The 129,087-nt window shown below is 31.7% G+C and overlaps 4 protein-coding genes across 4 annotated transcripts; 2 read left to right on the forward strand and 2 right to left on the reverse strand.

Annotated features, from left to right (window-relative positions):
• The first annotated feature begins 10,059 nt into the window (after positions 1–10,059).
• Positions 10,060–11,425, forward strand: LOC136969782 (N(4)-(Beta-N-acetylglucosaminyl)-L-asparaginase). The gene has a single exon (XM_067264040.1). The coding sequence runs from the start codon at positions 10,106–10,108 to the stop codon at positions 11,126–11,128; it is 1,023 nt and encodes a 340-aa protein (XP_067120141.1). The 5' UTR covers positions 10,060–10,105; the 3' UTR covers positions 11,129–11,425.
• Positions 11,426–15,275: 3,850 nt separating this feature from the next.
• Positions 15,276–18,727, reverse strand: LOC136969790 (START domain-containing protein 10-like). Its single transcript, XM_067264051.1, has 6 exons — positions 18,408–18,727; positions 17,084–17,231; positions 16,737–16,840; positions 16,529–16,646; positions 16,334–16,386; positions 15,276–16,247 (listed from the first exon to the last, which is right to left on the reverse strand). Exons 1-6 carry the CDS (start codon positions 18,636–18,638, stop codon positions 16,026–16,028), a joined length of 876 nt encoding a protein of 291 aa, XP_067120152.1. The 5' UTR covers positions 18,639–18,727; the 3' UTR covers positions 15,276–16,025.
• Positions 18,728–20,617: 1,890 nt separating this feature from the next.
• Positions 20,618–52,296, forward strand: mus301 (mutagen-sensitive 301). The gene is given in 17 exon segments (XM_067264077.1): positions 20,618–21,460; positions 29,266–29,444; positions 29,516–29,716; positions 42,313–42,388; positions 42,454–42,551; positions 44,286–44,384; positions 46,858–47,003; positions 47,074–47,313; positions 47,386–47,527; positions 47,596–47,775; positions 47,778–47,979; positions 50,657–50,811; positions 51,008–51,103; positions 51,173–51,346; positions 51,419–51,532; positions 51,598–51,732; positions 51,823–52,296. Coding segments are annotated over 17 exon segments (3,057 nt in total). The 5' UTR covers positions 20,618–20,715; the 3' UTR covers positions 51,898–52,296.
• On the reverse strand, positions 51,958–117,450 carry Cnx99A (Calnexin 99A). The gene is made up of 19 exons (XM_067264063.1): positions 117,310–117,450; positions 95,800–95,892; positions 84,024–84,142; positions 83,204–83,262; positions 79,753–79,817; positions 78,527–78,603; positions 78,306–78,456; positions 72,567–72,696; positions 71,256–71,334; positions 71,096–71,170; positions 70,975–71,010; positions 68,309–68,422; positions 68,192–68,232; positions 65,698–65,810; positions 65,554–65,628; positions 63,879–64,019; positions 59,064–59,192; positions 58,591–58,944; positions 51,958–52,985 (listed from the first exon to the last, which is right to left on the reverse strand). The coding sequence occupies exons 1-19, from the start codon at positions 117,313–117,315 to the stop codon at positions 52,917–52,919; spliced, it is 1,926 nt and encodes a 641-aa protein (XP_067120164.1). The 5' UTR covers positions 117,316–117,450; the 3' UTR covers positions 51,958–52,916.
• Between the last annotated feature and the right edge of the window lie 11,637 nt (positions 117,451–129,087).

Below are 129,087 nucleotides of genomic sequence, written 5' to 3' on the forward strand. Positions count from 1 at the left end.
TAAATCTGTTCGACTGGAACGACCAGTCGGTCGGCCGACTGCTGTTGCCACGGCAACACGACTCGGAGTCGGACCAGTCGGTCATAGTGTGAAATAGATTGTTCGTCGTTCGTTTTCTAACTAATTGGTTTTAGAACCGAGTGTTCACGGAAATTTCCAAAATTTCCAACTTTTCGGTCACTCTCGTTGAACTGGAAAAATTTATGTCTTTATTACATCTAATATTACGAAGAGATCAGACCCCACTGTACTCTGCAAGAGATTGGTTCGGTTAAGCTTCTATTTAAGTAAAATTTCGGCTCTCATCAGGGTTTTATTTATGTTTCTAATTCCCTAATCGCTTAATTATTTAACTACTTCTGACATACAGATTAACAATAGGACACAAAAGCCATTAATTATTCATAATTTTCGCTTCAGTCTGCAGTTAGCTCCAGATATAATGTGTAGCAGGTGTTAGTGTTATATTAGACAGCTTACATGTCTAGACAACAATAGAATAACACATGTGAATTGCAAATAACAAACAGTTTTACGGGGTGTTTCACCAACATTGCTTAATCGTGGTATTTGTAAATCCGGCGATTAGACTAATACCGAGATTATTGACGCGAGAATTTCACCAACAAATTTTAGCGAAGGATTAGTAAATCCCGAGATATTAAGAACAGGATTAGTGAAGCCGATAATCTCGACACCAGCGTTACTAGAAAATTTTCTTACACGTTACTCGATTGGATATTTCGGAAAGACGTAATACGCGCTTAGATAAAAACATGGCAGAAAACAAGAAACGAAGTCGACAACCCGATTTTTCTCATCGAGAAACAGAATACTTAATGGAGTTAATCGAGAAGTACAAACATATAATCGAATCGAAGGAAACGAATGCCGTATTCTTAAAGAAAAAAACTGAAACGTGGCAAAATCTAACCGAAGAATTTAATAAGTTTCCTGAGGTTAGTAAACGGGATACGAAAAACTTGAAAATTTTGTGGAAAAATTTAAAACAGAAAGCCAGAAAAGATGTGGCGTCTAAATAAACGAGCACGGATGAGTACTGGAGGAGGGGTATGTGCCGATATCGAGTGTCCTATGCCACCAATTACCCAACAAATTTTCTCCTTAATCCCGGAGCAATTTACGCCTCTCTCAAATCCTGTTGACAGTGATGCCGATTTTAATGTCCCTGTCGAAGGTAAATTTGCTTATATCTAATTATACTCAATCAAAACTAAACAGTAGTAAAGCAGTTAATAATAATAAATGAAAACTTATTAAATACAGTTATAAACATTGGTATTTATTTTCAGACAATGTGACTGAATTTCCTGCATTACTGCAACAACAATCGGGAGAATCGAATAGTGAACCTTTGAATGCATCAAATGTAAGTGTTAAATAGTTAATTAATACCCCTTTCCCTTTATCTTTAGGATTGTATTTTAGTGATCCTTTGTATATAGAGTACTGTAAAATTAGCATAAAAGTAATAAAACTTTTATCAACAATTATAATTTGATGTTAATATAAATTATGTAAAGTATTTTAATCATAATAATGTTTTGATACTATAAACTAATTAGCCAAGCAGAAATTCATTTTTAGAGCTATATTACTTTTTAAAAATAGTATTCATTTATATATCTCACATATTTTCAGGTACTCATACAGGATTTATGTGTAGTGAATCCATCAGAATTTTCTGACGACCCAACAAGTGAACCACCCAATAACAATCGCCGCAAGTAACTTTAAAAATGTTGATAAATATGCACTAGAATACCACAAAGCTAGAATGCATTTTTTAAAAGAAGACATAAAGCCAAAATGAATTTTATGAAGGAAGAAGATGTAAGAAGAAAGAGAGAGCATGACTGTAGAATTGAACTCCTGCAAGAAGAAAAAAGGGAACAATAATTAAAAATACAATTACCGCAAGAAAAATTAAAAAGCGCTAAAAATAGTCTTATTAATAAATTTAATTTTTATAATTTTTATTATTTTGTTGAAAATTATTATAATTTTTATTCAATAATTTATTTTAATTACACATTCAAATTTAATGAAAGTGATACAGAATTCTTTCAGAGGTCCAAACTAACTATTGAATGGGATTTTTTGACTTTGCATGATAACATTAACAATTAATAGACTAATTTAATGATTAAAAATTTAAATTAACACTTCAAAGGAAAAGAAACAAAAGGACTAGTATATAGTATATGGACTGTTTATTTTGAAAGTGATGTAAGTCCATTTTCTGCAGTCTAAGCACTTAGGCTGTCCGTAAAGTTTTCTAAAAGATGATTTTTCGTAAATATTTTATATTTTAAAGTTTTTATAATTAAGTTAACTAACCGTTCAACTCCTAGAAATTAAAAAAATAATGTGTTTCAGTGGCGTGCCGTCATTGGAAGCGATGGAAGCGCCGATTCCACCTTCCAATGACCTTCCCTTGTATTTTATAAAATATAAATTTCCATATTTTAACGTACTTTGCATTAATTAAAATTAATATTTTATTATAACTGCATTATGTATTTTTTACAAATTTCTATACTACATGTGAAAAAAACGATAAGATTGCTATTGTATATTCGAATAATTCGGTGGCGGAAGGAATGTCGAAACCGGGTCAGTTTCCAATCAGCCAGATTATATAGGCATTGGCACACGCGGTTTACAGAGCACCAACCTCACCCGGTTTAGCCGGTAGAAGCGACACACGCATAAAGCATCCAATTTTATATCCCGGACCGGTTGTGGGCTGTTAGCCGCCTGCTAGATATTCGGCCGCCCTCGCCCGATTATGCGAATCACGAGCAGACTAGATCAACGGCGGGCAACCTCCGGCCCGCGGGCCAGCTACGGCTCGCGAAAAGTTTCTATCCGGCCCGCGAGATCTTTAATAGATTATTAACCAATTCTTTGTAATTTTCGAAAACGATAAGAGAAATAAATGTAGTAATTAACTTTTTATTTATTTATTTCATATTTGCAGACTAAAAAAATTACGAGTCACAAGAAGGCGTCAATTGACTACTACGGCCCGCGGAAAATAACGTAAAATTTATTCTGGCCCACGTTATAAAAAAGGTTGCCCACCCTAGACTAGATTTATAACTTAACCCAACGGATAGGAATTTACTGGCATGTTTTTATGACAGTTCTGTATAGTTGACAGGACTTTTAAAAAATCCATTAAAATATTTGATATATTTATTTTGCGTTTATTCCGCTCTCCCATCTTATATTACTTACGGATTTCGACGTTAAACCGGTGATATTACGATTTAGTATGTCCCATCTGTAAGGGGATGCAGAAAAAACGTGTACAATTCTTGTATAATGTTAAAAAATTAACTGTTACTTTGGCAGCATCATTTACAACCAAATTTAATGAATGAGACGTACAAGATACAAAAAAATGCTCTAGAATTTATTTTCCTTAAATTTACGATTTATATATCCGTTGTCGTAAAAATTTCTTTTTCCACTGTTTTTCCAAGACTACAGATATTCCAGTACAAAGTAAGCGGTTTCGACTTATTTCTACTTAAGAAGTAATTAAATAATTAGGAGATTAAGGTATTGGGGAACTAAATGAAAGAGCCAGAATTTTACTTAACCGAACCAATCTCTAGCCGAGTACAGTGGGGACTGATTTTTTCATAATATTAGATAATAAAGACAGAAATTTTTCCAGTTCAGTGAGAGTGACTAAAAAGTTGTAAATTTTGAAATTTTCGTGGACACTGGTCCTAAAACGAATTAGTTAGAAAACAAATGACGGACAATCTGTTAAGTTTAACATATTTAGATTTTTACAGCTATGGTGAGAAACGGTTAAAGTCTACAACAACCCCGTCGCGTCCAAGTGCTTAATTCAATGGATTGAAACCTGTCCAATCTAATAACATCTTAGCTATTATTAAAAACGAATTATCGAATTCTATTATTTATAATTAGAAATATAGAAACTTTCATTCACAAAAATAAGCTCATTTCAAATTGAATAGATATTGATCGATTGCATTTAGGGATTGCAATCCAGCAGTGTTTTGAATCCAGCTGGATTTTTGCTGGATTGAAATCATTCCAGCTGGATCCAGCACGGATGTATTTTTGGTGCAATAAAGTGTTGTCTGTCTATCTATCTATCCTGCAATTTATGTTTTTTTAATGAAATAAAACATTTAAAAAAAATACTTTAAAAGCTTTTATTATTTGGACTGGTCACTATAAATCAGTAAAACTTCTTACACATTTAGGTAGTAAACTTAACTTTGGTTCGGTTTAACATTTGAGATAGAGATAATTAACTTTAAATGTTTAGTTAGATTATAATTATAATGTAATCTTTAAGTTAAATAATAGCAAAGGTAATTCTACTGATTAATTTATATTAATATATTATAATAATCTAAGGACGGATAGTCAGTGGCTAAGGGGCTATCAGTCTTACCAGTTTTCATATATAGGCTCTACATATTAGTCTGTAGTTATTTATAAGTATATAAAACTATATACTGGAAGTAGAATAAGTTAAATAAACTACACCTTTATCAATCCAGCAAAATTTAATAAAATAATAACGTTTTCAATCGTTTTTAACGATCTTCCTCGGTTACAAAAAAAAATAGAACATTAAATATAGAACATAAAATGTGTTCGGAATAAATATGAAAATTAACGGAAAACGCCCAAACGGACAAAATATAGATAAATAAACAAAATAAATAGAGGAAAAAATATATACAGGGTGTTTTTTTAAACTGACGGTACTCAGAAACATCTGTAGAGCAATCTAGCAGCCGGACTGTCGCCAAATTTGGAAGAGTGACTAAGGATGACATGGAAAAGAGATTCCGCGAAGAAAAAGTAGTACCTAAATTCGCCGGTAGAGGAGGATTTGGCGCTGTTGTAGCGAAAAAGCTACCAGCACTTCACTGAAGAAAGGGTCATCAGTCAGCGACTGATGACCCTTTCTTCAGTGAAGTGACCCTTTTTCCACTTGCATGACCGCCTCGCTCCCTGTTACTTTCTCCTGTGGGGTTACTTAAAGTCCAAGGTCTATCTTGGTAGCGTCCCAAACTTGATGACTTTGAAGGACAACATTTCTCGAACTGGGATGAACATTCCTGCGGACATGTTACGTTCGGCCATAGAGAACACGGTGTTCAGGATGCAATGAGTTGTCCAGCAGGACGGTGATCACATTGAAGAAGGGAGAAGGTTATTTGCTGATTAATTAAACTTTCGTTATTACACTGAAACCGCTGTCTGATTATTCATTCGTGTGTTTGTTAATTGCAGCTGGATTTTATGCAGATTCTTAGCTGTTTTGCTACAACAGCGCCAAATCCACCCCTACCGGAAAATTTGGGTACTACTATTTTCTTCGCGGAATCTCTTTCCCATATCGTCCTTAGTCACTCTCCCAAATTTGGCGACAGTCCGGCTGTTAGATTGCTCTACAGATGTCTCTGAGTACCGTCAGTTAAAAAAAAAACACCCTGTATATAAGATCCAACGAAACCAGCATTGTCCGTTAATAACATTAATTAATGTAAAAGGATCTCCACACGGTAGACAATGAGTCCGCATCTCTATGGTTTATACAACCAGTTGTCATGTGCACCTTGCAGATTTCCAATCTCTCAAGATGTTTGACCGTTTGCCTATTCGTCGTCGTTTTTATAATTGCCGCTTGATCCATTGGACGTTAACATCCTTCTGTCTTGCGTATGATGCCAGCGCAGTGTTGTGAAGGTTCTTACTGATTGTATATTTGTGCTCTTGAGCCTTTGTTTTAAACTGCGCATCGTTGCACCCACATAAACAAGCTTGGAATTGAAACGTTGGTTGTGTAAAGGCACCGAATATATACCCGTTGTTGAATTCCGATCCTCTTTCTTTTTATCGTTTCTTAAAAGTTTGAAAACAGTGGGATTACGTCGGTATACAATACGAAAATTATTAGACCTGGCAGTACATCTATGTATCTTGTTTAAAAAAAATGGGATGTAATTAAGCACTATTCTTTTTATATTTATTCCAAACACATTTTATGTTCTATAGTTAATGCTGTATTTTTTTGTAACCGAGGAAGATCGTTAAAAGCGATTGAATACGTTATTATTTTATTAAATTTTGCTGGATTGATTAAGGTATAGTTTATTTATAAGTAATTTAATTATTAGTGTTAGTAAAGTAGTGAGTAAGTAATTAGTAGCAGTCTAGTAGTTAGCAAAGCGGCAACGCGACGACGTAGACTTTTTCGCAATTATTTAGAAAGTTAATTGAGTATTTGCAGATCCGCAGCGCTGCTGGATCCAGCAGGCCGAAGAATGCGCTCGATCCAGCTGGATTGCTGGATGAGGGATCCAGCAATTGCAATCTCTAGTTGCATTGCGATCATGAAATTCTGCACATTCTAAAGATGAGTAAACTATTTCGCTTATTTGCGTTCTGATATATGCGAATACACGTGGAATGAGAAGGGAAAATCGTTGCTGTTTCTAGAAAACAGCATTAGAGTAATTTAGAATTGTTATAAAGTAATAAGCTCCATTACTTCTGGTTAGATGCAATATGACAGAGAATTGTGTTTACTGCATGCTTTATCTCATAATCTCTATCTCTATAATTTTTGGCGATATTTATTACAAACGCTGCGATTGTCGCCAGTTGAACGCCAGACAATCAAAAATAATAGAATTTTACAGAAAATGCATTCTAATATTGATGGTTACTGAAACAATTGTATTTCTCCTTCAGAATCTTGCAACTAAAGAGAATGTTGTTTTCTGTAGTCCCATTGAAAGATATAATGGTAGAGAAATGCACCCTTTTCTGAAAATGGCCTTTTATTTCATTAACATTGGTTCCATTGTTTGCATACATATCGGTAAGAGAAAAATAAGCTTTGACATGAAAATATCGAGTTACGCTGGTGAGAAGGAAAAATTGTTTCGGTATCAATTGGTAATATTAGGATTTTTCGGTGTTTCTTTTCTCGGAATTTTCATTTCTATCGCTTTGATGACCCCGCTTGTTTTCTTTCCGGTAGTAGAGAAGGATTCGAGTTCTTTTCGAGCACTTTTTTGCTCTCTTTCGTTTACTGTACTTGGTTCTTACCATATGGCATTTTAAGCTTCGATGATACCCGCGTCGTTATTAGTAGGCCTTTTGATACTCGAGAGATTCCAAGAATTAGCCAAACAATTACAATTAACCAAAAATAGATGTGCAAAGTATGATGTCGACCAAATCATCTCTAAGCATGCAGAGATTTATGATCTTATAAATCAGATGAATAATAAATGGCAGGACCTATTTTTCGTTACATTTGGCATAGTAATTTATATCTTAGCCTTTTTTTGTCTACAATGCTATTTTCGGCGGACTGGATATAATTCTTCGGCTATTGTTAAGTCTCGGCACCATTTTCTCCGTTTTTCTGGGATTGTTGTTCTCTTTTGCTGTTTCCCTTATTTCGGAATTCGTAAATTCTGATGGGTAGAATAAGAATTTTTATCAATTTTCTATTTTCAATGACATTTTTTAATTTTATGTGTTTAGGCTTATGATTCTTTTCAAGAAATAAGAATCTTCGCTTCCGCTCGTTTGGCGGTAGAAGACAAAATAAAAGTAAGTTTATTGTATTTTCAATAATTATAAATAAAACTGTAATTGTATAATCGTATTTCTTTTAGTTATTAAAATTTATACTTATTTAGTTGTTGGATTTCATGAAAAAATTTCGAGAAAACGAACTGGGATTTAGTTGTGGTGGTTTTTTCGTTACATCGAAGGGATGTCCGGTAAAGGTATATTGAAGTTTATCAAATATAAGAAACATATGTAGAGTATAAATTCGAGTTTATTAGCGATTAACTTACAGCTATGAAGATTTTAAAACGTCAAAAAATAGGGAAAATTAATTGTTCTTTTTATCGTTAATAGGTGTACAGTTCGCTATACTCCGCCTTCAATATTCTGTTGCAAGTTGGGAACATTTTGAAAGGCGGAGATAACAAGTGTATTTCTTTCGCTGCACACATTTTAAATTTATCTCAAAATTCTACTTTGTTGCAAAAATAATCGCTAATACTTACCATTTACAGAATACTGTAAATATTTTACTTGATTTCAACTCTGATAGTAAAAAATTAAATCGGTTTGAACGTTTTCATTTTTTAAGCGTTAAAAAATAAAATTAAACAGTATATTACGAGTATATATATATAAACTGTTAGGGGTGTGTCTTCAGGACACTCCGTGCGGAGGTACCGTTAAAAAAAAAATGGAGTGTGGCTGTGTCGGGACACGGCCATGTGTTTTACGTGAATACGTGTACGTTAACGGGAAATATTTTCTTTGAGCGTATTATATGTATTAGTGTGTTATAATTTTATTAATGATAGGTCTGTGATACGAAAAGTACGATACAAATGGCATACAGGATACATCGAGATTTCTGGTGAACGTTAAATCAATACAGGTATTGCCTAGCGTTGTTGGAGGAGTTTCGATATAAGACAAATTATACTCGCTGAGCATGAAGTCGAGTAACGAGCGGTCTTGCGAGACGTTAACATTAAAGTCTCCGACGATTATGATTGGTGTAGTCAGATCTGGTTCGTATTCGGGTATAATCTTAATGATGTTTTTAGAATACTTTAGCAACGATCGTAACGTACAGTGCTTAATTTCTGCTAACGCTGTGCCCGGATGGATGTACACACAGCCGAGTATTTTACGTTCCCGGCACCGCTTTCACCCTATCATATGGTGTTTTATGGGTATCATTGGATTGCGCTTGAGAAACCCTTTTTAACCGTATACGATTTCTATATTTTGATTTGGCTTTTCGACGAGTATAGGCCGACATTGTATTAAGTTTTCTTAATTTTTATCTTTAACACCATATATATTCACCATAACTATTCCACACTAATGTTTTGTGTACGCAATCGATAAATATTGACGAGAGCTGTAAATTGAAACTCAAACGAGCGTTGTAGCTTCTCCGAGTCAAAATGTATACTAAACAGAAAGTATGTGACGCGGCAAAACGACCTCAAAATGGCGGCGCTTCTCCCTCCGCCGCGCACGATGCGTCACAGTCCCCACTCAACGTAATGAATTTTTTGATCCTTTAACTATCGAGTGATGTAATTAAATTTTAGATGTAGACGATAGATATGTAGCTGCAATGCCAAACTGTATCCCCCGATTTTGTTATCATCAGTTTTTTGAATTGCCTCCCACTACGGAAGCAAATTTAAAGACCTATTCACGTCAAAAATTTGAAAGAATATCATCAAAATACTTTATGCGTTCAAAAAAATTGGAAAATTTCAATCTGATAATGGCTACCTTAACAGAATCTGTATATGGGAAATATTGGGGTAATTTTAACTTTATGTAAGTGCGTGACAACAATGGTAATTAAGCCAGGCTGGTTTTTAAAACTTTGCCGTGTGGGCACTAAGAGGGCCTCTTTTAGCAAGCCCATTATAAGTTTGACTAGATCCACAATTGGGGCGGCTGGGTAGTGATATATCAGGAAGGACAACCCCCGAAAAATTCCTGGGGATTTTTCGACCCGTCCGGATTCGATCCCGGGTCCCCCAGAGCGGTAAGGCTTACCAGCTAAGCCTTAGCCGCTCGGAAAGAAACTATTAATTTAAATAAATTTATACACCCCACAATGCCTTAAATTAATTTATTGTGATGCAAACTAAAACATTTGAGATTTTAAATAATTTTATTCGGTTAAGATTATTTTAAACATCAATTATTACAAATATGATTTTGGAAGAGGGCGCTACCTCTCTAGCGCCAAAGCGAAAATGTAAATAATACTTTTAAACAATTGTATTTTAAAAAGTAAACATAATTTTTAATATTTAATTTAATGGTAATAATAATGTTATTACTTAGACGTTAAATAGCTGTAAATTTTTATCTGATTTAAAAATTATAAATTTGAATTAAAAACAAAAAAAAAAAAAATTATGTTATTGATAAAAGCCAGCAGATGGCGACGAGATATCAAAACAGTCGACAAGATGAATACGATAAGCGATGTCACATGATGGAGATTTTAGGATGGATTCTTTTATGTTTTATCATGTCTGTAGAAGCGAAAAATATCCCCGTGGTTATAAATACTTGGGAATTTACTGTAGCAACTAAAGCTGCGTGGAATGCCGTATATAACGAAGGTAGAAGCGCTTTAGATGCGGTGGAAATTGGATGCACCGCTTGTGAAGTCGCACAATGCGATGGAACTGTCGGATATGGAGGAAGTCCCGACGAAAGTGGAGAAACCACGCTCGATGCTATGATCATGGACGGCCCTTCGCACGATATCGGAGCCGTCGGAGCTCTGAGGAGGGTTAAAAGCGCAATATCTGTGGCTCGTAGGGTGCTAGAGAATACTCAACATTCCATACTCGTGGGTGATCAAGCTACCGAATTTGCTAAACAAATGGGCTTCAAAGAGGAAGATCTATCGACTAATAAATCTAGAGACATGTGGAAGAAATGGAAACTGTCAAATTGTCAGCCGAATTATTGGAAAAATGTCGTTCCCGATCCCAAAAAATCCTGCGGGCCCTACAGACCGGCTCCAATGGACGGACGGTCGAATGAAATTCCCCAGCACGAGTCGAATTTTGATTACGGAAATCACGACACCATAGGTATGCTCGTGATCGATTCTCAAAACAGAATGGCCGGAGGGACCTCCACCAATGGTGAAAAGTTCAAAATTCCCGGAAGGGTAGGGGATTCGCCTCTGGTGGGTGCCGGACTCTACGTCGATCAGGAAGTCGGCGGAGCGGCTGCCACGGGAGACGGCGACGTTATGATGAGGTTCTTGCCGAGTTACCGGGCAGTGGAGAACATGGCGGGAGGAATGAATCCCTACGACGCGGCTGCGGACGCCATAAAGAGGATAGGTAAAAAATATCCGACTTTTAGCGGAGCAGTAATTACGGTTAATATAAACGGCGAAGTCGGCGCCGCCTGTCACGGGATGAAAGTGTTTCCTTTTTCGGTGTGCAATCCGGTTTTGCAAAACGTTACCGTAAAAACCGTTTCTTGCATATAAAATGCTGGAAATAGCCTTTACCCGAGGCATTGCACTATTTGCTTATTATTCAAATTTAAAATGTGATATTTTTGCAAAACTAAATGTTGCAGCACCAAAGTAATTTTAAACACTTTTAATCCAATGTAAAATTTTAATGTTTTGAAAAATCAAATTTGCAATTAAATTACCACTGCATTAATTACCTCGACAATCTTTTTATAAATGAAAAATTTTAAATTAAAGATGTATAAATTATGCCGTTTATCAAATCAAAGCATATTTTAAAAATTAAACAATAAATATTTTTATTCTACAGCAATGGTTAATTTTATCGGTAAAACTACATCTGCTTTTGCAGTTTTCTATATTTGTCATCTGAAAAGTTTTTTCTCTTTTGTAATTTTTCATATAATAAAATGACTTTGCCATACTAAATTACCTATTTATATAAAAAGCTGCTTCATGCTGCATACAAATTATGCACATGCTGCATTACTAAGCTCTATCTATACCTTTTTCATTTCCACTAATTAAAACTGCTGTACTATTTGATATCGCATATGCCACTCGATGTAAGTACACATTATATCGAGTGATAAAAATGCAAGTAGAAGGATTTGTGTCGCAGACTAGGAATATTCTATCGAGACGGTATTACAAAACCTATTAAAATTGCTTAACGATAGAATGAAAATGGGTGGAATGTCAAGTATTATAGATTATGAATAGATATCGTAAGTGATGCAAACTGTGTACTGTTAGATAACTAAAACCCAGATAGGATGGACACTCCTAGTTACTTGTCCTATGCATTAAATATATTGATTTATGTAAAATACTTAGCTTTTTATTTAAGGTATCGAGTATGACTGTGTACTCTTTTATTATCCCATCAAATTGTGTTATCGATTAATGTTATACGTATATTAATTTTTTAAGCAGATTAAGTTATTCGACCACGAGATATTTCTAGATTATTCAAAATTTAAATTCATTTAATCATTTAGAAAAGTTGCGCAAGTGTTTAATTGAAATGAGGATCTTTAACGATTGTAGAGATCAATTTCTTTGTTAGGATTATGCTAAAATCTTTCTTTGTAGCGCAGTTAAGAGAATTGATTACTCATAATAATGTTGCCGATACATTTTAACTATTACGACATATATTACATAACATATATATTTTTAAAAATTATTGTGTAAATAAGTATTGATAGAGAGGCAAATATATATTTTAAATCAGATTAAATTCAAAATTATATCATTTATATACAAATAAACATTGTGCAAAAATATAATCTTATTTGATTTCTGATAAATTGAAAAGAGCAAGAAGAAAATATTTAGCCAAGTCTTATTAATTATTCATCACTGTCTGCTATTCTAAAGAAAATCTAATTTTGACTTCTTAAGTAAGACTTTTTATATGATTTTAAAGAATTCTTTGGTTTAAATATTTATGACACATTCTTCAAAACTTGTGTTTTTCAAAATAGTAAAATGTAATGAAAATTGATAGAGGAAAAGAAAATATTTTGCTCTGCTATTTAATTTTCGAGTTTTTATAAATTATATTTTTATAAAGTAAACGATAAATTTATTTTTTCTTTAAATTTGAATGTTACTCTGATCATTTTAAGTGATTTTTTAAAATTGTTTTAACATTTTATTAATTTAATTTATATATCTATATCCATCCAATTGTTTTTATTGCTTAAATATACTAAAGTACTTTAAACAACAACTTCTAATTGCTTAATTTATTTATTTATGCTTCCGACGGACTTTATACTTGCTAGAGTTTAAAAATTCCTTATTTAAATTTAAATATGTGTATATTTGTTTTAGAATATATAGCCAAATGACCTTTATGATTCAGATAGCATTTTAAAAGAATATTAAATATTTAATTGCTTCTACACAAATGATCAATATAAAATATGGGGAACTAACTAGGTTAAATTTGCATTTTAAGTTTCTCTTATGTGTTGATAAGATCTGAGAGACTTTGATGTGTACATTGAGTTTAAATGCTAAATTTATGTGTATGTGTTTTAATAGCATAAATAATTATGGAAATTGAACAAAACTTCAGTATCTAGTACATGACGGTTAAAAATCAAGTTTTATAGCCTCAGTATAAAAAAAAACCTATTCCAAAAAGCCATTTGTATGAGTCATAAAGCAACATAATTACAAGGAGAGTGAAGTGTTTTGTAAACTAAAACATATTTTTATTATATTTTAGTTTAAAATATTCAAATTTACATGAATTATTTTAACAAATGTTCCAGCAAATTGTATAGAGAACTGAATATAAAACGACTCCCCAAGAGTACCTCTGTATGGTATCGACTTCTATTGATAGTCGAACGTCACAATATGCATTTACGTCATAATTACGCAAGAGTGACGAGCGAAATTCACACATCAATAAAACAAAAGGAAGAGCGTGCTAAACAATACAAACGTCTTACAATAACGGCGTGTCACAATTGAATCTAATACGAACCACCGTTCGATTACGCCGACGTGTTTCTTCACGAATGACGTGGCCTAGATTATTTAAAAAAAAAAAAAAAAAATGGCGGATTTTCCCAAGCAAAATGTCATCCGAGAGAATAGAAAAAGGGGGTGGTAATTTTATTTTTGACAGTTATCTGGTAGAAATGTCGTAGTTGAAAAGGTGCAACAAATTATATCTTTGGCATCATTTCAGTGACGTTATAAGCGATAAAAACGTCGCGCATGTTTTAATACCGTTAAATTTAGAAATTAAATTTTAAAAATAAATTTCGAGTTTATATGAAAAAAGTCGGGGAAGATCCTCGAGTAACAGATGTTTGAATAGGACTCGAATTAATTTAATTTTGTAATAAGTAAAACTCATTTTCTATATTACTAAATAAGAAGCTGCTTCTCGCTATTTTTAGTAACTTGGTCTTGATCAAACGTTTCCGGAAATAATTTTCTCTGCACGTCCGATCGATAAATTTTCATCAAAATGAACATTTTCTCATCCCGACTTCGACGTCTCGATCGTCTTTCCTTGTAGAAAAAGTAGGTGTTGAGTTTTTAAAGGAAGTAAAATTTCACTTTTTCGAATAAAGCACGTGCTCTTCCAAGAAATTCTACTTTTACTTTCTCAATTTTTAAATATTAATGCATTCAGTTACTTTATAAAAATTGGATAAATTAAAATAGCTCTATCATTAGAAGTTTGGAATTGTTTTTGAAATTTATTTGAAAAAAATAACAGTTTTTAATTTTAGGCAATTTAAGTAGTTCCACATTTTTATTTTAAAATAGCAGAAAAATCAAAATACAATTTTGGTTTAAAAAAAAAAAAATGGAGTTAAATGATAGAATATAGATTTTATGACTTTAAATGTGGTGGAGAATAATTTTCCTGTGTACTGTTAAGTAATAGTAAAAACATTATTGAAATTTAAAAATAAGTAAATAAATAAAAATGCTTTAACCTATTTAACAAAATGAAATCATTATTCTAGTTGTAAACATTTAAAAATTCTATCCTACTTTGTTGACCTATTTAGAAGACCATCTGTTATGGATCGACCGGATCAATAACTGTGAGAACGTGACATCTCCTTTTTTTTAAATCGGAGAGAGTCGGCCGCCGGTGTTTAGTTAGCGAAATTGGCTTCGAGGTTCTCGGAATTAAACTCTCCGGAAAATTTCGTACTAACGACCGGCGGTATTAAGTTTGTTTAATTAAATCGGAAAAGATTTAATGGAATTATAAGTTTTTATTAAAACATCTTGCAAGATCTATAAGTGTGTAAGTGGAACGAGATTATCGATTAATTTAAATATTTTAAAGTGCAACCGTTCGTCCGTGTCGTTAAATTGACCGTCGGCTTGTTTAAACTCTGTTTGCGAACTATTTAACTAGTTTTTGGATCACGTAATCGATTAAACTTATCCGGAGTGTGAAAGAAGTTAAATATTTATATTTCTTTCACTCTCTAGGTGTGCCCAGAAGCAATGTTTGTTTCATTTCGAGCGAATGGAGACGTTGAGCAGTTTAAGTCAACACGATAACGGTAAATAAATACGGTTATATAAAAGTAAAAGGAAATTTTATCGGTCAAAGTGATGTCGAAAGGTCAAACGTTTAGACGAATGATAAAGAGAAAGACTGTTTTTATTGAGCATCTGTAAAAGTTTTATTGGAAGCACAAAAATTTGATATAGTCAGTAAACACCTGTAAATAATTCTTTTAATCAATTGAAAATATCTATAGGAAATCATGATAAAATACTATTTGGTGTTTTTTTTTTCTTCTATAATAAACATTCAAATATTGTTCAAAGTTTGCTATAGTTTCTGTATAATTGAATACATATACATATTTATTATATATATAAGCTAAATATCTCAAACAATTTGAAAACATCACGATTGTAATGACTAGACTTTGTTATGTATCTAATATATTTCGAGTAGCTAGAACTTATGCATATATCAAAAAATAGAACTGAAAGTTTCAATTTTTGATATAGTGTTTTTTGATTGTAGTCGGCATTGGTCTCTCGAAAGACTTCCCTCCATCTTTTTGACAATCATAAATAACAATTCTTAAAAGTTCTGAATGTTATTAAAAATAATTATATTTTAAAATTGCATTTGATAATCTTCAAATAGTGCCTTTTCTCTCTCTCTCTCTCTCTCTCATCCTACTTTCTCTTTATATATATTAACAATTGTGTAATACAGATGCTTTGTATTAATACAAAAGTACTTGGGAAAAAAGCACCATTTCAGAGGATAACCTTAACCCCTCTGGTTAATTTATAATCTTAATAAAACATAACAATAGAATATTTTAACTGTTACTTTTCGGGATTTAAAACTTGTACGTCTGAACCGATTGGAACGCGTCTGCCTCTACTAGTCGTCGTCGTCGGACAAATCTTCCTTATCGCACGACTCTTCCAGGTTGCTTTCGTCTATGGATTCTGTGGATCTTTGTAATTCGTTTCTCATGCAGCAAGCCATGTCGATGCGGGGTAGCATCATCTGTTCTGGATTGATCCAAGGCTTGAAGTTCGGATTATTCTTTATTTTCCAGGAGTCGTATCCCACGCAGGCTTTATGCAACCTCTTTACCATCTGTTTAAACACAAAATAGTCATCTTCAATTAATAATACAAACTTTGCATGTTGTTATTAATTAAAACATTGTCAAAAAATTTTACCTTTGGTGCAAATATCTGTGTTAACTTGTTAACCATCCACACTGGTAATGAACCTGAATTAATTATTACATAATGTAATAGATGAACATCAATAAATAATAATTAACTAAAGACTAATGTAATTATACAAATATGTGTTTAGTGATTTATCTATGTTTAATCACTTTTACATAATTAAATGAAAAATAATTTCACCTTTAGGATCACACTGTGTTACATAATTCAATTCGCAACCATTATCTTTAACAGGTCTGATGACAAATCCCGTCAGGAGAGAGATGCCGCGAACGAATCCCTTCTTCGGAGGAGCCGACTAAAATAATTAAACACAGAAAACCGTCTCAGCTGCCTACAAATATTTCATTAGCATTTCTATTATTAACTCAAATTAGCCTTTACTTACGTCGTGGAACACAGAATGATTTATCAGCATGTGTTCATTTTTTGTCACCAGCCATGACCGTAACAAGACAAAATCCCTGTTTTTGAGTGGAGAAGGACATTTAACTGTAATATAAAATTTACTTTAAATGGTGCAGTAATAAGATTTCAATAAAACATTTAAAATAATAATAATAATAATCTGAGTAACTTTAATGAATACATTTAAATATTGAAGAGCTACAATTAATACAAGAAATTAAATTACGATATTAAATTATCAAGTAGCACACACATTAACAGATATCTTCAAAACATATTTAAATATACTTTTTCAAAAACTGGACCATGAATAATAAAAACCATTACCTGCATAATAGCCGAGATCATTATTAGGATTGAGACAACCTATATCATAACTTTCCACCACATGAGTGTCCCACATTTTTCTATAATCCGGGTCTAACAGCACGTCAAACAGCAGTGCAGGCGACACATCCACATAAACCGTCCTCAGCTGCAAAGAATAAATTAATTTAACAACACTTTTATAATCGTTTTTTGGTTCGACAGCATTTAGAAATTTTAAAATAATTGTCAATTTATACACATGGTAACTAAATCGGATACAGAGTTAATTTAAAATCTAGACAAATCCACAATGCACTCCCATACACTTTTACGGTAATTTTTAACTCGGTCACGGAACGGTCGAGAAATTTTTCCTCCCAATCGTCAAATTATCGAGAAATGCAGCATCTACATATTTATTTTTCTCCTTTGAACATCATAAGATATGATAAGTTTAGAAGCACAAAACATCTTCCATTCAAGTAAGAGAAAACAAAAATATTATATTGTTAAAATTTAAGGTGCAATTTCATTTTGCCAGCAGTTCTAGATACAAATCCGACAAAATAAATAGGAAAAACATTGGAATTTTTTAAAATTAATCATCAGAATTGTTTCTCCATGATATAATCATTGTCTAATATATAAAAAAGATTCTTAAATTATCCAAGACTATCAGAAATGATAACACAAAGTTTTCCATGGACCATTAAGCTGTTTACATGCAGCCAAATGATAAGAAATTTCATTTCCTTTATCCATGTCACAAGTTTTGTGTTTATGTACCAAAGTAATCAGTGCCAGATTTAACAATCAGGGAGCCCTGGGCACAAATACGGTGGGGCCCCTTTTAAGAGTAAGCAAATTTGATGATTTAGAAAATTTACACAAAATACTGCACTTTCAAATAGATTTCAACTAGGAAGTTGTAAATTTCATTTAAAAATAAGGTTATTGTAAACATACATATATTTTATTGTGTACAACTAATTATTTTAATTTAACTGAAAAATACCTATGTGAAATTTTACCGAAATTTTCCCATGTTTCATAGGTTTTTTTCCCGGGTTTGGTTTTCTCTGCCTGTGGCCTTCATGATTAGGCCACACTAGACTGTCGCGGTAAAAGAAAAAAAAACTGTTTAAACATAATTTTTTTTTAGTTTTGTGGGGGCCCTGGGCACAGGCCCTAAATGCCCTTATGTAAATCCGGCCCTGAAAGTAATACTAAAATTGAAAGTTACATGCATGAATTATTGTATATTTAAAATAATTTACCAGTAAAATGTGTTTTTATTCCTATAGTTAAGCATTGGATATACCTGTTTTATGATGGAAATTACCTTTATTATCTTGATATTAGTTTGCTGGGTCGATTTAGTCCAGACTTGTGTCATTTTCTTCTTATAATCCAACTTCCAACCGTCTTCCAAGTCAATTAACTTCTTCAACTGCTCGAAATCTTTATCCTCCGCAACTCTAACCTCTCCTATCTCCATCGTCAACTTCTGCTGGTTCTTTTTCGATGGTTTCGGCGATATAACATCCTTACGTCCCTTCGAATCTCTCGACATGATCGACTTTCGTCCGAAATTCACTAATATCGACCGAACTCCATCGCTGTCACCTGTCAACTACACTTCGCAACCCGGAGCCGTTTCGTCCTTGACGTTACTCCAATTGAACCTAACCTGCAATTTTCGGTATACCGCTACTCTGAACGGTAAATATTTTTAATTATTTTAATTTTGTTCTATTTAAATTTTTGTTTATAATAATAATAATAATAATTTTGAAAAGTCTTTAAAATAAATAACAACCGGATGGCAGAGCGGTTAAAGTGGTAGCTTACTGCTTTGAGGGACCCGGCATCGAATCTGGACGGGCCGAGAAATCCCCAAGAATTTTTCGGGAGGTGGTCCGTTCGGATATGTCGGGCCCGTCCCTCATCACCCGATCGGCCTGCTTTGTGGGCCTGGCCGAACCCATAATGGGCCTGCTAAAAAAGAGGCCCTCATAGTGCCCACTGGGCGGAAAAAATTAAAAAACAAAATTTAAATAATTACGAAAATTTTCATATGATTAAAGGCTTACCAGTGGTTCTGTGTATAAAACCACTGAACGCTGGTTATCGGTCGTGGGTTCACGCCTCGTGAAGAGCCGGCCACGTGGAGTTTTTCGGGTTTTCTTCACATTTGTAAAAGTCAGTTTCCCCATAAAAGACCTTTCGTGAGGAATTCTCCCCTCATCAGATTGTTTATATTTTATGTCGCATTGCCGTAAACGAATAAAATCAAACCAAACATCTAAATAGGGACAAATTTCTTATAGAAAGTCATCCGGGAGGCACCTTCTTAGTAGATCGCCCTCGTGTTGCGTTGTCATATTTCATTAAACCAAACATATGATTAAGAGAAAGTGGAATGTTTTATTTTCTATATTATAAATTAGATTTTAGCACTGTTTTGCACAGGTTGCACATGCTTCTCGGTGAGGTAGATGACCAGTACCGCGAGAAATCTGATTTAGATCGTAATTTGTCGTAGCTTCTTTGAGACAGGGCATCATTTCTAATCTTGATTCGTGCTAGCCTACCACTGCAACTCAGGTCTAGTCGGAATGGGAAAAAAACAATACAAGCATATATTGTAAGGAATGTCATGCATCAAGTAATAACAGTAACGAAATTACACCATTCTGTAGAAAATCTGGTTTAATAATCAATTGTAATTAATTCAAGAGATTCAAAATAAACAATGCTCTCGTGTTGTTTCCATTAAAACTATTGTTAATTTAAAGATATACGATTTATTTAAATTAGAAGTTATTCCTTCCCGCACACGCAATCCAAAAGGCATAATAATTAAAAGAATAGAATCCGTTCCGAGTGCGTCGCGAACTCGAATTTCTTCTGAGGAAGAACGACTCGATTCAACATAACCATTCGTGCGGGCGTCCGGATGGCCGAGCGGTCAAAATTGGAAGCCTGCCGCCCTGGGGGACCCGGAATCGAATCCGGACGGGTAGAAAAAGTCCCCAGGAATTTTTCGGGGGTGGTCCGTTCGGTTATGTTAGTCCCCGGGGATTTTCGACCCGTTCGGGAATTTTTCGGGGGGTGGTCCGTTCGGATATGTCGGGCCCCGTCCCTCACCACCCGGTCGCCCATTGTGGGCCTGGCCGAACCCATAATGGGCCTTCTAAAAGAGGCCCTCTTAGTGCCCACAAAGCGGAAAGAGTTAAAAAAAACCCCATTGTGGACCTGGCCGAACCCATAATGGGCTTGCGATAAGAGGCCCTCTTAGTGCCCATAAAGCGGAAAGAGTTACAAAAAAAAAAAATAAAAGAAAACCATCCGTGCGGGCTATTACAGATTATTAAATTTTCTCTTTTAAAATAATTAAATTATGTTTTTATTAAAGTTTATAAATATATAATTCATTTATAATTAATATTTTTAAAAAAGTTCTTACAAGCCACAAATATTAATAAAACTTTGGGCGATTTTTCTTTCAGTTTTGGCTATTTTTTCTCATTTCTCGTTGACAACACTGAAGTAGAGAATATAGTGGCAAACAATTTGAAAACCCAGTAACATGTGTAAAGTATTAGTTTTATATTTATAAACCTTTATAATATATAAAGATAACTAAAATGTTAAAGAGGAAGTTGTTAATTAATGAAAATTCGTGCAGAGATGATAATATTTTAAAAGAAAATGACAATTTTTGTAAAACTTCAAATTCTAAGTCTTTGAAAAGTCGAGAACATTCAAAATTATTAGAAAAGGTTGAAAATGAATGCAAAGATAGGAGCTTACAATTCTCTGATGATTCATTGATGGAGGAAGACTACCAGAAGCTGGATGAGATGGAAAGAAATGTTAAGTTGAACGAAATTGGGATGAAGATTAATGCTTCTGCAAGTGACTGTCAAAGTGAATTAGAAGCAATGATCACTAATGAAGAAGCTGAACTTATTTCAGAGGAAGAATTTAATTTAATTGGTGAAGAAGAGAATCGTAAACAAGAACTGAACGTAACCGAGATTGCACGTGCAGAAAATTCTCATGTCCCACTCGAACCGAAAGCTGGGGATTTCCGGACTTGTCGGGTGAAGGATTTTTGTGACCGGGAAACTGCAGTCGCCGGCTGTGAAAATATTAAAGAGAAACAAAGCTTAAATAATGTGTCTCATCTCATTAAAGAAAGGCTAAAACAAAATGCCAAGAATGTTTCCTTAAAAGTTTCCGAAGTTTTCCTTCTTAAAGAGGCTGCTTTGGCGTCTGCTTTGGAGGAGGCGGAAAAGAGAAAGGAGGTGCTCTTGGAGACTTTTTATGGGTTGCCGTACTGTGTGAAAGATCTACTGAAAAAGCATCACAGTATTGAAAAGTTATATGGTAAGAAAGATTGGTTACTATTTGAAATATTGGTTAGATTTACCTTAGGTAGCCAAAATGGCACTTGTCTCTAATTCCAGCAAACAGAAGAAGGGAAACAGTGGGGATGCATGTTCTAACCTAACCTAACCTATTCTAATAATTTGGTTGGTAATAATTATGGTAATTTATTAGAATAGGTTAGGTTAGGTTAGAACGTGCATCCCCACTGTTTCCCTTCTTCTGTTTTCTGGAATTAGAGACGAGCTGCCATTTTGGCTACCTAAGGTAAATCTAACCGAAATATTTTGTTAATGTTGTAGGTTTTGTGAAATAGATGTTTTGTCTAATAAATGGAGAAATTATAATTTGATAATAATTATGTAATTACAAATACAAATATCCAAACTCGATAGCTGTATATTAAAGTCAAATTATGCAGGGTTATATTATTATTACTATTATTAATTAAAAGCAAAGTAATTTGGCACTAGAGGAAGGAGGTAGATGCTGAGTCTTCTCCAGCTTACACCATACGTAACTAAACATGGTTATACCTAAATTAATAAGTTATGGAAGGGAGGATTGGACAAAGGTCTGTGTTGCGTAAATTGCATTGCGACTGCATGGTAAATGGGAGTTGTGGGTTCGAGTCCCACTTTGGACCAATTCGTTTCTTCCAGAACTTTCTATTTTAATTAAAAGATTAATTTATTTATAATTATTAAATTTAGCAAGAGATGGCACCTAACACTTGTCTGTAGTGCCAAATTAATTAACATTTAATTAGTAATGGTAGTAGTATAACCTGATATAATTCAGCAATTGTTTGGCTTTAATTACATAATTAATGAAAACCTTGTATCTCTAAAATGGATCAAAACCACATTTTTGTGTTAATAAGGTTGAAAAGTTAATTTCTACATTCTGCCTCATAAGTAGTGTGTACCTTTTACACGCTCTCTCTGACATTGTCAAAAACTTGCAACCTCATACTCAAAACCATGTTTTATAGGTCTGTAAAATTTTAGGAAATGCAGATAAAAGATTTTGATTGCCAACTAACAATATTGTTTCAAGATAATACAAGACACTGGTAATGAACTGTTATGATGTATAATTTGTTCAATCTTGTATAGCGTCTTTGTTTCTGATCTCTATTATAATAACTATAATAGTTTTATATAACAAAACCTCTGTAAACAAGAATTGCATAGTATTAAATTATTTTTCACTGTCTACAGGATCTATAGAGGGTTTACTTTTACTATCCAAATAGGACCTGCACTCTGCTGTCCTTGGTTGAGAAAATCACGAGGATTACGATGCCGCTGAAAAAGTGGAATGAGCATATTGTAAATAAATTATATTTTATTTATTATTATTTTTTTAAATAAAATTTTACAAACAATGTGTTGGGACAGGACAAAAAAGAACATTGATCTACAGTGTTATTGAGAAGAAGGTTAAGCAAATGTGTAGAAATTTATAAAAATATACATTTTTCAATATATGCAGATACAAGAAAAATATCTATGATTTTAGCATTTTGGAAAAGGGACTCATTACAGATGATTTATTTAAATGTTTTTTTTTTAAATATGTGTCAATTACAAATAAAATTAACAAAGTGTGCACTAGCCGAACATTAATTATCTAAAAAGCTTGTATATTAACAGATGAAACAAATTGCTACATAGCTTACCATTGGATCTATACAGAACTTATAAAAAATTTAATATTATGGGATACTGTACAATCTATTACTGACACATTTGTCTTAAGTTTTCTTAGGAGGGAGATTGAAACCTCCATCTTAAGAAAGGATGTTCACTCAAAGTTGCATAACTACTATTTTTTGCTTACTCATCATTTCAAATGATGTAACAATGCGGAATGATGTATTAGGACAAACAATTTGTTCATGGGAAGCCAAAAGTAAAAGGAATCAGATTTTCAACTCTGTTTTCAGTTTTATTTCAACATTCTTGTATGGAAATCTGAAGAGAGTAAATCAAAATATAAGTGATAGTAAATGAAACAAAATGACTAGTTCAAAATTCATTACATAATGTAAATTTTGTTATTTCACTGCAACAATGAGTCAAGCTCAGTTTTAAATATTTTATTTAGAGAATGTGATAATTCTCATGATTTTCTCAACTAATGACAATATACAGGTCTTACTTAGGTAGGAAAGAATACTCATCGTGGACACCATAGACACAGTGATTATTTTTTTCATTTTGGCATGTTTCTGTTTTAAACAGGTTTGTTTTTTTTTTTTTTAAATCTTTAAACTATACCTGATAAATGTTGCATAGTTACATCCATTGTTTTTAGTAAAATCACTTTTACATAAGTAAAAAAAATTTTATATTACAAAATTTCAAATGCATAGAAGTGCCACAACAGTGTCTTTATTTCAAAACATCCTTTACACACTTCGGGAACATACAGTACTTACCACGGAGTTGACCTTATTTTAATTAATGTTTTAATTGTAAAAAAAATTTGAAGTGTATCAGTGTGTGTGTGTCTGTATTCAGGAATTTCCTCACAATATGACACGTATTCAATATAGTGGCCTTCTGTAGTGTGATGTATGTGTTTCTATTCAATTGTAATGTGCCCAGGCTTTTGTGTAGTGTGTGTGGTATGACACCTGTAGAGGAGAGAATGACAGGTATACAATAAGCACCCTATCCATCTTCCACAGATACCTTATTTCCTGGGCAAGTTCTGTGTACTTGCTGACTTTTTCAGTGCATGTGTTTTGTACATTGTGAGTGTTTGGAACGTTTATAATGTATGTGATTTTATTGTGTTTGTCAATGAGTGTGATGTCTGGTCTGTTGTGGTAAATTGTTTTATCTGTGATTATGACTCTGTCATAGTACATTTTGTGTGCGTTGTTTTCCAGTTCTGTCTGTGGAATGTATTTGTAGTATGGTTCGTGGATGTCTACTAATTTGTGTTTCTTTGCAAGCTCTTGATGTATTATATTTGCTACTTGATTATGTCTCTGTAAATAATCTGTCTGTGCCAAGAGCTTGCAACCGGAAGTGATGTGTTGTATAGTTTCTGGCATGATATGACAGTTTTTGCATGTGTCATTTGTGAGTGTTGTATCTTTGAGTAGGGGTTTTCTGTAGTTTTTATGACCTGATCCTGTATGGAAATCATGAATCCTTATTATTTAAGTCCTTGCATGTAGCATCTAGTACTCATTGCTTGCAGGGAAAAATGATGTGTGACATACGTCACAGACACTCTTGAGAACAGAAGCTGCTAAATATATTAGCCTTTGCAACACAATATTAATTTTATTGTCATATTATTTTGAGATATTGATATATGCAATAAATACTATAGATATGTATAGCTAGCAATTCACCGATCATGTGAAATGACATAATTCATGCCTTACAAAAAACAGGAGGGGTGGTCATTAACACATCCCATAGCATGAAGGTGTTTGAATTTCCACCAGAAAATGTTGCTTCTAGCCTTATAAAAACTGTAGAAGGTCCTTTTGAAATTTGATGAATGCTGGTATGGTTTTATTAGTCAAACAAATAGTTTTATTTGCAAAAAATGATTTGAATAGCAGCAAATGGGAGTCATATAGACTGCTTTTCTTACAATATTTTATCAAATATCATCCTGTAAGTGGTGACTTTTGCTATTTTAAAATTTTTCTACTTATCCTGATTTTTCCTCTAAAAATCCTACTTTTCCAAGGCTTAAAAAGTGCACATAGTAGGAATGCTGCAATTAGTAGCACTATGTTACCTTATTCCCTTTGTTATCAATGAGTTACTTTGTTGCTTGTTCTTAAGACCGCAATTCTTGGAAACTCATTTGACTTTTGAAAGTATTTGATTCTGCCCCTAGTTAATTTCAACAAGGATTAATTTTAACAAAGAAGAGCCATGTTTATTTCATCCAGAAAGTATAGGTTACACTTTAACATCAGTTTAACATCATCCCTTTAGTTTTACAATGAACAGGTTTAAAAAATGATGTAAAGTTGATGTAAAAGTGTATACTTTCTTGACAAAACAAACAAGCTTTGGTGTCTGTATGTTTTCACATCACATGACATGGTTTCTTTGAAAAGGTTTGAAATCTTTCTCAAATACAATTTATCATGTTCAGCAATAATAATTATACATGGAGAGGATTCTACTTATTTGTCCTCCACAACAAGTGGGATCTTAATTTTCCATTTTATTCAGGTTTCATTTTAGACCAGTTTTACTATATAAACAAGATAAAACAGGTGACAGTTTGCACTTAAATTGAACAAAGTTTAGTAAACCCATTATCCATACTTGCAACCGATTCATATGAGATTAACTGCTAATTAAAATAAATTTATTGATAAAACCCAAAGTGCTTCTCACATAATCTGATTTTGCATACTAGAAGATTAAATTTTTAAAATATGGATTCAAGTTATTACTATTTTAGATTCTCTAATTACAGTCTCTTCTATTAACTGGATTACTATTTTACTGTTTAAAACATATTGAGCAAAATTCTTCTATTAAAGGTAGTTTATTCTGAGTAAATTGAACATATATAATTGGATAATATAACTAAAAAAATGTCAAATTAGTTACAGGTTAAATTCTTACTATCATAGAGATAATGTTTAATGAAACTGTGTAGTGTAATGACAAATTGTTCACATCATTAAAAATTTAGTAATTACTATAAATGAACCAAAAACATATTGTGTAATCTGTTAATTTTGATAGTTGTTTATTTCATTAGACTTTGTCATAACATATAATGGTAATTGATTATTATTTCTAAATAAGTTATATACTTTATGGTAAATGCTGATTCTACATTACACTTAACGGATTTTAGAGATTAATATTTTCAAAATATTAAGATTTGACCTTTCTTTTTTTTGAATTTTGATGTGCATTGTAGAAAAATGAATAACTACATAAAATTTTTGAATATACAGTTATCCGACTTAATTGGGGTCTGGGGTTGGTCGGATAACCGAAAAGTATGAAAAAATACATTATTAGTATAGTGTATTGGGCCTGGTTTAAATACTAGCCTCCCTTTCATGGTCGAGCCGGCCAAAACATGCAAAGATTTAACAAAAATAATATTAAAGTAGCCAAGACATAACCAAATATTGTAGCGCCACATCACTAGCGGACATTTGAATTTGCCGACTAGAACGCGATCGGTTAATCGGGGATCGGATAAACGATGCTCTACTGTAATTAAAAAAATAAACTGTGATGTTACATAAGTTAAATAAAGTTAAAAGTTTCAAAGTTGGATTTTTCACCATGGCCTTTAATTAAAAATTATAGTCATAGTCCCTTAGCTGAATCTAATGCTCTGAAAATGATTTGAATATTTGAAATTCAGATATTAGGTGTTTTACACTACTACTTATTGGAAAAGTTCTAACTTGTTTCCTGTCCAACCAAATCCCAATCAATTTTATCAAATGACACTACAACACCACAAACTTTTTAAAAGAATTTTGTAAAATATAGATATTTTAACATTTTTATGTATTTTGGTTTGTTTGTAATACTGTTTTTAACAAGTTATAATATTCATTGAAAACTTTATTGTATGAAAAAGATGTTTAAATGTTAAACAAAGTAGTTTAACATTTAAACATGGGTTTTGTAGCCAAGGAATCGTATCAAGGAATCATATGCATTGTTAAAGCTCGTTATCGACAGTTGATGATTTGGTCATTACTTGCCAAACATAACACTTGGGAGGTATCTAAAATGTTTTGGGTATTGGATGTCATTGAAAAGCTGATAGTCACTCAAGCCGTAGAAACAATCTTCAGTTTCAAAATGCTTTACAAGGGCTGGATTCGAGAGTTTTTTGATTTATGAGGAGGAAGACAATCTTTTGGCCCAGCAACAACTTCAAGACAGTCTAGAAGAGACGGAAGCAAACAGAAAGGAGAGAATCCAATTCAGTTATTTTCTAGCTCTACTTGTATTAAAAAAATTTAAAGAGGTTTCTTTTTCACAAAGACTCGGAACATTCATCCAGTGCATTACAAAAAGTAATTGAAGAAATCGAAAGAGACATTAAAGCAAAAGTTGCTGAAAAGAAAAATAGATACACACAATTATTTCACTTCCTCTTCATGTCTTAAAGTGCATAATTTAATTGGAACAAGAGGATCTCTACTCATTTAAATGCTGCTGGATTACAATATTGTTTATTTTCCTTAAAATACAGTAAGACCCCGCTTAACGTGGGGGATGCATTCCTAGATGACAGAGCGCTAAACGAAACAGCATTAAACGGGGTCATCTTAACACGTAAATAAGGGGGATACGTGAAACAGAACAGAGAATAAGAAAATTTATCAGTTTGTTTTTTGTTTTATTTTGTAACATTTATTGTTAAATACTTTTTTATTACATTAATTATAGACTTATTTGTTGCTAATATCGAAATTTATTCATAAAACATTCATGAAAATAAAAAAAGTTCAAGTAAAGAAGTTATGTTTGTGACGAGGAAGTTTCTTCCTCGTTTGATATCTTTTGTTTCTTTGTGAAGAAGTCATCTAACGTCATTTGCCTTTTCCTGTTTCGTTCAGCAAGCAGTTGTCGATAGCGAGACATCACATCCATGACATTTCGTCTTGCCTTTGAACTTTTATCAAAATTGAAATCATTTTGTATAAACTGATCCATTATTTCCGTTATACTGGCTAAACTGTTTTTTAGAAAATCCGTTGAAAGTTCCTTTTTGTTCCGCATCTTCAGAAATGCTAATTTTCGTCATCTTCGTGCACCTGTTGTTCTACTAATTCTTTAAGATCGTCGTCGGAAAAACTTTCTCCAGTTGTAACTCGCAATAATTCTTCAACATCCTGCACATTTATATTATCCAACCCTATTTCATTAGCTAGCTTGACAATTTCGTCGACATTAACAATGGATTCTTTCGTGTCAACATCCTCGCTTAGCTCCGGCCTTCTCTATTCTTCCATACTCCTTTCAAAACATTTCTTGGTCACCTCATTCCAGGAAAGATTGATGTTGTCTACAGCATTCATGATATTATAGTTTTTCCAAAAATCTCTAATGGATTGTTTATCTGCTCCATCTGTTTTATCAATCAGTTGTCGGAATGTCCGCCGCAGATAATAAGCTTTAAAATTTGATATTACGCCTTGATCCCAACACTGCGTGCGATCTCAGGTAATTCCAATACTACCGCATAATACCGAAACAGCGTTAAGCGGGGTCTTACTGTAGTCCTACACTATATACCGTATTTTACGGACTATAAGACGCACTTTTTTCTTTTGAAAAATTGCCTCCAAAATTCAGGTGCGTCTTATACTCCGTAGCAGTCTTATAGGTATTTAAAAAAAAATTGCTTAAAAATTAAGGTGCGTCTTATAGTCTGTAGCGTCTTATAGTCCATAAAATACGGTAAATTAAAATTACTGTAGACAATGAAAGACAAATTAAAAATGATTAATTTTTTTATACCATAATTTTGCATTTTATTCTCGGCTATGTTACAGACAAATTTTTAAATTTACAAAACTTAAGAAAATTTCCTTGTGCGTGTGAAAGGACAAATGAGAAGACACATTTTTCTGTATTGTCTTTTTTAAGAATTTTCTTAAATTTTGTAAATTAAAAAATTTTTCTGTCCTGCCAATTTTTAGCAAATTAAGTTTTTTATTCTTTACATAAATTATTATTTTGAATTTATATTTTACATTGTATTATTTATTGTATGCATTGTATTGATTGTATATTTTAAAAGTTATATTCTTTTCTTTCTAGATTGGCAACATGAATGTCTTACTTTACCAGCAATTAAAGAAGAGAAGAATCTCATTTATATGTTGCCAACCAGTGGAGGTAAAACACTTGTTGCTGAAATCTTGATATTTAAAAGATTATTATGCAATAAACAAAGTGCACTGTTTGTTCTACCATACATTTCAATTGTTCAAGAAAAAGTGAGTGTTTTAAATTTTATATCCTTAAAATAGATCTATAATTATTGAAATTGATTCAAATATTTTTTCAGATCAAATCGCTTTCTCCTTTTGCGGTGGAATTAGATTTTCTAATAGAAGAATATGCCGGAAGCAGGGGGAGATTTCCACCTGTAAAAAGACGTAAACGGCAGACTTTATTCATTGCAACCATTGAAAAAGCTCATTCGTTAATAAATTGCTTTCTTGAATCAAATAGAACTGAAGAGTTGGGTCTTGTAGTTGTAGATGAAGTAAGTTTTTTTAAGTATTTATGATACTATTGTAAACATAAATAAATCATAAACATCAATAATATATTAAAAACATAAATTGTAACAAATATGAATCTAAAAATCAGTAAATTATAAAAATAAGTTTGCATGTATGTTGAAGTAACAACACTCAACAGATCTTTCTTTAGAATATTGTTGGAAACCAGTTAGTTCCAGTGAAAAGTTAACTACAAGTGGAGTGAAATTCTAGATTTCCACAGTAACTTAAAGAAAAGATCTGTTGTGAATTGTTACTTTGTCATTAAGGAGCTATTTTATTATGAACATAAACTTGTTTTTTTATACAGTGGAACCTCAGTTAACAAACTTAATTTGTTCCATTAATATCGCGCTTCCATTTCGTTAAACGAAGCAATTTTTCCCATAGAAATTAATGTAAATACAAGTTATCCGTTCTAGCCTCCAAAATTTTTGTGATTTTATTTGTAAAATACAGTAGATTTTCTTTGATGAAAACATAGGAAAACAGTATATATCGGGGGTGGCCAACTTTTGTGTACGTGAGATCTACTTTTTATCTTAAAAATATATCGCAATCGTCTTGTTGTCATAGGCACAGTCTAAATGGGGAGGGGGAGGTGTGAAATACATACTATGTTTATACACTGTGTTTCAGTACAAGGTGCACTCTTTTGCTAATCTATCAATAGTTCGCGGGAGTGCACCTCGTAATAAAACACCCTGTATATCTACCTACGTAAAAACAACATAATTATTTAACGGGCCAAAAATCTCACGTCCAGGGGAATTAAAACATCAATTATTAACAATATTTATTAATTCAAAATAGCTACAGATAAAGACAGATTTAGAATTTATTTTATTATCTTCAACATTAATGGGAGGACAGAGTTTGCACGTCTCTAATCAAGTAGTCATAATTAGATGTATATCCTGACAAAGATGGTAATAATGAGTCTTCAGTATGGTAATCAGTCAGGACAGAACGTTGTTTAGTCTTCGTTAACTTTAAGTATGAAAATGCCGATTCACACAAGTATGTAGATCCGAAACAAGAATAAATATATTCGCTACATTTGGTGATACTGGGCTGTCTTTCTCGGTTGATGCATTTCCAAAAATCTTCAAATTTTCTGGCTTGTAAGATTAAATCAGTTTGTAAAATTATAATTTCATTTTCTAATGCCTTTTGCTCATAGGAAATATGTCTGAAATTTTTTGGCTAATACGTTTCACACAAATCTTTCTTAAAAGGAAAAGATATAAATTCCACAATTTCCTTTTTCAAGAAAAGAAGCTACTGTATGATAGTACCAAATATTCAAGCTAAATCGCTTTGTTTTTCTGAGTCAAGTCATAACTGTATGCATACTGTTGCGTTCGATTACAAGTGTAACACATTAAGTGAAGACATAGCAAGCGATCAACTTGTTGGCCACCCCTGGTATATATCATTACAGCAACAAAAGCGTAACCTTTATTTAATAAAATAGCACTGTACATACCTTCGTTTGTTGTAGTTGGTGGCAGAGGAGTGGAGAAGCTTAATGCTTAGAACAGGAATTCCCCTCCAAAAAAATAATGGGTAGCGGTTCATTGGGAGATTCTTCAAGTCAAGATCTCTTTTGGTAAGGAACAGAAATTGATCTAAAGTAGATTGTCTTACTCTTTTAATGAAAATTTTTCTTAAATGCGATAGTGCATTGTCATTTTCTATTGCTACTATCACTTTTCTCTTTCTTAGATGCCATATTGATTAAATATATAAATCACAAAACTGAAAAAAGAAGTTTAGCACAAACACTCAGAAAAGCAATGCTTAACTCACGCATGCCTAACAGCAACTAAAATTTGACACAAAAATCCATTAAGTTTGTTATCCGAGACAAAATTTTTGTAAAATAAAACTTTGTTAACCGATTTGGTCGTTAACCAGCGTTCGTAGTTTAATTCTTATAAAAAATAGTTTTGCCACTTTTCAATTTTGAAAATGATTTTGAGTGTGCACAATAAATGGCTTGTGCAAACATCTGTAGTCTTTTGTGTTTTATTTAACAGCATTTCATGTTTTCTATTAAATTGGATCATTTGAATATCCGTATCACTGCTAACGTAAACCTAACTGCACATTAATCCAATTCTGCATTGCACATTTGTATTATAGTGATACACTCCTGCTCCTTGCCTGCTGGGCAACAAAATATTTATCTGTCATATTTGATAACTGTTCCAGAATTCCTCTTCCTATTTCAGAATACACTAAAAAAGCAAGAGTATGTATTTTTCCATATGTTACAACTTTCAACGTACTAATGAAAATAGGGCAACATTGTCAATTTGTTGACAGTGCTGCCCTATTTTCATTAGGGACTGAGATTACAACAGGCCTCTTTGATAGACAAGCTGGAGTAGGTGTAAATTTGCACCATTGTTTACATCTGCAAAAAGTCTATGGTGATTGCCCTTTTAATTTTTGCAATAATTGACTAGTAAGAGACTTTCATCATCATCCTGTTTTGAACTATTCTATTGTATATAACTGTTTTTAAAAAAATGGTTACTGGGAACATAAAAAATGGTATATTTTAGAGATGAGCTGAAAATTGCACACTGTCTAAATTGAAGGAAAATTTAAATTATTACTTTTAATATTGTAGAAAATCATAAAAATATTTTACAAAAATCCTGAAACATGCAAAGAATTCCTAAAAATGCACACTGATCAATCTTTTATTGTAGACCAAATTATTAAAATATGCAAAAAAAAGGAAAATGTCCTCTACCAGCAGTGATAATTGAAAAATCTCTTCAAATTCTTAAAAAATACCAAAACATGGTTAGTACTTTGTGTTGAAAGTTTTTAATTATCACTGCTAGCAGAGGACATGTCTTCCTTTGTGTATTTAACTTAAGTTGTAGCTTACGACAAAAGGCTGATTTAAGTCTGTGTTTTTAGTAGTTCTCTGCACATTTGAGTACAAAATTTTTTTTTGCCATTATCTACAATGTTAAACAGAGTTATTTCTTGATATTTTTTAATAAAAACTTATTTTTTACGTTTACATCTAACTTATTAACGATGTGAATAGCTAGTTGCCAAACTAGCTATTTTATCAATAACTAGCAGGTAATTCCGGGCAAAAAATAAATACAAACATTAAGATTATTAAAGTATTCGTACTTCTAACCCTTATATTATTGTAGTTATTTAAATCAAATACTAAGGTTATCTTACTTAACAGCTTATCACACAAAGTGACCAATTTAATTTTAAAAATTCTTTGAATTGTGTATAGTAGACAAACAATTTTTAAACTGTGTTAGATTGGTACTCAGTATGATAAACCCTTACCTAAGATAACCTTTATAGTTATATAAATCAAATACTATAATATAAGAAACATTAAAATGAAAACCATATAAAGAGTTTGGTTATTTTAGTCTACCATTGTCGTGTTTATTGCAATACTTTGATGGTACAAAATGGCACAATTTCATTGGTCAAGTAGACACCAATTGAAAATATCATATCTTAAAAAACTTTAAGATATCAAATTTGATTCATTCACAGCCAAATATCAAATGGTGATCTGCCAACCAATCAAATTTCACGAAAAATGGACCAAATATTTAAATTCTGTACCCTTCAAAACCAATTAAATCATATTTCATGCTCACTGGTAACCACGTATTATGTAATTTTCCTATTTGAATGCCATCATACCAGTGGTCCGATAGGAAGAAAGGGACTGTTGCAGATGGAGATTGAAGTTAATTCAACTAAAAGTAGTAGTAGTCCTTCTCCCAGAAGACAGGATGGTCAACGACTACTACTAAATACTGGTCTACTATTAATATTTGAAAAGTGATCCTTGTTGGATAGGTTGTAATGGCCCCACATTTGATCAAGGTTCCTTATAAAACCTTAATGTTCGAAAGACTTGATATAAGACTTGTTTAAATAAAAAATCTTGTAAAAATGCGAGAATAATTGCTATTTACGTGATTCTGTAAAAATACTGGTAAAACCAAGTCGATAAAAGTAAAGCTCAGCAAAAACATCTAAGTAAAGGAAACTTTTGAAACATGTTGCATAAGCACACTGGAAGCAGATTTGACAGTAAGACTCAACATGTGAATAATGTGCACATTACACAGACTACAACTACAGGAAAATTTGAATGAAATTTTGAAAAAGACTTCAAGCTTTACTTTGTGTCTTAAAATTGTTGCACATATGGTACATTAATTTGGCTGAATGTTAGAACATTAGTGAAAGAAGTTTGGGGCAATGGATTTATGAGTTACTTAGGGGAGATGAAATCAATGGAGAGGTGGGATGTCACGGTTTCCTGGTAGTTAAGCATGTCCTCGTAAATATCGCATTTATAGAAAAATTATTAGAATTGGTTTGGTTCATTTGGTTACAGCAATGCTATATATGAGCGATCTGCCCAGGAGGATGCATCCTGGAAAGACTTTTATTTAAAGATGGCCCCAATTTAAATGTTACTAATGCAAAGAAAACTCTACTTGGCCAGTCTGTTGGCCAGGCGCAAACCCATGACTGACTACCAGTGTTCGATGATTTTATCCACTCGGTTACTGCAATTTGATAAAATTGTAGACCTATAAATACTCACTGTCCTTACTTATTCTCGAGAATGGAGTTAGATAGATGAAAGTTGAGACCAGATATGGAAATTGTAAGAGAAATAGGACCAGATTAACTATATATGAACTTCCAATTTGTACTGCAAGGCATGAATTGAAATAACATTTTCAATTCAAAAATTTTTCCCTGAACAAAGTTAGATACATCATCGGCAAAACTCTATTGCTTACAGGAAAAGTGTGATGTAGAGAAGCAAAATACTACTATACTTCATGCTGGCAAGTGCTATGTGCTGTCTGTTGCAGTAATGGCGCAGTGGCTCGTCTATTTCTTGCTATATTATTGTTGCAGTAATAATATATATGTATTTTTAAATTATATCCTTTTCTGTGAGAATTATGTTTAGTTAATTTTTTTTCAAATACATGGTGTTACATGTACAGCCAGCAATCAAATGTAGACAGAAATTAATCGATATATAGAAATCCAATTGATATTTTGGGGTGAGATTTATGAAATTATCTAAGTTGGAAATATTTGAACATAATTGCTGAGAGTTTTGTAGCAATTGGTCGAATGGCATATGGCATAGGCTTGCATAGTGATGTAAACATACTATATATATATATATATATATAGTATATATAGATGACTAATTTTGTGCAGTGCATTATTTTTGCTTGTCATTTTTAGGGCAGTAGCTGTCGTCAAAAGATTAAAAATAGGATTTTTAGTAGTTAGAACTGTTGTTGGGCATGACCACTGTTCATAGGTTGTAATTGTGGGCATTTTTGTTCAAAAAGTAACATATCTGAAAAAATAGCTATTGTTCAGAGGAGGATGTTAGTTATTAGAAGTTTATCTGTCTATACATACATACATATATACACTACACATACACAAACAAAAATTACCTATTGTGTGTGATTGTGTGTGTGTGTGTACACACACACAAAATTAGTATTTTACTGATCCATAGGGCAATGCAGGCTGGAGCACAAGCTCCTGGTAGGAATACCCATGCCAGTAAGGTCTATGGGGAGAAATGAAGCAAAGAGTGACCACACCCACATTCTGTGGAGATATTTATTATGGTAATAACCAGATCAAAGTGTGATACCAGCTCGGACGTCGCCCGGGTTAACAAGGTCCGCGTTCGTGGGTTAGGCAGAGGCTCACGTTCGAAAAATAGGCCACAGTCTCCCTTGGTTACCGGTGGCAAAAGCAGCACCGGCCCAAGCATGGCTACTGCAATGCCCTCAACAGATGTGAGGAACCAACCCAGCCTTGGTGTTTCTGTGGCAATGCATCCACAGACCACAAAGGCTGGAAAACCACGCCAACGGATGAAATGGACAGTACAAATGAACATCTTTATCATCTGTACTTACTACACCATCACAAAACTCGAAACAAACATGACAGCGTACAGACAACAACTACACCATAGATTCACACAACAGTATCCTCATCTCACTGTCACCGAACAAAGGGTTGTTGATCAAAAAAGAACAATTATACACAACAACCTTATTCCACAAACAACACTTGAACTTATCAAACAACAGGTTGCTGATCAAATACATCAACAGACAGAAACATCTAACATTAATGAAGATCATGTAACCTGTCAGGATAATCCAGCAACAAGCATTGATAATAACACACACACAACAATTACCACTAATGATACTACAGACACTTCCTCATCCATCACTGATAACATAGACATGGATTTAGTTAATACGCTCTCACTTATATTTCAGGAAACACTCACTAAATATACAGGCACAGATCCCACACAACAACCACGAATACCAAAAATCAACACGTCAAAGGAAGTAGGAAAAACACTAAATTATGTAAACACTCACTTACTACCACACTACATTCATTCATTCTACACTCTCAGACATTCATACATTAGTTTATGCTGGGGCAGTCACAGTAGTGACACACCATGGACTGAAAGTACAATCACAGACAAATACACAGAAAACACAATTCTATCACAAGCCTGCCTGGCAGAGAAGAATAGAAACAAAAATAAATGACATTAGACAGCAATTAGGCAGGCTGACACAATACACTAAAAACAACATAACACCCAAATTAAGGAAACAGCTCAAAAACATTTTCAAGAAAATAAAAACACACACAAAACATGAACATCATAACACACACATTACAGAATACATTGATACACTAAAACAAAAACTTGCTGCCAAAGCACGTAGACTCAAACGATACAAAACATGTACACTACGAATACAACAAAATAAACTATTTACAAACAATGAAAAACTCTTTTACAGACAAATTAATAACAAAACAAACACTGATACACAGCACAGTGGCACACCAACAGAAGAAGAACTCACAACTTATTGGTCTTCTCTTTGGTCCAGTGCTGTCACACACAATGCTGATGCACGCTGGATCGAGGAGGAGAGCAGAAACTTGCACAACATACCAACTATGCTCTGTGCTGAAATAAACGTATATGATTTCCAATACACTGTTAACAGAACACACAACTGGAAGACACCTGGTGTAGACAACATTCACAATTTCTGGTACAAAAAGTTTACATCACTGCACCAGGAACTAGCTAAACACCTAACACACATCATCATCAATCCACAAGACATGCCAAATTTTCTTACTCAGGGCATTACCTACATCAAACCTAAAAACAACAATACCACAGACCCCACACAATACAGACCAATTACATGTCTTCCAACACTCTACAAATTATTGACATCCTGTATCATAAACAAAATATACAAACATATTGAAGAACACGACATTCTTACTGAACAACAAAAAGGTTGCCGTAGAAATCACAGGGCATGCAAAGAACAGTTACTCATAGATTCAGTCATTCTACGGCAAGACACAAACAACACAGAAACATACACATGGCATATATAGACTACAGAAAAGCATTAGACAGTGTTCCACACAGTTGGCTGCTACATATTCTACACATGTACAAAATACATCCATCACTCATTGCATTCTTCCAAAACACTATGCAGCACTGGAGAACAACACTACATCTCAGGGTTAGTAACACTTCTATACAAACAAACCAAATATTCATTAGGCGAGGAATTTTTCAAGGTGATCCCTTGAGTTCTCTCTGGTTCTGCTTAGCCTTGAACCCATTATCCCACATGTTAAACAACACGCAATATGGCTACAATATCAGGCATGAAAAAACCATGCAGTATACACTGTCACATCTCATGTACATGGATGACATAAAACTTTATGCATCCACACAAAAACAACTTCATCAACTCCTACAAATCACACATTCATACACCAAGGACATACAAATGGAATTTGGCCTAGATAAATGCAAAACACTTCACATAGAAAAAGGAATCCTGAAGAAAGAAGATTTTGCACTTGGAAATGGAGACGTTATTGAATCCATGGAAGAGGGCGAGTTCTACAAGTATTTAGGATTCCAACAGGCCAAACTAACAGAACATACACAAATAAAGCAAAGATTAATTAAAGAATACCAAAGTAGGTTAAATGCTATTCTCAGAACACAATTAAATGCAAAACATACAGTTAAATCAATAAGCACATATGTCATCCCAGTACTCACATATTCTTTTGGAGTTATACATTGGACTCACACAGATCTCGAGCAACTCCAAAGGAAAACAAGAACAACACTTACTAAGCATAAACAACATCATCCTAAATCTGCCACAGAAAGATTAACCCTTCCACGTAAAGATGGCGGACGTGGCCTGATTGACATAGTTAACCTTCACTACAAACAAATACAGTCACTGCGAGAGTTTTTCTACAAAAAACAAGAAACATCACAGTTACATAAAGCAGTAACTCTAGCAGACTCAAATAACACACCATTAAACTTACACTCACATCATATGGACACAATGCAACATATAAAAAGCATAGACACCATTAAGCAAGCATGGGCTCGAAAGTCACTCCATGGCAGGCATCCTTATGATCTGGCTCAAGATTTTGTTGACAAAACTGCGTCAAACAGCTGGTTAGCTCGGGGATGCCTCTTTGGGGAGACGGAAGGATTTGTGATCGCCATACAGGATCAGATCATAAAAACTAAAAACTACAGAAAACACATACTCAAAGATACAACACTCACAAATGACACATGCAAAAAATGCCATATCATGCCAGAAACTATACAACACATCACCTCTGGTTGCAAGCTCTTGGCACAGACAGATTATTTACATAGACACAATCAAGTAGCAAATATAATACACCAAGAGCTTGCAAAGAAACACAAATTAGTAGACATCCACGAACCATATTACAAATACATTCCACAGACAGTATTGGAAAGCAACACGCACAAAATGTACTACGACAGAGCCATAATCACAGATAAAACAATTTACCACATCAGACCAGACATCACACTCATTGACAAACACAATAAAATCACATACATTATAGACATCCATTCCAAACACTCACAATATACAAAACGCATGCACTGAAAAAATTAGCAAGTACACAGAACTCGCCCAGGAAATAAGGCATTTGTGGAGGATGGATAGGGTGCTTATTGTACCTGTCATTCTCTCCTCTACAGGTGTGATACCACACACACTACAGAAGGCCACTATATTGAATACATGTCATATTGTGAGAAAATTCCTGAATACAGACACACACACTGATACACTTCTTTAATTTCTGTTTTGGTTACTATGCCTTGACTTTGGTCCGGCATAGTACACAGCCACCGGTGTTAACCGAGTATATCTCACTTAACCCAACATAATAATAATAATGTGTTTTTGATGAATTCTGCACATAACAAAAAATTACTTATTTTATGTGAAACTAGTAATTAGTGAAACTAATTAAAATATAAATTTAAAGCAATTCAAGTATATTATTTTCAGATAATAAAAATAAAATAATTTTGAATTTGTAACTATGTTAAAAAAATTGTTACGAATCATATACCAATGTCAAGAAGTAAATATTACGAGGTTACTGTTTCAAGTTCAGAAAAAAGTTTTTCTTCTTTTTCTGTTACGTTGTTTGATATGGAGATTTTTCAGTCAGTGTAGCTATTTTCTCCAATCCTGTGTCCCTTTGAGGCTATGGGAAGCGAGCAGTTTGGTGAGTGAAAGTTTTGAGTGCAGCCACATGTTTCCGGAGAGACAAGGTGGCGTGTGGCCAGTAGAGAGGAATGGGATTTGATGCCAAGGGCTGAGCCTAGGGCTTGGCAGGCTAGGCTGTATTTTGGGCAATGAAAACAGAAGTGCTTCACTGTTTCATTCTTGCAGCAATGTGGGCATGCCGGTGAGGTTCAGAGGCCATGAGAAAAAAATGTAGAAAAAAGTTTAGTGGAGCCGATTCAGTCGTCAGGTGGCCCAGTAGCATTTGTGTATCTGGAATTGGTGTGCTCATAGGTCCAGGGGGTGAACAGCAGGAGGTGTCCACACCGTTTGTGCCAAAGGCTAGTTGTCCGAATCTCAGTATCAGTGATTTGACACACTATCTGTGGAGAGAGATTACTAGGTTTGAGCGGCCACCAAAATGAGCCAACTTTGCTCTTGAAATGGGCTGCCCTATCTGCTGCCTTGTTCAATGGTATGCCAGAATGCCCTGGTGTTCAGATGATGACTAGAGGAAAAGGGTAAGTTGCCAGATTGGTGATAATCAGAGATGAGGAAAAGGAAATGCGAGTCACCACCTATAGCACTGACCAACTGTTAGTAAAAATTGCCATCTGCCAATTGAGTTTGGCACCCAATTGGATTTCCCGCTGTAGGTCCAATGCCTCTGCTCCAAAGATACTGCAGCGTGGGTCAATGTCAAAGACTTCTGAAAGGTTGTTGAATGGGAGGATCACACCTATGGTGGTGCAGAGTGGCAATTTTGAAGCGTCCATGCTGATTAGCACCCAGTTTTGGAGTTCCCAGTGATAGAGAAATAAACCATTTCGCTGAGAAGGATGGATTCGCCGACTTTTCTGGGTGAAACGACAAACTTCAATGATTGGAAAGTGTGCGGGCTTCAAGTGGTCGTGTATTTCCGATACAGTAATAGAGATGTCTATGCTGCAAATGAGATACACTGTTCGGGGCTAATTGTCCAGAGATTGGAATCGTGTCAACAGTTGTAATCTGAAGAGCTCACTCAGCAGTCAAAAAAGTTGTGAGTTTTGAGGATTAGAAACCATATTCTGAAGTATCGTATGTCAAGAAGCATGGGAGCGAAGAAGTGTCGTTTAAGGTTGGCGTATAGGACTGCTGGCTGGAGGCAAGGAAGGGGATTGCTTCTCCAAAAAGATCATGAAAGGTTGTTGAAAAGAAAGCCCCCTGTCTACTAAACTGGAGTTTGTCACATTCCAAAAGGGGATAGTTGACCCAGAGGTTATCCGGATGAAATGGAGCTGCCGAAACTAGTGGTTGTGGGCTACGCCCCCAAGGAGGTGGATCATCGCCCGAGCCCAAGGTGAGTACCGGTTGGGGAAAGAAATGCACTGATTAGGAAAAACCCATGAAGGGAAGACCAAAAGAGGGATACCAGAGAGCACAAAACTCCTGAAAAACTAATCTCTGCAAGGCCTGTAGAGTCAATGAGGTTCCAAAGGCTGTGCATACCACTTTCAGACTCGCCAAACTGAAGTTGCTTGGGGATCTCTCCACTTTCTTCTTAAAACTATCAAATCACGAACACGAGTCACATGTAGCTCCGCAAGAGCTCCGCAGATATCTCAAACTTCCAATTATTTCTTACCATTCGTTATACTGTTAACACACAGCAAATACAACAGTCCAAGGAATCAGCTAATGTGAGAAGTATGAGTTGATTAGATTCTTACAAATCTCAGAAAAAAAGTTTGTTTTTAATTCTTCCAAATAAAGCATTTTAAAACATTTCTAAAATTAAAGTATTAAGCGAAGTTTTCTTAAAATTTGATCTTACTCATAGTAAATAAAAACATTACTATTAAAATACGATGCCTTGTTTTAGAACAGTGGTTCCCAACCTTCTTGACTTATGTACCCCTTAGCAGCCCATTTTCCTAAGTTTTATTTCGCGTGTTCATCAAACAGTGGTGTCTTGGTCAATTATACACTGCTGTACAATTACATGTAAAAAAGATTTTTTTAATTGAAAATTGTAAGGATGGACACAGATAAATGTAATAAAAATATAATTGTATTTTTATTTAAACTGAGCATCCAGTGCAGTGACATCACCAATGGCCTCAATGCAGAATCCAAATATTCATATAGTATATCTGCCATTATTAATTTATTTCGCATACTCCTAAACCACCAAATCTTCTAAGGCAGCTATTCCCAGTTGGGAATAGCTGCCTTAGAAGATTTATGATTATATTTTCTAAAATTCAAAAGTCTTTAATGATTTGTAATCTAAATACAATATTAAGTTTATTGTACAATCATAAAGAGAAAAGTGCAAAAGAAAAATTATTAGTCGTAAACCATTTCAAATTCTTTAAACAAAAACAAAAACACCAAATAACAGCAGCAATAATGCTGTAACATTGATAGGTTGTAATTCTACAAAGCCCACATCAAAAAGTCAATTAATTAATTTTCTTTTCTATTTTATAATTTTCATCTATAATTACCTATAAGTACTTTGAAAATTATTCTGTATTATTTTTTAATTCTAGTAAGTTGTAATTCTTAATTCTAGTAATAAGTTGTAATTTTTAAATGCATATCATTCAACATTTATATTAAAATAAAAAGATCTCTTTTCCATAAAATTTACTGTGCAATGCCTCGGAAATTACTTTAAAAAAATACCTGGTAAAAAATTGGCAGGAAACACACAACCAGATCTATGCAAATCATTTTTATGTTTACCTTTTAAATATGCAAAGTTAAATTTTTTGTTTTACGAATCTTTAACAATATATTTTTACTAAGAATATGTAATATAAAATTTTTTCCAGCTTCATATGATTGGTGAAGAAGGGAGAAGAGGAGCAATTTTGGAAAGTGCTCTAACTAAAGTTATCTATTCCTTCAGTAAGTATACTTCATTAAGTTTACTGGATAATTTTTTCCCCCATTATAATCAAAATCTCATTTAGAACGAACCCAGATTATTGGAATGAGTGCGACCATCGGTAACGTTGAAGAACTTCAAACTTTCTTGAAGGCCGAAAAATTCTGCTGTAATTTTCGACCGGTAGGTATCCGATACTCTTTAATATGCTTTCACAAGAATTAAATTTATGTATCATATTCTGTTGTGTTTATTTCATAAATTATTTATCATTATGAAATATAAACTTTTAAAATATGGTGGCAGTCAGAAATAAGTGGTCGGAATGCAAAATGGAGAAAAATGCCGTGTTTGCATGCACAAACTAAACTTTGTTAAAAATTGTGAAATTACACAAGTCTTGCATCTTTTCTGTGATCATTGTTAAGTTTACACTTATTGCTTTATTTAAATGAATGGCTTTTTTATATACCCCAATGTCAAAAGTAAATAGTCAGTCTGAACAATACTGAATTTATTCCACCTACATCTAATAAACAAGAGAGTAATACTATGTTGCCCCATCTTTGGCTTCTCCGAAAGCTTATAAAAGCCATGGCATCAAATCCACCGGTTTTTCGAGAACTTCAATGTTGATTTTGCTCCGTTCGTCGAATAAGGTCGTCCAGTAGACTTGCATGCTTTTTCTCTTAGATTTTAGGATTCTTTGATCCAGCTCCTCCCAAAGATGTTTGATGGGATTGAAATCTGGGTGGCCAGGTTAGCACCTCAAATCCCTCAGAAGCCAAAAAGTAGTCTTAACAAATTTGGACGAATACTTCGAGTTGTTGTTGTTGTGTTGAAACGTAAAATTATTGTTAATGACCACATCTTCTGCTGAAGAATGATGATTGTTTTCTAATATTGCCCTATATGTTTCTGCAACCATGCCACAGCTGATTTTTGCTAGAAGACCAAATCCATGATGAAAGAAACACTCTCATACCATCATGTATTGGGAATGCTTTACAGTCCTAACACAGTTGGCAGGTTTGTAGGCGGCGTTCTTCATTCGCTACACAATTTGGCACTGTCTGAGCCCGCAAGCTGAAATTTCAGCTTGTCGCACCGAATCACTTTACTCCAAAACTCGGGAGGTATTTTTAAATACTCCTTCGTAAAGGCTAGCCACTTTGCAATGTTCTCCTTCAAAATGAACAGCCCTCGATGTGTGATGCATCCTTTAAGATCAACCTCATTGAGTTGACGACAGACAGTTAATAATTATGTCTTAACGCCAGAGTTCTCCCGGATAGCCTGGATGGAAGCTTGCAGGTTAGTGGAGGCTTTATGCTGAATCATGCGGAATTCTTGTGTGACGACGTGCATCGTGGCCAGCCAGAACGACGAAGAATTTGGGCGATGCCAAATCTCTCCATCTTTAACATCTTTGAAGTATAAATTTCTTTCTCTTGCAATTGCCTGGATGCTTTCCCCAGCACAATGATCACAAACACAGGAAGTTCTCTAGATTTCAGCATCTTGTGGCTTGATTATTCCATCCAAACTTGTCCAACACAGCATAATGTTACTGAAACTCTGCATATGCACTCTCTAGCAATGCTAAAATGACCTTGACTGATCGGGCCAATTTGTTCTCCGATTTGTATAACGATTTATTGATGCGACTACTTACTTTTGAACATGGTGTTTGGCTCACTTAGGAATTATTTTCTAAATTTTGAGATTATTATTTGTCAAAAACTAACATAATTGATATTATAGTATTGTTCTAGATATTTGTATAGTTTCACATGCTACTGTTGGTAAATTTGCATTGCAAGTAATGCAAAAAAACTTCATTTAGTGTTTGCACTTGGCATTATTTTGCCTGACCTCTTACTTTTGATTGCCACTAATAATTGTTTTTTAAAATAGGTACAATTAAAAGAGTATGTGAAAATAGGAGACGAATTATGGGAACATGATCCAAAAAGCGAGACGTCTTTGCAGTTTTCTAGAAAACTTCAGTTTGCAGTAAGTAATGAAAACATTCTATTTATAATAAAGAAATGAATAAGTAAATAGTTTTTAGAAGTAAAGTCTGGTTATGATCTCATCAGCTGCTTTCAATTTTGAACTGATAAACATGTTTACCTATGGTTCGTGGGTGACCATAACCTTACATATGCACAACACTCCTATCTTGAATTTATTAACTCAAATACTTGGAGTGCTTAAACAACCCTTCCATAAGTTTTCTTTGCACCCACATAAAAGATCGTAGCATAGGATATTGGCAACATTTGAGAAACAGCTTGTCGACCCTCTTATGCCAACTTTTATATTATCGGATTATGCATTAGCATCTCATTTCCAATATTGCAAGTTTGATAGATATCTGGAGGAAGTCTCATTTCTGAATTGCATTTGGCAAACAATATAATGGTGGCATTTATGATGATTTATGCAAACACATTAATTACGTTTATATTTGATCTTCACAAAGAGAATGTACATCGTGGTGAGAATAAACACAGTAATTAATTTCTTGCCGAGGACTATATAAAATTTATAATTTCATCGTCATTAACGATTCACTTACGGTAACACAAAAGAATGTAAACTTGTATTTTTCTCTGCCCAATTTTGCATTTTCTTATAATTCTGGAATGATTCCAAGCCAGTTGCAATCAAGATCCATATCATTTCCAAAATCAATAAAGAAAGATTTTACCTCCATTTATCAAAAGAAACTTTACATCTGGAAACAGAAGACACCTGTGAATTAACCAGAAATATCACAATATTTCTGGTAATTATCTTGAAAGTAAAGCTACGCATAAAGATAGAAGATAAATGTTTCGAAGAGCAGTTACTATTTGAAATTTATGAAATTTGTTTCGATTCCATAAAAGGTAGATAATGATAATTTTAAAATGTCACAGTGTCGAAGGAGCCGATCATGGTATTAATTTATGATTAATTAGGAAGCTGCAAGGATTTTAAAAAAAGCATCCTTTGCTTTTTACATATTTTGTTATCTACTTAATATTTCTATTGACAAATATTGCGAATACAAAACTACTTTAAAATTCTGTTACTGTGTGAGAATCCGAACGTAGGAATGGAATTATTTTCCAAATCAAAATTTCGATGTAATATTTTGTTGTTAAGAGTGACATTTTTTGCACTTTTCGACAATAAAAAGTGGATGAGAACAAGGGAATGGATGGCAAAAAAGGAAGTTCTACTTTCCGAGCAAGATGTTATCTTCACCGACGACAAGACTTCTGGTTGGCACTACTCGTCTAGACATCCTGTCAGATGGTCGAAATAATGACCCCCCCCCCAATGGAGAAAAATTTAGAATAGGTTGCAACCTTGATTCGAAGCAGTCATTCTCAGTTTCCCACATAATTTGGTTTGTAATAATTTAAAAAAGTATGTATTCTTTGCAATTTTTTAAAAGAAAAGTTTTTATTTTTGTAAATAATTTCTATAATGTTACTATAATTACAGTTACCATAATGCTGTTTGAGTTTAAAAATGTATCTTTGGGAATTTTTAGCGATTGTTTAAAATTTTAATGTTATATGATATATGCCCACTTTAAAGGTAATATATTTTTAAAAGAGGAAAAACTTCTGCGTATTATAAAAGTATTTATATATTAAATTTTTATGTTTATTGAATAAGTATTAGTGAATAATGTAAAAAAGACACAGAAGTGTCATATGAGTGTGACAGACGGATTTGAAAAAAAAATTGTGGAAAACTTCTTTTATGTCAGAAGATATAATCTACATGCGTTATATTGTTATATTACTGATTGTTTTTAAAAATTTGTTGGTATAGCACTGAAGGGGGGCTTAAAGATAAAATAAGCCCGAAATGCATATATAACCTGTATCTTCAATAAAGGAGGTTCCTGACCTAAAGGCTATAAGATAGTCTACCAGAATTCTTGTAATTTTTTTCAGATTAGAGACATATATTTGTTGAACGAATAAACAGCTATCATAACAGATATTTGTTTAATTAAATTTTTAGTTTGTCGATTGTTAACCTGTCTAGTCTAGTCTAATCTAGTCTAATCTAGTCGATGGTTGTTATAAGTGCGCAGGATACCTGTCACTTATCCACGACCTCCCCACTCATTTTAAGATCCTCCTATTAAGCCATCCACTGACCCAGTGAACAGATCTTGCTAGAGGGCAACCCTTGCCCGTATTCTCACATTGTAACGTATGATAATTAATATCTAACATAGAGAAAATGCCTTATTTTGTCATTAAAACAATAAAACAAGGAATGCAGATTGAATAAATAAAAAGAAAATACCGTATTTTACGGACTATAAGACGCACCTGAATTTTGGCGGCAATTTTTCGAAGAAAAAAGTGCGTCTTATAGTCCGTAAAATACGGTATTTGTTTTGTATAACTTTAATTAAACAATCATTGTTATTTCTTTTAAAATTTTATAAATACACAAATTTCTTTTCTAGTACAGCACGGAAATGAAGTGGCAAGATCCCGATAGATTAGCCGGCTTGGTACTGGAAGTGATTCCCGAAAATTCCTGTTTGCTGTTCTGCCCGACCAAGAAACATTGTGAAAATGTTGCCAAACTCTTGAGCAAATTCTTACCAAAGTAAACACGACAAATTTCCAACCACGTAAGTCAATTTTGCAGCAAAATTAATGTTTAAATTTCTCTCCAGAGACATTCGAGAATACAAATCGGAAGAGAAGAAATTGCTGGCGAATGCTCTCCGTAACGAAAACTCCGGTTCCGTATGCCCCGTGCTGTCTTCTTCCGTATGGTACGGCGTGGCCTATCACCACGGTGGACTCACCACCGAAGAACGCAAGTTAATCGAAGAGGCCTTCTCCGACGGCACCCTCTGCTGCCTGGTCTGCACGACCACTTTGGCCGCCGGCGTCAATCTTCCCGCCAAGCGGTAAGCGTCACTTTGCATTTAAAGGATCTTTGTCTTAAAGGTTATTGTAATTATTTGATATCTTTATTTTAGGGTTATTTTGAGAGCACCCTATGCCGGAAAAAATTTTCTCACGCATGCCAGATACAAGCAAATGATAGGCCGAGCGGGTCGGGCCGGGATGGATACTCTGGGAGAAAGCATCCTCATAACGAGACCGGAAGAGGGACAAAAGGTAATTCGTTACGTCGGCAACATTAAATATTCAAAGAAAATTGAACTTCCGTTCCATCTAACTTACAGGTACGAGAACTTCTTAATTCTTCGGTGGAGAATTGTCGGAGCAGTCTGCTGTACGACGGAGGCAAAGGACTGAAAGTTCTCATTTTAAGTTTAATTGGATTACAGGCTAGTGTCTCAAATTTTCCTTATGTTATCATAATCGGATCACACGTATTTATCGTCAGAACATCACACATTTTCAGATAGGAACATCAAGCGACCGTCTGAAAGATTTCGTGAAATCGACATTACTGTCAATTCAGACCCAACACGACGAACTGACATCTAACAGTATCGTTCACGAATCATTGATTTCGTTGGAGGAAAATGGTTTTATTAAATTTAAACAGAAGGAAGGAGAGGAAATTCTCGAAATTACAAATTTGGGAAGAGCAACCTTTAAAGGTAAAATAATCATTCCAACGTATATTTTATTTTATTTGTCGAGACAGATAAATAATCATAGAAAATCTTAAATTATTGCTAAACAATTTTTAAAATGTCTTTTACATATCCGCCGCATTAGATTAGAGAGACAGACAATTGCACTCTTAACAATTTTACCGATTAGATAATATAATAGATCTCAACCCACGCACACATTTACAAATCTCATTCCACGAGGTGTCCGTCGCCGTCGAAATTATCTTCCGTTTCTCGAGATCTATTCGGTTTCGGAAAATTATAAAATTGCCGGTAAGACACCTATAACTTTTTTTACAAAAATTAAGTAAACGAACTATAATTTCCACATTGTATCGCCACCGGCCACAGGAATTTGGCTTTACAAAAAAATATATCATTTGAAAAAATTTTATTTTGTTTTGTAAATAGAGACTAGAAATTAAGTTTGTTAATTCACTATTTGATGGTTGATTGATTGAGGTATGGCGGAATACGTTCGGGACTGTACGTAGACTGATTTAATAAGGTTTCGTCAAGTTTACAATTACCATCTTGGCAAGTTTATCAAATTATCAGAAATAAAAGAATTCTGTTTTACAAAAAGTTTTGGCATAATCCATACACTACATTTTGTACTAATTTGTTCCATCTTTCAATTCTTCTTCCGGCCATCATTTTTTATTTATTATCTTGAACCAGACTTATAATGCCAGCTTAATTTATGTCCAAATGTGGAGAGATTGTTAAGCCGTGTTAAAGGTTAATAATTAGAAATTAAATTCGAATGAATAAATTTAGAAAAATCAATCCAAAATGGGACTCGAACCTCACTGTGCATCGACCGTCTGAGTAACGAGTCTAAACCAAAGCTTTTTTTTTTTTTTTTTTTTTGGTTATCGCTCGTGAGTGTCTCGTGCCCGGACACTTTGACGACAATTTTATTTTCCCCAGTTTCCTCTTCTTGTTGCCGTGCAACCCTAATTAAGCTGATATTTGTGACATAAAACATTCGTGTGGAACTACCGGTAAGAAGACGAGTAAACCACAATAGTTATGTTCCAAAAAAGTGTCGTGCTATATGAAACAAAGGACTAGTAAAAAAACATAAGTTTCGGAAGTTACTATTATTTTTTAACAGCAAACGTATACTAACCCTAAGAGAAATAAATTATCGGTTGGAAATATGTTTATTAAAGCAATCGATAATTAAAGTACTGTATTAATTATGCATTAATATTAATTTTATTTAAAGGGGGTGTTTTCTTTTTACATAATATTTATTCTCTTTGTCTTGATCCGAAGTATCGGCAACATTTTCGTATTTTTCGTTTTTAAGGTCCATTTACACACGACGGCGACGTGCCGGCACGGTGCAGTGAATATTTGCCCGTGGGAAATCATTGACGTAGTCTTAAACCACCACTGCCGCGACTGTACCGCGAAAGTATATTTGACGATAGTTTCACCGACAGTAAATTTTGTTTTCCAAAGGATGACGAACATTTGATTGAAATCGTGCATCGACACCCTCGTTCTATTTGATTTATCTCATTCAGAATATATGGACATTTTCTCTGTTTTGTTTAATAAAATACAAAATGCATGTTGGGACATTTGAAAATATTCAAAAAATATAGATTCGTCATCTCGATTTTTTATAGAGTATGAAATTCCCATTCTGTTGATCTTTTTTTGTCCGTGCTCGACGTACCCACTTGCGGCACTTTCTTAATTGCATTTCTTTTTCTTCTTCGTCCAAACATATAGCTATAATAAGTGATTAACACGTCGGCGTTGAGGCGTTACACAGTGATTTGTAAAAATTCATGCGTAGCTATCGTAGCCAATTTGTCCTCGGAAAGGTCCGTGACCACTCGCCGACAGCACGGTCACATCAGTGTTGTGTGTGAATGGACCCTTATCGTAAAAACGTTTTCTAGCGGGTCGCGTTTTGTTTGGTTGAATACCGAGAGACTCTTTCCAGAATTTGTGTTAGAATACCAAGATACTGCCATATTTCACTTGTAATATCTACGGTTATTAACTACAAAGATTAATCTATAAAAAAAAAACACGATGATAGTCTTAAGGACTAAAGTAACAAGCTAGAATACATTACACAGAGTGACTGTAGCAACACCATGTTGAAAGAAAATCGAATACACATTTTCCTTTTAGCAAGGGGCGTGTCACTTGTGTTGTGTAAAAGTGTGCAAAGGAAAGGAAGTGTTTTAATCTTTAAAGAAAGAAATGTCTTGTTATTTACCTTTAAGTGAAATGGTAAACGTTTCTAAACAAGACAAAACATTCTGCAACAATAAGTTAAATACATTCCTAAGCATTTTTAATTTTACCTTCCCAACTGTTACATACGCATAACAAGGGAAATGATCGGAATCGTATCAAATTTTACCCTCCGAGGTTTCTGCAATCACCACGTTTCGAGAACTCCCAAACATAAAAGTCCAAAACAAAAATATTCCATATATTTGTGATTTGTGTGTTGGTGTCTGTAAGAAATGAAATTTGGCAGTTGAAGGAGTGTCATATCTTGAAAGAGGTTGGCTTAGCGATGTTATTCATTATTAACATGTAAAAAAAAAAAAATTATAAGTTATAGCGTTCATTCTCCGTAACTGAAATGCGAAATTAAAACAAAATAAATATTTTTTTGTAGGCGGAGTTGATCTGGAGCTGGCCAATAGAATCTACGACGATTTAAGAAATGCCCAGAAATGCCTCTCTCTTCGTTCTCGTTTACATCTCTTGTATCTGGTGACTCCCGTAGATCATTTGCAGATTTCTGTTGTTCCAGACATTTATTTTGCCGCAGTAAGTGCTATTATTATTATTTTTTTCTGGTGGTACCGAAAGAACACGGCACGGAAAGTTTGGGTGTGGTGTTTAAGCCGGTACCTACATTAAGGATGGTGGGTTTTCCTTCCCCCGTTTAAGAACCACAGACGGGGGACTCTTGACTCCACCCACAATTTTACTGAGTAACTAACAGTGTTTAATTCTGTTTCAGTACATGGAACTAAGCGGAGATGATCTCCACACTGCCAAATTAATAGGAGTGACGGAATCTCAAGTGGTCGGATTGGTCAGCGGCCGTCCCGTCAACGTAATTCTATTGACTTATTGGGACTGCTTTTGACGGCCGATCACTTAACGAGGTTTTTTTTTTTTTCAGAGTCACAAAGAGAAAGTGGTGAATCGCTTTTATTTGACTTTGATGCTGTATGATCTTTGGAGACAAAAATCCCCATGGGAAGTCTCGCTAAAGTTTGGGATCCACCGCGGCACCGTGCAGAATTTGCTGGCCAATTCGGTATCCTTTGCCGCCAGTCTTCTTCATTTTTCTCAAGTAAGGTTCCAACAACCACACTTTAGTTTTCGGTCCTAACAAACGATTGACCTTTTCTACCGAAAACCACAGGAACTAGAAGAATTTTGGCCCTACCGACAGATTTTTCCAGAGTTTGTCTGCCAGCTGTCTTATTGCGTCACGGCCGAACTGGTCCCCCTAATGGAACTTCCAGGAGTCAAGAGGGTAAGAGGACAGTGACGTTAAATAACCACTTCCTTGGAGTACAGTTTTGGCCTTTTTTTATTCAGGGTCGAGCTCGTCAGTTATATCGGGCGGGTTTTCGAACCCTGGCTGACGTGGCCCGGGTGGATCCCTCGGAAATAGTACAAAAGGTGGACTACATGCCCAGGCGAACGGCTTTACAGATTGTTTCTGCTGCCAAGGTGAGTATGGTCTTTAGTGAACAAGCTTCTTGAAACTCGGTTATCATGATGTGAAATCTACAATGGCTCTGGTGTGTTGTTAATTTTTAGATGATGGTGTACAACAGAGCAGAGGAATTGGCAGAAGCAGCCGAAGAAATGATGGCCAATATCAAGATGAATTAAGTCGTTTGACCTTTTTCCAAATGGCAAATAACAAAAACTCGACAGAATCCGACTAACATATACATTTTGGAACTTTTAATTACTTAAAGTAATATTACAATAGAAAAAAAATTTCATAACATCGAAAAATACACAAAGTAAACTCGTTACAGATTCTTTCGGCGGTGCATTTATGTCGGAAAAGTAACATACGGGAGGGGATCTACTGCGGCAACTACTCAGACAAAATAACTAGAATACACGCAAGGAAATTCGGCATTGCATCTGCGTGGTACGGGCCCCACACAACTTCCGGGTGTTTGTAGCTTATAAATAAGAATGGCGGGTGCTGCCAAAAATACCTGTTGTAATGCACGGAGCCCTGGACACTTTTGATTCAAAATTTTGCAAAGTCTCTTTTTTAAAAAAGACCACGGTCTTTACGAAAGCTGGAGAGGACGAAACTAACGTTCGTGCGCCAGCTTTCGGGGAGTCCAAATTGCATGCCACGACGAAAAGCAGACATTTACTCTGTTGCCTCCAGACAATCAAACAAAATTAAAGTAGCAAAGGTTCTAGAAGAGCTTTTTATAATACAAGAAACAATTTAGAATTAAAACTAATATCTCGACCTAATATAACTATCATTTTAATGACTATATAACAATACTTATGTATTCCCATTCCTATAAATAATGCAACAATGCGCGCAACTTAAACTTCGGAACTCACTCTGCAAAGAAAAGGGCATAAACCGTGCGCCGAAAAAGAATTTGACTCGAAGAACGGTAGTAATCGTTTTTACAAATATAAATGTCGAAAGCCTGGTTAAATAGAAACGAGATGTACCGCTAATGTAACCGTGCAATAGTCAGTGGCCCGAACGAAAGGGAACGCGTTTGGCCAAATTGCCGTCCGACACTATCCACTGACTAGGCACTTCAGTAGTAATGCTTTTGGCAAAAATGATCCCAAATATATATATTTCGGTGTTTGATAAAGTAATTTGGATAAGTCCATTCGTCGCTAAAATCTCCCCCTCACTCTCTCCTGGCCTTGCGTTTCGGCGAGGATTTTCCTTCCTCCTTTCCATTCTGAGATTGCGATTCCTGCAAAAGAAAGAACTAGTTAGTACTAATTACCATTATTTTTTGTTTTGACCAAAGCCAGTCAAACATCTTATTACAACCATTAAAAGAATAAGAAAATAAATAGGTAACTACACAAGAGTAAAATGTGGAAATTGCTTGGACAGTTCTTGATACACATTTAATGAGTAGAACATGATGTTCTAAATGCATTTGGACTTCTCGTTAACAAATTGATGCACCAAATAGAAGTGCATCACTAACTGGGAGATACATCTTTGAAGACATCACCTGGCTAAATAAAGCATTTTAGCCATTCTGTATGCACGTGGAGCTTGCAGTGATCTACAATCTGGAAGCTGCCCTTTTTCACTGACACAATGTCAAGGAAATACTTCAGTATGTTCATTTTGGTATCAAAAGCACAAGTGAAAAATCAATGGACTTGAAGCTACCCCATACTTTGCAGATTGTCATCTCAAACTGCACTACTTGTTACGTTTCTAGAGAAAATAAAATGGTGAACGAACAGTTGTTTTCAACCAAACCAGGATGCCGGTTTACTCGGTATATGGCACAAAAAAATTGCCAAACTCTTTCACACAAAAGACCAGCCTTGTATGCTACATTAACAACAGAAGGCATGAATTGCTGCCATCAGTAAAGGACAAGGCTGATCTGTGTTCCAAAGTTCCTGAAATGTGATAATTCTAGGTACGTACATTACATAGGTTTCACTTTCTTGGAAGAATTGAAGACTGTTCTCTGTTGATGCGGTGGATCAAATAGCAAGTAGCTTCCACAAGATTGCTTCCATAATAAATAAATAAAATGTGTACAGGCCAAGTCAAGCATATTGTAGAAAATAAAATTTTGGGGTCTTACTGTCATCGTACTGTCTGTTTTATTAGTATTAAGTAGATATAAGTCTTCCTACTAACAGCCACTTCCTAATTCTAGACTCTTCGGGGGGACTACGGCCTTGCAGCTTAAAAACTGCACACCAACATCAAACATAGAGGGTACTGTAGCCATATGTATGCTGTTCAGAGGGATCCTATCTCTTCTCCTACCTTGCAGGCCAGTATGTTGTCACTGACAACAAATGCAAGACAAAAAAAGTAAAACATTGTTACCGACACACACCGGTTTAATTTTTCATTTGTGTATGCTTGGAATATGCACGGGAAGCATCAAAAAGAAAGTTACTTGTACGAGACGCCACAGTAAACGAGGAGCAGATAAATTGCATTTATTAATTATAATTGAAAAGATAGTTTTGACAGGTAAATTAACCAAGTTGTAGAAATGTCGATAGCCATGGCTTTTCTCAGATTTTATGTTTGTTTGTTGAGTTATGGCAACGCAACACAACACAACACAACACTTGCACTTGGGTGATCTGCCTGGGGGATGCCTTCCAGGAGGTTTTTTAAGGGAAACTGGCCCCTATTTAGGCGTTACGGATGTCGATAAAACCCGGAAAACTCCACACGGCCAGCCCGTCCGAGCAAGGTACAAAGACCGGTTGACCACAGGTGGGCACTCGGATTTTAAACGAGATTAACTTATTGTTTATTTTGAATAAAATAAGCACTGAAAATCACATTTTCATACTGTTGTGGGTCATTTTGATCCAGGTATGAATAATTCCTGGTTTTCCTGGTGTTTAAATATAAGCATTTCAATTTCCCACGGAATAGTTTAGACAAATTTTTTGTTGTTGGTATGATCCGCATCAGGTTTGTGTTTAAAAAGTTTAGAAATGCACGTGTGAAAGTGCGATATTAAAATGAGAAATGCAAATGCTGGTGTTCTGTAAATTGTCGTTTTAAAAATAGGTAAAGCTACCAAATTAACCCTTGATGATAAAGCGAAGATTGTATTTGTCAATCCTATGTCCTTTAAAGCCACATTCTCTATCCTTCCTATCAGACTATCTCCAAGAAAACCTTGAAGAACTCTGCTTCTACTGTACAATTTTAGATGTAGTATTTTGCATTTTTTAAGAAAATTGAACATATTTTTAGACCCATCTAAAGATTCTCTAATTAGTCTTGGAAGAGGGGGACCTAATTCTTGCACCTGGTGAAAACAGCTATAATCTTAATCTTTGCTATCGTCACTTTTTGCCCAAACAACACTGGGTTCATCTGCTAGTGTATTAATATTCAAAACAGAGAAAAACTACACTTTATCAGATCTCTATATACAAATTTTATGAAGGAAAAGTTCATCTTGACCGCTTAAAATTGTCACGATACACTTTTCCATCACAAAATTTATTAATAAGCAAGCAGGGGTGGCAAAGCACCCTAGTAACAATTTTATAATTAAGATAATTATTTTAGAATAAAATTAAACAACAGAACTTGTTTTAGATGGTTTATGAATACCTTATGATGCTACTCACTCTACTGCATTTTAAAAGACTCTTTTCTTGGAAAATACACATCTCCATTTTTTGTTTAGTATTATTTAGTAGCAATGCATATTTTTATTTCACAATTGTTGTGAAATAAAAATCTGCTGTTTGTTTCATTAACATGTTTCTGGAGATAGTCGGGTGAGAGAACATGTTTGTCTGTGGCTTTAACCCTTGATGAAAAACAGACCATCTTGCATCTTTTAATTTGGTGCCTTTTCCCATTTCTAAAATGACAACTTAGAGAATACTTGTGCACCCACTTCTTGCTTTAATATCAAACTTTTGCTTGCGTGTTTTTAAACCTTTTAAACACAAACTCGACACAGATACCGACAGCACCAAAGTAAATTATTTCAAGGGAAATGCTTATGACAAATTACAAAGTTTCATTGAAATTTTAATGAAGCATTTATACAGGGTGTGGCATAAAGAGTGGATAATCCGTTACCTGCGGCTAGGAGATGTCATGACTGTTCAGAAAATTAAACATTGTGTTTAGTAAAAGTGTCATAGTTTTCGAATTATTGGACATTTTCTATTTTTTTGGAAAATGGACTCCCTCGTTCGAATTTTTCCCAGTCTGTTTTTTGAATACTAGTCTTATCAAACGTAAACTGCCATTTTAGTGTCATAGACTTGGTTTTTTTAGAACAAAAAATAATTCAAAATTTTTGTTGTTTCTTTTTTTCGGTGTAAAAAAAAGTACTGTAATCTGCATGACAAACTAACTAATAATTGCCTATTGTACCGAGATGACACACTGGTGCTAGTTTTGACTTGAGTGACGCCAGTGTGTCATCATACTACCTCTGTGAACATCATTTTTTACTCTGCTTTGGACTAGTTATTATTTACGATTTTGTGCTTTAACCCTGGACTTGAATTTGCTTAGTGATTTGGACTTGTTTATCTGGTGACACAAAAAATAATTGGCTGTGACTTTGGATTTGATTTTGCCTAGTGATTTGGATTTGATAATCTTAGTACTATGTGCGTAGATTGCAATGTCTCACCACATACCATACATGCCATTTGAGTATGCTCAAATGCATTTTGTTTACGGAGTGTGTGGCGATAATGCTAGTCAAGCAGCAGCTTTCTATCGGGAAAGGTTTCCTAATGCACGACATCTGAACTATTGTGTGTTCATTAGAGTGCATAATGCGTACGTGGAAGGTCAAATTCTTGGAATTGGCATCGGTGTTACAAGTTCTGGGAGACAAAGAAACAGTTTTGGACAAGACTGAAGCTGATCCAACTACTTCAGTGAGAGTTATATTGCGACGTGCTGCAATATCCACCAGAACAGTACACAGAATTTTAAAAAAAGAAAATCTGCACCCATAACGCTATCAACGAGTACAGTCTCTATTACCAAGAGACCATTCTTCGAGAGTAGCATTTTGCCAAAGAATGCTGAGGGAAATGAATAACAATCCCAAATTTTTCAATAAGATTCTGTGGAGAGACGAATCGTGTTGTAAACAGGATGGATATTTTAATATGCATAACTTTCACAGCTGGCAACTCACAAATCCACATTTGATCAGACAAGATGGATCCCAGTACAAATTTAAAATAAATCTGTGGACTGGGATCTTAAACGGTCAAATTATCGGCCCATTTGAGCTACCAGGCACACTGATGGCTGAGACATACCTGGATTTTTTTAAGAAATGATCTCCCTACTTTGCTGGAAGATATTCCATTGGAGCCAGAAGAGGAATGTGGCTGCAGCATGATGGTTGCTTGCACATTACACATGCAATGTACAGGAATACGGGAATACCTGAATGAGAGGTACCCCAATAGATGGATTGGATGTTTGGGAAGAATTCTTTGGCCTCCATGTAGCCCGGTCGACTTCTACTGGGGGTGCCTTAAGGACAAAGTGTACAAAGAGCCCATGATGTCGATCGAGCAGCTTCGGGAACAAATCGAAAGGCTGCATGGGAAATTAGTGAAGCAGGTTTTGCGGGAAAAATTAAGCGATCATTTATTAGAAGATGTAGAGCATGTGTCAGAGCCCATGGTGGTCACTTTGAACACTTATTGTAAATTTACAATAATAAATGTAGTAACCCAATTGATCATTTTGTTTTATTCTGTCATTTTAATTAGATTCATTGGATTTCCAATTAGATTATTTAGGAGCCCAATTCATTCATGAGATTTTAAAAATTTTCCTTGATCTTTCTCAGTATGAATATTCATTGAATTGAAAGCTACAAATGCCATTTATGCTATTTTAAATCTCAGTACAAATAGGCAAATTATTAGTTAGTTTGTCACGCAGGTTATAGTACTTTTTCTTTACACTGAAAAAAAAGAAACAAAAATTTTGAATTATATTTTGTTCTAATAAAAACCAAGTCTACGACACTAAAATTGCAGTTTCCGTTTGATAGAACATGTATCCAAGACTAATATTCAAAAAACAGACTGGGAAAAATCCTTGATTTGTGACCATGACATTGAAAAATGTGAACGAGGAAGTCCATTTTCCAAAAAAAATAGAAAATGTCCAATAACTTTTCCAAAAAAAATAGAAAATGTCCAATAACTCAAAAATTATGACACTTAACTGAATAGTCACAATGTCCCCTATCCGCAGGTAACAGATTATCCACTCTTTACGCCACACCCTGTGTAAGCTTTCTGTGAAAATGTTATGACACTACTACTGACAGTGTGATTGTTAATCAAGGTGTTTCCACAATTCCTTTCTGAAAGTTCAGAAGCAAGTTATTCCCCAAAATATTATTTGCATGTTTTTTTTTATAGTAAAGTACCATACAAATTAAGTAGAAATATTATAGGAAAGAACTTTGTTCCAATATGAGCCAATACACAATTAATGTAAACTTGCTCTGATTTGAAGCTTTTATTCTTAGTTTAGAAAATGACAAGTCTATTAATTGACGAACCATGTAACCAGTCGACATAATCCTTTTAGGTTCATTGAGAAGTTTAAATGATTTAAAGATATGTATCTAAACAGTTTTCTGCAAGTCATTTTGCTCTTTTTACCCAACATTTCATAAAAATCAAGCTTAACAGTTCAACTACATAATGCTAAAAATTAAACAGAATTGGTTAGGGAAACTATTTTTGGATTACATATTCCTACTTTGTTTTTTCAAATTAAAAATGCATAGCCTTGTCTTTAAACTACTAAAAAAAAATATCAAATCTTACCTCTTTTTCTTCTTTTTCCTCCTCTTTCTTATCATCCTCCTCCTCTTCCTCTTCCTCCTCCTCCTCCTCCTCTTCTTCACTTTCAAGTTCGACAAGTTTCTCTTCCTCTACTTCATTCTTGACATCATTAATGTTTTCTTCTTTCTGTAGTTCTTCTTTTTCTTCTACATCAGATTCCTTGCTCTTTTCTTCCTGTTCGTTACTTTCTGGAATAATTTCCGTCTCTTTTACTTCTTCAATTCTAACGGGAGTTGGTTCTCTGACTTCCTTCTTGACTTCTCTGGCCGGAATGTCGTCCGGCGTGGGTTCGTCGGTTTTCTTTCGCTTAGCCCGGATCGCTTCTTCCTTCTTTTCCTGTTTTATGCAATTCATAAAATTATAATTGTGTCACAAATAAATTTGACAAATTTACTACTATACAATAAAAATGTTTAAAAAAAAAGAAAGAAAAAAAAAAACAGTTTTGGGATTACCTGACTAGTGGATGACGTACAGCAGAAACTAATGAAGAGAACTATTGGCAAGCCTATAACTATCACATAGACTGCCCACAACCAGGGATGTTTGTTGGTATATTTGACTAATCTTAAAAACACACCATCCTATATGGGAGAGAGAAAGAAAATAGGAAGGATAAGGGTTTAATTTTTAAGGGATAAAATTAGGTTGGTATACAGATTCACTAATAGCAATAGCCAGATTTTCTAAATGAGATTTTCATGGTTTGGTGGAATACACAGAAGCCCACAAAATTTAAAAACTGCTACCTCTTTGACTCTCTTATGAAGATGCCAGCCATAAATTATAAATGGAACCATTAAATAGGTAATATATAATAGCCATGCATTTGGACGATTGTTCGTCTTCTTCATAATCCATCCCCAGAACGTTTGCTAAAAATATTCCTATTATTTATTAGTTGTTAAATAGTAATCTGGTCGTCTCGTATACATACTATGTATAACATCATGTAATAAATTAAGATTTGGGAGCATTTACGTCATAACTTTTTTGATATTATAAATACATAAATATGACATCAGCTGAAATAATTCAGCAAGTGCAACTAACTTATTTACTTTTAAATTGCAGTATGCTGGAAAGATTTAGGCAATAATAATTATTAATATAATAAAACATAATTAAAGCTGTAAAGAAAGGTAATTTATAAAATTGATTAAGGTTAGTAATAAAGATTTTTATGAACATTAATAAATTACAAATATGTGCAGTTATCGTGAAGCATGACAACAGAACCTGCAGAATATTTAGAAGAACATAAACGTTTTATTAAAAATTACAAGTTTCAAGCATTTCATATAATATCAGTTAAACAACTGAAGTTGCTATTTACATATAAATTTCAAAAACTATCTCCTCACAATATATATTTCATTTATATTCAGTAGATAGGTAATTAACAATCTGAAAGAGTGTGGAAAATAAACATGTAATTTATGTTGGTATAGGTCAGGGCCCGCGTAATGGGTTTATGCGGCCTGCAATTAATTTTTCAATATTAACTACTTAACTTCCAATAATTGGTCAAATGGATGATTCATGATACTTCTTCATTTTTAAAAAAAATTCCACTGCAGAGATTTACAACTTTTGTATTCGTCTGTTATAAATTTACACTATTTGAAGAACGAAAGACCCCACACTCACTGAAACTCATATGCCATTCCATCATGTCACTCTGTTCATGCTGACGTGTGATGCACAGCACTGCCTGCCTGTCAGCCTTTTTTTTTTTGCTCATGCGTTTCTTTGCATTGTAAAATGACATTGCACATGCGCCAGGAACTTCTGTTCGAACAAACCTGACCTACCGCCCGGGTCAGCTTATCTGTATTTAATTTTAATATTTCATTCAGCCCATGAAAAAATTTTTCTTTCCAATTCAGTCTGGGGGCAAAAACTGTTGGCCACCCCTGCTTTAGGTTATGTTCTTTCTTTCATAATACAGTAGAGTGTCGATCAACCAAAAGTGTTCCAGTCGGACTGTGTTGTGCTGAATCAAACGTTTTTGATAGTAGATTAACTTCTAAAGTATAATTTTTATATTTTTCAATAAATTTATTTTGTTTGTACAAAATAAAGAAATAATTTTTAACGATACAATGCCCACAATTATTATTATAAAAATTTTCGTTAAGCTTAACATCGACAAAATTCAACACGAAGCAACATGCAACAGAGAAAAATTTCAGCATGGGATATATTAATATATTATTATTGGGATATACTAATATACTATATTAATAATGTATTTTTCGTACATAATCGGTTATCCGAAAAATCAATTTTCTGAACAACCTCAGTCCCGAATTGATTCAGATAATCGATGCTCTACTGTATTTATTTTGTCATTGAGAGAATATATCAGAAGTTATTGGATTAATAATTAAAAAATAATTGTTGAAGCTAAGTAAGATAATGACTTTTTATTTAAAGTAAGTACTTTGTATTACTGTAAAAAAAGATCCTTGTCAATTGTGAACAGCCAAATTAATAAATCTACACTTCTGCAGTTTAGAAATGAAAAGCTTACCTACATAGTCAAACCAAGGAACATACATACATATTTAATTTTTTTTTTTTCAAGAATACATTCAAGAAGTATTGTGTAATCTGGCTCTATGTAAAAAAATATCATTTAGTTACAGGTATCTCTCGTATAACATGGTAGTTACGTTCCAAAAAAGTGCCGTGTTAGGCAAATCCATGCTACGTGAAACAAAGGTCTAATGCAAAACACAGGGTTAGGTTCCAAAAGTTAAAGAATAGTATAATATTCTTTCTCGTTACTAAGAGAAGTATGTTTATTAAAGCAATCAATAACTAATTAATAATCACAATTAAAAGTACTGTATTACGCATTAATATTAATTTTAGTTAAATGAGGGTGTTTCCTTTCACAAAGTGTCATCGTCATCTGATCAAGATGAACAAAAAAGTTCATCTTGATCAGAAATGTCAGCAACGTCCTTCATTTTTTTTTAAATTTTTACCATAAAATTTTTTTTATGTATGACAAAATAAAAATATGTTATTAAATCAAAATTTGTTATAGTGGGTCACATTTGTTAAATCAGGGATGGGGCTACTTTTTCCCCAGAATTTATGTTTGAATACGAAATTGTTCAAGTACCGAGATATCACATTTCGTTCATCACTTTTACAAATGATCACTTACCTACAGTTTAAACATTTTTAGCTAAACTTTTTTAATAAACTTTACTAAATATGAAGATTAATGTATAAAAACAAAAACAAACAAAAAAAAAAAAAAAATTAAAAGCAACGACATTTAGTTGATAGGAAAGCTAGGACCAGAAAGAAAAAAATATCACTATTAATTTTCATTAACTCTGATGAAATGCACAAAACAAATAGAAAATTTCAATATTCTAAAATCTGTGGGCAAATTTGAGAGAGCATACATCCTTACAATATATATATATATTTAAATAATAAGCATAATAAAAAAAAATATAAAAAAGCAGTTAAAAGTTGTGAAATTTTGTATGGGGATTTCCCCAATTTTCAAACTGTTGTACGGGGGATACCTGCATATTAAAAAATGTATGGATTTTTTATCATTTGATGTTGAATTCTTTTTATAGTCAATTTTAATCAATTACCTATATACAGATGATATGATCCAGTTATCTGATTTTTCAGAGAAATGTATCTTGCAAAATGTACCAAAAGAAAAAAATTGAATTTGTTTTGCTTGTAAATGACATTTTATTATATTTTGACATGTCATGTATGAGAATTTAATAGACAAGATAAATCAAAATTTTATAGTAATGTGTTAATAAAGATTTTAGGCATTAATTTCAGATGCCTGAACAGACTTACACCGTATGGTATAGATAAATACAGGAAGCTCTGGTCAGCTATAGTTTGAAACTGTGGTTTTGATATAATATGACTTCTAACCAAGAAATAAATCGACGAAATAATTACAAGAAACTTTGCAGTGGCAGGGGCATGCTATAGCATTGTTGAAGCAGATGAAACCTCATGCTGCCAATACGACCTGCAGAACAAATGACAAAGTTCTGGGTGGAAAAGCCTCAGGATTGCCACAGTTGAAGAAAACCCTGGCAGCCAAAGACAAAGATTGTTTTCATTGCATTTTCTAATGTGAGGAGTATTGTGCACAAAGAATTTATTTCCCGTGACCAGACTGGTAATTGACATGTCTACGTCGCCATTCTACGGCAATTACTGCAGAATGTCTGCCGTTGCCACTATGAATTTTACCGGTCCTGCCTTCTTCACGATGGTGTTTCCTCACCTCTACTCGCCTGACCTGTCTTCTAAGACCTTTTCACCCCCCATCTAAAGTGTGTTCACAAAAGGTACATTTTGTGGTGTGGATGACATGCAACAGACTGCATATCCACACCTAATTCTATTATGGAAGAAGAATTCCAGAGCTTTCTGAAGATCTTCAACATCATTGGAACCACAATCCAGTAGGTTTCATTTATGTTCGTCACTCCTGAGAAAAAAAGCTCAGTCCAGGAATTCATTTACAAATAAATATCAAATAATATTGTTATTCTTTTTATCTGCTATTATTGATGGCATATGATCAAACTAGTCATTTCATAAACATTGATCCAGTCATCAAATGTAATTTTGAGCTTTAAATAAGAATTGGGAAACATTTGAATTTCTTTGAAGATCATCATCAATGAGCTAGTATTCAGTTCTCAACTTCTTTAAGAAAAGAAACTGGCAGAGAAGAAAAACTTCTTTTTATTAGTTTTAAAATGTACTTGAAACTAATTTAGCTTGAACATTGCCTTAAATATTAATATTTCTTCCAGCAACAGAAAAAAATTAAAATAAGAACACAGTAAGAACATTAATTAGAAATTTCAGTTCAAATCTTCTAGGTTATACATTAAACCTAATATAGACCTATAAAATGGATCAAAAATTGTTTGCTTAAATAAAATATAGTGTTACTGGAAAAAGTATTAAGGTGTTCAAACTGTTTGTAATTTTTTGCTATATTGTTGGAAGTTTTAATGTAAAATTACCTTTTTATTATATAATATACATTCAATAATGTTATTCTTTTCCCAATTCCATAGTTTTCGAAACTGGTTTCACCAACCACACCATTTTTTTAAACACAACCCCCTATGGTTGGAAAGGGATGCCCTAAAATTTGACAGAATGATAAATTTTTTAACTTTAATGTTAAAAAATTTATCATTCTGTCAAATTTTAAATACAAAATAAAAATGAATTTAACTCACCGTCTCTCTGTCTACCAGTTCTTTCTTCAAAACCCAGGTTTCTGCCGCCCACTGTTCTGACACAAACATGTCATCGGTGATTATGATGTTATCGAATAGAATGCTGTCTGTCATCGACCACAGTTCAAAACCAACTGCTCCCTAAGGATTAAGCAATTTTTAAAATTTTAATTAAATCATAATATCCTTTCAAAACAACAACATAGAATAATTTTGCAAATTGGAAGTAGTTTTAAATACATTCAGTTATAAAATGAATAAGTTGGACAGGGCCAATGTTTCTAAAACACAATGAGCTTCATTGGATTCTGACAGAAATCTGAAACATATCCCTACTACTGGCCACAGCAAAGCCAACTGAGATAATACATTGGAAATATTAATTTGAGTTATTTAGTTTATATTACAACATATTATTAGATACAAAATATTGATGACATCAGTAGAATTTGGTAAGATTTACTATAGCTAAGACATTTAACAGTGGTATTTCAAGCACAATTCAAAATTTATTTGATTTCATTCTTGTAACAATTTATTCAATGTTTCAGTAAACTATTCATTATATTTCATTTGTTTTGGAAATGTTTTAAATATTCTTCCTTAAAATTAGTTATAACTTAACATTTATATATTTTTTATCTTTCAGATTTGATCAAGTACTTTCAACTGATGAAAATTTTGACAGTTTTTATTTCATTTCAAGATATTTCTTTTGACAGTTGCTGAAATCAAAACCAGGATCAGGTGTTATTTTATAAGCACACATACATTTTATTTAATTATACCCAAAATCATGAATAAAAAGCCTTTTATCATTTGTAATGCTTATAAAAACAGGAGATAATTTTAGCGAGCTATTTACAGCAAGTCTTCATTTAGTATTAAAACTAAATCTTGTTAAATGATATTGTACTAAACACACACTTAATTGCATTTAGTTTTGTAAGCTTGATCATTTTATTAAATATAGAATGATCATAATTAAATAAACCCCTATTTGGTGCTGTCTTGAAAGGTATTTTGCTGACTAAATGCAAATTTCATGTGGTGACATTTCAGAACATACAGAATACATTTCCATAAAAAGAAACTATTATACCAAAACTCACTACTTTTGGCACTGCAAGCAGCAAACATTAATGCAAAATACTCATGCTATACAAAGACCTTAGTGATGTATGGGATACTGCTCAGTGGTCTCCCCACTTAAAGAAGTAAAACTTGATGGTGGTGAGCTGTGTTCCATGGCCAACTGTAATTAATCCTCTGCAATGCTTCTTATACAGTGAGAGACTGTCTTTCAAGGGTATCAAATTTATGATATGTCCTCAATAAACCACACTTTTTAAGTGACCCTACAACCAAAAAATTATACAAATTAAGGTCGCATGGCTTACAGTATAAAAGTGCCATAGTGATGAAAAGTCTTTTGTCCTGAAATGTCACTGTAATAAATTTGGTTGTCTTTTCATCTTTCTTAAATCTCTCTCTAGACAACATTGAATAGGGGTACTTTAATTATGATCATCCTATATTTTATTTGGGCAAGAAAACAGTTCTGTAAAATACAAATTGACTTTGAATAAATACAAAAGTAATATTTGAAAGTTATAAAGATAAAATGAGATAATGTACAAATGTATATTATATGCATGTAAAAAGAACTACTTACCACAGGTGTCATTCTATAAGGATGTTTATCTTCAAAGAATTCTGGATTTTCAATCCTCCTTGGTTTCCATTTACCCTAAAAATAAATGGTCATGTCAACTGATAATAATCAAAATCAAATATTTTCTTTAAAAATGTAACATACCTTGTAATTTGGATTATCAATAAGGGGTGCTCTCCATTTTCCCTTGTAATTTGGATTATCTATCATAGGTGGTTTCCACTCTCCACATCCAGCCTGCTCACAGTTTGGATTACCTATTAATATTGATATTAACATTAACCATATAGTAGAAAATGAAGGAATAATTCCACTTCAACTTGTTTCATTTAATTGAAACACCAAAATATATTTCAAGTATAAGTAATGAAAATAATATTTATGTGGATGGCTTTTTAAGATAATCATTACAATTTGCTATTAATAATACTTATTACTTATGTTGTTCTTGCATAAGTATTTAACATACTATAAAAATATTTTAAATTGAAACAAGTGTCAAATTATTTGCCAGCAGTTATGTAGTGATCAATTAGAAAAATTAATCTTTAAAAGAATATACATACATGGTTCTCAAATTTTTTGAGATGTTCTCTGTATACATTTTGTGAAAGCACATTATCCATAGTTTTATTAGAATAAAATAGATCCTAAGATTTTCTTACTGTATTTTTGATAAGCAGTTATATTTTGAACAAAACAAAATCAAACAGCACAGAAACATTTGCCACTAAATTTAATCAAATTTGATGATATAATAACTACATTAGAGTCAAAACCACAATTCTAACTTACAATACAATAAGTTTGTGAAATACACACTGAAATTGCAAGTATTTTTAATGCTATATTGTAAAAAACTAGAATGGAGTACATGTAAGGTTGTATTTAAAAGTAAATGATAATACTGATCATTTGTTTGTCTCTAGAAAAGACCTTGTATTCCATAGTTTGAGAATTGGCTTAAGTTATCATAATTACAGGCTGTATCACATAAAATCAGTCCTGAATCATTTGAGTAAATTATTATAATCTTCATATTAAAAAAAAAAAACAAGACAATTGAAATCAAAGATTTTTACTTGATTTTATTTTAAAGTTTACTTATAGTTTTATTAACAAAAATTATTGAAATTTGCATGACCAATACTTCATCATTTAAGTATTGATTGAAGATTGAAAATTCATAAAAGTTAATCCTGTAAAATTTCAGTTATTGTTATCATCTTCAAGTAAATAGACATTTTTAAGCCATCTTTTATAATATCAGCATCAATGCATGGCTTATAATATACAATCATATTATCAGTCTTAACTAGTGCTTTGATTGAACATTTATCATTTTAATTGTTATTTATTAGCAGTATAGCAGTTTAAATTACTAGCATTTCTTACTTCAATTATACTCCAGCTAAATTATTAATTACAGTAGACCCCCTATAACACGGTAGATACGTTCCGTGTTATATGAATTCTGTGTTGTATGAGTTACATGAGCCAAAAACAGCCTGGCACGTGTGCAGTTTAGGGGCTACGGCTGTTTGAAAGGTTTTCTTTCATAAAATTAACCGATTCTAGACTAATTTGACTCAATATTTCCAAAACACGTATAATTTTTTGGGAATAATCCATATAAACTATGCTATAAACAAAAAATTGTATGATTACTTACTGAGTGTGCACCGTTCGACGACGCCACTGCTTAAGCTTGTTTTCTTCGCGGAGTGGCTCTCGAATGGCGGGCGCGTGTTTCCTGATAAGTTATTTTTTCTGTGAAAAATTCATTGAACTTTGGAGACATCATTAATAGAAATATAATTTTTATGGCCGTTGAATAATAAATGGTTTTTAGTAGGTCCCGTGCTCGTTTAAACTGAACAGTTTGTACAATATCTGCTATTGGTCCAGATTCGACCAATCCTGTCGCGACACGAGTCGGCAATGACGTTTTACCGTGTTATACGAGTCTCTTTTAGAGTGTTATATGAACACAATCGCAATTTTTTTGCCGTGTTATACGAATCCATGTTATATGAACTTGTGTTATAGGGGAGTCTACTGTAATAGTAAATTGTTCTGGTTTCTTTATGTTCTAAATAGTTATAATCAGTTATCATTTAAAAACTAAACTTTAGATAAAATAAAATTAGCTCTGATTATTATTATCTGTATAATATTTAAAAAATATATCATTTAACCAACATATTATGAAGTAAAGTTGGATTGCAAAAGGCTTTGTTTGTATAAGATTCTGGGTTTTAAATATGTGCAATTAATTCTACTTTTGTGATACACTAAGCATCAATATGCTTAGTGTATCACAATTTTGATACAAATGAAAATTATAAAAAGCAATGCAATTTTTAACTTATTTCATTTTGGAAATCATACAAGTATTTTATTAAAAATAGATTTCTCTTAATGTTTATGGTTATCAAAGTATCACAGAATTATCAATGGAAAGTTTATTAAATATAGATATAACAATGACAATAATGTATTTAATCATCAAGTAAAAACAAAAAATTACAATACTTATTGTATGTCTGATATTTCAATATATTTATATTTTGAAGAATTAAAGAATTAGAACATTAAAACTTATTAAGAGAGTTAAAAAACAAAAGGAAATATTTACTTATCAATGGTGGTTCCCATTCACCATCCATTTCATCATCCCTAGATTCAAAATAATAATAATATATATATAAATTTATTTTTTCATATTATTAATTACTATAATATTAGTACAGACCAGTCTTTTGGCTTCTCGGCATTTGGATCGGGAATAAGCTCCAGTTCGTCATCCAACCATCCTTCTGGTTTACGAGCATTTGGATCGGGGATTTGTCTTGGAGCATCTTCATCCCTAACATATTAATTTCAACATATACATAAACAACAGTTATTACTGATAGTGTAATTTTGAAACAGTCATAATCTTTGTATAATCACCATCATATATAAACTAACTAGTAAGTTTGCATTCAGATATTTTTCATTACAAAACGTTCAATATAACTTTATATCACAATTAATTATAATGTTTCATGTTATAATTTTAGTTGATAAAATAAGTTTAATCAATCATCTTTAAAAAAAAAATTTCATTATTTATGACTGCCAAGATGTTCTATTATTTCATTAACAATATCAAAAATAAAACATGTTTACATTCAAACTAGGGGATGCTTCACTCATTTGTTAAATGTATGAATTGATTAGTTGTGACTATTTCTTTTTGAATATTCTATCTATCTAAATGTTTACAATGTTTTTAAACAAAAAATTTATAATTTATTATTGACAAATTGGCAGATTTATGAACAATAATAGAATTTATAGATAAGTGGGGCCAATCCCTGATTTTCAGAATTCAGCTCCAAGTGCCCCATGGGCTTTGTCCCCTTAATCCCAACATAGACTATTCATGAAAATTTTCTCATTCCTGGTGCTGTCATTTTTTTTTGTGACAGAAAAGTGTCATGACAATTATTTTTATAAATATAGAATAGATTTAAGACTTTAAAGGGAAACTTTTGCAAAAGGCCCTAAACTACAGAATAACTATTTGTAAAAACTAGTCATTTTTTACAAGTTTCTTTGACATTGCAAGACAGTTAGCTGAAAAATTATTGTTGCACAGATCATGTTACCATGAACAATGAGAGAAAAACAAGTAAACAAAAGTATAAAATGAACTGGAATGTAGACAAAATATATATTGGTAATTTTATAGATATTAGATATGATCACAATATTTTAATATTTGTATTTTATGAGAAATGATTTAATTATTATATAAATATTCATTAAACTGTGAAAATTAACATAAAACTGTAGCTTTTTAAAACTGAAACTGATTCTCAAAACTTACAATCTCTCTAACTTTATAAAATCTAATTTTTTTTAAAAAACATTCTGTCAATATTAGGACAAACTTGATTTTAATTATTCTATATCAAATCGCTTCTTGCTCGATTATAGCTATTATATATATACATATTATACTATTATATCATATTTAAAGTAACGGGCTTACCATACATATCAGACTCTTCTTCATATGAGATTTTATTTACATATCCCAAAATGTAAATAAAATGGTCTAAATAGTATAATATGTATATATATATTAATTAATTAGTCTAAATAAAAGTCATCCACATCAGAATCAGAACAATCAGTCATCTTGGTTCTTTGTTAATCTATAGAATAATTTTTAATCATTCAAAATTGGGTAGTTACACTTATCCAGCAGTTTATCCAAAGACTTACACTCATGCAATGTGCTGAAAGTAATTCTGAAGATTAAAGTTCATTTAATCTCAAGATTAAAACTCATGCAACTGCCCCTAAAATTCTATAACTAATCAAATAAATTTTGATATGCAATTCTCTGAAAGAATTTATGTATCTTAGATACCTACCTACATACAAATATAAATAAAATAATTTTCTAATTCTTTAAAAAATATATATATTTTTTCACTGTTCATATATTTAATGGTAGTTCTTCTACAGCAAGCATGTCAAAGATACAGCCCTTGGGCCAGTCCGGGACATGACTGACCCGCAAGACAATTAGTTGCGGCCTGCGACATCAATTCAATAATGCTATTTGTTTATTTTTTATTATCTTGATACCAAAGAAAATGTGATATTTTGTACTTAAAAAAATAATATTTAATAAACAAAATTGTTGAACTCAACTATTATTGTTTGTTTTTATTTTTATTTATTCATATTACTTAGAGATATTTGATTTATTTTGGTGTTTAATTTCTTGTTTACATTATGTTTTCTCTATTTCATCTTTAGAATTTCAAATTAAAGTCCGTCTTGGCAAGATCATTTATTGCACATAAAATACGTGTTTTTGACATATTCGTAAATTACAGTTTATGCTTGTATTTTGAGTCTTGCGATCTTTATTTCCAGATCATTTTACAGACCTGCTTCAAGTCTGTAAATTGGATGAAAATGTTTGTTCTGTGATTAAAGTTATTGCTGGAAAATTACAAATGGTGTTTTTTTTATTTTATTTTATTGTGAAATCTCAGGTTATTAAAAGAATTTTTTGAGTTGGATACTTTTGGGCTACTTTTTAGAAAATTTTTGGCTACAAAAGCTCAAAACATCTGGCCTGCTGTCATATTCGAGACAAAAAATTGGCACTTAAGCAGTTTGAGTTTGACACTCCTATTCTACAGTGAGCTATGTGAAAATGCAATCTATAAAACAATAAATAAAAAATTTATTTTTCCATAAAAAACATTACAACAAAAGAAAACCTCTTCTCTCTTTTGCTTTTACTGTATTAAAATAAGCTATAATCAATTAGGCAATAATAAATGATTAAAAATCTTAATTTTTGAGTGAGTACAAATTTAGTATATTTATAATTTAGTTTCAGCTTACCAATTGTCTGGCTTTTTGGCATTAGGATCTGGAATCCTAAAAGAAATTCATTATAAATGATGTTTCCTAATTACAACTGAATAGGTTTATATATTTATATATATATATATAAAAAACCCACTTTTCTCTTTCATCCCAATCTTCAGGTTTTGAATCATTTGGATCATCAATTTCAGCAGGTGGATTAACTGGGGGACTAAGAACAACTTTTTAGTTTTTTGTATACAAGTTTTATTTTTATATAAATCAGAAACAATGACATTTGTTATTTGCATATATACCTAACATCTTCTAATAAACTTCCCTTGTGTATACTTCTTTGATCAATCTGAATTTCAAAACGATTGTCGGGTGTAATAACTGAAATACATAGAGGAAATCTATTTGAAATTATCATAAGAAACTTATTCAACTAAATTAAAACTTGTTGTTATAATATGAATTTATACGATAAAGCAATATCCAACAAAAACTGAATTAAAAGTGGTTTAGTATACATTTAAAATATTATATTACTTATTAAATAGTTTCAGGAAAATGGGTTTTGAAAATTCAGATGTGAATCATACATTAAAATCAGATTATTGTAATCACAGATATTGTTATCAATCATTTAATATCATCAAAATTAACAGTCCCAAAACAAGTTAAAGTACCCTAAATAAAACTTTGGTTTCTGTAATTAGAGATTTGGTTATTGTTATCATCATAAAGTGCATTGCAAAAGTTTAGGTTCACTGTGTTCAGTTAAGCAAACACATCTAAAGAAATCAACACACACATTTATTTGCTTAATCCTTTTTGCTATGGCCCTGTTGGACAGCCCTTGCTGGTTTAATGCATCAATCTTGCCCTCCTTATAGGCAGATAACACCTTGTTGCAGCCCATGTTTCCATAAATGTTATATCAAGCAAATCACACAACTCAAAGTTCCATCAGTATGACAATTTCACTCTTAACATGCATGAAATAGTTTGCAATATTTAACTTGCAGGTTCATATCATTATTTCTCCTGGGGATGTGGTGGAACTAAACTTTTGTAACACACGGATTATTTCACTTTGTGTGTTTATACATTTACATTCATCTAATAATATGCTAGTTTAATGATGTCGTATTATTTTTACACGTTTCTGCTACCTACACAAATAAATGTGCGTGTTGGTTTCTTTAGATGTGTTTGTGTTGTGCTTAACTGAATGGAGTGGACCTAAACTTTTGCAATGCATCTTATATGTGTAAACAGGCATTTTTAAGCTGGGTTTTTGCACTATCAGCCTCGACATTTCAATCATTATCACCGACTGAAAAGAGTGATAATTCATTAAGGTCTATTATTTTAATCATTATTTGCCTGCAATGTAGTAGTTTTAAATCAACCAACAAAAGTGTATAGTTTTGATACTGATATTTTCATAAAAGCATTGTTGGATACATCTGCTAGCAATCAATAAAATGAAATGCAATAGCACACTCCACATTTAAAATGTAAAAATTTTGTATAAAACAATTACCTAATAGATTCAATATAATATAATAATTTATTTTAAAATAAATATTTCCTTTAAAATATAAAATAAAAGCACTTACTCAAAGTAAATAAATGAGGTTTTTTGTCTTTAAATATATCTTCCAATTTTGGTATAGAAGAAGCTCTTTTCCAATGTTTTTCTTGATATGTGCCATTCTTTGGATTTCTATGTCTAAAAATGAAATGTAGCTGCAAAATATAAAATATATAAATTGACTGTAAATAACTTGAGTTTTCTTTCATTAAAATGAATAAAATGTAAAAATATTAAAAAAAGTTTTTACATGTATTTATTCTTTTATTGATGGAAATGAAACATTTTAAAATAATTTTGAAATTAAGGAAAGATGAATCCTTCATTTTAAAACAATTTTATATAAAATAAATGCAATTTTTAAAGATTTCACTAAAGGAATAAAGACAGTCAAAATGTTTTCATCCTGTACACCAATGCAATTGAAGAAAGTAAATATGCTATAAAAGCAATGACAAAAAAAACTTCACCCATTGGGAAGCTATAACCATAAGTTCATCATTCAGGAATGGTAATTCTTAAATAAACATGCCCTAAACAATAAATTACTTTTTTTTTTTTTTGTTGTTGTTTATTCTAGTTTCTTGGTCTCTTTCTTTTACAGTTTCAGTTTCAAGCATATGATATCACTTTTTTATGGACTTATAATACAGGAACTTAGGAGACAATATGGCTGAATTTTGACTTTATTGATATTTGTTACAAGAAAATGCATTTTGAGTGTCATACCCCTCATCAGTTCTTATCACTTAGTACATGTATTATTCAAAGATTTTTTTGTACTATTTCACGACTATATCTGTCTATTTTGTACTAACAATTATAAATCATAAATGGACAAATGGATGAGAAGGATAAAAGACTTTTTAAATGTGATATTTTAAAAATTTTTTTATTATAATAAAGTGTGTCCAAAGTGAAGGGGGAGTAAAATTCAATTGCTGTAGATTTCAAAAGAAATGTTGTTATGACAAATTTTATGGAAAATACAAGTTACCTACTTTCTTTAGAAATTCAATTAGTTTCATTCAACACCTTATATGCTATTTCTCAAAGTTTTCTAGCAGCTTTGTCCATCACAGCTTTTCAGGATTCCTTTGCCCCTTATTGCTGATATTTTGACAAATTTGTCATAATTCTCTCAAATTTTTTGGTTTCAACTTTTGTTTTCTGTATTCTCCTTTAGGAGTGCCCAGTCTTTTGATACTTCCTGCTTAGGGATGTTTGGAGCATTTTTCATCTTCTGTACAAAATCAATGCTTTCTTTTTTTCAGGTGTCAATGACTTTTCTTGCATAATGGGCTGTCACCATGTCTGGACAAAAGAAAAATTATCTCTCTCATAATGTTGCTCTATGAAGAGTATAAGCCTGCCTTGAATGCATTAGTTTACGTAAACTTCACTTGTAATAGTGCCTTAAGAAATGTTGAGTTTAGATACATTGCCAAATCAGTTCATCACTTTTTAAATGAGATACCATTTGCAGAATTTAGCTTGAGATTTGATTTTTTATTGTAGATGACTTCTTTTGGGTCTTCTGCATGCTAATACTTCTTGCTTGGTACATCTGAAGGCTTGAAGGGAACATATGTTTCATCATCAATAATGAGGATTTTCTTCAAAGATTCTTCCTATACTTTGCGGCATCCCGATTTTATTCGGATTTCCTGACTATCGGTTTACTTGGGCATATGTTGTTTTACAGCTGCCTTGATCGCCAGCTTATTTATTTTAATATAGGACATTGTAGACCTTGGAATTTTCAATATCCAGACTGCAGTTCTTATAGACATTGACAGATCCTCATGAAATAAAGCTTTTACTTTGCATGCCCAGTTTCAAGCTTTTTACCCTCAATTCTATTCTTGTTATAATGTTCGATGATGAGATAAACACTTTTTCTTCTGACTCATTTTTCCAAAAAGTGATGAACCATTGCTTTTCATCCATGAGATTTGTAATATGAAATTATATGTTTTGCTAGACTCTCCTTTTCAGCTCTGTAAATTTTCGTAGAGATGTAGCTTGCAATAGCATCTCATACGTATTACACAAAAACATCTTTTCACATGTTTGTGTGTCAAAACAAGAATGCACATGTAGATTCTAAAGTTCTAAAGTTTTAAGATGATGTAGGTTCTAAAGTTTTAAGAAGAGAAAGAAAATGAAATTTTCTCTCTCTTCACTTTGGACATGCCTTATATGTTAAGAAAAATCCAACTGTTATTGAAATAGTACAAAAACATCTTTGAAGAATGTAGGTACTAAATGAGAAGAACTGATGAGAGGTAAAACACCTGAAATGCATTTTCTTGTAACTAATATCAATAAAGTCTAAATTCAGCCATATTGTCTCCTAAGTTCCAATATGATAAGTCCATAAAAAAGCAATATTTTATGCTTGAAACTGAAACAATAAATTACTATTTACAAACAAGTATCATTCTAGCAATGCTAGACATGATACTTGATACATTCTAATACAGACATAAATATAATTACTATATATTTAGACTATAGTATTTTAACATATCTTCTAAGACTTTTTGTTTAAGTAAATTTTAAATATTTAGCGTCTCAGAAGTCGTAAATTACACCTAACAAAATCTAATCATCACTAAATAAATACAGTTATATATCAATTTATTTTATCACTTTTCTTTATAAAATAAAAAATTATTATTTTTGAACATTTGAAACAAATTTCTTACTTTGTATGGTAAGCAAATATGTTATCAGTTTATATTTTTTTAGCTGTTTATATAAATTATTAAAATCAGAGTACAAAAATTATAGACTATACAGTTTACTACAAAACTATCTTTTCACTTACTTTCCAAATATATTTATTATATTATCATAATATTTTAAAAAGCACAAAGTATAATACTAAAGAAAAACTAATTTTTTCCATAAAACTTTCACAAGAGTTCATCAAACCTCTTTACCTCTTTACTCAAATTCTGATTTTGTAACAGTAACAGTATACAATAAAACCTTACTTTGTGGCCATCTCAGTTATGTAGCCACCCCAAAATTTCCTTACAAGTTTTAACATAAATCAAACTCAATCTTAGTGGTCACAATAGAGGTATCCTAAAGTAACATTTATCCTATTTACATGGCCAATAGAATAGGAAAACCTGCATTCCTAAACTCAACATATTTTGTAAGAGCTTTAAATGGAACTGAGCTTTGTTGCTAAGATCCTTCCAATAGATTATGTTCAAACAAAATAAATCTTTATTTACAGTCAACAAATTAAACTTATCCCCAGAGTTCAGTAAGAAAACAGACAATTACATATTTGTTTGATAATGTTATACAAAATGTAACTGTAAATCAGCAATGATCAGTCTGTCACTCAAAATGCAACACAAAAAAATATCAATGAACCTAATGTAAAAGCCAGTTTAATTTTAACATTTTTTTTTTTTTTTTGGACAGTTGGACAATTTTGTGTATTTAGTGACTTTTGTTTAATAAAGGACCCCACACAAACCTTATGAAAATGAGTCCTGGTAGATTTGGCTAAATATTTGATAGTTTGTAGTTTTGATCAAAGTCAAAATGTTCCCAATAGGCACAAGATCAAACAATAAACAGTTTTTTAAATTATTTAATGTCCAAGATGCAAAAACAATGATCTATTAGTGTAGTATGAACACAAACAGTACAATAATCAAACTTGCATGTATTGCATAGTAAATGACTTCTACACAAGGAAATCCAGATAATGTTCCAAACATCAGTAATGTTTAAAAACATTTTATATTTTAGAATGAATATTAATTAATTATATATATTGAAATGAGCAATTATTTATCATGACATTGTCAAAATGCCAGGCTGCAATTTTTAATTTATTTAATTTAAAATATATGCTCGCCACCTGAAATTATTAATAGTTTCTTGCCCCTGTACATCATACTTTTCATTTAACAATAGAGTCATGCCAATCATCTATTAATTGCTTTCAGGGGAAAAGTTTGAATTGAAATAACATGACTTCCAGTTTGCATCAGAAGTTCATATATAATTAATTGCACCCACCTCCCCCTAAGGTTTTCATGTCTTGTCTCATCTTTCATCTATCTAACTCCATTTTTGGGATTAAGGAAAGACAGACAAACAGATGCATGACAGTGGGAATTTATACAGGGTTTGTCTGAAAAGTAATGTCAGTGACTTTACTATGAAGCAAATACACGTCACAGTGTGCTTGGAGTGGTGGGGATTGGTGGAAAGAAGAGTCAGGTTATGCATGTGTGGTCACTCAATCACCTCCAACCATTCGGAGAGTAAGGACAGGCATTTTCATGAACCTTGTTTTCGTCTCCCGTGCAAGCTGCAATGCATGCTCGATTGAGCATGCATTGCAGCTTGAAGTTTTGTGTGAAACTTGGCAAGTCCACAGTGGAAACTTTTCCCATGATAAAGACGGCCTTTGGTGATGATTGTTTATTGGAACACCAAGTCTAGTGGTGGCACAAGGCATTTGTTGAAGGCCGTGAAGAGGTCAGTGATGAAGCCCGCACTGAAAGGCCATCAATGACCACCACCAACAAAAATGTGACACGTTTGACTGAACTCTTGAACTCAGATCGTCATTTGAGTGTTCGTTTAATGGCACAGACATTTCAAAAGTACTGTTCACAAGATTTTGATGAACAACCTGCAGATAAGAAAAGTGTGCACAAATCTGGTGCCCAAAGTGTTAACAGATGACCAAACATTGTACTGAGTTGAAATGTGTCAGGAACTTTGGGACTTGTGTGAAAGTGACCTCCACTTTTTAGATAATGTCATCACAGGTGATGAGTCTTTGAGTATGACCCCGAAATGAAAAGGCAAAGTGCCAAGTGGCACACCTCGGCATCCCCTCACCCCAAGAAGGTCAAAATGAGCAAGTCAAAGATCAAGACAATGCTCATTGTGTTTTTTGACATCAAAGGGGTTGTCCACCATGAGTTTGTACCACATGGTATAACCATCAATGCCAAATTCTACATGAAAGTGCTCAAGAGACTCAAACGAAGGGTTCATTGCGTCCAGCCTAACATCGCAAACGATTGGAAACTTCACCATGGCAACACACTGACCCACACCACCTTCCTCGTGACCAGCTTCCTGGCCGATTCAAAGGTGCCAACAGTTCATCAGCCACCCTACAGTCCTGACGTGGCTCAGCCTGACTTCTTGTTCCCACGCTTGAAAACTTTCACGAAAGGACATCATTTCAGGACAGTTGACAAAGTCAAAGAGGTTTGTATCAAGGCTCTAAAAAATATCTTGGAAAAGGCCTACTGTGATGCCTTTGATGCCTGGAAATCTTGCTGGAAGCAATGTATCAACACAGGAGGAGCCTATTTTGAAATCTTTTAATGTATTGTACCAATTGGAACAATAAATGTCTTCTAATTGACTCACTGGCATTACTTTTTGGACAAACCCTGTAGGTCTACCATTTTTTCAAATTGTAGCCCAACAAATATGATAATGCAAATCAAAAATAATTCTTTAATTTTTATATTATAAATTATACTTAAATTATAAAATTTAACCAATTGTAATTTTTTACTTACTTAATCAAATATTAAAAACATGTAATTATTTAAAATTATGTTTAAATTTTGAGTAAGTATAATAGAACCTTTTCCATGTGCTAAGTTATTAAAAAAAAAAAAACCCACAAATTTATTAAAATCAAATTTAGATACCAGAAAAGTTAATTTTAACTTATTAAATTTTTTTATTTCTCTACCTTCTGTTCAGTTCCACATTTATCAGGACCAAACATTATAGTATATGGAGTCTTGTCATGAAAATTCTTAAGATTCATGTCAGAAGTTTGAGAAAGAACTTTTATATATGCACCGCCACAATCTTGTCCATTCTGGAAGTGGACTTCATATCTGAAATTAAACATTTCATTACATAAACTATAAGAAATTTACATACATTATAAAAAAAAATCATACTTACTGAAGTACAAATGGTTTGTTGTCAAACAAAAACGGTTTGTCTAGTCTAGATGATATGGCATGATGATGGGCCTTTGACTAGTTTAAATAATATAATAAATTTAAAAACTTTTTAAAAATTAATAGTAATTAATTAATATTTCATAATACATCAAAATAGTACATTCATATTTAATACAAATGTTTAAATAAAAGAATTTATAAAAAATATCTAAATGAAATTTAATAAAATATAAATTATTTAAATTTGAATTCTACAAAGACATATATTCTAAAAAGTCTGCATAAATTATTTAAAATTATTTATTTTAAAATAATTTTTTTTTTCTTTTTGGGTACAGATAGGTTGTTTAATGTTCAGATGAGATTATCAGGAACACAATCGGCTGCAATTCAAACTTTAGGTTTAACCCATTGCATTAACCTCTGATAGTGGTTGGCTTTGAAGTGGCAAAGTCAATCCTGTCCTCCACTTTCTTTGCAGTTCCAGCTTCCCAACCATTTTCATAAAAATTTTCAATCGGTCTTGGTTGCAGAACATTTGGAATGTTAGCTTAACAGGATGTATCAAATTTGGTAATGGTCTAACTTGGCAACTGTGTCATGAGCATAATGGACAATAGCCAGAAGACAAATCCTTGGTCAGGGCAGTTATTTCTTTAGGAAGAGCACTAGCTGCTTCTGAATGAATTTTTTGCCATACACCTTTTTGGTGATGGAAAACCATTATGGAGCAACAAAAGCTTAAAAACATCCTTTCGGACTGCTTGACAGCCAAATCAGAAGCTTTAGAGAAAACTTTCAGTGTCATTTCAAAGATCCACATCTAGCCCTTCTTTGGTGAAATAGCAATTGATATAAAAACATTCATTTCCATTAATTTTTAATAGAAAATTACCAATTACATTTCTTTGATCAAATTCATTTAATGCTTCCATTTTTAAAATAGAATGTTATATTTATGAAACTTTTTCAATAAATGACATTGAGAACACTATGTTGTCTTGTGCATATATACAATTATTCAAAATTACTAAAAAATGCTATTGAAATTTGTGCAGATTTTTAAGATACATACCTACATGATAAATAGTATAAGTAGCTCATGTTTTAATCCATTTTTCATAAAAATTTAATTAAAATTATAATGAATATACTTTAAAAAATAAAATTAATTGTGATATGAATAATTTAAAAAAACATGTAAATGTATTATTATTTAATTACCTTTAAAACCAATCCTAAATCACCATTCAATCCATTTTTTTCAGTTTCTTCAACTTCCCACTTTCCTAAAATAAATTATATTATTGTATTAGGTTTGAACAAAAAAATTTCCTTTGTGACATATATACCAGTACCTAATGCTAGCCAGACTCAAGTCAAGGGATGACTACAGAAAAACATGTTCAGTTTACATGCTGTTCATGTATATATTTGTGTTTCAGACCTTCCTGACTATGTGATGTGTTTAGTATGGCAACTCTACATGTTGTGAAGCCCTAATGTTTCTAAGCTTTTGTGTACTTTAAGTGAGAATCCAGGCTCAGAAAAATTTTATATTAGTAAAGAAATTATTAAAGTATTAAAATGATGACAAAATTAACACATTTCTGACAAATTCATGGAAAGGGAATAAAACTTTCTTTGGGAGAGATGTCATCACTAAGGTCCGGAATTTTGGATGCCACACCCACTCGGTTTTTGAAAGGGGCAGAGTGTAAAAAGACAAACTACGTCGGTTTTAGTGCGGTAGGCCCACTCGTTGCCAAATTGTTTAGCACCAAATCACAAACCTGCCCCCAAACTACATATTTTGCACTCGGCTTCCCCCCCTTTTTTACATTTTCAAAGAATATGTTGACAATTATCACTTTTTTGGTGGATTTTATTCATTCGTTTGAGGGGAAAAACAAATTTGTTAAACCGGACCACGTATGATGAGGAAAAAATACAATAATTAGCTCACTCTCTTCTTTTGTTGAGAGAAAAGAGGGTAAAGCGGAATTTTCTGGATTAAACAATTAAGCCTTATAGGGTTGTTCTAAGAATGTAAACAGATTCCCTGAAAATCTGCAGCATGTGTTTTCTTTTCTAAGAAAAGAAAAAAACAATCTAGAAAATTCTGTATTGAGGTCACCTTACCCGACTTGTGAGCGCAACAGTTCCAATTTCCTTTGTTCGGTGTCGGCGACATTAGAAAACGGCAAAATTGTCCACATCTAAACTGAACATTTTAGCAAATAAGTTTAAAGATGAAGGCATATGCACAGATGAAAAAGTTCTTCACTGTTCCATTTGCGATTCTGTAATTTCAGTTGATGTGAAACACCAAGAAATGAAAATCAGGCAACACACGAGTTTGGAAAAGCATAGAGAAGGCAAACAAAAAAAGGAGAAATTTCCAGCAGATATTTATAAAGGCCTCATTTCAAAGAGCAGAAGAATCTCAGAAGGCTAATAATACATTTTATGCAAATTTAAGACTGCCCTTCTGCAGGCAAATATACCCTTATATAAGGTAAACAATCCAGCCTTTAAATCATTTCTCCAAAAATATATGGGAAAACTTGTCCCTAACAAGAGCACTCAGAAAAAACTATGTGAAACCAGTTTATGATCAAACAATATCTAAAATCTTGGACATTGTTGGTGACAATCCTGTAGTGTTTATACTGGAAGAACCACAGTTTCCACAAACGGTACATGCTAAACATTCTTGTTGCACCAATGAGCAGATGCTATGTACAACCAATGTTGTTCAGAATGTACCAACTTAAAAATACGAACTTGACTACAGTATCCCACACTTTCAATGATGTTTGCGTCAAGTTGTGGCCAAATGGTGTCCAGTATGAAAAGGCTTATCATTACAGATCAAGCATCTTACATGATGTCAGCATTCTCAAATTTGAAGTGCATTTACAACAACCTAAAAAATGACTTGTCTTGCCCGTGCCCTATACAGAGTATGTGAACGTATTCATGTAGAATAAAGCAAGGCCAATGACTTCATTTCGAAAATGAAAATGGTTCTTCCCAAGTGCCCTAGTGTAAATACAGTAGTACTTGTGTTAAAGCACCCAAACGAGCATCCAATCCATTCTAAAAATGCACCCAAAAATCTGGACCTTAGTCATCACGCATCTCTGACGAACATCTGTCCAAATGAGTCAGAATGAATATCCTGTCAGATGCCACAAACACTAAAACCCAATTGGAGAAAGCATTTGGCATAAAAAGGAGGTAAAAACGCAAACTCAGGGCAGTCAACAAAGAAACGGACTGCCAAATGGAAATATGGATACCATAAAGAGAACATAGTCCCGCTCGGGCTCCTCATTATCAGTCTCCAAAACCACCTACATCTCCATTTCTTTAGAAATTCGAACTGAATGTTAATCAGAGATATTATTACAGAATCATTTGTAAACTCTTTCTTTATAGATATGCTATTTATAGGATTGTTTAGTTGATAGCTTGTTTCATTTTGTACTTATCATATATCTATTAAATTCTGTTTGTTATTTGTTAATCCACCTGTCTATTCTTTGATTTGTACAGACAATGTGCACTGATCCAACTTACCTGCAACTCTCCCCATTCGACTTATAACCCTCCTAAAATGCCATCCATTGACTTAGTGAGTAGAACTAACCATTTTGATGACTAGAGGGTTTACCCTCGCCCGTATTCTCACATTTGTGTAGTATGATGCCTATACATGAAAAGACTATTGGCATAGTAAGGACTACCTAATCCATTCTCCAGAAGCTTTATTTTATGGAAAGTTCTGAATATTTATTATTATTATTATTATTATTATAAAAAGCATTTGAGAATTATATATGTTACTGTACATAGTAATTTTAATATAAGATAATTAGTATATTATTATATATTTATTAAACTGTTCATCAAAGTTCATTTAAAGACATTTTCATAAAATAAGAAAAATTAGACCAATAGAATGACACATGATAAATTTTAATATTAATTGCTTTACTACAAATTCATTTCTTATAAATTTCTAGAAATTTTCAAATAAGTCTTTCAAAAAACCAATATATTTTATAGTACAGTAGTTAATGCATTTGAAAAATTTTTTTATGAAGACAAATTACTAAACATGTTTGTTCTTCTATTGAAAAAAAAAAACAATTGGAGAAAATAAAAATAGTTATATCTACCACTCATTAAAAATGGATTTTATTTATATTTGTTATTCATGTGCATTTTTTCAATTTTCCCCTGAAACTCAAATTTTATTAGTAAAAAGGAATAATCCTATTACTGGAGGCATAGTTAAAGTTTATTTGTAAACTTCCATTTTACAAATAAAGAATTAATTCAGTATTGTAAAATATTTTTAAGCTTTTTCACATTATTCCTTGTAAATATTAAGATCTGACTATTCTTAAAAATAAGTTTTAGATCTCACTGATTCAAATCAGGCTTTTAAAAGTTTACTTATCTTTTCAATGCTAATGGCCCATAAATCGAATCAACTAGCACATCATTTAACACTGAAAAAAACTACTCTGATAATATGTTTTATTAAACTAACCATTTTTAAATCTTAAGGTGTTTCATCATTAATAATTACAATGATTTTGTCATGTTTTCTAATTTAATAAACACTACCAAGATGATAAATATTTGAAAATTTTATCATTACCATTATATTTAGCAATATTTTCTTCTATTCCGTCTTTTTTTGCTTCTGAAAGAATCCACCTGAAACAGAAATGTCAAAAATTATATAATATAAAATAAACATCTAGCAATGCTAATTTTCAAGGTATCAATTTATTATTGATAAAATGCTTTTTGAGATTTTTATATTGTCAAAAAATAATCTCAAAAATTTTACACAAACAAAAAACTGCTCCATAAGAATTATAAGCATTATGTCTTATTGATGATATAAAAATAGAGTCATTTATCAACAAAAACTGATAAACAATTACATAAGAGGAATAATTAACTATTTTATATATCATCAAATAAACAGTCAGATTTCTTAAATACAATAATTATAAATAAATAAATTTATTTATAATTATTATATTTAACAAGAGATGGCAGCCTGGCAGCTTTCCTTCTGACAAATTGCTTAGTAATTGTTTAGCCTTAATAGCTTGCCCAATATGATAAAGGAATCCGGCTGTTTCAAACAGTTTGATATTTGAAATAATTATCACATTAGCTGTATTTATTTTATATATTTTTATATAAATAAATTTTTACAATAATTTGCAAATACAGTAAAACCTTTATAAAATGGAATCACACAGTACCAAATATTTTTTTCTGATTTGACAGGTTTATCTTTTAAACAGATTTTACTGTATCTGGATTTCATTACAGCACAATTAAAACCAATGTTCATAAAAATATTTTTAATTTGAAAAATTTATTTTAGTATAGTCTTTAAAGTCATACAATTCTCTAGGTTTTCTGAATTACTGTTTATAAATATATGAAAATGGAATTACCTTTTGGAGAAGTCTTCACGATCATCAAAATGTTCTGCCAAATAATAATTTCCAATAGGCCTAGGAGTCGTGTATAATATTTCTTCGGCAGCGGAAGCTTTCTCTTCAGATGATTCGTCCTGTTGTGGAAAAAAATATAATTATAGTATAATAAACAAACAACCTCTATTAAAAATGTTAATTACATTTTATATATGGATACAAAACACATAGAATACAAATATCAAAACATATAAAAATTACTTTGAAAGAAACTGATTATAATCATTTATTACTTTCACCAAAAAATTTCTAATTATAAAATGCAGGGTGGTTATAATTAAAGTTGCCCTACTCAGAACTACACAGAGCCTGTTTTCGTTGACATATTTTGATGAAACTTGGTATATATGTTATATGGACGATGGGGTATAGGAAAATGCAAAAAATATTTAGTTCAAATTTCTACCACTAGGTGAAAAAATGGAACATGCAGCAAATGCTATGCAAATTAGAAAGCCAGTAGTCCATGTCACTCTTTATCATGCCTTTACAGAAGAAAGATCGAGCTTTAGTGTTTTATCCGAACGGAAGTAATGGTTTAGCTGAACTGCAAGAATATCAACATTTGAAATGATTGCGAATAGGGCCTAAGTCGGGTATGGTTTGAGAAAAATGATTACCAAATTTTAAAAGACTGGAGAGTTGGGTGTATTGCTAGGAAGAGGTCAGAAAAGGATTTCAAATAAAACTGGAGCAAGTCGCTGTTGTTGTGATTGACAGAGCAAATGCTTTCCAACATTCTTCGGCAAGTGCTTGAGTGGTGTCATATGATTTGTCTCTTGGTTCAAAAAATTATGCAATTCATTTTACAATGGTATCTGTACAAGATCCACGTGTTGCAAAAGCTGCACCCTCAAGATCCAGAACAATGCAAAGCATTTGCTTGTTGGTTTTTGACCAGAATAGCCATTGACAATGCATGGCCACGGAACATTTTGTGGTCAGATGAGGAGCATTTTACCCTAGACAGAGCAGTGAATATTCAGAACTGTCGCATATACTGTAAGACTTGATGTTGTGCATGAACAGCCTCTGCACTGTGCTTACATCACTGTTTGATATGGTTTCACTTTGGAAGAAAAAGGGGCCAAGAATGGAGATCACACCTCAAGGCCCTAAAAGGTGTTCCATAATGGGTGCTCGTTACTGCAAACTTCTGCTGCATCATATCATTCCTGCTTTACAAGAACGAGGTTGTTTAGAGACTACTGTTTTCATGCAAGATGGGGCAACACTGCATATTGCCCGACAAGTGAAGGAACTGCTTCATGACAAATCTGATGATGATAAGTAATTTTGAGAAGTTTTCTGAATGCCTGGCCTCTTCGTTCTCCAGATTTGAATCCCTGTGACTTTTGGTTGTGGGGATATTTGAAAGATCGTGTCTATAGAGGAGGTATATGAACTCCACCTGAATTGAAGGCAAGCATAACATGCGATGTTTCTGTAATTCCTCAAGAAATCTATCAGGCTACTGTTAAATACACTGTAAGGCACTTTGAACATGTGATTGATACAAATGGATTGCACATTGAATAAGTGTTTTGAAGAAAAACCTTTTGCAGGTTTCCATTTTGTGTTTCTTGTTCTTCATGTGCCATTTTTTCACCTAGTGGCAGAAATTTGAACTAAATATAGTTTTTGCATTTTCCTTTTCCCCATGGTTTATATCAGGGGTGGCCAACAAGTCGATCGCGATCGACCGGTCGATCGCCAAGCCAATTTTGGTCGATCGGTAGCGATGTCTTGACTTAATGTATTATATTTGTAACCGAACGCAACTGTATGCATGCAGTTATGACTCGACTCATAAGCAGTGAGTGCACTTCATACTGAAACAGTGTATAAACATAGTATGTATTTCACACTTTCCCCTCCCCACTTAGACTATGCCTATGACAACAAGTCGATCGTGACACATTTTTACGATAAAAAGTAGATCTTATGTGCACAAAAGTTGGCCATCCCTGGTCTATATAATGTATATATTAAGTTTCATCAAAATACATCATGCTCTATATAGGTCTGAGTAGGGAAACTTTAATTATAACCACCTTGTATAATTTTATATGTTTGCAAAACTAAAATCAGGAAAATACCAAATCCAAAAAGAAAAATGTTTTAAAATCAAATATTTTATAAATTACCTATTTTACTCTATATATCCATTAATTGATATACGTTTGCCTTATTTAATTGGCAAAAATAAACATGAGTTTATAGTAAAAATCAATATAGCATCTGTTCCCTAATAGTTTCTAGTTAATTTTATCCTACATTCATATTTGCTATATTTATAGATTTTATTCACAATCTTAAGATTAAAATTAGATTATAGTAATTAAATTAATCAAAAACTACATAGAGTCACTTTTGCATCTTCTTAACAGATTCGACTCATTAGAGAATCATATAGACAGCTTTACATTTATATTAAAAGACTGGTAATCTCAAATAGAAAATTTTGTTACATTTAATTAAACTGTCTTATAGAAAGTTAACAAAAGCTTAAGTATTAATTAATTAATTTTTATATAAACCAGCAAGGAACAATAATTCAATCCACATTTGAGTGGTGAAATATGCTCAACCTTCATATACATTTGATAAATGTGGATTAGTGTTGACAAAGATAAATATATCAGTATGACAATAGCAAATCTCTTTTTACCTATAAAAAAGGGTTGTAAAATACAGATAAAACTATTACAAATTACTATTTAATATAACATTTTTTAACTCGCTTATTCTTCTAAATATTTATTTTGTTTATAAAGTTAAGTATTCTGTATCTTACATAAAACCTCAACCTTTCTACATCTAATTTATATCTATACTAACATTTATTTTTAGTATGAAAAAACTTAGAATACAAATAGTAATTAAATTTTAAATAAACCATCAGAATCAATAAACACTGAATAAAAGCATCTGCAATATTTTTATACTTCAAATTAACTGAAAACACAAAATTGGTTGTAATAACAGAAGTTTTTTATATTTAATTTGGATGAACAGGTCAAGGTATGAGTGATATCTTATTGTGTAATATTCCATTTTTTGTATTTATTTAGGTATTCATTTATTTTAAGCTTTTATATGTTAAGAACCTAGGTGATGGCTAGGTAACAAACAAAGTCGTTGACCTATTTAATTCTAAAAATAATATTTGGTATAATGCCAAATTAAAATCAATTCTGAAATAACTAATTCATATTTTTGAATGCTAATTTAAATAAAAATTTATTATTCCAATTTATTTTATTCTGGATGTTTTATATAGATTATATTAGAGATATGAAAAGATGCAGTATCTTATCTGTATCTTGTATATATCATCAAGAGTGAGAATCAAAAGTTAACCAGTATTCATATAACTAACATTCATTTTAATTCAACTAGTTGACATTTGAGCGTGAAGATGAACTTAAAATTAATTTTGCCAATATTTGTTTCTTTAACTCAATTATCATACGAAAAGTTTCAGATAACGAAACACACCTTTTGATTTCCAGCAGCATTTTTTTTAATATGAAAAGTTTCATTTATTCTTTCTAATAAAACACTATTTATAGAGATATAATACTATTTTAAAAACTAATAATGAAAATAAACATTAATGTAATAAATCCAAAATGTTACAGAAGTTTACATATTTTTTTTAATAAAAGAAACAACAACAAGAATTACATTGTGGCCGTTGGCCACATTATTCGCGTATTTATATTTTTATATGTAATATAAGTTAGTTTTAGTAATTCTTTTGTCTCTTTGTCTTGTCTATCCTCTAAAACTTTCCTTTCCACTTCCTGTACCTTCTGGGTGGGATTACTGTTTCAAAGAAGTAAACAACAAAAACAATAGAAGAACAAGACTCCAAGGGCTTCGGAGAGAGCGAGGGAGTCACTTTTGGACTGGACGGCGGAGAGAGAGGGCAGAGAAAAGGATTGAGCTCGAACGATGTGCATAGGTTAAGAGCAGAAAGAAAAGTAACGAAGACTACGAGCCAAAAAGGTCAGGCCTGAGAAAGGAAGGGAATTTCCGAGGCTATCGTAGGGAGAGTTAAAGCGAACTACGGAAAAACGAGAAGTTCACCGAAAGAACGGAAGGTTCATAATAATCAAGCAGGACTCAAGAGCGGTGTCCCACCAAAGTAGAGACACTAAGAAAAGAAAATTCCGGGTATTTCTTTCTTCTTCTATTTCTACCGCCACCTAATTTCACTTTTCTTCTCTTCTAGTCATAAGTAGGATAAGCTTAGTTTCAAGGTCTTCACGTGTCGAACTTTGTCGGGTTCCGTTTCGAACGCGTCCTTTGTTGTATACTAAGGGACAGAACGCCTGTATGACGTTTTACTTTGTGAAGTTGGGATCCGCAAAGAACCTGTTTTGTTCTATTCTAGCAAAAATAAAAAGTCATATCTTGTTAAAAGTATAATCTGATTCGTTTATTTTGTATTGGTCTGTTTGTGGAACATATTACCTCACCACGAATCTCCACAACATATTACACAAACATTTTGTTTATTTTTCTACATTCCTTTCTTCCATTTTAATTGCAAATATTTAATAAAGTTAATTTGGAACTTACACTAATATATTAAAATCATTCTGTAGTTTTATAAAAAATTATGATAACTTTTTAATATTTCTCTTTACAGTTATTTGTCAAACAATGACAAATGTTTGCAAAATATTAATTGCAACTCAGAATTAATTTGCCAAAACTTATTCAATGCATTATGATTGAATCAAATAATATAATAATTAGAAAATTTAAAGCCATACTTTGTAAGCTTTGATGCCTTTTAGGAATTAGTTCATTTATAAATCCAATATTAATCTGATATAATAAATCCAATTTATTATTGTCAGGTATTACTGAACTATAGGAATATAATTTTACAGAGGCTTTGTATTATTGTTAATGATGGTCAACAACTTAAAATTGTGATATGAGGTAGAGAACATCAAATCAAAATTTAATCTCTCCCCCAGTTTCTTTCAATATCTCTTCAGTGACTGCTGCTATAACTTCTGTTATTCTCATTTTTAGTTTTCACATCAATAATGGATTTTGAAAATACTTTGTCCTTAACATAACCCCATAAAGAATTAAGAGGGGGTTAACTAATGATAAGTATTGATTTTGTTCTGTGAAACCACAGAACACATTGAGCTTTTCCCTTCAAAGATGCCATTTTGATACTTGCGACTGCAGTGTCATCTAAGCACTTCGTGGTCTGTGCAATATAACAACAAAAATTCTAGAAATCAGCTTAAAACATGCCACAAATTATGATTCAACTTTAGAATTATTTTGCATAATAATTGTAATCAAGAAAAGATTTTACGGCCACCTTGCATAATATGTGAATAAACTCTCAAAGAAAATTTTTTTTATTATTTACATTATTAAACACTTACCATAAAGGTTTATCTAATTTCTACCTTGAAAACACCATATTCAGCTGCCAGAAATTGTTAGATATGGAGAAACAACACTTGAAAAACTTGTAAAGACAAAGTACCAAAGATAAAAAAAAAAAAAATATCAGAGAGTTACAATGTATTTTTGTTCCCTGTCATACATCAATATTTTTATTACTTCAATCATAAAAAGGTACTAAGTGTTCAAAACTATACACTAGAATAATGAGAGCTTGTCTTTGCACTGATTGTGGGTGTATCTATTGCTATTTGCACAAAATGAAACAATTATTCTTTTGTCTTTCCCTATCATTTATTTCCAATAGTATTAGATTAATGTTATAACAGCTTTTGTCTGTTATAAGAAGAAAATGGCCATCACAATGTTAAAGTTAGCTAATTTAAGAATGGCTGTCTTTACAATAAAACATCATTATACAAAAAATGATTAACTAAAATTGAATTCAGTACTAATTCCAGAAATTACAAAATTTTTAGTAATAACAATGTAAAGTACTATTTTTTTAGTAGCTTAGGAAACCGACTATAATTACGGTCGGTGAAACTTCCGTTAACCTAACGGGTACTTTACGCGGATTCGAGATTAGTTTGCCAGGCCTGGGCTTTTAAGCGTGCACCGAAAAATTAGTAATAACAACGATAAATATCAAGTCAAATCAAAAGTTCAAATATATTTAATTAGCAACTAGAACATACTACGTACAAATATCAATAATTCCAAACAAAATTTATTAACGAAAATCAACAAGTCAACCCGACAATAAACTTAGCTTAACTTAATAGTAATTCCCCTTTGAAATTCGACAAATCAAATACTTAGCAACTATGAACAAAATCTCTTACTAATTAAATGTCTATCCGTCACCTCACTATACAAAGAAACTATTTCCTCAATCCTTTCGATATCGTCAAATCGTCAATCGAACTCCTCTTTAACACCTTGGATCGTCCAATTATCAATCTGGACTTCTATCAGAAAATACTTCGCTTTCGAATTAACCTCGCTCTCAACGTTGTCTCGATTTGAAATTCACCTCGGTTTGGAAATCACCTCTCCTTCTTCGGTTAACGTACGGGTTTTATACTGTGAGGTGACGTCACACTTGAGCTGGGTTACTCCCCTTATTTACATACTTAGTTGCTAACATTAACTTTCTTTTCTGGCAGCTTTAAGTTTCCGACAAAGCTTATAAACCGTTTACAAAATATTTATCATAATTTTCTGGGATGTTTAAGACGGTTTATCAAGTATTTCTCTACTAGTGATTGTGGGGACTCCCTCTCCATTTTTTTTCTGCGGACTGTTACTTCCGCCGGGCAGCACAAGTGCGCAAGATGTTTCCTATGGCGCTTATTTCTCCGTGAGTTGTTTTTTCTTCATTTTTCATTACTAACAAGAGAGTGGTGGGGAACCTTCATCCTAAATAAACATAAACCCCAAACAAAAAGATAATAAAACGGAAATAGTAATAAAATAAAAAATAAGGTTCGAACTCAGTTCCTTACAACAATTGTCGATAATCTTCTGTAAATCCACTATTGAGTTATCTCATTATTAATAATTTTATTAATATAATTTTTTTATTTTTGAATTCAGTTTCATCAGTACAGTTGTAGATTGCAATAAGAGTTAAATAAATTAGACTATTTTTTCATGATTATTTCTTACTGAATGTGATTGGTAAATAAGGACAACTTTATTTCATATATATATAAGACTATTGTCTTCCCATTTGGTCCTTGGGAGCATCCTCTTTACTTGCAAAAATATTGAGAGAACTCAATAAACTTTTCTATTTTTAAATACGTTTAGTAACTTACTGCAAACTAATAACTCAAATGTTACTAGAGTAAGAAAGACTAGAACTTCTGAATTTCTTCAAGATAATTAAATATTCCAATCATATTCTACACTATATATATTCATATGCCTCATTTTCATTTGTCTTTATCACACAGATCTTTTTCTATCGAATAGCACATAATATGAACCTAATGAAATGTTTACTTCATTATAAGCAGGCATGTCAACATTTTTACATAATTTTTTAACATGTATTCACATTTTATTATTTTTATTACTTTGAAAATCTTTATTCATGCATTTTTGCTCTTTACAATTATTCTTTTTATATGATCATACACTGTTTATATGTATTTTAATATATGTTTTTATGTATCATGTTATAGCTTTTTCTGTTTATTCCCCTACATTTTGTTGTAATTTCACTTGTTTATTTGGGCTTGTTGTGTAACAGGGATAGAAATCAATGCCATCATTTGCGTATTGATAATATGCAAATGATAAATCATTAACAGTCTCCACATCAATATGCAGTCGAGTCAACTGCATATTGATGGAGAAGGTGTCATTTTAAATGTTAAGTACAGTACATTATTTTTTGTGGAAGAAAAAAACAACTATCAACAGTTCAGCACAAACACGTATTTGCCTTAGTAATGCATAGCACCAGCATAATTTCTCAATCCCACAAAGTAAATGTTGAGATTAGATTACATCAAGTTGTTTTTCATATTTAGATTATGTTTTAAAACAAAAATTTAAATTCACAAGCTTTATTTACAATACACAGTCCCTGATATATAGCTAATATACATTCTGGAAAAGTTGGCTGTAAAGCAAATCACTTAACCTGTCTTGCGTTGTTCCCAAAAATTTTCGTGTTGACCTCATTGACCTGCATGGGTGATACCGAATATTTTCGTGTCTGCATCGGAACGTTTTTGATACTAGATGTCGCTATGCGTCACAATTTTTATATTAAAACGAACTTTTAGAATATAAGTTTTTTTGTTTTTATATTTTTCAATATATTTATTTTGTTTGTGCAACATAAAAAAATAATTTTTAACAACACAGTAAACACGATTATTATTTTAAAAAATATAAAAAATTTGTTAGGCTTAACATCAACAAAAATTTAACATGGCATCACAGGCATCAGAGAAAAATTTCAACATTGAATAGGTTAATGTAACATATTTGTCTGCATGAGAATTCAAAGTTCAAACCAAAACAAAGATTAGTAACATATGCAACAATGTTGCCAATTGATTTCAACATAAATAATAAATAAAGAGTAAAATAAAATACAGTATAAACAATTACTTTAATGTATCAGTAAACAGTATCTTATTTACTGCACTTTGACAACTACAGATGTGATAGATGGACATTGTGCCTGCATCAGTAAATACCTGTACTGTATTATTTTTGGCTGTATATTGAGACTTTTCAGGACTTAAATCGAAACTGAGCTATAAAACCAGAAGGTTCTTATAGCAAAGAGACATATGAAGAGGACTGAGTGTATTTGTGTTTTTATTAGACCAAGTGTTCTTCTAAATCAGGAAAATTTGATGTAAGTAAGCACATGGTGACAACTTTTTAACACTATTCATTAAGTATGTGTGGAGAAGTAGTGTTGTAATATTAAATTATTATAGTATTCTTGAATTAAGTAATACTAGAAGATTAAAGAGAATACTTTTAACCTCTAGTATCATCACTAAATCATAATTATCTTCTCGTTGCAATTGCCAATTAAAAAAAACAACACTTCCTGTTTGTCTGCTAGGTTTAAGTTGTACATTTTTCATTTTATTTTTAAAGCTTATGAACTATAAATAATGTAAATATTTTTTAATTCTTTCTAAAAGTTTAACAAGAAGCTCCATAAGTGAATCATCTGTGTAGGATCGCCTCTCTCTTTGAAGATGTTCAGAAAATATTTGAATATTAAGTTTCACAACTATAAGTACACTTGCTAATGTTTGACTTAAATTTAGGGTAAAAATTGATGAATTGGAAGATGTTTCATGCACTGATTTGTCACACCAACAGGCTATTTAAAGAAAAGTGAGCAAAATATGTCAAAAATTATGGGAGATCTATGTCATACAAAATTATTTGAAATTTTATCACAAGTTAAAGCAAAAGCTCAACATTCATATAAAGCAATTTTTTCTTCAGCATATCATGAAAGATCCTTAGCAAGACACATGTAAGGATTCACATCATTAGCAGCAGGAGAAACCTGTACTTAAAAAGAAAATAACAGACAACTCGGGAATATCATAACATAGTGTCTAATATCTAAAACCACAAAAGAATCACTTTGAAATAAACAATGATATCATGAAAATATATGTATTAAGTTAATTTTTAGCAGGAAAAAATATTTATATTTATTATATATAGCCAACTTTTTAACCTGCAGTCTAAAATAGATCGTTCAGTTTTTCAAAAAAAAAGAGGAAAAAAAAAAGCCTTAATTTTAGTTATTTTTCAGTATTTACAACTATGTACTGTACTTTATAGTCGTAGTAATTTTTAGACCCAGAAAAGTTTTTACTTCAAGAATGCTATTCTAGCACATACTGGCCCATACACACCACTGGTAGTATTTTGCTCATCAGAAATTTTTCTGATCAGGTTTTGCAATGATACCTATTTAAGCATTGAAAAAGATTCTGGATTATGTATCTCTTGTGTGCAAAAAATTAGGCACAATTTCTAAAAAATTTATTTTATTCTACTAATTTATGAAGTTCATATTAATATAATTATTATAGAAAAGACATTTTTTTTAATTGAGAGAATGTTTTAAAACTTTTTAGTTAAATGATAAAATTATTATTTCAACAAAATAATTAATTGATAAAATGTTAAAAAGGCAAATTTTGTCTTAATTTCTTACTAATATGGTAAAAGTTATCAATTTCAGTCACCTTTCCATCACTTTCACTCTTAGAAACAACACTATGAAAGCACTGACCTTCCTTTTTAGACTACTTATCTAACACTGATAAGATTTTTCTTTTGTCCACTCAGACTTTTGTCTGAACTAACAACAACAACACATTGTTAGAACAGACAAAATTTAAAAAGGAAGGTCAGTACATATCAGTACTATGGTAGTTCTGATAAAACTGAAAGTGCATTAAAAAAAATGACTGAATTTCACAATTTTTATCTTAAGTAAGTTATTTTGTATTGATCAACAATATACAGAATTTTTTTAAACTTACTGCTCTATTTTCAATTGCATATTTAAAAATTCAAATAAGATAGATGTTTGCTTGTTGAACAAAGGAAGTGATAGTAAAGATGCAATTAAACAAAAGAAAATGAACAGTTAACGATAATAAATTATTTAAAATTTTTATTAGTCTTGCTTGCATAATCATCTAATTTAATATGTATGTTAGAGCAGATAAGTCACCTCACACCATTAATTTTTCTACTAAAAATGATAAGATATATATTTATTAAAATGTTTTCATTTCTACTCACATTGTCAGAATCTAGACATGCAAGAAAGTTAATTGTTATTTATTTAATAATAATTTGCTTTGTTAAGTTTAATTACAAACTAAATTTTTATAAAAATTTCAGCAATTTCATTAATTAAATTCTAGAAAGATATAAAGAATATTGATTCTGAAAGAATAATAAGATAACTATTACAAAATTTAAACTTTCCAAAAATTTAATTAGTCAAATTGTAAAATCACTCTATTAAATCAGGTTAAACAGGACACGCAATGAGCATGAGAATGCGAGGTTAGGGTATTCTGAAATGAACTGTTCATATTGAAAAATGTTGTGATGATTTCTAATTAGGATTCTTGAGTAAATATACATTTATTGCCTAACTAAATATACAAACATACTGTAATCAATTGTAATAACAAATGACTTAGCGTTAGTTAAAACCCATTCTAGACAGCATAGATTTCACAAGATTAGTGAACAGGTTAATAGCTGATTTAGCATAAGATGGTAGTTACATTGGCTTACTATTGCTATTTGTTTATGTTTTATCTAAAGGCATATAAATTCTATTGTATTTTTATGTTAATATTTTTAACTTATTTCACATCGTAATTTCAAATTCTAAAGTATTTGTTCTTTTATTTTAAACTTATGTTCCATTTAATGTATTTATGGCTGAAAATGACAAAATCAAAAATGTTTTTAAAAAGTCTCTACTATCTAGTTATTCAGTAAGCAGTGTTAAGAAGTCTGGTTATTTACAAATTTTAACAAAAACCAAACATATTTTCAAATAAGGAATTGTAATTTGTTCAGAATATTAATTTAGTTTTGTTTTTCAATTCTTATTCTTTTCGGAAGAGTTAAAATTAATTCATACCACTCTTGAATGTAATTAAAAAGTAATTTTAAAACATTTTCAAATTTATTTGCATTGATCACATATAATACAACTCTACCACAGACAATATATAAATTTGCTTACCTTTTCTTCAACAGTTACATCATCATCTATATCATCGGCTAACGTTGTACATAATAATATTAGTGCAATCACACAATAATAGCCTTTACTGACCTAGGAAAAAAAATTATTAAATTATAATTTTATATCATAAAAAATTAAATAGCATATGAAAAATATTAAGAATTTACAAAATTTATATTTTTTTCTTTTAATTTATAAAGCACTAGATGCAAAATAAATATCATACATTATTAGGATGATAACATATTTATTTTAGTTTAAAAACAGAATAAATTCTTAGCTTTAGCATAATTAAGTTTAGTTACACTGATTTGTTTTTATACATATTATTTATCCAATCTGAACAATAATTTACATTTTAAACATGTTTAAATTTCACATATTAGCAGTGAAAATCCATTTTTGAACCAATAGATATTATCAATTAATTGTAAAATCTAAAAATATGCCACTAATTATATTCAAACATTTTATATTTTACTTTTAATGATTTTAACTTTTGCTTTCTTAATAAAATTATTATAATTTAATTTATTAAATACGAAAATATTATATTATTAGATATTTTATTTGGATAAAATTTGCGATTAAAATAAAAAGAGTATATGGTTAACAGTCATTGTGAAAAGAAAATAATTCAATCATACATGCTGCCTAATTTTAACAGATTTTTTTTCATTCATGCCTTTGCAGGAATTACTAATAATAAACAAGTACCACTGTTATTTCTCAGCTGTTTGTTTAAAAAAAAAATTGATTATATGTAAACTGAGAATAATATGCTTGATTTATTCACTGAGGAACTATCCATTGCTCCTACTAACAGACATCCTTCAAACTGTTAATTTGTCTGCTTCCTGTAATAACATGAAAATAGAATGGCTCTAATTATATATATAAGTTACATGTCTTTTTTTAAGGAGAACAAACAGGAAAATGATAATATTTATTATTTATATTATTAACAAATTTATGATTATTATATTAAACTTCTTTTAGAATTTAAACTACCTAAATGACTATTATGTCCAATTTTTAACTTCAAATGAATTTAAAAAATAAAAATATATGTAAATTAAGAATTTTTTTCAAATTCTCAAGCTACTTATATATATAATACTAGCCTACTCTTTACACAGTATATCAAAACAGATTTATCTTTTTTCTTTATTCGATTTATCTTTATCAGCCTAGTTTTTATTTATGTAAGTCATTTCTAGACGTAAAATCAAATTTTGTATAAAAAAACTAATTATGCAAAATAGATATAGGGTTCCTACTCACATTTCCACGACTTTCCCTGACCGACTTTGTAAAAATTCCGACCCTCATGTCCCTTACAGTATGATCCCATTGACAAAATAAAATAGCTATGCTCATATGTTTTGCTTCTCCAACTTTTTAATTAGTTATTTTTTCTAATTAACAGTTATATACTTTCTATAATTGCCAAATTATTAAAATTAAAAATAAAATGTATTTTTAAAATTCTGTTCATAAATGTTCATCTATTCTTTACGTTAGTCTTTTATATTCTTTTTATATTAATTTCTTATTGTTTTTAGTATTAAACACTATATTTATTCTCTATAAAATGTGTTTTTGGTATGTATTTTGGAGTGTCTAGAATGAATTAATCAGATTTACATTGATTCATATAGAAATAATTGCCTCGGTTTTTGTCGGTTTCGGATTTCTCCAATTCTTTTTTGGACAGATTATCAATGAAAACCGAGGTATCACTGTATTGTAAAAACTATCAATTACAAAGATTTCAATCAAAATGAAATCTTTAATTTCTTTAAGAAATGAAATAGCTGATTGTTATCTGTTTCCAATTTGGAACAGAACCCAAACCATAATCAATTTTATTCTAAAAACTGAGATTAGGAAAATAATGTACTGAAATAAATGACAGAAGAGAAATAATATATAGGTTTTCTAATAATATTAGAAAATATATAGAAAAAGAACATCAATGAAAGTACAGAACCCTCCTGAAATGGGAACATAAGTACACAATATCCTTTGTTTCTACATTTAGTTTTATTTGAATTCAAGCATTGCAAACTTTGTTGATATCATAATTGTACAAAGAAAATGCTGTGTAGTTAATTTACATTTTAGATGTTTTTTGAGCTATTAAGACACAAAAGCCATCAAAATATTTTTTTTAAACAAATTATTGAATCATTTAAGCCTTTATAATGATAATTACAAATTAATTTTATAAAGTTTAGATTGGCTTTCATTAAACTAATCAGAATAACTTGTTTCAAATATCAATAATAATAACAGCAGTTTAGGACAATGACCTCACATCAGAATATTTCCTTAATGTCAACACACAGTCTTCATTGAAAAGTTTAAACTATTGTTTGGTAAATTTTTGACTATCACTTTCTTTGCAACTGCTCTACAGATTATTGTTAAACAAAACCATTTAAATAGATAATTATAGAATTTTAACAGAACATTGCCATTATGCAATTCAAAACCTCTTGTCATCATGCCAAAACTTTCAAAGTGATTCATTCCAACTAAATAATGCAAAAGTAGAACAATTCTGTAGCATTCTTGTATTATTTTCTGTTTTAATATTCAATAACAACTTATAAATGTGCATTGCAAATAAACTGATGTTAAACATTAAAATAAAAGATTTAATTACTTGAATCTTGTATATTATAAAATTGGAATTATATTACTATTCTAGCTTACAAAAATAAAATCATATATTCTTTTCTTATTAGGGAAAATAACATCTAAAACAGTATTACTGAAAACAAAAATTACAAACACTTTCACTTATATAGAAAATTACAGTATATCCTCAAATTCTATATATAATTTACATGAATGTAACGTTCAATATAGTTTTTATAATGTAAAATACTCTTAAATTCTTATTAACATAAAATGAATGTTAAAAATTCTAAGAATATGCCTTTTAAGTATATGGCCACCTCTGTGTTGTCATGTTTCAATCCTCATTTAGTTCAGATGATGTAAACAAAAGTTAACACATGCCAGAACAGAAAATGAAGATTATTATCTAATACTAATAAATTTTAGCAAAACATTTAATTTTAAATGTCATTCTTATATGAAAAAATGCAGCTAGGTCAGATATTTTTTACACTGCATAATTTTTTATATCTTAACAAGCTTTTCTAAGAAGAAAAAATAAATTTCATACCATTATACTCATTTCCTTTTTTATACCGGTATTATTTTAGACAATATTTAAGATTTCATCAGATATTTTAAAAATAAAACTTCATAGATTTCTATTTATATCGTCAGCTTTTAAAGGCATTAAACAATTAGACAATGCTAATCTATACATAAATTCTTTTTAAGCTGACAAGATTTTTGAAAGTATCAATCTCATATAAAACCAGACTGTTAAAAGATAATTCTAAAATTATTCATTTTATCAAATCTCAGTTTTGTTTATGATTATGTATTCTAAAGTTTAATTATGAAATAACAATAATGTAAACTTATATTTATTTCAATAGGAAAACAATATGTAAACAAATACAAATAAACGAAATTATGAAGAAATATTAATATTGTGAATATAATAGTTGAAATATACAGGTTACTATCATTTACAAATCATTTCAGAAACTAAAAAAATAAATGAATGTGAATGAGTATTTAGATACATGCACATGTGCATGCAGGCATTTCCTAAAAGAATAAATTATAGTTTTTCAAAAAACTAATATAACAAGCTTCACTATTTACTATTAAAATGCTTTACAGTCTGCTAAACTAACAAAAAATAACAAAAAAATACTTCCTGAGGATTCTTTAAAAATCTAAAGTTTTTGGCATTTTTTCAGTAACTTATCACACAAGAAAATCCTTATGTGATAAGTTACTGAAAAAAAGCCAAAAACTTTAGATTTTTAAAAAATCGACACAAACCAATAATGGAACAATTAATTAAATATTTCCTGATTTTAATTCGGTTAAAATATGGCTAAGTAATTTAAAGATATTACATAAATTGGGACTAAAGTAGACATTTAAGCTGTCATCTTGTATTAAATTTAATAATTACCAGAATATATAAATGAAAATTTCTGATGAACTATAATGTATTTATTTAATTTTTAAATTCTGATTTATTAATAGAAATTACTAGAGTAAACTGGAATAGCCAATCTAACATAATTTCATTAATAATTGTAATGAATTAAAATAAGACAGTTTACTGAGTAAAATTAAATAGAATACTGTTTTGAGTTTGTTATATAATATCCCAATTTACTGACTGAAAAGTAAAATAATACAGACACTCTTCTTTGTAATTTAATTTAATATTCATTTTTATTTAAGACCAAGTAGTGAAAATAAGGTTCTGTTTTAATTATTACAGTTTCTAAACGAATAATACAAGTTTTAACAACAACAGCATGAATTATCAGCAGATAATAAATATTCCTTATAAATACAGTAGAGTCCCACACAACGCACAAATAAAGCATGCGACAACCCTCAAATTTTGTCGATCATAGGTATATGTTTTTTTCAACTTATAGGCCAAGGTTTAAACTTTCATAAATTGTGTGATAATGCAGGTTTTGATAATGCGATTTCCTATAATGCATAACAAATCCCCCATGTTGTACGGGACTCTACTGTATTTTGCAAAATAGGTTCAAAAATTATTAATGTCTAAATAAAAACAATATACATCAAGTTTGTCAAGAATTGAAGAGAATAATTATAGAAAGTAAAATACATTCCATTAACAAAAATCTCATTGCAGACCATACCCAGCACTAAATAATTTTGTTTTGAAGAATATAATCAGTTTAATTTTTAACTACAGAGTTTTCCATTAAGGGTGCACGAACTTCAAATTTAAATAAAACAAGTTGTGTATGAGATATCATTAATTTTATATTTTTACATAAAAGAGTATTCGACTACATTATGTATGGAATATAATATCAGCCAAATGGCAGTCGCGGCTTTGCTGGGCAGCACGTATCCAAGAAATCCGATTTTTGATAACTCAACCGTATAAATCAGGCTCAATATCATTGATAACATTGGTTATGTTGACTTTTAAGGCATCAATCGTCTGTGGCTTATTCGCACAAACCCATGATTTAACATAGCCCCACAAGAAAAAGTCTAATGGCGTTAAATCACATGATCTCGGTGGCCAGTTGACGTTGCTGAAATGTGAGATAACCATGCCATCAAATTTTTCACGCAGAAGATCCATTGTTGCATGTGCTGTGTGGCAGGTAGGAACCACATGTCATTGAGATCCATATCTTCCAATTTAGGCCACAAAAAATTGGTTATCATTGACCTGTACCTCTTACTGGTGACAGTTATGACAGTGCCAGCTTCATTTTGGAAGAAGTATGGGCCAATGACCCTGCTGGACCAAAATCCATACCAAACAGTGACTTTTTCTGGATGCATTTGCAACTGATGGGTCTCATGTGGATTGTTATCTCCCCAAATGTGACAATTTTGACAGCCATTCATCCAAAAATGGTCCTCGTCGCTGAAGATGATTTTCCATCCAAAATTGGGAACCACTTCCAACTGCTCCAGAGCCCAGCCAGCAAATGCTTGACACTATCTATGGTTGTTCCTGGGTCAATTGAATTTTGTACAGGTGCAGGCCCAAGTCCCAATGCAAAATTCACCACGTTGAAGTCTGCGAAAGGCCAAGTTCTTGGGCGTGCCAAGGAATTGACTGTCGCGGGTTATCCTGCATACTCTTGTTCACTGCAGCAATGTTTTCTGCAGACCTCATGTTTTGATGATGTATGAGTATTGTTTGATTGTTTACTGAACCAGTTGATTCAAATTTGTCCACCAAACAATAAATAGTCGACTCAACAGGATGTTTGTGTGCACCATAAAAATCACATAGCACACGAAACATATCAGCACTCCATTTTGATAGTAAAGTTTAATGATTTGCACGCATTGCTCAACACTAATTTTCCATGATGATTTGCCCAACATTAATTACTATAATCTCCAAATTTGACAGCATAGCTTCACTAACATGGCCACTATACACTGTCAAAGTTCAAGCACCCCTAGTGGAAAATCCTTTACAATTTCTAAAAATCTCAATGGTCATCAAAATTATGACTTCAGTAAACAATATCACATTATCATTTTAACACTTTTTAAATAATTTACCAGCATACTGTGCCAGAGTATATAGTAGTTATAAGCTATGTGATTTGAACTGTTAGTAAGGTAAAAATACAATACTATGATCTCTAAAGTGTATTTAGTCTTTAAATAAGGAAGGATCTCTTTTAAACTGGCTGTCCAAAAATAAAAAATTACATTTACCTACACAAAAGAAATCTAGACAAGCGAACCTATGATTCATTTGGTCTTGGTTAATTGAATCTATGATTTTAACTAGATGCAATTTAACTCAATTATATATTTTTAATTACTATTATTTTATTAAACTTAATTGTAAAATATGCCAAAACAACGAGTCTTTTAAATTATAATACAGTAGAGCATCGATTATCCGACCCCCGATTAACCGACCACGTTCTAGTCGGCAAATTCAAATGTCTGCTAGTGATGTGGTGCTACAATATTTGGTTGTGTCTTGGCTACTTTAATATTATTTTTGTTAAATTTTTGCATGTTTTAGCTGGCAGCACTGGCTCGACCATGAAAGGAAGGCTAGTAATTAAACCAGGCCTAATACACTATACTAATAATGTATTTTTTCATACTTTTCGGTTATCCGACCAACCCCAGTCCCCAATTAAGTCGGATAATCGATGCTCTACTGTAGAATAGAATTTGTTTTCTTTTCATTAATTTAATAAAATGAATAACTTTCACTTCATTAGTAAAATCTGCATTCTATTGTTAATAACCATTACAAACATGTAAAAATAATTATACAGGACAAAAAATATGTGGCAAGTGATCAGTTATCTACATATAAACAACAACTCCATAAACCCAATTAGTTTTAATTAAAGCCACACAATGTGCTGAATTATAAGGCTATAATAAGGCTAAGTAATTTTATAAATAAATTTTACTTAGCCTTATTACAGCACGATAATTCAGCACATCATCTGGCTTTAATCAGTATATAGTAAAACAACAGAAATCAATACATTTGACAAAATTTCATGATTCCAATGTCATTTCCATATATTGATTTTTCTGGGATAATGTTTTATCAATTATAGCAAAAAAATAAAAAAACTTAATATGAAATTTCTAAGTTATTATTGTTTGCATAGTATCTAGCAGAATTAATTATCGCTTTTGGTAATTGGCTATTCTATCCAATATTTTACTAGATTTGTCACAATGGTTAGACACAGAAGTAAGGAGTAAAAGTTGTTTTCTGTGTTTAACCGTTGTGACAAATCTAGTAAAAATATTGGATAGAATAGCATCACCAAAAGCAATGAATTTTTTAATTAAATATGTTTAAAAAATTTTGTTAAAAATAATCCATAATTGCTACAGTACAACACTCAATTACATAACCTTGATTAGCAGCAAAAGGGATTTATTCAACTGGAAAACTAATGTCTTTGATCATTTTTAATGATCACCAAGTTAATGTTCCAAAAATCAAACATTTACATACACTAACAGACAGACAGAAATAATCAAAGGCCAAACATGTTTAAATGTAGAAAATAGAATTTTACAATCTGGTACATTGCTGTGATCAAAATTGTTAGTTTTCCAGTTGAATAAATCTTTTTGCTGCTCATTGCTTTTTGCTTTATTCAAAGTTGTGCGTGATTGAGTGTTCATTAAAAAATTTTTTAAAAATTCTACCAAGTTAAATTAAATTTATTATTATATTCCTTAGTATAAAACTGATCAAAGTAAATGAATTAATGCAGAGTAAGCATGTCGACAAATTTATTTTGTCTAGAAAAAGAAAGATTTTTAAATGAAATTTGAATTCAATAAAATTTATAGTAAAAGTCTTTGGCAAATTATTCTCTTTAATGCTGACAAAACAACTTGACAACTTTGTTAATAAAAATATAAAAATGTTTAAAATATTGAATCTAATAAATAAATGTCTACCTAATTTAAATTCTGAATGATGATTTATTTTTTGCTGAAAGCAGTTTTTTTTTTTATAAAATAAACAGACACAAAGTTAAAATTAGCAAAAATTATGTCCTTAGAAATGCATAGATTAATTCTTCAATAATTGGAACAATTGGTAACTAATCATTCTATTGGAAAACCAAAATTTAATAATTTTTAATTTTAAAAATACATTTAAAAAAAATGATGTTTAAAGGATAATCTAATTCAGGATAATCATGGAAACACATCCAGTTTTGTTAGAAGCTGCTATCTTTTTGTATCTGTTTTCAGTCTACAACTTTTATTCAAATGGAAAATGTTCCATTATATTACTATTAAATTTTTTATAAATAAATATATTTTTAAGGAGTAAGCTTCAGTCTCATTCTTAGCCAATTATCACGTTTGACTGATTAATTTTCAGTGCCATCTGCCTACTTTTGAAAGAACTTTTTTGTTTTTAAACAAGTAGGTTGTTAATACATTGCCAATTATTTCATATTGTTTTGTTAACTACACTGCACTTGAAAGAATGTTTGATATGTGAAAGTAATTGTAGCATAAGTCAATTTATCAGTTACTAATAGAAAAACACTACCACCAGAAATATCAAAATTATCATGCCTATTTGCTCAGAATTGCATCAGTATAGAATTACCAAAAAAGTAAATAATGCATGTTCTACATCAGGGCTTCTTAAACTATGGGTTGCGACCCCATTTGGGGTCACTTAGCGAAATCTTGGGGTCACAAGATTTTAATGCAAAATATTGAAAATAATTTGCGAGTTTGAAAATGGCATGCTTTGTGATGTAGGTTTCGTGAGTTGCACTTTGTGTCACTTCTGGTGCAGCGAGACGACGATTCAGCAACACCGATTGTAGTGTGAACTAGTGTAGTGTTGTTGCTTTTCAGTGTATTCAGTTGTCTCTGTTCCATTGTAACACAAGAGTGAACTGTGGTAGTACACCATTATTGTTTTTGCAAATTTGTATATATCTTCAGTATATATGTATATTTTCATTGTATTTCATATGTATATTGCAAAATATTTATATATCTTTATTTTATATTTTTTTTGGGGGGAGTCGCAAAAAAAATCACAATAATAAATAGGGTCATGAATAAAAAAGTTTAAGAAGCCCTGTTCTACATTAAAAGATGACATTGATTTAGGATAATGTTTTGTTAAGAAACTTGGAAATAGTTTACTGTGATAATTTTGATTACACTAAGTTACTAGAAAATTATTGCGGTATATACTTTGGATGAATTTGTCTGCTGTCTGATTTAACCTCTCAGCTGGACACAAGACAAGAACCAGGCAGTTTGGTTCAAAACTAGATGATTGGCAACCTTGGCTATTATAAATAATTTAGATTAGTTATATTGATCACCCAAAAATAGGAGGCAACCTGCCAGAGACATACATAAAGGAAACAGAGGAAAAGAGTTCATAGTATCCAAGTATTTTTAATTTAGGAATCTTGTTTAGCCAATGACTTAGTTGTTCATATAAAAACATCTTATAGCCCAATGATTACATCAAAGCAAAATGATTACTGGATTAAATCAGGCTACATTCCCACTACTAATAGTTATTAAATACTGAATAATTTGGCACTAGAGATAAGCATTCGGTGCCATCTCTTATTAAATTTAATAATTATAAAAAAATTAATATTTAATAAACAATTTCAAAATTCCAGAAAGAAAAGAATCAGCCCAGAATGAGAATCATTCTGGGCTGACCCAGAGCCGTTGTTACTTATGTGCCAGTTGCATCAGTTTTAAGTCAATTACATAGCCGGCAATGCAGTTCTCTTTATTATAATCTTGAATATCAAGCAAGTAGACCCACTACAACACAATATGGACAGAATGCTAAGTAAGAGAGACTGATTTCTTTTATTATTGTGAAAACACAGGCTATTATTTCTGTTAAATACATTAAATTATATAATTTATTATGGAAAGAAAGCAAATTCTACAAGGAAGTTAACAAGATCGTACCAATGATTCATCATCCCTAAATGAGTCAGTCATTTAGAGAAGTTTTGCAGAAAATCTTGGTTTGGACAATGGTCCAGCCCCCTGCTTGATTTTTACCAAATCTGAGCATACAGACACAGTTGAAAAAGGAGAGAATAAAAGGAGAAGGTTAGAGAATTTGTTCATTCATCACTCATTCTACAAGTGCAACCTTTTGCCATAATGCCCAAGGATAGTCTGAGCCTGTCACATTGTCTTATCATTTTAAGCAGAACTGTTTATCTAAGAATTGTTCCTCTCCAATAGGGGAAAAAAGTGATCACGTGACATAGATGTCGCGCACATCGATACGGTTGTAAACAAGCTGTTCCGTTCGAAGGATAGCTTACTTTATAATAAAGGAAGAACGAAAATATTTTTTAGGAAGGTTAACAACGGTACATTTAAAGGAAGAATTAAAAAAGTACAATGCCAAGTTAGCTGGTAGAAAAGCCGATTTAATAGAAAGGTAAGTTAAAATAATCTACATCTACATTTTTATCGTTAATTATTACATTTATAATTTCAAGTCCTTATAACTATTACATGATAAGGTAACTTACCAGTAGATGAAAGTTTTAAGGATAAGATTTCACAAAATGCACATTTTTTGTCGATAAAAACATTTAAAGATCAGTAAAGTTGTCATTGATTCCTTTCACATTTGTCTAACCAATACATAAGGTCAAAACTTTAATTAAAATAAATTTTTTTTTCCTTTGGAATATGGTCATGTACTGAGCCTGACATATTATAACCAATTTATACCAGTATCTGAAATGTTAACTGTACCAATAGGTTATCACTGTAATTTAGAACAACAATCAACACAAACAAAACTACTTTCTATGAAGTTCTAAGACAATATAAGAGATACATATCTTAATCTTTTACCAAGAGAAAACAATATTCGGAGTATTTAAAATAAATATAATCAAAATGTCTTTTTTATTGGTCACAAGTCTTCTTGTTTCAATAATTTAATGCAATAAGACTAATTTCTTCACCAATAAACTTTTTGTACAAGTGAATTTTTGCCCATTTTCTTTTACTAAATCTGGCATACACTATATATATGCCATATTTAGGTGCTTGTCAATACTGTTCAGTTACCTTATACTGTTTATTTTTATATTATATGTAATATATTAAGGTAAGAATATAATATATAATAATAATTTTTGCCTTTCCTGTCAATGAGACAGAAAAAACTAAATAAAATATTGGTGATCATATGTTAACTAGTTATTAAACTTGTTTACAATAATTTTCAGGTTACTGGCATATGAGAGGAATCAGAAAACTCATAATTTTTCTATATCCTGTGATAGCTCTCCTGAATTCAAACTTCCTGATTCATCTGAATATAAGGATCTCTCTCCAAGTTTACAAATACCAGTTTTGACTATAGAGACAATTGATGCCTACATGCAGATGTCAGATCAAAGAATGCCACTGTCTGCTGTGCAGATGTATTTTAATGAATTCTTATTAATATTGATAATAAGAGGAACAAAAGAGAAACATTTTTTATATTTTAAAGGTAATGTAAAATCTGAATTAACCAAGGGGAACAGATTTACACAGATTTAGTAATTACAGATGATGGGGTTATAGAAAATGCAATATGTGAATGTACAGCAGGTAAAGGGCCTAAAGCGTATTGCAAACATGTATGTGTAACACTATTGGCAATAGAAGAATATGGAAGAACAGGCACATATAAGTGTCACAAAACATGCACACAGGTTCTACAAACATTCCATCAGCCTACCTGCCAACATAAAGGTTCCCCAGTTAAGGCTAGTGAGCTTCCATTTCATTTATTTAAGAAGAAAGGAATGAAAAGAAAATGATTGGAAGACATAAAATTTGACCCCCAGACCATCTGGTAGTACAATCCCTGATTATACAAACTTTGTTATTAATTTGGCAATGAACATGCAAAGTGGTTGTGCAATACCGATATTGTAATTAAGGCAACCAGCAAACATGAGGGCTTTAGAGTCAGATCATGATTGCAAAAGCACAATGTCTGAAATGTGTTTAAGTGCTTTACATGTAACTGAAGCAAGTAGGGAGTACATAAAACATTTGGAAAAAGAGACCAGATTACAATGAAAAAGTGCAGTTTGGAAGAAGGAACATTTGTTGCATTTGACATCTTCAAACTTTGGAAAAGTTTGTAAATTAAAATTAACAAACAGACTAAAATTGTGTGGCTCATTACTGTCAAGTAGGCCAATAAAAAGTAAGGCAATTTCTCACAGCTTAAGATATGAAAAAAAAAAGCAATTGAAACATATTCTTTTGTAAATACTCCTGTGAAAGAATGTGGCATGTTTCTTCATTCAAAATACCCATTCTTAGCTGCAAGTCCAGATGGGCTAGTGGATGATGATAAAATATTAGAAGTTAAATGTCCTTACTCCAGTTTTAAACTTCCTGTGAATGTGCTAAAGATACCATATTTGGAATGTACTGATGACAAAATTACTTTAAAACGGAATCATGATTATTTTCATCAAATCCAAGGACGATTAGCAGTGACAAATAGACAAGTTGCTCATCTGTTTATTTACACAAAAAGTGACTTCAAAGTTTGTATCATTCCAAGAGATAATAAATTCATTGCAGACATGATTGAAACACTAATTATGTTTTTCCATGAGCATATTAAGCCAGTTCTTTTTTAAAAAAAATGTTTTATAAACATTAAGTTTATAAAATAATTGAGCTAATTGTTATTTTACAATTTGAGTTTATGTAAAATTTTTCTAGATGGTGTATAGTGTGAATTTTTTTAAATAATAAAAAGAGATTTTGTTTTAAAGATTAAAATTCTTTTATTAGCTTACAAGTATTTATTCAACTATAGTACAAATTTTAAAACCACTATATTACTTTGAATTGAAGTTCCACAATGAAGACCTTCCTGTGTATGATAGTATACATTCTTAATCTTAGAATTTATAAACAGACAAAAATTTAAAAATACTATAGATGGAAAACTTAAATTAGGCTAGGGTCTAGAATGGAAAAAAAATTTATATACGGTATTAATAGAGAGCTAGACTAACAGTGAAACAAATTAAGAATCTCTGCCAACAATGCATGGTCTAAAATTGCATAACATAAAACATATAAATATAATTTCACTGCCAAGTTTGGTTACTGTCGGATGCATGTGTTGCTTCAAAATTTTATATGTACAGTACGAGCCATTCCTATAATACGTTCAATATGTATTCTTTTACTAGATATTTTTCTGTCTCGAGATGACAAACTGCTGCTCAGCTGTGCTTTTCCTCTCATAAAAGTGGGTATATTTACCACAACATCTTTAGTAATTAGTTATTCCTGAATGTTAAAACCTCCATCAGCCATTACCCAGTCTTAAAATAATTATTGGATTTTCGTTTAAAGAATTAACAAATCGTACTTTAGAACCGACAACGTATCGCTTAGTCTGTTTACAACCTCGTCGATACTAGCGCCGCGTACGGAGTAGATTTCACTTTTTTCCCCTATTGATAAGCATTGAGTGACCATTGGGAAGAAGCTCTAATAATTCAAAGGTATTTATATCAACACACAAACCAATTGAATCTCTTTCTATAGGGAGATATTCAATTGGCTATAATCACCGCACGGCAAGCGGAGGTTGCAAGTTCAAGCCCCACCCCGAGTCAGTTATTTTCTTCCAGAAGGTTGTAAATTATTTATTAAATTATTAATTTAGATAAGAGATGGTGCCTAACACTTACCTCTAGTACCAAATTTATTTATATTAATTATATACAAACATACATCAAACAAAACCCGATATCATAAGCAAATACACCAACAACTGCCGTAAATGATCGGGCTGAATTTTGGATAAATGATTATAGATTAGAAATAAATCTGGCACTAAAGTTAGGCATTAGGTGCCATCTCTTGTTAAAATTAATTATTATAATATTTAATTAATTAATTTAGATTAAACTGGAAGAAAAGAATATAAATAAATAAATTAATTATTATAATTATTAATTTTAATAAGAGATGGCACCTAATGCCTAACTTTAGTGCCAAATTTATTTCTAATCTATAATCATTTATCCAAAATTTAGCCCGATCATTTACGGCAGTTGTTGGTGTATTTTATTTGATTATAGCTATTTTGTGCCCGAATATTCAGGTGACCATTGGATTATTATATGAAATGTTAGTTAAATAAATTGTTTTAATGTTAAATTAGTATCCAAGTACCTCACTTCCAGGTTGTCATCTCTTGACTTCCTCTTTTGTTCTCTTACCCCAAGTCCTCATATTCAACCACTCATGCATGTAAAGAAAGGTTTAACATGAACCAAAAGTCAAACAGTGTCAAAACATCCTGACCCAAGGGCCAACAAAATTGTTTTCTTGTTATACTATGTGAATACAAAATCATACTAATTCCTTTTTTTATTACAGCAATGCAATTATGCTAAGCACCTGCTGAACATACTAAATACACCAATAAGGACTGTGGTGTTTTTTACTAACCAATGTTGATAGGGGAAGAAAAAACAAAGCAACCGAAGTTTCTCTCTCCTTTGTATACATATCAAACCTCTTATTACTAAAATTTATTGTAGTAATCCAAATTGATTGAGGATGATGTATGATAATTTATTTTTCATTATTTTCATACGACTGTAAATAAATATTATTATTATATAATTGGCACTAAGCGACACTAAGCGAAACTATTGTTATAAAAAGTTAAAATTTATAAGATATTTTTAAAAAATACTTGATATGATTAGTTAATGATTAATTGTATAATCAAACAATTATACAATCCCAATTATTCTTTACTGCTAAACACTGTTAACTCTGCTCTGAAAACTTTCTCTTTCCATGTACAGTACCTAGAGACTAAATTGTTTTTACTCCTCAGGCTACAAGGGGAACCTGTATAGCAAAACCAGTCGGACAACTTTTCCATTGGCCGATTTTCATTATGAATGGATAAGGTTGATTTTATGTTTCAAGAGTTAAAGAGTTAATGGCAAAAAAAAAAAAAAAAAAACACTTCAAACTATTGGTCTGTTTTTTGATTTAATTCAATTACACCAAAAATGAAGTAAGTTAGATCAAAGAGGAAAAATAAAATAAGCACAATACATCAATCATGTCCTATGTTGAAATAAACATAGGTCACATCCTAAATGCAATAATAATAACAAAACACATAGAGTTGGAAGCTACCTACACAGCCTTTTTTTCCCACTTGCCAGTGCATATAAAAACTTAACATTTATGCTATTATTTATTAAGTGCACAATAGCATTAAGCCTAAAAAAAGTGCAATTGTAAAAATAATGAGATACTGTAAACACACCTTATTGATAATATAAATAATCATCACTAAGCCCAATGAGTATATAATGAAATACTAACGATGGCCTTAAAACTCTGGCTATAAATTGGCTAATTAAATGATTGATAAAAAGTAATTTGTTACTAGAGGTAGACGTTAAGCGCCATCTCTTACCTACATTAATAATTATAGTTTAAGTAAATATTAAATAAATTTAGAACCTTCTAGATGGCACCTAACGTCTACCTCTAGTAACAAATTACTTTATATCAATCATTTAATTAGCCAATTTATAGCCAATTTTTAAGGCAATCATTGGTATTTCATTACACCTTATTGATATTTAGCAATAAGTTGAATATATTAAAAACACTTCTGACCTATTCAAAAGACTTCCTCAACTAGGAAACATACAAAATTTGAATAAATTAACAGATTCAACACTTTTAACAGATATTATTAGCTGCAACTATGGCTTTGCCAGCCAAGGACTATTATAAAAATAATGAGTAAAAAACCCCAGAGAATATAACTATTTCATACCTGAATTATTTGAGCTCTTACATTAGTAACCAGTTCATTTTAAAATAGCATATTTGGATCTATCACACATTCTATACCAGGGATGGGCAAGCAAGCATTCAGTGGGAGCCGAAATGTAGGTTTTGCAACATGCATGGGAGCCGCAGTTTTGTACTGTCGTGGCAGATAGTATGGTAAGGCGTGCGGTTTTATTATATAATATAAATATAATATAAAACAAATATTGAATTTTTTTAATAAACATATTTTCACAAAATTATAAAAATAAAATTGTAAAAATAATAATAAAAAACAGAAATTAACACTTTCAGCAAGAGCCGCATTTGCCCATGCCTGTTCTATACATTCTAGCAAATACAAAATCCTAGCAAGACATCCAAATGAAATAACCTTTTATCATGTTGCATAAATCTTGAAGAAAAATATAAATTTTGTTCCTCTTCTATGCTAATGTCACATTCATCATACCACCAGCAATTACTCCAAAATACTGACTATATATACCTAGCACATATCGTTACCACCCGAACAGTCTGGGAATTGACTCACTGTCCAGGTGAACTATTAATTTTGTCTGGGAATTTTGTAGAAATTGTGAAATTACAATGAAACAAAGTTCTTGGAAATATTTTTATAAATTTACACCATTTGAACAGCGAAAGACCTCACACGCACTGAAACTCATCTGCCATTCTGCCACGTTACTCTGTTTACGATGTGTGATGCACAACCGGCCTCTTGACCTTTTTTTTTGCTTGTACTGTACATCTGTACACGTCTTCTATGGAGCTAAATTATCTGTTCTTTCTTTCTTAATTTAGGTTACATACATTACTCCTACACAAGTCCATAGTCCCTAACTGTAAATAATTTAGAACCAGCATGCACGTTATTCTTTGCATTGTAAAATGACATTGCACATGTGTCAGAAACTTCTGCTCAAATAAACCTGACCTGCCGTCCAGGCCAGCGATTTTGTAAAGGTGGCAACACTACAATCACACACTCCATTTTTTTTCTTTTTTTTTTGTGATTTGTTCATAACTTACTGAATATATTCACAATTTGTTATTCATTTTGATAAAAAGCAACAATATTTTCATAAAAATATACATTGACATCCAAAATCAGCAAATAAATTTGAACACTTTTCTCAAACAAACATTTTCATCTGTTTTCAAATGGATATCCTCAGGTTATAATTGTCAAATACAGAATGAAATCAACATTTAAAAAAATAGAACAGCTTAAGTTTAAAAACAAATAACACTCCAGTCAAATCTTTCCAGCAGAAACTGACACATTCATAATTCAGTGTTCTCCAGAATATGGAAATAAACACACATAACCAATAAATATATGAATGCATCAGTTATTTACATTTATTTTGTCAGTTTTGTGTGCTGATTGTCATAATATGAATATTTTCACCTTCATTTTTCATGATAAACTATATTTTCTGTCAGTTTATCACTTTATTACTTATTTGAATATCAATTTGGGTAGACTTTATCCATACACTTCTTTTTATTTACAGCATCAGCTTCAATAAACAAACCTTTATTTTCAGATACAAGAAGAATACAGATAAATGACATTTATTTAAAAATCTCCAATGAAACAAAAATAATGAAGATTATCATAATTTATGAACTTATGCTATTTGGAGAAGAAATACGGATAGAAAGGACTTCTCCATCCTATCATAAGAATGTTTGAATGGGAGAATCCAAAAATTTCTGTTGAGCATTCTGTAGATTTTTGAAATCTTCAACAATTTTTAAAAATATTTCAAATTTTCATTTGATTTAAATCATCACAGTGTAATAGCAATGGTTGTTTAAAAGTTATCACCTTTGAAAATCAAATGGACAAACTTGCGTAATCCTTGAATGATCCAAAAAGATAAATACTTTAAAATTTATCTTTAAATAAAATAAGGAAACATTAAAATTACAGAAAGTATAACATATTAATATTTTAATTATTATTTAAATTATTTCTCTATATCCAATAACTTTTCATAATGTTTTTATTATTAATATATATTGAACTGTAGAAATTACAGTAATTTTCAATTCAATATTAATGGTTAATTATTCTGTATTAACACTTTCTGGTCTATAGCAGTCTCACTTATCCACAGTTTTAGCTGTTATTCTAAGGTGGAAGCCTTAGACACATCTATACTAAATGCAGTAAGTATATTTAATAAAATAATAATAAAAAAACATCATTTCCACGACTAAGTGGTACACATTGTATAATATTTCAATGTTTTGTAAAATGATTGCTAGCAGAATGTTATTGGCTTGTAAAACGTTTGATACCGCTAGGTTAAAATACATAGAATCACAAATATAAGTGCCAAATGTTTGAATTTTTTTTTATATCTTTAGTTGGTGTGATTGATATATATCACTTTTTTCAAATCTAAAAAAAAAATTTGTTTATTATAATTAAAAATTTTTTTTAATGATTATTCTATTAATTGTTTAATGTTCAAAAAGTAACAAATCCCAAAATATTATGACAAATATTGTTGATTTTTTTTCCAATGTTTTGAAAATAACAAAAAAAATCTGTCTGCTCAGGCATTTGCAAAGAGTAACTTCCAATGCAGGAAGTATTAAGTATAGAAATATATGAATTAACCAATACATCTTAACACTGGATGAAGTTTAAATAATGTTAACTTCTCCCATTGTTAAAAGTGCATTGATTGATTCAGCTGAGTAACCACAGTTCATCCTTATCCATAGAAATATACTGAAAGTAAAGAAAATCATCTCTAGAAACACTTCAGACTGGCAATTTCTATAATTTTAATTCCAATTTTCATCCTTTAAGTCAATTAAAAAGAATGAAATCAAAGAAATTTGTTGTAAAATGTTTTAAAAAGAAGTGATATGCAACTATATTTTATTCTATTTTAATAATAAGCTGTATTCAAATCATGCCAAATTATACAAACTTTCCTTTTATTACATACAATACAAGGAAAATACTCGAATCTTGTTTATAAGAAAATAACAATTGTACATCTAATGAAAAATATACAACAATTATATTTATAATTCTAGGATGAATTTTGTATTTTTAACATGCAATGTACAGGCATGCATGGCCTATTTTTAAAGTGTGAGCTCAAAATATAAACTTATCTAAATTTAATATAACCAAATTATTGTTAATAATACTAATTTAATATAAGTTCATTTTTTCATAATTTTCAGTATAATAATCAGAAAAAATCGTTAACGTAAGTTTAAAAATATCTGTAAATTTTATTTAATGAAGGAGTAAAACAGACAATAGCTAATATGTATGTATATATATACTGTAGTATTATCTTCAAAATCGTAAATTTTTTCATTGTATTCTATAAATATATCCAACTTCATTGATACACATTTTTAAAACAATTTTATCAAAATCCTGCCAAGAACTCTTCTTACACATTTTTAAAAATTTCTTTCCTGTTTTTTACTAAGGAGATTTAGAGGTTAAATGAAATTTTAATCCAAATAAGATGTTTTAGACTATAAATTTGCATATCTTTGAAGTAATGATGATTCAACAATTTATTGGCCTACATCGTAATTCTAGAATATTTAATTACTATGTATATTTTATCTATTTTCTCCTCTTGATTTTTTAATAGAAACTTATAAATTTAGAATAATTGAAATTTTAGTGAAAAATATTTTTATCGCAGAATTAAAAGAGAAAATTTTTAGTAACCATTTGTGTAAATTTGTATGGTAAATTTCTAAGATAAATTCAGAACTAAATTTTAAAGTTTAGTCATTTTTAGGATGGAAAAATCAGATTTTTGTTATGTTAACTGCTATAGTATATATTTAATTCACCCAAAAACTAAATTTCATCTTGTTTTTATGCTTAATACCTCATTACTTTCCTATCTAAAGCTGTAAACTTTTATTTTACTTACAATTTCAAACCTTTTTATACAAATATATCTTAGTTCTGGTCAATTCTTCACCACGTTCAACTGTTGAGCACGTTCTACACTTTTCTGATTTATCATTTATTATTTTTCTTTCATTATTATAAATATACTTTTCATTGCCACACAAAACTATAAGCAAGCCAAAACAGTTGCATTTATTAGATCATTTTCATAAATACAAAAAAATTCAAACAATCCAGAGTTAACAAAATTGAAATATAGGTATTACTGGTATTTCTACACTCAGCAAAAGTTCATAACTTGAGTCATGGAAATGTTTTGGATGTGTGAAATTCAAATGAAACAAAAACTGATAGTTTTAGATTTACAATGGAAAGAAGCTAGTTTCATTTCCTGTTATGAGTGTAACGATTTGCTAATACCGAAGAAAATTGTAAATCCGGTCGGAATATACATTTTACTCGAGCACTTATTCAACAAAACGTTAAATACGACAAAAATAATTAGAGTAATCATAAGGTAGTTTTAGATTCCGAACATAGTTTATTTTTATTGTAATCATACTTGATTTTCAATTTAATTTTATAATTTTCGTAACCTTCAATTTAAATCTATGCACAGCTTTATCCATAAAAAAGTTAAATTTATTTACACTGCAAAAATCTGTTAACTTTTGATCATTTTGACGATATTTTCCCTATCGGTTACTTTGCCACCTGGCGTGTCGCTCAATAACACATTATTGCAAGTTTACCATTCGTATCTGTATAGAATACCTCATTAATGAATTTTTCCACCCTTTAATGAGAAAACATATACCTTCACAACCAGTTAATTTTTTGGGAATTATCGCATCCACATTAATTGCAGATCACACACCTTTATTCCTCCCGAAAATAGTTTTTCCGAGGGAGACGTAAGGACACGCGATTGCCAAACTTTAGTGGAAAATACCTACTTTATTGCAGAATACAAGGAAAAATCAAGTCACTTACGGGGAAGGTCGCGTATAAACTTAAAAGCCGAATTTCGAAATTCGGGATGATTTTTGTACGATAAAAAAGAAACTTTTGGATGTATTTAAACACAATTTTTGAATATTTTTTACCTTCTTTAATTGTTTGCTAAATTGAATAATTTAATTAAAAAGTATCAATTATAAATTAACATTTGTTAAGATCATATATATGATTAATTTTACAGCCAAATTTCAAAAGATCTCAGTGAAAATTTGATCCTTTCCAATATAAGAAGCCACAGAACAGTCTAATTTAAGGCTTTTTATTGCGTTTTTACCTTCTCTAACTCATTTACTTACCGAAATGGAAACATTTAATTACAGAATATCAATTTCTAAGCCAATCAAAGAGCAAAGTAAGCGAATGAATCTAGTCGAAAGCAATTTATAGATCGAATTTAACCTAGAAAATACGTTTTAATGGAGTTGAATTCAATCGACTCGATCTTAAATATACCTTTTGATTTTATATAAATAAAATGGATCCGCGAGATATTTCGGTACGTTTTTAAAGCGTAACCTTACCTTCATGTTTTTTTTTTCCTAAATTAGTTAAAGATAATTTAATCACAAGTGCATCGTCTTTTTCCTGATTTACTAAAGAGAACGACCGGCTTCCAGATCCTTCTCAAAGTCGTGGTTGGATCTGATTGGTTAACACCGACCATCGATATCAACCGGTGTGTGTATCGTTTGATAAAAATTTTAAATTATTTTTATTTATTTAAAACGAGAAATTAATATATTATTATTATTATTTAGTAATTTTAATGAAATATGGTAATATTATGATAAAAATATTAATTTTTTGTGATTATCGTTTTGATTATGACCGATTATGCTACTACGTCAATATGACGTCTTTTGTGTATTTTTATATTCAGAAAATTTTTAAATGACGTCAAACTGACGTTTTTCTCGCGCGAATATATTCGATTGTGGGATATGTTAAATAAGAATCGAACTTGGACTCTCCAGCCCAAAAAATCGCCCCGCTATCGTGGGCGTATAAAGAAGTATAAGAAATATTTTTCAAATGTAATAATAATAATAATAATAATATTTATTTGACGTGATTAAAAAAGTAAAATAAACTACACGTCAATAACAAGAAATCAAATCGGCATAATGACGACAATTCTTACAAGTTAGTGCTTATCGGGGGCGCCCGTACATTGGGGCACCTGCCCCGCTTTTCGCTTAGGTCGCTCTTTTTCTAATCCCCTAAGGGTGCCCCAAAGTACTAAATTACTATAATTAATAATAATAAAATCAATAAAATATATAATTATTCTTTATTATAGTAATTTAAATGCTAAATAAATATTCAATGTTATAACTGCGTGCATTTCGCCTAACGCTTGCCCCTTAATAGCGGCTTCGCCTTTATTATTAGATATCCCACAATGAAGCTAACGTGTTGGCGTTATCTTATTTTCAGGATTTCTAGAAAAATATGTTACTTTACTTAATTAAAATATAATAAAATTTTGTTTAATCTTTCAGAACATCGTCTTCGCGTATTGAATACATATTTGCTCATTTTTACTGCATTTTGCATCAAATCCAACAATATGTATTATATTTGTACCTGGAAACTTACTCTAATTAGCTTTGTATTTACACGTTGTTGTATTCTGCTTTTATTCATAGTCATGTAATTTGCTGATATAACTGAAATGCTTACATTTCTATGGCTGCTCTCTAACTCTTTCAATAGAAAACGTATTGAGAAAACAAAGAACATAGGAGATATCGATTATTAAAATTAATATCCGGGAATCTTTCCTTATTTTAATGAATAAATTTTTCCAAAAGTGGAAGAATAAATCATAAAGGACTCAGATATAGCAAAAGCATTATATTTATTATTATTATTACACGTTTTTATTTAACTTGCTTTATATCAGGTCCTCAAATCTTCCAATTCAAATGTGATAGGTATGTCCCGAGAGTTTCAGCTTCTTACATCCGACGACAAGTCATTTCAATAATTTTTAGAGGGTGGTCCATCTCCATCATCTTCTCTACCCGAAAAATATGACCGTGGCGAAGCGAGAGTGGGCCACTCTGTCCTTAATCTCTTAAAAACTTATTACTGATTAAATTTTACCTTTGTAAATATTTTAGACGTATATGTGTATTTTAGACACATCGTAGTGGTGTATATAGTGAATGTGGTTCAATCCCCAACGTTTAATATATTTTTAATGTTATTATTATTGTTTTTATTCTATATAATTAAATAAAAAAGCCGTTTGCTTGTCTATTCGTACGAATTTTTACACGAAAATCACGCCAAATTTTTAGATACTGAAAACAATGGAAGCATTTAACGTGTATTTAAAGCTACTCGAAATTCCGTAAATACTGTTTTAAGTCATTGATTTTTGGCTTCTCTCATTTCGGTTATTCTGGATTTTTACTTTCCGCCTGTTATTTATAACAAAGAGAAAGTATGGCGATTGGTTAAAAATGACCCCCACTAAGATTTTTATATTTTTGGACTCGGGACACGTCGAGGAATGCAAGGAAAAAAAATTCGAGTTTTTTTTCCCCCCCTGTATGCGTGGATGCTAGTGCGTAGGGGGAGAAGACACAATTTTGTTCACCCAATTTGAAGGTTATTAACTCCTGTGCTTTTTGCCGAAAATTTCTGAAAGGATGTTTGCATATTAGGGATACAATGCTATTAAATTTCTGTGGTTAAAGATCGAGGGGGTCGTCTGTCGTACCTGGAGTGAGATCGTATTTTACACGTTATCATCATTTATAATTTTGTATAAAACTTATCTCTACACTCAAAATTGAGCTTTTTATCATTTTATAATAATTATATAGAATTTTTTCAAAATATCGTAACAGATGGCGCCACGCGCAATTTTGAATGTCGTTTCCGGAAAAGTTACGCAACTCGTTGCTGAATGTTTTTATAATTAATTTATCTTGTTTATTACTATACTTTAAGTAATTACTATTATGTTTCAATGTAATTTTTTCTAATATACTTCAACTTCGAGTTAATTTAATGTCTTTTAGTTTTTGCGTAAAACTACGAGCTTCGGAAAGATTATATTCAGAACTTGTTTTATATATTTGCTCTGCTACTACTATAATGCCGGAACAATATAACTTTTACGTAGACAATCAAGCCGGAATTAAACACACACTGGCGTTTGTCTGTCATTACTTAATCTCTAAAACGGAGTTTAGATGAAAGTCGAGAACCGATACGGAAAGTTTAGGGGAATGAGGCCCGATTAACTGTATACGAACTTCCGATTTAGACCAGAAGTCGCGTTATTTCAATTCAAAAATCTTCTCCCGAACGGAGTTAACGACCGGCATGACTCCATTGCTAACAGGAAAACTATGACGTACGGGGGCAAGACACTACTAAAATTGAGAGATTGTCAATAAATAATTGTTCATTTTTAAATCTCACTTAAAGTAAACAATTATTCCGTTCTTATATTAGAATATTTTGGAAGATTATGAACAAATAATCGAAGAATTTAAAGCAATAATGTATGAAAATCATTATTTTTTCAAATTTAATAGTGTCTTTCTGCGCTGTTTGATTATCAAAAAGGTTACCGTTGTTGCTTGTTATCTTCACTTTTCTTACGTTGTATAAATACCCATTTTCGGACAAAACAGCGCGTATCGGAATAATATTTAAATGAAGATTGGACAAAAGAAAACGTTAATAATACATTACGAAAATAAAAAAAAAAAATTGATTGCCTCTTCCCTGTTCGCCTTGGATGCATTGCAGAGAAAACTTGTACAAGCGCTCATCAGTCTACAAATTATTTTCTTTTTCTAATAAATAGACTGGCAAAATTTAGAAATATTGCTGAATTGCTTCTTCGTACATTAAATTTTCGGTTATTTAATTATTAATATTAAGATATATCCAAATTTTCCTTTAGACTTCTTAAACCATTTTAATTATTTACTTCTTAGTATCATTTATAACTTTATTCAAATATCAACAATTATTTCCATATTTTTATGTTCCTTTAACAATGTTAAAAATGTGTTTTTTAGTTTATATATATATATACAAAACATAAGATATTTTCATGTTATATTTTATAACAAATATAAAAGGCATGTGAATGTATATCATTTAATTTTATTTCAAATTTACATAATCTCTAATTCTGCAACTAATTCCAAATTATATATAATATATAATTCTCTTCTAACTTCACTTTTTTAATGTTTAGATAATTTTTTAACTTTTTAAAAATTCTTTCACGAAATATTTTAAACTTCATAAAAATATTGTCTATCCGCAAGTTCTAAAAACATTTAAAGATGGAAAGTTTTCGGGGGTCAAAATCCAACTTTAATAGTGTAAATCTAGAATTAAATGTCTTATGTTTATGTTAAAGCAATTATTTAGTCTTTTTTTTTAAAATGAATACATTCATTTTAACTTTAAAAATGCAAAGTTTTTTACTTTTTATGCCTACAAGATATATGACAGAAATAGATATAGATATTCATTCTTTCCCTTGTTGAACTCTTTTAGAACACTTCCAAAATCATCTTCCAAATCAACAGATTTGGTGGTCACAACACAATCACAGTCTGTGTTTACGTTTAATGTTCACATTTTAGTAAACTGGGGTCAGTGAGTGAGTTACTGAAAAAAGAAAAAACAAAGTGAATCTTACTTTCAAATTAAAAATCAATATAGAGAAACCTAAAAATTAGCAAAGAACACAGGAAGCTAGCTCATTTTACTAGATAAAGCCAAAATATGAAACATTCTAATAAGGGAAATCTCGATAGTGACCTGATGTGATCTCTATAGTAACAGAAATTTTTAAATTTGCCTCCAAAGCAGCTGCTAAAAGTTGCACATTGCTAGTGGTGTTTTCAATTTATGATACAGATTATTTTAAATTTTTCAAACTGCCATTTCTTTTACTCAAACTTCTAAAATTAAGATTTAAAAAGGTTACTGGAAATTTAGTTTATACCCCCTTATCTACAAAGTACAATAGTTTCAAATATTTTATATTTGCAATGTCATTACTACAAATTGAATTACATTCTTTAAAATGGTTTTGTTTTTACATTTTTTTTTTTTATGGTCACTTTACCCCGTATGATTTCTTACCTTGGGACATGACCAAAGTTGTCAATGGTCACAATAGACAGGTGATCACTGTATGCAGATATATCTCTATTGCAAAATGTATTATTTTTTCAGGGACTAGCTCAAAGTAGTCGACTTAAACAGGTGATCACATTAGCAGGTTTCTGGCAGAAGAGGACTAGGAAATTATAGTAGACCAAGTTTTAAGGTTTCTAACATGTATTATGGAGGTATGGATGTTATCCTAAAGAAATCTGAGAATCAAGAGAGACTCCCACCCCAAACTGTCACAAAAAGGCACAATAAAAAATTATAAAGATTAATTATTATGGGCAATGACCATTGGTGTAGCCAGGGTTTTGTTATGGGGGCCTAGTAGAGGCCAGCCTGACACAAAATTGAATTATTTCAATTATTTTATTTACCATTCTACAATATAGTTCACCGTCTTTAATCTGGATCTAGACCAAGGGTGGCCAAACAGTTCAGTTTTGCCTCTAATTGTTAATTTTAACACACAGCTAGCCATTGACCTTTTTTTCTTTTTTAGGCATCAGAATTTCAATTATTAGAAGTTAAGTAGCTAATATTGAGAGATTAATCGTGGGCTGCATAAATTCATTAAGTGGGCCGTATGTCGACCATGCCTGATCTAGACTTTCAGTGGGTACACTACACCCAATTAAATTAGCTTCAGCTTTCTATTTCTTTTTGCAAATCAGATTAACACTTTTTCAGCTGTAATTTTCTGGGGAGGGGCACCAGGTTAACTGGGGGGCCGCCCATGACCCTTCCTGGCTACGCCCATGGCAATGACATGACTTAAAGAAAGATTACTAGAATTAAATGAATGTTAGCCACTTAAATATGTAAATTAGGGTCAAGTGGGTGTAATCATGTAATGTCACCAACTACACTATAAGAAGGTGAAGCCTGAGATCGAACAAAGTGATGCTAAGGATTGAGTGAGGTTAAAGCAAGGTTTTCAAATTCCATTGACATAGAAGTTTCTTGGTGATAGTTAGGCAAATTTAATTTGTAAGACTTCTTTGTGAATTTTTTATTGATTTTAATTTCATATTTTTGCTTGTCGGTTCTGTGGAGATAATTCTAAGATAGTTATAATTTAATTTTCAAGCCCCCAAGTGTTGGGAAAAGTTTCTTGCACACACACAAAATATATGGTTTTGGATTTGATAAAATATCTTTTTAGTATATTTTGAATTTTCGCAAACTTTATTTTGTTATTGTACATACTTGGGCTTTGAAGAATAAATAGATTTTTTTCGTTATTACTTATAGTAATCATTTCGGGTTTTTGATTCATTAACAATTTTTTGTTACTTATTGCCTGCGTAAAGTCTACTAACTGAACACTTGTTTATGTAACACATTAATAGGAAACTATCCAGGCTTGTGATAGAAATAGATAAGATGTTACAAATCATTGAAGAAAAAGTTTGTAGATCTGAGAATGGTCTTTAAATATGACTGAAAACATTATTTATTAAAAGATTTTGCTGTTCTAAAATGTTGTGAGTGACTTAGTTACTATGTAAACAGTTATTTTTATGAGGTGTGTCCGGAAAGTAAGTACCGTTTTGTTCTACCGCCACCGCAGCAGTAGTATCGCAGTTCAGCATCTGCGCATACGTGTTTCTGGTTGATTGTCAGTCCAATGATGCCATTACAGCCGGATTGTGTTGTTTTTCCATGTGTTAGTGAGCATTCAAAATGTTTAAGATGACTGCTGATCCTGCCGACTGTGAAGTGCATTCTGTAATACGATTTTTGAACGCCAGAGGTGAAACCATCAATGCAGAACAATACTGTAAAACATTGCAAAAACTTTGCCATGCAATTCAAAACAAAAGGCGTGGAAGTCTCGGTAAAGACGTTGTGTTGCTTCATGACAATGCACGTCGCCATACTGCTGGTGTCACTCAAAACCTTATTCAACAATTCGGTTGAGAGCAGTTCGATCACCTGCCATACAGCCCCAACCTTGCACCTGCAGACTACCATTTGTTCTTGAACTTGAAGCCTGATTTTGGAGGGAGGTGTTTTGCCAGCAACGACGATGCAACAACCGATGTTCAGCAGTGGCTGTCTTCACTGGCGGCATCTTTCTTTGAAGAGGGTATAGACAAGTTGGTTTCCCGATATGACAAATGTCTGAACAATGGTGGTAACTACGTAGAAAAATAGTTTCCAACATGCTCTTTCATGTAAAAATAAATTTTGTTTTGAAAAAAGATTTTTTATGTGAGTTTTTCCAAAACAGTACTTACTTTCCGGACAAGCCTCGTATATTAGACTTGTGCTATGCATCAGGGCCGACACGAGGCAGGTTCAGCACATTCACCAGAACCCAGTCTCACATTTTGAAAGGCCCCACGATCTAGGAAAACTCATCAGACATTTTGCAGGACCCCCTGCATAGTAGATTGCATTTTCCACACACACCCAAATATTCAATCGCATAATCCACTAATCAATGACAACTTGCTACACACTGACACGAGTACAAGATTTTCTCTCCCGTCTTTGCATTTAAATATTTCATTGCAGCATGTTGCAGATGTTGACATTAAATGTTGACATCAAACGTTGGCATGTCTGTGGAGGACATTAGGTGTTTACTGATTTACATCTCTGGCTATTCTTTCAATAGAAAGCGAAGTAGCAAACAATTTTGATGATGTAATCAAAGATTTTGCAGCGAAAAAAATTATGTAATATTCATCTTACAAAAAATATGTGTAACATCCTTTGTACTTATAATGAATAATTCCTTATTGTGAAATTTAAATATAGGAATTGAATGTGCATTCTGGCCCTTCAAAATTTTTGAACCAGGCCCTGCAAAAGGTCACGCTGGTCCTGCTATGCATTCATAGCTATGAACATTCCTCTCCAGAAATTACAAAATGAAACCTCTCATCCAATTCTTGGAGAATTATACTAAAAAAAAAAATGACTCCAGATTCACCTTGAGAAAACTATAGTTACCTAGGTGTTATGAGGAAATTATAATTAGAACCTGTCTGGAGACTAGCTACTATCACATATTGACTGATGAAATAATAGATATACTATTATTTACTGATTAACTATATTATTGACTGATGAAATAGACATACTGTAAATAAGCTGTATTATGTATAACATGGTGAAAAGATAGCTTTTTCTGGATGTTTGTTAAACTGATTTTATTTCAGGTCTCTACGTAGTTAACCTATTGGTTGGATACTTGAAGTGGATAAGTCTAATAAGCCATATTTAATTGCTTACAGCATGATTGAATAGATAAATTACAACACCATATGCAGATTTGTAGATGAAGATCTAAAACAGATTTTTTCAAGTAAATGGCATATTAGCCTCACATTTCACATTTTGTAACTGCTAAATGTGTGGCCATCAGCCATATTTTAGTTTTATATATAGTTCATAAGTTCTGTATTTCATTTCTATTTTCTTCTCTCATTCCTACTTTCATACGTCCTTCCCATTGTCTCAAAGCAACTCGTACGTAAACCGTTACCGCTCGAGGGGAAAGGTTGCCCTTTCTAAGAACCAAGAGTCAAACAAAGGAGGAGATTAAGACTTTCCCAAAATTGGGGACATAGACAAAGAAGGTATAGGCCCAAAGCAGCGTAGGAAAAAGAGAGGAGACACTTTCTGGTTGGACATTGGAGGATACAGACGTAGTAAGTAGTGTTCCAGACTGAGAAAGAAAGGGGACTACGAATTGAGAGAGAACCTGTCAAGACCAGAGAGGAAAGGCGGCTATGAAGATCTCTAAGACATCGAGAGAGTCGAATAATCTAGGCATAGAACTACTGGTGGAGTAGAGGGAGACGACTATGATTGTGAGAGTGTGAAAATCATCGAGGACATTAACTACAAGACTTGGGCCCGGGTGCTTCCTATCTGCCTTTTCTTTACTTTTCTTAGTCTATCCGTTCCTTTTCCTTGTTAGTTCTAAGATAGTTATAAGGTTAGTTGTAAATTAGTTATTAAGTCTTCCCTTTTTATCTTCCTGTTCGTTTGTGTTGCACGCGTGTTGTATATATGTGAAGTAATAGGAGGTGACCTACTCCCCTGTAAAGTTATAGAAGTAATTCTGTCGAGTTGGGATCCATGTATTAAAAGAACCGCGTTTGGAAGAAATAAAAGGAGTATTCATTGTGTGAATTTTCTCTCCGTGTCGTTATTTGAAACTGTTACTCGCGGACTCGCAAATATTTCATTATGAACCACCACAAATGTGTACTTCGTTGAACAAAAATAATATTTATCTTGTTGATAGGAAATGAATATAAGACTAAACTGCTCCTCCTTCAATTACATGCAGCATCATACATGTGGAAAATGGCTAATACTACTACAGGTGGTCTTCTCAAATATGATTCATGTCATTTGTGAATACAAGGAATACATAAAGTAACCAAGAAAGTGTAAGAGCTGCACATGTGTGTTAACAAATTAGTCAACAATAGTAAGTGATATAATGTGTGTATTGCTCTTTACTCAGCTTTATGTAAAGATTGAAGTTCTTTTCATACTTCTGAAAGTACCAATTAGGAGACTGAGTATGCAGTTTTTTGCAAATTTTGGTTTTTATTATTGCAGTTTTCACTGAATTTTAGTATTATAAAATCCAGGCTTTATTTATAATAAAAACAAAACAAAATAATAATGAAATAATGATGTGTGTTTTCTCCTTATTTCTATCTTCTGTAGTGCTGCGTCACTATATACATTTTTTTTCATATGACTTTTGTATATGTTTACGTCCTTTGTGTAATATGTTTTGTTAGTCCATGCCTAAAATTGTAATTGTGTAAATGAAGAAATGTTAATAATTTCTGTTCTGGTAGAACCACCTTTTTGGGTGGCATTGTCTGCCGTGCAACGATTGGGTGTATGTGACCACATGAAAGGTGTGACATAGTATGATGGCGGGATGTATAAATTGGCATCCCATGTGCAGATGAATCATTCTTTTTTTCTAACCGGGACTTCGATCAGACATACAGAGGCTTGTTTGGAGTGGGGAGTGAAGTCGAAAGAAAGAGGGACACAACACGTTTTGGACGACTGGTAGCAAACCACTCAAGAAGCAATCGGATCACATCGTAGTAAGTTATACATCATGATAAATTATCATTATCATTAGACTGAGTGTTTAGGGTGTATAACCGGATAAGACTAATATTATCGTTCTCAGAACTCATCAGTGAACCACGTGGCCGAGACTGTCGAGAGTGGATTCTTGGACCCCTAGAAAGAAATTTGTTCCATACTAGGGAGATTCAGCGAGTGACCTTCATCTGTAAAACATAGTGTAAAATTAATTTTTGTTTAGATCACACGATTGGCTCCTCAAAAAGGACCTATTAATTGTCGTGAGTGTTGTTAGTTGTATCTGGTAGTAAGTAGTGTAAGTTCTGACGTAATCTATTATTAAAACTTTGTTAATTGTAAATCAAGGTGTTGTCTATGTAAAGTCCTCGCGCATACATTTTACTCAACTTATTGTCTGGAGTACTTTCAATACTTCTTAGACACTACACTTCTTATGATCTCCTTACTTATAACAATGATTATAAATTGACAAATATCCCAACATTATTTTTCTTGCTATAGTTAAATTTCCATGTATAAATGCTACGAGGAACTTTCTATACAGATACTCATAAAAGATTAATTAATAAGAAAGAAAATTACCACATTTATAATAGAAAAATCAGAATAACAATAATTCAATTATTTATTTAATTGAAAGAAACAAAATTAAGTTATTGACTACAAATATTTTCATTTTAATACTTGCAATGCAATTTTTGATGAAAGTCAAAGTAAATGAGATCAAAAACATTTGCTAACGATGCACGTTACTTAAATGATATCAAATCTTTATCCAAAAATTATTTGCTGGACATAAAACAAATATTTTCAGCTACTTTTATAGTAGCCATCATCAAAGTTACACATTCAAACTGAATGCATGATTTATCAAAATGCAACATCAAAAAAGTTTAATATTTTTTGATGTTGCATGCTAACATGCACAAATTCTAGAAATTCATGATGACTCTAGAAATTCTCTAATTTTACAGTTCTAGAATTAGAATTTGAATGTATAACTACAATGGTTCTGAAAGTAACTGAAAAAAAATGTTTATTTATTCAAAACTTATCTGCGGACATTAAAGGTTTGATATTATTTTGATTTTATATTTAATTGTGTATTTGTTATCATATTATTAAATAATAATCTGGTTTTATTGATTCTATCGTCATATTATCAATAGTATTATAATTTCAAATAATCATAAAAACTTTCTTTAAGAAGTTTAAAAGACTTTACACCAAATGTTTTTGGAATGGATCATATTGTAGTGCTACGCGACTATGTATTATTATTATTATTATTTTGTTGTCTCAGTTTCCTTTTTTGTATGTATTGGGTTTTCTTGGATTGTACCCATGTCGCGTGGATTTTTGTTATGATGTCACCTTAGGTATACATGAAAAGCCTTCTGATTGGTCCAGAGTGGGACAGTAAGTGAAGCGGACTTCCGGCGAGCGGGAAGTATAAATTAGGGAACTCTCACGATTGAGGAGACTTTTTTTGTTTTTGGATTCGTCGAGGAAGGTCGGAAGAGGAAAGGTTAGCAAGGATGTCGGAGTTAGGTCGGGAGAACAGGAGTCAAGAAAGGGCGACCATTTTCAGTCGGAAAGTACAATCCATTTCCATCGTAGTGCAATTGAGGAGTATCAACGAGGGACGTACTTCTGGTGACGTGAATTACATTCAGGTTTCGAACAGAACTATTAGTTTTGAGGTTTGATGTAAAGGAAAAAGGAACGCTCGGGAACTCGAGACCGTGTTGCATTCACTTAGCATAATACCGTGATTCGTCGAAGGCTACTATATGCAATTATCGTATAGAAGGAAAGCGTGTATGTATATATGTATATAGAGTATTGTAAATTTCGTTAGTTTTAAGTCGTGTATCGTGTAAACTTGAGAGATAGGAAGTATATCACGGTTATTGTACTGTTAGAATAAATTACTGTTGTTTCGCCAAATTCGTGCACGTGTAACTGGTCATTACTTGAGTCCTTAATATACATCCATATTACATCCGTGGATTTCGATCCATCGGATAATC

Source organism: Centruroides vittatus, unplaced genomic scaffold (genome assembly GCF_030686945.1).
Source record: "Centruroides vittatus isolate TY-2023 unplaced genomic scaffold, ASM3068694v2 contig_1042, whole genome shotgun sequence".
Lineage (NCBI taxonomy): Eukaryota > Metazoa > Arthropoda > Arachnida > Scorpiones > Buthidae > Centruroides > Centruroides vittatus.

What these genes read in the sequence shown, in the direction of transcription:
- LOC136969782 (XM_067264040.1), top strand. Translation starts at nt 10,106, where the DNA reads ATGATGGAGATTTTAGGATGGATTCTTTTATGTTTTATCATGTCTGTA.
- LOC136969790 (XM_067264051.1), bottom strand. Translation starts at nt 18,638, where the DNA reads ATGTCGAGAGATTCGAAGGGACGTAAGGATGTTATATCGCCGAAACCA. An exon ending in ATCATTCTGTGTTCCACGAC is followed by an intron (nt 16,647 to 16,736) that starts GTAAGTAAAGGC and finishes TAATTATTTTAG; the next exon opens with TCGGCTCCTCCGAAGAAGGG. An exon ending in AACACAGTGTGATCCTAAAG is followed by an intron (nt 16,387 to 16,528) that starts GTGAAATTATTT and finishes TAATTAATTCAG; the next exon opens with GTTCATTACCAGTGTGGATG.
- Cnx99A (XM_067264063.1), bottom strand. An exon ending in GATTGGGATGAAAGAGAAAA is followed by an intron (nt 71,011 to 71,095) that starts GTGGGTTTTTTA and finishes AATTTCTTTTAG; the next exon opens with GATTCCAGATCCTAATGCCA. An exon ending in AACTGGTAGACAGAGAGACG is followed by an intron (nt 59,193 to 63,878) that starts GTGAGTTAAATT and finishes TCTCCCATATAG; the next exon opens with GATGGTGTGTTTTTAAGATT.